Here is a 144179-nt window from a genome sequence, read left to right as displayed (position 1 = left end):
ATACGATCTTTATGACATGACTTGAATGCACCAATAGCTCTAGCTTAGGGACAATGCTCTAGCTACAGATGACTAAGGTTGGAAATACTGACTCATTTTACTGTGTCTTAATTTACCGACCTCCTGGTCCTGCTCGCTTGTTTTTAGAGGAGTTTTTATCTTCAATTATCAAACTTGAAAATGTTCTGATACTCAGGGATTTTAACTTCCATATTGATGACTCTTCATGTACTGTGGCATCTGAGTTCTTAACACTCACTGAATCATTTGATTTTAAACAGTGTGTTTCTGGTCCTACACATATAAAAGGCCATACTCTGCACCTTGTTTTTTCTTTAGGCCTGAACATTGACCAACTGAGTGTTATGGACATAAATGTGACAGACCACAGTTGCATATTTTTCAACCTGTCTTCTAATGTTGACTGTCTTCCTTGTAAACCGATGTTGCAAAGACGCATTATTAGTCAAACTACAGCTGAGACATTTTCTGAGTCATTTGACCCTAGTTCTTTTATTGATTGTAGTGATGCTGAATCTTTTCTTCAGTCTTTTAACAATCATTGTCTGTCTGTTTTAAATAATGTTGCTCCCCTGAAAAGTAAAAGCACATTCCCTAAGAATCCTTGCCCTTGGGTGAATGAAGAAATAATGTCTTTCAGGAGAAAGTGCCGTAAAGTTGAACGTTTGTGGAAATCCACAAGTCTGGAAGTACATAGACTGCATTTGAAGAAGCTTATCACATTGCTTAATGTTATGATAAAACAGGCCAGGTCGGACTGTTATTTTGCTAATCTTGTAACTCTGAACAAGAAAAATCTTAAAGTCCTGTTTGATACAATATCTAAGATTGTCTCTCCCCTTGCTCCCCAAGTGCCTGTGCACTCAAAGTCTGATTGTAACAGGTTTTTACACGCTTTTGTAAACAAGGTGCAAGATATTAGAGCTACAATAAACCCATCTCTTGAGATTATATCCTATGGTTTAGCTTCCTCATACTCTTGGGATACTTTTTCACCTGTCACTTGCGAGGATATTAAGGGTTTATTAAGTAAAGTGAAACCATCCTCAAGCCCGCTTGATGTATTGCCAACTTCATTGCTACTAAATGTGTTTGATTTAGTTGGACCATATGTTGTTAGACTGATTAACCTTTCCCTTTCAACCGGTTCTGTGCCTAGCCATTTTAAACAAGCAGTTGTCAGCCCTATACTGAAGAAACCTAATTTGGATTCTTTTGAACCAACTAACTACAGGCCTATATCTAAACTGCCTTTTTTATCTAAAATCCTAGAGAGAGTGGTGGCAGGGCAGCTGACTTCATTTCTTGATGGAAATTTTTTTTTGATAAATTTCAGTCAGGTTTTCGCAAATGCCATTCAACTGAGACTGTGCTTCTTAAAGTATCAAGTGACATTTTGATGGCTGCTGACTCTGGGCCAGGGTTCTCTGGGTCTGTTCTAAAATGGTTCACCTCTTACTTGAGAGATAGATCATTTTGTGTGTCTATTAATAACATTTTGTCAGAAATTACCCCTCTGTCATATGGAGTTCCTCAGGGTTCGGTTTTAGGTCCTATTTTGTTTTTATTGTATATTAGCCCTCTTGGTGAAATAATTCATAATTTTAATAATGTGTCTTATCACTTTTATGCTGATGACATTCAGTTGTACTGCTCATTCAAAGAGTCAGAGTTAGGTAAATTAACTGATTTATTGGAATGCCTGTCATGCATCAAGACAAATACAACAATTATTTACAACTGAATACAAAAAAGACTGAAACTTTGATCATTGCTCCAGAACAAAAACTACCCCAAATTAAACAACACCTCTGTTCCTTGGACTCATCCATCCAGTTGAGCCTAAGAAACCTTGGTGTTTTGTTCGACCAATCGATGTCTCTGGATGGTCATTCTAGACAGTTGGTCAGAAACTGTTTTTATCATTTGAGAAATATCTCTAAACTGAGAACAATACTGCCCAAAGCTACCATGGAGATGATTATTCATGCTTTTATTTCTTCACGGTTAGATTATTGTAATTCTCTTTTTACTTGTTTTAACAAAGTTTCTCTGAGCTGTCTCCAATTGGTGCAAAACGCAGCAGCCAGGCTATTAACAGGAACCAACAGAAGGGCACACATTACTCCGATTTTATTTATTCTCCACTGGCTTCCAGTAAAATTTAGAATTGATTATAAAATGTTAGTTTTAACTTTTAGAGCACTAAATGGACAGACCCCCAATTATATCGCAGACATGTTGACCCCTTACTCTTCCTTCCGCACTCTTCGTTCCTCAGGTCAAAATCTCCTGATTGTCCCCAAAACCCACCTTAAAACTCGGGGAGACCGCTCCTTTCAAGCAATTGCTCCCAAACTGTGGAATGCCCTGCCACTGTCGCTGTGTGTGGCCGATTCTGTTGATTCTTTTAAAAAACAGCTGAAGACACTTCTATTCAGACCAGCTTTCAGTTGACTGAGCTATTATGTTTTATGTTTTGTATGATGTTTCTTATTTGTTGAAATTGTTAACTTGCTACATGTAAAGCACTTTGTGATTTTATCTGTGATAGGTGCTATATAAATAAAGTTTACTTACAACCCATACAAACACTCTTTGCTAAAATACATTACAGACTGTCACAGTGAGAAGTTCTTCGTCCTGTATCAACGCTAAAGGCCTAACCACTGCAGTCAACACCTTGGAGTATCCATGCTGTTAAATAAAAGTCTGTAGACAAGGGTTACCCCCAATTTCCACCAACTGCGGAACGGCTGCGGATCCGCTCCGGGACGGCGGCGGAGTCAATAGGTTTCCATTAAAGTCAATGTGTGTATTTTCACTGACTGCGGAACGGCTGCGTTCCGACTCCGGCGATCCGCAGCCCTCCGGAGCAGATACGCAGAGCTTCTATTTTTGCCGGAGAGCTCCGCAGCAATTCAGCACTTTTATCGCGCGATCATACGTGAATTCATGAGATCTCGTGGGTCCTCATGACTTCAGCTGTGAGTCATGGCCGCAGCCGTTCCGCAACAAATCCGGACCTGGTGGGTATTGAAGGACAGCGGAGCGCGGAGCCGATCCGCAGCCGTTCCGCAGTTGGTGGAAATCCGGGGTTAGGGTTAGAGTTAGGGTTAGGGTTAACCTTAACCCTTAATTTCTAACACAGACCCGGTTTCACAGACAGGGTTTAGATTAAGCCAGGATTAGGCCTTAGTGCATTTAATTCGCTTTTAAAAATGTGCCTTAGAAAGAAGAAAAAATAAACATTACTGGTGTGCAACTTGAGACAAAACAATGGCACTGACATATTTTAAGATATGCCAGTGCAAGTGGCTTTCAGGTAAAACAGCTCAAACATGCATTTTAGTCTGGGACTACAGGCTTAAGCCTTGCCTGTGAAACCCATGGGTATATGTTGTAACTTTAGACCATGGGTGCCCAATCCTGCTCCTGCCGCTCGACTGTCCTGCACAGTTCATCTCCAACCCTAATCAAACACACCTGAAGCAACCAATTAAGGTCTTCAGGATCACTTGAAAATTAAAGGCAGGTGTGTTTGATTAGGGTTGGAGATGAACTGTGCAGGACAGTCGATCGGCAGGAGCAGGATTGGGCACCCCTGCTTTAGACCAATAATAGAATAGAATATGAATAATAGAATTATGCCAATGTTGGCAAAGTGTTGCGTTGGACAGAGGATTAACCCTAAACAGGTTGTGTAACAGTGCCACACAGGGTGAAAAGCAAGTTGACATTATTAGGCATAAGAGTGTTTCTAAAGGAAAGGTCAAGAATTTGTTAAAGTGCAAAAGTGTCATTATGGGTCAAATGGATGTAACTCTTATGTCACCATGATACCAATCAATTATTTTTTCATATAGGTCTACATACAGAATTATATATGAATACATATGCAGTGTTTGCTCTGTTTAATATATAATATGTTCGCTCTTTTAAACTGCTGTTTAGCATATGTTGTTATATATATGGTATATAAGTTATTGTAAGTTTAATTTTTTATCATGCACTGCAATGAAAACACCATTTAACCAACTGAATAAATATAACAGATACAAATACAACTAAATAAATAGCACGTGTATATTTTTTTCATATTCTTTCTTTTAAAACATCAAATATTTTCCTGTAATTGCAATGTTACCACACTATTGGCTGTCTCTCCGACCTGTTTTGAGCATGATTGGTTATTCAGAAAATTCTGCTACATCAAAATATAGTGTGTTAAATTGAGAATCTAAACGTGATTAGAGCAATATCGATATTAGTACATAGTTCAATGTATTAGGCTATTGATGTGTTGCAAGAATGTGTAAATATTGTCAGCTAACTTAGTTTTTGATTAAAAATAAAAAAAAAACTCAGCATAGGAGCTTTACAATGAGAACATTGTGTCTTTAGACAGAGACCCACACTCTTGACTCTAGAAGAATATGCAAACTAGGCTTTTGAATATTGTTGATAGCGGAATATAGGCCTAACGTTACCGATCAGTCAAAATGATGAGTCATCATAATATGTTTTTGAGCTGCTAATATTGCTGTGTGTGTGTGTGTGTGTGTGTTTCCCTCATGATCCAGGAATTTGGGGAATAAATATGATCCAGCCACTCGATCTTCAGATGCGGTGAGTATTGCCATAGTAAAATATATGTGAAATAGAGGCAGAACATGTAAACTCTGCTCAAAGGCACACTGGTTCAAACCCTCCAGACAATATTTTACCTATCTTCTCGAATTCACAGGCCTAGCTGACCCAAACATAAATGTCCTTTCAAAATGAAAGTATTTTCAAACCTGTATGACTTGAACTTGACTTGTTGTGAACACAAAAATGTTGGGAATAAAACAACATTGGAACCCATTGTATGGAGAAAAACAAAACAATGAAGGCATTTCTCAAGATATCTTCAGGTTCTACAAAAGAAATTCATACAGTTTTGGAACAACATGAGGGTGAGTAAACAATGAGAGAACATTAACCATGCTTTTTATTATAATAAAAGTGTTTTTATGGTGGACTGATTACAATAATTTATTACCATTTGGTTAGTGTAGCAAAACCATGGTTAATGTTAGTAAGGGTTCTCCAGATTTATATAACACTTAAGGAACACACAACGATCTGAAAGGCAAGTATCAAGCGTGAAAACGCAAGTAACTTTGTGGGCGGGTCTCGGGCGCTGTTGCTATTATACCGGTTGGATAAATGACTCTTGCACCCGACGCAAATCTAAAATGGGTTGGTCTGAAGTAGCTTCATTACTCATAGGTGTGGTTTGGGCGTAACGTGAAATAAACCAATCAGAGCAACATCTCACATTCCCTTTAAGAGCAGGCGCGCTTGTTCCATGGCGGATTGCTATTATAACGGCGGATTTGCCAGACTCACGCCAGGAGCGGTTCACAGCTGAGGAGACCGACGTTCTCGTCAGGGCCGTAAAACACAGAGAAGTGACATTGGGGATGGAGAAACACACCCAAATTAGCTTCGGTTAAACAGGCGTATGATAATTTGGGTAAATGTGTAAGCTAGATTTATGCCTATTATTCACATCTTCATGGACACCACAATGATTTCCCTCGTGTGTTAATATTTTTCCTTGTAATAATGTATGGTTTTCTAAAAATGAGAACTGCTGCGTCTGTGTGTAGATGAGATAAGCAAAGTGTATGCGCGTTGTGCACACGCTACGTTGATTATGGCCAAACGTCAAGTGAACCTCAAGTGAACACTTGCATTATTCGACACACGAACACAAGAGATGGATCATTTTTCTAAAAGTCTAGTTTATTTTTTCTAAAATTTGGGTTCATCTTGAAGAAAGAAAATCATAGACCTTTTGGACGGCATAAGGGAGAGTAAATGTGGGGAGAATCCCATTTGTAGGGGTGTTCCAACTAATAGCAAACAACTTATAGTTTTTAATTACTTGTCTTATAGTAATTTTATTTAATATTTATAGTAATTTGACCTAGGATGGCAAGTCCCCGTGATTCATTTTAAAACTAGATATGATGGAAGAGTTCAATTTAACATAGAATAATTTACATTTTTTAACTAAAGGGTTATTAGTTTTCAAAGAATAAGGATGGGCGATATGACCAAAATCTCAATTTTACTTCACAGTAACAATATCATGGTTTCACAATTATCAATATCAGTTTTGATTCCACAGCATAAACTGAATTTCAAACTCTTTTGAGTTTTTTTTGATTAAAATTAGAAAGTGTATCTAATCTAATTTAGATTATTTTTTATTATTTTTTTTTTAATGTACAATAAAACTAAAAGCTGAAGATGTTTGTGGTGTATCATTCATCAATGTTTGTTTTTCCACTCCAACGTTCCAGTAATTCCTGCCCACTAAAAGCTGCACGGATATTTGCTTACCTCACAAATAGGCCCATCTATGTAAACCATTTAGAAAAAGTTCCATCAATTCACACTTTATATCATCGCTATGTTAGTGTCATATCACCCAGCCCTAACATGCAGTGATGCTTTACACACATTAGACAAGCTAGATGAAAAATCAACAACCGGTCAAGACTGATTGGCTAATGCTATTTTCCCACTTGTCTGTGCTCTTTTATTCTTTCATGTTAACTGAAGTGAATAATGCACTATTTTAACTTTAATCAACAAGTAGAATTGATCATGACATTCTCACCTTATTCCAAAAGAAAAAATGGCTGATCCATTGTTGAGCAAGTGAATGTCTGAACTAGTTGATGCACAAAATCGATACCCTGATAAAGAGGTTGACTGGCAAAAAGTATTTTATGTATTTTGAAAATACAAAAATACTCATCTTAAATGTATTTAAATACAAATTACATTAGATTTTTTCCAAAGGCTTTAAAATACAAAATACGTCGTTAAGTATTCAAGTGCAAATGTGAAGTAACCTACTGAAGTACTTTTTCCCCTCACAGGACAGCAACATTACAAAATTATGTTCTTTTACAATATGATGCATTGTTTTACATTAAACTACACAAAAGTATATAGTTTAAATGTAACAACCTTGATAATATTCAGAAGTAAAATGCAACATATGCAGTAATGCAGCAGTAGCCTAATATAAATGCAAAACCCTGACAAGGAGTTTATTTTCCTGCAGAATACATACCTATAGTTTTACTCTTGATACCTTAAGTACATTAGAGTATGCAAGATAATTTTGCCTAACTAAGGTTTGAAATATATCACTAGTAGTGTTTCCCCAATGCAGTATTAGTAGTTATTAAAAGTACTTTTTTCAGAAATATACTCTTTCTGAAAACAATCTCAGTGACATGACAGCCGTCGATTGAGTCAGCCCTGCAAACCTGTTGATGGACAACTTAGTGGATAGTGGAAATATGCAGTCAAACACCCTGGAGACCATCCCAGATGATGTCCCACCAGCAGGAGGCCTTACCAGGCTCTCTATTGTGGAGCCCATCCCGGTCCAGCGGCTCCACCAGGGTCTCTATTGTGGAGCCCATCCCGGTCCAGCGGCTCCACCAGGGTCTCTATTGTGGAGCCCATTCCGGCTCCACCAGGATCTCTATTGTGGAGCCCATCCCGGTCCAGCGGCACCACCAGGGTCTCTATTGTGGAGCCCATCCCGGTCCAGCGGCTCCACCAGGGTCTCTATTGTGGAGCCCATCCCGGTCCAGCGGCACTACCAGGGTCTCTATTGTGGACCCCATCCCGGTCCAGCGGCTCCACCAGGGTCTCTATTGTGGAGCCCATCCCGGTCCAGCACCACCAGGGTCTCTATTGTGGAGCCCATCCCGGCCCAGCGGCTCCACCAGGGTCTCTATTGTGGAGCCCATACCAGTCCAGCGGCTACACCAGGGTCTCTATTGTGGAGCCCATACCAGTCCAGCGGCTCCACCAGGGTCTCTATTGTGGAGCCCATCCCGGTCCAGCACCACCAGGGTCTCTATTGTGAAGCCCATCCCGGTCCAGCGGCTCCACCAGGGTCTCTATTGTGGAGCCCATCCCGGTCCAGCACCACCAGGGTCTCTATTGTGGACCCCATCCCGGTCCAGCGGCTCCACCAGGGTCTCTATTGTGGAGCCCATCCCGGTCCAGCGGCTCCTCCAGAGTCTCTCTGCTCAGCTCAATACAAGTCTACATCATTTTTTCTTATTTTATGTACTGTAAATTTAAATGTTTATGTTGATTTTGATATGTTTAACGGATGTTGGAAAAAAGTACTTTTATGTAGCCAAAAAACAAATGATTTTCATTTACCAATTTTATTTGAAAAAAATAAAAGGTATAGAAGAATTTTTCATGTAGAAATTATGAACGTCATTACAAAAATAATGTCCAGAACAATTCATTCTCTTTTATTTACACATTTAAAGCTGTATAAGAATAAATAATGTACAGAATGTTTCTTTCCTTTAAAAAAAAAAAGTAAAAAAAAAAAGAATATGTAGAAAAAACGTCTCGGTTACGTATGTAACCCTCGTTCCCTGAGTAGGGAACGGAGACGTTACGTCGGATGACGACGAATGGGGTTTCGCTTAGAAAGCCTATCATCTTCGAGTATATAAAACGAGCCAATGGCAAAGAAATGCCATGGGTCTGCGGAATTTGCATAGCGTAACTCCGCCCTACCCTAGGGGTATATAAGGAATTACGCCGCAACATGCAGATATGTCTTCGCTGAGGAGCCGAGACTGAACTCAGGCGTTCCAGCGGTACAGCGGAAGTGGCAGGGAGACGTAACGTCTCCGTTCCCTACTCAGGGAACGAGGGTTACATACGTAACCGAGACGTTCCCTTTCGTTGTCACTCCGAGTTACGTCGGATGACGACGAATGGGGTTCCCAGTGTAATCACGCCACCTCCCGACTGTCTTCCAGTGCCCTGCGTAAGTGTGAGCTCCCTGTCGTGAGACTGGCACGGACGAAGGACTCCTACTTAACACAGGATTATACCAAGGTACACTGGGAAGCATATCTCAGTGGAAATATGAAATCATGCCCAACCCGAAGGGGGGGACTTGGAATACACATATGACCCCGGAGGGCTGCATATGGAGAAACACTGGGGTATCCAGCCGCAGGTGGAATATTTCAACCCCAGAGGTGGCAAGGTGGCTTGCCAAGGGAAAGACACATGCTCAAAGAGGCTTACAGTGGAATACACATGTGGGGGTCGCCCAGAGGGGGAACCATGCACATGGAGGCACCTAGCCAAGCGCGAAAGCTGCCGGTGGCAACTCTGGCGTTGACATCGTCAGTGCTGGAGGAGACTCAGGGCTTATGAGGCTCACCTGAGGAATAATCGCACGTATCCCGTCCGTGGAGAGGAATGGCGAGCAAGCGAAGACACCTGAGCAGAATCTAATACCGGCTAGTTGAAGTGAGTACATGAGAAGAAACTGGCTCCACTCGGAGATTGTAGAATCTCGCGAATGTGTTAGGTGTCGCCCAGCCTGCAGCTCTGCAGATGTCTGTTAGCGAGGCGCCATGCGCTAGAGCCCAAGAGGATGCCACACTCCGGGTGGAGTGGGCCGTCACACCAAGGGGGCATGGTCGACCTTGCTGCTGGTAAGCCAAAGCAATGGCGTCCACTATCCAGTGAGACAACCTCTGCTTGGAGAGAGCCTTTCCCTTCAGCTTCCCACCATGACAGACAAAGAGCTGGTCAGAGGTCCTGAAACACTGCGTTCTGTCTACGTAAGCACGGAGGGCGCGTACTGGACAGAGCAGTGCCAAGGCTGGGTCTGCCTCCTCCAAGGGCAGCGCTTGCAGGTTCACCACCTGGTCTCGAAAGGGTGTGGTGGGAACCTTGGGCACATATCCAGGCCGGGGTCTCAGGATCACGTGAGAATTAGCCGGCCCGAATTCCAGGCACGCTTCGTCAACCGAAAATGCCTGCAGGTCCCCTACCCTCTTGATGGAGGCCAATGCAACCAGGAGCGCTGTCTTCATAGACAGGAACTTAAGCTCCACTGATTGCAGAGGCTCAAAGGGAGCACTCTGCATGGCAGTTAAAACCACTGAGAGGTCCCAAGAGGGAACGAGAGGAGGGCGAGGAGGATTCAGTCTCCTCGCTCCTCTCAGGAACCTGATGATCAGGTCGTGCTTTCCAACGGACTTACCTTCGACTGCGTCGTGATGTGCGGCAATGGCGGCAACATACACTTTCAGGGTGGAGGGAGACAGCCTTCGCTCCAGCCCTTCTTGCAGGAAGGAAAGCACGACACTGATCGGGCATTTCGTGGGTTCTTGATGTTTAGAAGAACACCAGTTGACGAAGAGGTTCCACTTCAACGCATAGACATGTCTCGTGTACGATGCTCTAGCGGAAGTGATGGTAGCCACCACCGCTGGTGGTAGGGTACTCAAACCTACCTCATCCCATCCAGGAGCCACACGTGGAGGTTCCAAAGATCGGGATGAGGGTGCCACAGGGTGCCCCGTCCCTGAGAAAGCAGGTCCTTCCTCAGAGGAATAGGCCAGGGAGGTGCTGTCGCGAGGAGTACTAGTTCTGGGAACCAGGTGCGGTTGGGCCAATACGGGGCAACCAATATCACCTGCTCCTCGTCCTCCCTGATCTTGCGCAAAGTCTGCGCAAGAAGGCTCACTGGGGGAAACGCATACTTGCGTAGGCCCTGCGGCCAGCTGTGCGCCAGTGCATCCGTGCCGAGCGTGCCCTCGGTCAGGGAATAAAACAGGTCGCAATGGGACGAGTCGTGGGAGGCAAACAGATCTATCTGAGCGTCCCCGAACTGATCCCAAATCAGCTGGACCAACTGGGGATGGAGTCTCCATTCTCCAGCGAGAGGCCGAAACCGAGACAGCTCGTCGGCCGCACGGTTCAGCTCCCCCGGGATATAAATGGCTCGAAGCGACCTCAGATGCTTCTGACTCCATATGAGGAGGTGGCGGGCGAGTTGCGACATACGGCGGGAGCGTAGACCACCTTGACGGTTGATGTACGCTACTGTGGCGGTATTGTCTGAACGGACTAGTACGTGTTGACCCCTGAGCAACGCCCGGAAGCGGTGCAGGGCAAGGCGTACAGCCAGCAACTCGAGGCAATTGACATGCCAAAGGCGTTGGGGACCTGTCCAGGAGCCCGCGGCAGCATGTCCATTGCACATGGCGCCCCAGCCCGTGGTGGAGGCATCCGTTGATACAACAACATGCCTGGAAGCTCGTTCTAAGGGCACTCCGGCCCGTAGAAAACTGAGGTTCGACCACGGGGTGAAGGTCTGACGGCAGGCTGGAGTCACTGGGACTCGGAGCGTGCCGTGTTGCCATGCCCACCTCGGGACTCGATCGCGAAGCCAAAGCTGAAGCGGTCTCATATGAAGCAATCCGAGCGGCGTTACTGCGGCTGCGGATGCCATATGCCCCAGGAGCCTCTGAAAATGTTTCAGTGGGACCGCACTCTTGCCCTCGAACTGACGAAGGCAAGTCAGCAGTGACTGTGCGCGCTCGCTCGTAAGCTGTGCGCACATGGCGACCGAGTCGATATCCATACCGAGAAAAGAGATCCTCTGCACGGGGCAGAGTTTGCTCTTCTCCCAGTTGACCCGAAGGCCCAGACGAGCTAGGTGCCGGAGCACTAGGTCCCTGTGTTCGCAAACCTGGTCTCGAGAGTGAGCTAGGATCAGCCAGTCGTCGAGATAATTCAGGATGCGAACCCCGTGTTCCCGAAGGGGAACAAGGGCTGCCTCGACGACCTTCGTAAAGACGCGAGGAGACAGGGCTAGCCCGAAAGGGAGAACCGCGTACTGGTATGCCTGCCCCTCGAAAGCAAACCGTAAGAACGGTCTGTGTCGAGGAAGAATGGAGATATGGAAGTAGGCGTCCTTCAGGTCGATCGCTGCAAACCAATCCTGCGGCCGCACACATTCGAAAATGCGTTTGGCCGTGAGCATCTTGAACGGCATCCTGTGAAGGGAGCGGTTCAAGACGCGCAGGTCCAGGATTGGTCGTAACCCACCGGATTTCTTCGGTACAATGAAGTAAGGGCTGTAGAAGCCGGACCTCATTTCGGCTGGAGGGACAATCTCGATCGCACCCTTCGCCAGTAGGGTGGCGACCTCCGCTCTCATGACAGGGGCATTGCCACCGACCATTGTGAAGCGGACTCCCCTGAAACGGGGAGGAGATCGCGCGAACTGAATCGCGTAGCCGAGCCTGATGGTCCTCGCGACCCAGTGGGACAGTCTGGGAAGCTCTAACCAGGCTCCCAAAAACTGTACCAGCGGGGTCATGCGGACCACAGACGTACCCTCGGTGGTGCAGCGAGGCGGAATGACCGGCCCAGGCGTGGGTGGCATAGCGGCCCGGTGCGGGGGCACGGTCATTAGCCACGTCCTGCCAGAGGATGCCAGGGGAGGACCAGCGTCCCACGGGGGCATGCTCTGGCAGGGGTCTGGCGACAGAGGGGGATGAGAGTGGCGAGGCCCGTGAGCGTCGCGCACTGTCATCCGAGAACTCTGTGTGCTCAGAGATGGGTATGTCAGTTCTGTCTTTAACCACATTAGGGTGCTGCCCGTCGAGGGACGAGCAGCGGGGGTGGGAAAACCAAGGATTCTCCCCCGGCCCTCCACCGGGGGAAGGAGCGGCCCTGCTACCGTCTCCTGCACAGAACTGAAAGCCATCTCTGAGCAGCCCGTCTCAGGAGCGCCGCTTGGCCTGGCGTTTAGCGGGGCGCGGGGCTGGAGGGGGCTGTGACGCCTTCCTGCGGCTTCCTCAACGAGGCGGCCCGGATGGAGGCTGCTGCTGGGGCCGTCCGGGAGGGAGGGGAACCACAGGAGGGCGTCTACGGCGGCGAGCGGGCTGAGGCGCCTGTGCCGACGGCTGGGGGGCAGCAGCGGGCCGTCGGGGCAGGACATGTTTAAGAGCCTCAGTCTGCTTCTGGGCAGCCGAGAACTGCTGGGCAAAGTCCTCGACTGCCCCGCCGAAGAGGCCAGCCTGGGATATGGGGGTGTCGAGGAACCGGGTTCGCTCGGCCTCCCGCATATCAGCCAGGTTGAGCCACAGGTGTCTCTCCTGGACCACACAGGTGGACATCACCTGACCCAGGGAGCGTGCGGTCACCTTCGTCGCCCGGAGAGCGAGGTCGGTGGCGGCACGCAGCTCATCAAAGAAAGCATGGCCTCCATCTGGCTGCCCGGGAAAGCATGGCCGTCAGCTCGGGATCAGACTCGGGCAATGCTGGGACACCCGAAGGTGGCAGCACAGCCGAATCTTCCTCTCCCGAGGACTCCTGCCCACCTTGTGATGCAGCAATCGACATAGAATCTTCCTCTGGAGCGCCGAATGAGACCCGCGGCAAGTCAGAGGACTGTACCGCGGGCTCATTCGGACGACTCGCGGGTTGCACGGCGCTAGAGGACGGTGTGGAGCGTGGAATAGTCGGCGCTTTGTTCCACACCGTAACCCTCAGGTCACTCTGGCCGCCAGCCGAAGTACCAGCTCTCTCGGAGCTCGTAGATCGGGGTGCTGATGAGGGGACTCTCACACGAAGATCATTGAGTCTCGACCGCAACCGTGCGATGGGCATGTTCCCGCAGTGGGAACATGACTCATCCACAAACGCTGCCTTAGCGTGCTCGATACCCAGACACACAAGACAGCGATTGTGCCCATCAGAGTCAGAAACTAGAAGACCGCAACCAGAAGTGCACGGGCGAGGCATCTTTAAAAAGACGTGCCGCGTGCAAGCTCTTTTAGAAAGGAGTTTTTCTCCACAAGTGTTGAAGCGACCAGGGAGATGAACACACAAACTCTGGCAAATCACTGCACAGATAAGCAGGGAATGTGCACTCGCTGGAACTCGCTGTCACACCAACACCTGGAGAGAGGCTCGTCTCAAAGAGAAATAGAGATGAACTCAGAATTGGCTGTGGAGTGAAGTGAATGAACTTGGCTCCGAAGCGAAAACATATCTGCATGTTGCGACGTACTTCCTTATATACCCCTAGGGTAGGGCGGAGTTACGCTATGCAAATTCCGCAGACCCATGGCATTTCTTTGCCATTGGCTCGTTTTATATACTCGAAGATGATAGGCTTTCTAAGCGAAACCCCATTCGTCGTCATCCGACGTAACTCGGAGTGACAACGAAAGGGAACTGTAGTTAACTATGACTGTAGTAGCCGTGGTATTTTGGCCAAACCATGGTTTTTAAAAACCATGGTTTTACTACAGTTATATTGTAGTAATACTACAGTAAAACCATAGTAACCATGACTGTAGTAACTGTGGTTACTACAAAAACCATGGTTACTACAGTCATGATTACTATGGTTTTACTGTAGTATTACCACAGTGGCTTAAATTTAAGCCATTTACTTACAACAAACATCTACAAAATAACAACAGAAAGAAGTTACCATTCTATGATACAGACTTTATTACAGAAATTACATAATCTGAAAAAAATATAAACTTGCATTTGTTCTCACATGTGACATGTCTCACAAAACAATAAACTACAAAGTTAGTCAAAATTATTGGTGATAAAGTGGTGCTGTGCGATGGTTAAATTCAGTTGCTAATTTACAAAAAAAAAAAAAAAAAATTATTTTTAATAATTATTTTATATACAAAAATAACATTGTACAAATAAACATGACTTAGAGCACCTTAAAATACACAGCATCTTCCTCCTCTAAACATGTCTATAACCTGCAAACACCTGTCCAACACAAACATGTTTGCAATTTATACTGTACATATATTAACAATATTACAACAACATTACTTCATTACTTAAAAACATTACTAAAAGTTTAATGGAAAATTCTTACATATACTACTAAACAAATTCAGAAGAAATGAGCAGTTATTTGAAGAATGTTTAAAATGATATCCACTCACAAGAGATGAACACATGGAGTCTCCTCATGGGGGATGAAAACTTTTTTTTGTTCAAGAACATGTGATGCAGCATCCATGCCAGTAGCTGTCAGTATGAAGTCAGTCATAGAGGCCAGTAGCTGTCAGTATGGAGTCTGTCATAGAGGGCAGTAGCTGTCAGTATGGAGTCAGTCATAGAGGCCAGTAGCTGTCAGTATGAAGTCAGTCATAGAGGCCAGTAGGTTACAGTCCAGCTTTGGTTTGGTTCTGTCTCGACCTTCAGCCCAAATGGACACAGGAGCTAAACTGAAAAGAATACACACCACATTAACACACGGCTTGCTGGAATACTCAACTGTACTATCGGGTAGCCGAGTAATAATGTCCAAGTGCAATAATGTCCATTCAGCCAGTGTTTTCATAAATAACCCATCAATTATTAGAGCTCATAAAGCCAAACAGAAAGAATGTACATTATATGATCAGCTGAGTGTATTCTCCTTTACTTATACTCTTGTAAGGTTAAACAGAACAAAAAGTACAAGTCTCATATATACATAATTTCACGAAAGAGAAAATGAGTTGGAATAAAGGACAAAAGAGATGGAGAAAGTATTGGTTTGAGTAGAGACATCTGTAACCAACAAAGGGATAGAGCTCTAGACACTCAATTCAATCGTAAATGCATAATAACAGAGAATTGAGAAATACCCAGACAGATCATCAAGAAAGGGTTTTACTCACCCAAAGCTATTGTATTGTTTCAACCTGGAAAACAGTTCATGAGTCATGTGGACCTATTTTATGGTGATTTTTCGTTCCTTTTACAGTTTTAAAAAAGATTGGCTCTGTTAAATTTCACTACATGGAAAGAACAAATCAGAACATTCTTCCAAAGTTCACGTTTTGAGTTCCACAGAGTCATAAAGGTCTGAAAAAACCTGAGAGTAGATGACGACAGATATAAAATATTTTTTGGTAAGATACTTATCCCTTTAATGTTTATCATATTGTTATACTGTTATACTGTGTTTGTTAGACAAAAATTTATTGGTTTGTAAATGTACTTACCACTAATACACTTGAATTGCCAATAGAACTCGCTTTCTTCCAGTCCAAGAATTCTTTTCTTCATGTTGGTATAGATTGGACAGGTTTTTTTGGCAGGCTGGGGACAAAAAAAAAAAAAAAAAAAAAAAATGTAACAGACAGAAAATTGAGATATACAGTACATACCATAATAATCATTATATGTTTATTAATGGTATTCACTATGACTTCACTATTTACCTGCCAAACAGCTGATGGTTTCACACTCTCTCGTGTCTGTATTAAAGAAGATGATAATTAGAAATTACATCTTTGCCAGTCACAAGTTGTCCAAAGTCATTAAATGTAATGCTTAAGATCTGTGCATGGATAGACAATTCTGTGTGGATGTCAAAATATATTAACAATACGGAACAAGATTTTAGATTCAAATTCAATTTGTATTGGTTATAGATCTGCCAGGTTCTCACACCAGCCAATCACAGCGCACTCCCTCTCCCACTTCGGTTCACCACACTCACACAACACTCTGAGCGAAGTCTTGTTTTGCTATTGTGAACATTTCTGAGCGTTTATTCCTGTGACTGCCTGTTTGTATTTTTGACCTTGCCCATTTCTGGATTTCTCCCTGTCTGCTGCATGCCTACGTTACCACTGCTTTGATCTCTGACTCTGATTGTTTGCTGCCTGCCCTGATCTTCTGCCTGGTATTGTACTACGATTTAGCCCTGTCTTCTCTGCTGTATCTGCTGGTTCTGACCATTGCCTGTTTGACTACTCTTATCAATAAATCACGCTGCAAATGGATCCCTCTGACTCTGATGCTTCACAACAAAAGACTTCGCCACATCAAGATCCAGCAGCTATATCAACATTCACCGCAGCCTTCTCTGTCCAAGCAAGTCAACTCGCTGCCCATCATCATCAGTTGAGTCGTCTCACCTCTTTAATGGAGGAGTTAGTCAAAGCAGTACAAGGGCTACAAGGATCGTCATCAGAGCAATCGCCCACACAAGCCACAGCCGCTGTTGCCCATCCTGCCATAACCCCATCAACCACGGGTCCTCGTCTCGCGCATCCAGAAAAGTTTGACGGAGATCCTGGCAAGTGTAAGGGGTTCATTCTCCAATGCTCTTTATTCATTGCGCAACAACCCATGCTGTATTCCACCGAGGCTGGTAAGATCGCCTTTGTCTGCTCGTTACTCACCGGGAGGGCTTTGGATTGGATAACGGCCGTGTGGAGAGATGATGGAACTGCATTCCCGTCATTCAATGTGTTTCTTCAACGCTTTTGTGAGGTCTTCGAACACTCTAAAGAGGGGAAAGGTGCTGGTGATCGCCTGCTTGAACTCACACAGGGAAAATGTACTGCGGCTGAATATGCTCTTACTTTCCGCACCCTCACAGCACAGACTTCCTGGAATAGCGACACACTGAAAGCTGAAAGTGATCTTCCGAAGAGGCTTAAATTATGAACTACAATCTGAGTTAGCCTGTCCTGATGAAGGGAAAGACATTGATCAGTTCATAAACCTCACCATTCAAGTTGACAATCTCATACGATCTCGCCGAGCGAGCCATTGCACTGTTCCTGCTCACCACAACGTCCAAATTCCCAGAACTTCAATCCCCGCTCGCACTGAAGAACCCGAGCCCATGCAGATCAATACTTACCATCTGTCTGCAGAGGAGAGAGAACGAAGGGTTCGTCATCACCTGTGTTTGTACTGTGGCGAGGCCGGTCATCTTCGTAATGCCTGTCCATCCAGACCACGTTTAGCAGCATCTCGACCAGTGAGTTCCAATGTCGATGCTTTTAACCCCAACTCATGTATATCCGTGCCCGTTGTGATCACGGTCAACGATCACGGCAAAATGCTTTAGTGGACTCTGGAGCCGCCGGGAATTTCATTTCTGCAGATTTTGCTCGGCAACATAACATTAATCCGTTGCCCCTCTTCTCTCACAGTCGAAGCCATCGATGGACGGCCACTAGGCTCCGGTCGTGTTTCTCACATCACCCAGGAACTCCATCTACAGACTGGGGCACTTCACTGTGAGATTATCCAATTTTACGTCTTCCATGCTCCATACACACCTGTGATCCTAGGTCTGCCCTGGCTTCGCAAACATGATCCACAAATCTTCTGGAGAATCAATCAAATCGCTCGTTGAAGCGATACCTGCCAGTCCAAATGCCTCGTCCAGGTCGCTCCATCACCCCTCCGAGTGATAACTTTACCTGTGGGGAGAACCAGCCTGAACAACCTCCCTTCCGAATATCACGATCTATCAGAAGCCTTCAGCAAAATCAATGCCTCAAAACTCCCACCTCATCGCGCCAGTGACTGCGCCACTGACTTACTACCAGGGTCAACATCTCCCAAGGGTCGTATATTTCCTCTCTCTCAACCTGAATCCGAGTCCATGAAGAAATATATTGAGGAGGAACTTGCAAAGGGCTTCATTCGGCCTTCCACATCTCCGGTGTCTGCCGGCTTCTTCTTTGTCCAGAAGAAGGACGGAGGACTCCGACCCTGCATTGATTACCGTGCCTTGAATAACATTACTGTCAAGTTTCGCTATCCACTCCCTTTGGTACCAGCCGCCCTGGAATTGCTCCGCACCGTGAGGTACTACACCAAGCTTGATTTACGCTGTGCGTACAACCTCATCCGCATCAGAGAGGGGGACGAGTGGAAGACGGCCTTCTCCACCAGCACAGGGCACTACGAATATATGGTTATGCCTTTCGGCCTGGCGAACAATCCTTCCATTTTCCAGTCGTTCATAAATGATGTATTCAGAGACATGCTTCAAAGAACAGTTATAGTATACATCGACATCTTGATTTACTCTGACACCCTGGCTGACCATGTACAGCACGTTCGGGCTGTCCTCCAGAGACTCCTCCAGCACCAATTGTACGCAAAACTGGAGAAATGCGAATTTCATCAGACTTCCACTACATTCTTGGGGTATGTCATCAGCCCAGAAGGAGTCGCCATGGATGAGGGCAAGGTCAAAGCAGTCCTAGAATGGCCACAACCTACCACCCTGAAGAAACTGCAACGCTTCCTCGGATTTGCCAACTTCTATCGCCGTTTCATAAGAAACTTTAGTTCAGTGGCAAGCCCACTCACATCCCTGGTGAAGAAGGGTACACATCGTCTTCCATGGAATGAATCGGCCACCCAAGCCTTCAATCAGCTCAAGCAACGTTTCACCACAGCACCCATCCTGCACCATCCTGACCCTGAATTACCATTCGTGGTCGAAGTGGACGCTTCCAACACGGGTTTAGGAGCCGTCCTCTCTCAACGTCAAGGATAACCGCCCAAACTGCATCCCTGTGCGTTTTATTCCCGCAAACTCAATGCTGCCGAAAGGAATTACGATGTGGGAAATTGAGAACTTCTAGCCATGAAGGCCGCCTTCGAGGAGTGGGCGACATTGGTTAGAGGGTGCTATTCACTCCTTTACCGTTTTCACCGACCACAAGAACCTAGAATACCTGAACCCCAGACAAGCTCGTTGGTCACTGTTCTTTACACTATTCTATTTCACAGTCACCTATCGTCCAGGTTCCAAGAACATCAAGGCAGATGCGCTATCACGTCAATATGATCACGAGCTCACATCACAAGATCCCAAGACAATCCTGGCTCCAGACCTCATTGTCGCTCCCGTTCAGTGGGACATTGAGACCGAGATCGAGCAGATTAACTCCCGGTCAGAGATTCCGTCAGCCTGTCCACCAAACCGGATTTATGTCCCCGACACGCTCCAGAACCAGGTCCTGGAACACGTTCATGCCCTTCCTAGCTCTGGACATCCGGGAATTACCGCCACCATCCAACTGCTACAAAATCGCTATTGGTGGCCCTCTTTATCTCAAGTTACCACTACTTTCGCTAGACACTGTCAAATATGCAATACCCAGAAATCATCACGCCAACTACCTGCCGGACTGTTACATCCTCTTCCCATTCCACAGCGCCCTTGGTCTCATATAGCCATCGATTTCATCACCGATCTACCTGTCTCCGAGGGAAACACCACCATCCTTACAGTGGTGGACAGGTTCTCCAAGGCCTGCCGTCTAATACCCCTGGCTAAGCTTCCTACTGCCTTACAAACCGCAGAGCACCTCTGCAACCTGGTATTTCGATTTTTATGGTTTGCCCGAGGACATCGTCTCCGATAGAGGACCTCAATTCACATCTCAAGTCTGGTCAGCCTTCTTCAAGACCCTCCAGATCAACGTCAGTCTCACATCAGGGTATCATCCTCAATCAAACGGTCAGGCCGAACGCATGAATCAAGAGGTAATACGATTCTTATGCTCCTACTGTCATCAGCATCAGGAGGATTGGAGCCGCTATTTGATATGGGCCGAGTATGCCCAGAACTCCATCCAGAAACATTCCACCGGCATGACCCTCTTTCTATGGTCAGGAGAACCCACGAACGTCCCAGCCATGAATGACTGGCTACAACGCAGTGAAGAAACATGGAATCAAGCCCACATTCACCTTCAACGTGCCGTTCGTCGCCAGAGAGAACAAGCCGATCGACGACGTCGTCCAGGCCCGGTGTACCACCCAGGCCAATGGGTCTGGTTATCCATCCGAGATCTATGCCTGCGGCTTCCCTATAAAAAGCTCAGTCTCAGGTATGTGGGCCCATTCAAAATAACACAGTAAACACAGACTCTGTAACCTCCCTCTCCAGCCATCAGAGAGCACCTTCGCCTGAATATTGACTTTTCACTATATTTCCCATCATGCATCTCCCTGGACTGATTACACCATATACCTGCACTGCACTGATTACACACACCTGCACCTCATGTTCAAAAACTCATTTAAGCCACACTCACACAACACTCTGAGCGAAGTCTTGTTTTGCTATTGTGAACATTTCTGAGCGTTTATTCCTGTGACTGCCTGTTTGTATTTTTGACCTTGCCCATTTCTGGATTTCTCCCTGTCTGCTGCATGCCTACGTTACCACTGCTTTGATCTCTGTGACTCTGATTGTTTGCTGCCTGCCCTGATCTTCTGCCTGGTATTGTACTACGATTTAGCCCTGTCTTCTCTGCTGTATCTGCTGGTTCTGACCATTGCCTGTTTGACTACTCTTATCAATAAATCACGCTCAGAGCCGCCTTAACCTAATGTTAGGCCCCGGGGCTGAGAGGTTTTGTAGGCCCCCCATCCCCTCGATTTATAGAGTCTCATTTTAAAAAAGTGTAAAAGCCTATCTAGGTAATATACAACACAAAATGCATTAGTTTCTTATTAGTGTTTTTTAATATTGTTTTTAATTTTAATATTGTTATTAACATATCACTGAGCACATAAACACAAGACACTTTATTTAACAACCACACACAGCAACTAAATTTCAACTTTATGCAAATAAGAAGCGATTTTCGCGAGCGACAACCAATAGGAAAGAAGCCTTTCCGTGGAGCTCAGCTCCCGTCACCGTCTGGAGTGCAGGCAAGACAGAAGAGTTCAAGGGCGATTTCACTGTTTTATATGATTTGACTGTAACTAACCACAAACATGGATATAATAAAATAATGCATGGAAAAGAAACTGTCGACAGTCTAAGTGAGTTTAATTCATACATTTATAGTTCGAGTGTTGTAGTTTTATGATGCAAGTTTAGCACTGCTGCAGTTCATTTTACAGTTTCCCCTGCATTATGTTGACCATTAGGGACAAGACAATTTATTATTTGTCAAATTCGGATGACGTTTTAGTAATTTATGACAGTATGAGTGAGTTTAATTTGTAGATTGATCGATCGTTAATCTAGTAAATGATTTAATCCCTGAACACTGCTGTGTGGTAATATAAAAACACTCTCCCAACAGCATACTGTTTCTTTTGAGCCTAATTCCTAGTCAAATTAAAATTATATAGTTGTATAATATCACTTGTGATGGTGTTTTGTGTAGATGTGGCCAGACGAGCAGTCTAACGCCTCATTCGCGCCGCGGGACCTCTAGACGCGCGTAAATGCGTCTTTGCATTGACTTAACATTGACTTAACATTGAAATCACTCGCGCCAGACGCTCTATTCGCGTTTGGTGTGAACGCACCATAACAATAACATTAGAGCGACAGCACTACCAACGCCCACAAGCGACTAGCGACATAATCTGACAAGTTAAAACAATATGACCTTTTCAGCTCATCATGAACCTGAACATGGGAGGCCCCTGAACTTGGGAGGCCCCTGGGCTTCAGCCCAGGTAAGCCCGTGCATTAATGCGGCCTTGATCACGCTGCAAATGGATCCCTCTGACTCTGATGCTTCACAACAACTCCAGTGGTTTAACCGATTTTATGAAGTGATGCCGGTGCTTTGCTTGTTTTTGCAAAAAACATACTGACCTGCAATCCAGTAGGGGGAGCACTGCGACACATGCATATTGTGTTGACTCAAGACCGGAAGTTGTTCTGTGAATGAGCTTTAGATAATATTATTTAGTAAATATAGAGGTAAATTATGCTGTTGTTTTTTGCGCAAAAAAAAAGCACTTGCATCGCTTCATTAAATTGAGGTTAAACCCCTGGAGTCACATGGATTACCTCAATGGTGTCTTTACTACCTTTCTGGGGCTTGAATGTATTAGTTGCGTAGGCTACCAATGGAGGAAATATCTTAATTTGTGTTCTGAAGATAAACGAAGGTCTTGCGGGTTTGGAACGACATGAGGGTGAGTAATGACAGAATTTTTAAAATTTTTTAGCTGAACTATACCTTTAAGGAATCCTGGAAACACCTTAATTCAACCACAGCATGCACTTGGTCCATTTTCTGGAATTACTGAAATGCAGAGAAGAAAACAACAGTTTCACAAAAAAGCACAGCAGTTTTAAATGATTCACTTAAAGCTTCATATAAAGTACCCAGAAAAGTTAAATGTTAGCTGAGCCCTATTTTACAGCGAAAATCCTCTCCATACTGTGCACTTTTATGATAGAAGCTTGTTCCCACATTTGAGAAATTGTGTTTACACAAAAATATTGCTTTAACTTTAATTTGTCATGCACTCTTGAATGTGCAAAGTAGAGCTTGGGCTACTGTATGATGAAAGGCAAGATATTCACTAAGAAATAAGATGAAGTCACATGGACAATATTTTTGATACTTTCAGAATTTAAATTAAGTAAATAAAGGGATAGTTCACTCAAAAATTCTGGCATTAATTATTCACCCTCATGTAGTTTCAAACCTGCAAGACTTTAGTTCATCTTAGGAACACAAATGAAGATCTTAATAATGAAATCTGAGAGCTTTCTGACCCCCCATAGACAGCTACGCAACTACCACTTTAACGGTTTAAAAAGTTCATAGAGATTGTAAAACTAATCCATTTGAATTGAGCAGTTTAGTCCAAATTTTCTGAAGAGACATGATCGCTTTATATGTAGGGCTGTCGCGGTGAAGGATTTTCCCTTGCGGTAATTTTGAGTGGCTCAATAGCGCGGTATGCGGTATTATCGCTATTTATTTATTTATTTATTTTGATTTATTTGTTGCTATATAAATAAGTGTTATGATGTGGTCAGCAGGCACAAAAACAAGTACATTTTCAGTAACCAATGTAGCCGAAACTAAACAGCGTCTCTGCGCATTGAAAGGCTGTCACTCAGCGCGCAGTTACAGTACATAGTTACAGCAACGGACAGTCTTTGAGTGAGTCATTAAACCGTTCATTCAACGAACACGTTCAAAAACGCTGATTCATTAAAAGATAGATGTAATGAAACAAGGTGTTAATTATTTTTAACTTTGAGCTTCACTTAATAGAAACCAATGGCATTGATTCAATGCATGACTCGCTGATTTTTGATTGCCGCGGCTTCCTCGCGCTGTGGATGCTGACCAGCGCTGACACTGTCGCCATTCATAGTAAATACCCTTAAATAAGTTAATAATGATAACAAGACTGTTTTTATCATGGTGATTTGTATAGAGGCTTCGCTGATTTGCACTTAAGCCTAAACAGACAGTGAATGAGAGAGATCGACTGAGCGCGTGCGATGACCTGCGTCTGTTTTTGAGGTCAAGTCATATATATTCGTGAAAAGGTTGCCGTGTCCAAGGAAAGCGAAATATTTGTCTTGTCATCCCTTTAACGTTTAACAGTCAATACACATGCACGAAGTTCAAAACAAGAAGGCTATAGCCTTTTGAAAAAAGAAAACACGCGAATATCGCGTTTGCTGCGGTGACTAGCGCTTCTCTGCGGTTGGCTTGTCAGTAGCGTGGTACTGCAATATTGCGGTTACCGCCACAGCCCTATTTATATGAGGAACAGATTTAATTTTGTCTTTTCTTCACAGAAGCTCAACCGAACATGCTTGACACGTGAGAGCAAACCTCTCTCAAACGTGCTGCGCAACACACGAGAATGAACCTTGTTTGTTCTCGCATGTCAAGCGAACATGCTTGAGCTTCCGTTTACCGAAACTGATGTGTGAATTTATGAATGTTTATATGTGAATAAAAGCCTAAATTCAACCTGTTCATCATAAAGGAAGCGATCATGTCTTCACCAAATTTAGACTAAACCATTAAATTCATATGGATTAGTTTTACAATCACTTTAACTTTTTAATGCGTTAAAGTGGTAGTTGCGTAGCTGTCTATGGGGGGGTCAGAAAGCTCTCAGGTTTCATTATTAAGATCTTCATTTGTGTTCCTAAGATGAACGAAAGTCTTACAGGTTTGGAACGACATGAAGGTGAATAATTAATGGCAGAATTTTCATTTTTGGGTGAATTAACCCTTTAACATGTTCAAGCAAAAATTGTAGCAAAATGATTATTTAAATGCTATTTTTTCTTTCTTTGCATTTACACTCACAGTTAAGACACTTACGATTGCATTTTTATTAAATACCCGCATTGAACGTAGCAAAATTCAATGTGGATTTAAAAAAAGGATTCCGAGCCGATCACATCCCCGCCCCGCCCTGTCAATCACTGCATCAAGTGCCTTAACTTTGAGTGTAAATGCTAGAAAAAATAACTTAAATTATCATTTTGCTACAATATTTGCTTGAACATGTTAAACATCTAATTTCTGTAATAAATTTTAATTGTAATTTGGTTAATAACAATAATAACTGGTTATAATTGATTATGAATATTTGGATCAGTTAATTAAATTAACTTAATGTCGTAAATTAATATTACAATCAATTAACCTGTTTGTCCCGTGAACACTCAGGATTAATTGTTTATTAACTCTGAGAAATGTACATTTCCGGGGTATGGGAAATGTCTTTCTTAATTTACAGTACTAAGAGCAGTAGCCAAAATCGAAATGATTAGTGACTCCAGTTATGAGCTTCAGACACGGACAACTTTACGTGTGACATGAACAAGATTTTATTAACTAGTCTAAACACTTAAACTACTCTAAAATACACACACATACATGCATACAGTTTATCAGGGGAAAGAGAGCTGAAGCAGAATACATATTCATATGATGGTGTGAGGACGACATCATGTCACAGAATAAATCAGTGAGGACTTGAGGTCAACATATTCATATGATGGTCTGAGGATGACATGTACAGAATAAATAAGCTAATTTAAACGTTTATCCCTGGATCTCCCAGCGAATCGTGCTGTACTGTCTGACCAAGCTGAATGGTCAGTGTGACTCTGTAATGATGCGGCAATTACGAAGCAGAGAGAGAATCCACATGCAAGCACTACTTTAATGAAACAAACAGGTAGTCCAGGGCAAACAACAGAACATGGAACTCAGGACAGGAACAAGGAAAAGTGAAAAGTTAACAGCAAACAGCTACAAGTTACAACGACCAACAAACAACAACTGAAGAACAGAGGTTTAAATACACAGGCAAACAAGCTAAACAAGATAACAAGGGGGCGTGGCTAATCAGAAACACCTGGAGAGACTAATAAACAAGAAAAACTACAAAGGACTACAAAACATGGCACAGAACAGGAAATAACAAAAGTCCACACAAGACAAGGAGAACACAAGACAGGAATCATGACAGACGCAAATGCACAATGAATTTAAACATCATCAGCTGTAGTAGAAGACTGATGTTAATTAATAGGAGAATGTAAAAAGTCATTGGTCTTACCTTTAAAGGGATAGTTCGGCCAAAAATTATATTTAACCCATGATTTACTCACCCTCAAGCCGTTCGAGATGTATATGTCAATCTTTTTTCAGACGAACACATTTTCAGTTATTTTAGAAAATGTCTTAGATCTTTCAGTGGTTATAATGTGAAGTAATGGGGTCCACCTCCTTCAAGTCCCAAAATGTGCATGCATCCTTCACAAAAGTAATCCATCCCGCTCCAGGGGGATAAACGAAGGCCTTCTGAGGGTAATCCGTGCGGTTTTGTCGTAAAAATATACATATTTAAAACTTTATAAACGAAAACAACTGGCTTCCGGTAGCGGTCGACTCGCGTTCACGGAGATGGATGCTGGTGTATGACGTAGGACGTAGCGTAGGAAGCGTCGTGACGTAGAACGAACGTAGAGTTTTGTTTTGCTCTGCTCTCTGGCTGCGCTGTCACGTTCGTTCTACGTCACGCCGCTTCCAACGCTACGTCCTACGTCATACACCAGCATCCACCAACTTGAAGGAGGTGGACCCCATTACTTCACATTATAACCACTGAAAGATCTAAGACATTTTCTAAAATAACTGGAAATGTGTTCGTCTGAAAAAAGATTGACATAAACATCTCGAACGGCTTGAGGGTGAGTAAATCATGGGTTAAATATCATTTTTGGCCGAACTATCCCTTTAAGTTGTGCGCTTGTTGGTAGACGTGTTTTTTTTCACGTTTCAACTCGACAGGGGGCACACGGTGATGACATTGTAGCAGGATGCAGTTGTCTGGCTCATGCCTCCCTAAGTGACGCTTAATTTGCTGCAGCTGTGAGTGGTTCTGGGCAGTTAACTTTGAGCCAATCGCGAGGGCTACACCCCTTTATAAACCGGGACTTTTCTTTTGACAAATGATGTCACCGGTACGCGACTTGTCTTGTTTACCTGCCCAGCGACCTGATGTCTGCCTGGTTATCTGTCTACCGGCGTAAGAGATAGTCTGGAATCAAATAATCATTTCAAAAGTAATTTATTCTTGCAAGAAGGCCCAGTTGCCACACAGAAGTCACAAGTACAGTCTGTGGAACAAGTGCGACCAGGAGAGAGAGACAGGCCAGTCTTTATACTGTTATCTTCAAGGTTCTCTAAACACTCCATAGATGGATAAGACACTCCACCAGTGCTCCTATTATACACTGAACTTTAGTTTAGCTTAACTTACAGTCTGCAAGTCCTAAATTGGACACCCTTTGACCTTAGGGGTCAGGGCTTCGGCGTCTCCCCCTCTTCTCCTGCCTCACAGAAGTTCCACATCAATCATTATATCACATGGTCAGCAGCACACATAGAAGTCAATCCTGTGTATGTTAATGAAAATCAAAGTAAGTAATGAAAATCAAAAATCTCCCATTACAGTGTTTATGGATTTTCGTCGTACCCGGCTGTCTTTTCACACGGGACTAAGGATTATTAAACCTGTGGTTAACCCTCTGAGGTCGACAAACGCGCCCGCGCGTTTTGCTGGATTTTTTTCAGTTCAGTTCAAAAGAAATTAATTTTGCTCTGTTGACTTTGATATTACAAGCAAGTTTCATACATCAATCGATTCTGTTAAATGTGTATTATTTTTGTGTATACTCACAATAAAAACAAACTGTTGTGCTTTTTGCCAAATAAAGAAAAATAAACGTGATGCGAGTTCTGCCTTCTCTCTGTCAGTGAAGACCATTCTGAAACGCGTCCGAAAATGAACAATAACTCAACGAATAGAGTCAAACAGGCATACAGACACACAGGCATGAAGCTTGAATTCTCTTCTTTAAAATGAGGTAATTTATATAAAAAACAAATATTCTCATCTTGTGAAATCTGTATTAAAAGAGCGATTCCAGTCGAGCTAATTAGAGCTCATTCAAAGGTAATGTGACTCCGCCCACGGAGAGCGCGCGCTATTCAAACGCAAATTACTGAGGCAAACCTGTGAACGCCCCCATATCAGCTCGAGAAAACACAAGTTTAATCATATCATTGTAGCCTACGTGTTTACACCATCTGGCAGCGCTGTGAGGAATAATAATAACGGAAAATCTACCTCAGAGTGCGGGTATTGCAGGAGAGAGGATCCGAATATGTAGTACGTTTTTTTTCCTTCTCAAGTTAATCGCGTTTCTGTGAATGAATGAACGGCAGCCGCAGAGATGCGCGCTGTTTATCACAGCTCGCAAAAAGACAGTTTAAATTTAAATTGCGTCTCTGTGTGAATGAATGATGATGTTTTAGCAAACTGTATTGCTATACTGAGATGAGTAAACTGAAAATTAACATTTATATGCCCTAATATTTCATAAAAACAACGTTACAGTCAGGCGTTTCTGTTTGTGAATGAATGTTTCGGTTTTAGCAAACTGTATTGCTATACTGAGTAAAAATCGACTGAAATGTTGAAATAAAATGTATTTGTATAAGCAACGTATTAAACTGCAAATTAACATTTATATTTCTTATAATAAAAACGAAAGACCTATGTTACAGACATATGAAAGACAACATTTCGTTGATTAGTTTTGGATAGATTATACATTTTTACTGTAAAATATCTGCCAACTCAAATAAGCCAATATTTGTTTGCCAATATTTGCTCATGTTAAATATAGTATGTTTTGTCAAAAATAAAGTAATCAAATAATCAATCAAATCCTTAACTTTGAAATATGTATGATAAAATGTATACTTTAGTTTTTACAAAGAAAGATTACACTTGAATTGTTGTTGTAATTGTAACCTTTTTAATAAAAAAATATATTTACAAGGTAGATGTAAACAAACTATTAAAAGGTAATAAGGTAATAAGCCTTTTCTTTAAATAATTTTTATTGTGTTTTATTAGTGACAAATTTGGGGAGAGGATAAATATTCCAAAACTGAAAATACAGTATGAGAATTAACTGCACAATTACTAGACATGTTTTCCTTGGATATTATAGGCCAAATTGCAAGCACACTATGTGGAAAAATAAAAAATAATTGAGATGCTTCCAACTGTTGCTCTTGCATTCTTGTGGCTCAGTGACTCACCTGAATGAAAGGGTCATTAAGTATGCAGGCCCCATTGTCTCCTAAGGTGTGAACCACTAAATATGCATGATCGTTGACGCCCACTCCGCATATTGCCTTTCCAAACAGAAAGTGCTTTGCAAAATTCAAATCAATGTATTGTGTTATGTGAATGATAAGGGCAGGATGATTTTCACATCATTTTGAAGAAAAAACACTAGGCAATGACATCTATTAGACAAAAGTCTTATTGGCACATATTTAGTATGTGTTTTATGGCCTTATTTCAGAAACTTTAGTTTTTAGTTTTTTCAATAACCACGCATAAACATTATTCTCTCAAAAATGCAGACATGTACATTCTTGTTGCTCACATATTATGGTAGCCCTGTTTGTGCTAAATAGTGTGTAATTTTTTTTTGCCATTAATATGTTTATAAGCAACTGAAAAAAGCACAAATGTCAGGGCATGTCAGAACATCTCAAGGACCCCAAAAACCCCTCAGACCTCAGAGGGTTAACAGGCGGCTGGCTGGCAGGTTACATCGTTGCCTGTTTAACACTGTTTGATTCTTCCTGTCATTGTTGTGAATCAGTGTTTGAGTGTGGAGTGTTCGATGGACTGACACCATTTTAATTGTTTGTTCTGTTTATTTATTTATTTCAAACTCTTGTATGGAGGCCTTTTCTTGCCGCTGATATCCAAGAGGATTGGCCTAATTGTGATTGTTCTTTTGTTTTACTTTTTTATGTGATTTGTCCATGTTTAATTGTTTATTTTGATTTATTGTGTGATTGTGAGTCTCTGTTCATATTGTTAGCCCCAGTACCATCTTGGACTTTAGAACGGGTGCCTTATTAGACATTGTTTATTGTGATTTTTTTTGTGTGTAATGTTGTTTATCTTCCTCTTGTCTGTCCAGGTGCTGAGAACTGCCAGTGGGAGCAGTGCCCTTGCGGTGGCCCTTTTTTTGTTGTTTGATTTGGTGTACAGTGCATGTTGTTTGTTGTGAAATCTCAATCATTGTTGAAGTGAAAATAAAGATTCTATTTTTGTACTGGACCACTGTCTCTGGCTATCCATCAACGAACTTGAGTGCCTTGGTTGAACAAAATACTTAATTCTTTGGGTGTAAGTCCCATCGTGGCGTAGTCTGCAAACTGACTGTGTCACAGTGTCTGGTTTGTGTTCCCTGGGTAAACACTAGAGGTCCCCTTCCCTCACGGTGTCACTCACTCATGAACTGCAATTCCCACAATCCTATCTGTACTCATCACTGTTCATTGCACCCAGCTGTTCCCCATTATCATTGTTAGTTTCTGCGTGTATGAAAACCCTGTCTGTGTTAGTGTTTGTTACGGAGTCCTTGTTTAGTTCACACCACTTCCTGAGGTCAGTCTTTGTGTGTTCCTGTTTGTTTCTTGTTTTTGGATTACTTATATGGATATTGACTTATTGCCTGGACTGGATGTACGAATACGGATTACCCTTAAATAAAAGCTGCATTATTGGATCTACTTTTGTCTTCGTGTGTGCGATCGTGACAGAAGGACTCCGTCCAATTTAAGATCCAGCAGTATGGGGTTTCGTATCCTTCCCCCCACTACTGAGAAGGAGAGGAGGGGAAGATTCAGTCATTTAATGGCCCTACGGCAGCAGGGTCGGTCGGTGAATAGTTTGTCGCAGGCATTTTGGACCTTATCGAGAGGTATGGGGTACAATGATGCGGCACTTAAGGATTTTTTTAACAACTGCCTCGACGACCCTTTACTCCGATGTGAGATGATGGGGCTGGAGAACCTGGATTTTTGGGAGTTCATTGACTACCTGGAGAGGCGTAACCGGTGGGCTACGTCAGACCCACTCGTTTCTCCAGGGGGGAGGGCTGACCTTGCACCGGTGTCTCCGGACAAGATAGCTGCCGCCGAACCGGTGTTTCCATCGGTTGCGGGGCGTGACCTGCCGCAGACCGCGCCGTCTGCCAGCACGGTTGCGTCCGTGGAACTCATCCGGGGATGGAGTGGACTGGTGTCCAAGCTGGCCGATCCGCCACTGAGATCTGTCCGAGCAATCAATCTCCTGAAGGTTTCACGAGTCTCAGCACTTTCAATTCCCCAGGCCGTCATGCCAGAATCTCGGTCCGCCGAGACCGCTGATCCAGAGCCATTCACCTGCACAGCTGATCCAGAGCCATTCGCCTGCACACCTGATCCAGAGCCAGTCGCCTGCACAGCTGATCCAGAGCCAGTCGCCTGCACAGCTGATCCAGAGCCAGTCGCCTGCACAGCTGATCCAGAGCCAGTCGCCTGCACAGCTGATCCAGAGCCAGTCGCCTGCACAGCTGATCCAGAGCCAGTCGCCTGCACAGCTGATCCAGAGCCAGTCGCCTGCACAGCTGATCCAGAGCCAGTCGCCTGCACAGCTGATCCAGAGCCAGTCGCCTGCACAGCTGATCCAGAGCCAGTCGCCTGCACAGCTGATCCAGAGCCAGTCGCCTGCACTGCCGATCCAGAGCCAGTCGCCTGCACTGCCGATCCAGAGACTGTTCACGTCACGTCTGCCGATCCAGAGACTGTTCACTTCACGTCTGCCGAGCCTCTGTCTCCGGACAAGATGGCCGCCGCCGAGCCTCTGTCTCCGGACAAGATGGCCACCGCCGAGCCTGTGTCTCCGGACAAGATGGCCACCGCCGAGCCTGTGTCCCCGGACAAGATGGCCACCGACGAGCCTGTGTCTGATCCTGAGCTGGTGTCTGTTCCTGTTCCTGAGCCGGTGGTGCCAGTTCCTGAGCCGGTGGTGTCGGTTCCAGTTCCTGAGCCGGTGGTGTCGGTTCCAGTTCCTGAGCCGGTGGTGTCGGTTCCAGTTCCTGAGCCGGTGGTGTCGGTGTCTGTTCCAGTGCCTGAGCCGGTGTCTGTTCCTGTGCCTGAGCCGGTGTCTGTTCCTGTGCCTGAGCCGGTGTCTGTTCCAGTGCCGTGGCCGCCCGAGGGAGAGTCTCCGCCCTGGCCGCCCGAGGGAGAGTCTCCGCCCTGGCCGCCCGAGGGAAAGTCTCCGCCCTGGCCGCCCGAGGGAAAGTCTCCGCCCTGGCCGCCCGAGGGAAAGTCTCCGCCCTGGCCGCCCGAGGGAAAGTCTCCGCCCTGGCCGCCAGATGGACTGTTCGCTCTGCCCTGGTCGCCCGAGGGAGAGTCTCCGCCCTGGCCGCCCGATGAACTGTCGTCTCCGCCCTGGCTGCCAGATGGACTGTCACTCCCTGTCCCCGTTTCCCTCCATGGACCTGGCCCCCCATCCCTCCCCCTGATCCTCCACCGTTCCACCTCCCTCCTGGACTCTTGTTTTGTTTTGTAGTGTTGTCTTGGAGCGTCTGGTAGCCGCTCCGTAGAGGGGGGGTTATGTCACAGTGTCTGGTTTGTGTTCCCTGGGTAAACACTAGAGGTCCCCTTCCCTCACGGTGTCACTCACTCATGAACTGCAATTCCCACAATCCTATCTGTACTCATCACTGTTCATTGCACCCAGCTGTTCCCCATTATCATTGTTAGTTTCTGCGTGTATAAAAACCCTGTCTGTGTTAGTGTTTGTTACGGAGTCCTTGTTTAGTTCACACCACTTCCTGAGGTCAGTCTTTGTGTGTTCCTGTTTGTTTCTTGTTTTTGGATTACTTATATGGATATTGACTTATTGCCTGGACTGGATGTACGAATACGGATTACCCTTAAATAAAAGCTGCATTATTGGATCTACTTTTGTCTTCGTGTGTGCGATCGTGACAGACTGGGCCTAAGCCCTGAAATGTGTATTCCTTCGTGCCACAACATCATAAAGGTTGATTGGCTGAGGCAGATGTTGTCCCAGGGTCATCATAAAGATATTGGTCTCAGGACGGCTCCCACACGGCAAAATCAGGACGTGCGCTTCGCACATAGCAAGCAGTCTTGGCCCGAATGTGTCCTCAGACTGGCACTGCTGGCCTCTGGTCGGCAATGGCATGTCTCCTGTCAGCCAGAGCTGGGTCATGTGTGGCAATGATGGCACAGCATGATCACGGCAAAACATATGAGGCCTGAATGTTGGTGGGAGAAGTGTGGCCAAGATCAGTCCATTGATTATCTGGCCCAAATCAGGCTTGTGACCATGGGCCATATAAATGCACTTTCCCACATTGGAAATTTTATCTGGCAGTTTCAGTTTCACAAAACTCCCTTTTCCTCGGCCCACATAACGCATGACAGCCCTGTAGTGGCCCAGATCTGGATTTAAGAATAGGACCACACATGGGCAATAACTGGCTTGATTCTCAGCCAATTAATGACCCATAACTGGCCATGCACTGGGCCTGAATAGTTTTAGTATTGGTACAGATTCTACCAAATATTTGGATTACAGCATAGGAATTGAATACTTTGATCATTTTATTGTGTTTGTGGTGTATTTTACAAGACAATGGTAAAATGGTCACAGAAGTGACAGTTCTTTTCATTCTGTTATAACTTGTCAATTCAAAGATTAATTTTAAACAATACTACACATTACAATTTTGAACTGATTAAAATTTCTGTGATAATTTTACCATTATCGTGAGGTATTTTATTCTGTTCACCATGAAGTAAATCATTTTATTACATGTACCAATACTAAGAACTATTCAGGCCCAGTGCAGGGCCAGTTACGGGTGATTCATTGGCTGGGATTAAGACTAGTTATAGTCCATTTGTGGTCCTAATCTTTAATCCAGATCTGGGCCACTACAGGGCCGTCATTCTTTGTGGTATGTGGGCCGAGGGAAATGGGGTGTTGTGTGGACCGGAACTGGGCCAGAAAAAAATAGCTGAATATGAATATTTAAGACCTGTAGGGGGCAGTCTAAAAAGCAGCAAAGAAGGCAAGCTTCAACAATAGGAATTTTAAAGTCTCAGGTGAAAACTTATCTTTTTAACTTAGCTTTTAGTTAAGGGTATTATGTTTATTGAAGTAATAACTTATTTTTATTTTTCTCCCTATACTGATCTCACTATACAGTTGTGTGAGGGTGTATGTCTACGAGTGTGTAGTCATGCCTTCATCTGCTATTGGTAATTTTTTTTTATATATGTGTTTTAATTATAACTGTGAAGCACTTTGGGTAACCACGTTGCTATTAAATGTGCTATATAAATAAATAAAAGTTGAAGTTGAAGTTGAAAACCTGTTGTTTGTGCACGTCCACCTGTGAAGCGTTTGATTGTGCTGCTTATTGCTGAACTCAAACGATCGATCTTTAATTCTCACGCCCTGTTTCCACCTGGTATTAAGATGCGTTTTAGTTGATCTGATCACAAATAGAGACATTTCCGTTTAAACCTGGTCTCTTTTGTTCACTTTCACCCACTTCTGTCTTGATTTGTTTGATATAAAATGCTCATTGATGCTATGTTTCAGGTAAAGTGTGTTTAAATGAGAAATGTGTGCCTTCAAAGAATGGATATACCACCAGAGAGGAAAAGTAGTAGAAGTATAGATAACAATTCTGTTTTGGGACTGGGCTAGATAAGGCTCAGGTGTGGCTCTGTTTGGGTTTACTTAAGGCTGAGAATAGGTACCAAGAATAAAACCTATTCTGTGCAGGGGTGTGTTGTGGGTCATTAACTGGCGGAGACTTGGGCCAGCTATGGCCAGTGTGTGGCCCTTGTCTTTGGGCCACTACAGGGTCATCATTCTTTGCGGGATGTGGGCCGAGGAAAAAGGGGTTCTGTGGAACGGAGCTGGGCCTGATAAATGTTCATATTTGTGAGATTTTTGAATTTCCGCACATTGCTCACCCTTGTGTCACAGTGAAAACTGCCAAATGACCCATTCGTACACATAGAAACCACAAAATAGTGAAAGAGCAAAAAATATTTACAAGAGCAGTCAAATATGAGCCTTAGTGCATAAGATGTTCATATTTGTGTAAAATTTCGTACATTTCTCACCCTTATGTCACAGCACAAGCAGGGAAATTACCCACTGGTAATCAGCAACCGTCTCAATGCGATCGTGATGAGCCTAATTGTTTTGTATGGAATACGTTTTCAGAGTGCGGCTTTGGAACGCCGGACGCAAGCTCTCACGGGACAGACCGTTCAGGTGCGCAACTCTCACAACCTAGCATATGTTCACACATATTTGGAAAATGCTCACTGAGACTTCGAGGGGCTCTCTCTGGAAAACTCAAAGTTGTGACCCAGCGTCTGATCCAAGAGAATTGGGTATCGACACATCCGGCCCACTCTCCCAAGAAGATTGATGCCTTCCATTTCGACATACATGTTCGCATGACAATTGTGATTTTGGCTTGACTCTGGCCAGAGAGAGATCGATCGGTACAAGAGCGAAACCCAGAAACCAGGCGAATACAGCAATGTGCTTGGACTTGTTGCAAGCAGCAAAAAAAAATAGGCTTTACAATGACATAAAACATATGTATATTGGATTTTATTTGGCCGAATGACCAAGAAATTTACAGTAATTTAATCTGCCTGATTATATTGTCTGCTATGTTTGCTTATTTATTAAATCCAGGTGGGTGATAAGATAACATAATCTGATACAGAATATAATGTATATTGTAGGCCTATATGCAGGGGCGGACTGGGACAAAAATTCAGCCCTGGCACTGTAGCCACACAAACACAGTATACTGCCAAAAATGATTGTATACTGCCAGAAAGCATTTCAAGGTCAAAGGGGCAATGTCCACTGTGGCAACCCCCCCCCCCCCCCCCCCCCCCCCCCTCCAACCTTTCTCAACATTTCTGAGAACACTTTTTTTTTTTTTCTGACAACGCACTTTTTCATGAGACATTTCCTCAGTAGCAGAACTTTAACTATAACTACAGCCTCAGACTTCTTACCATATCAGGAACAGAGACTCCAGGTAAGATGTGATTTTAAAACAATATCAACAGGCAGTGTCAGTGTGTGTTGGAGTAAAGGTTGAGAGAAGGTTAATACAATGCTCAGCAAATCAATCTACATGTTCACTGAAAGGAAAAGTTAATGCAAGTTTTCAGAGGATAGACATTAGAAATTGTGAAACCATGAAGTTGAAACTGGAGAGACTAGAAAGTGCAAAGTTGTATTTAACTATTATATTATCTTTTACCTTTTATATTACTGTTATATATATATATGTGTGTGTGTGTGTGTGTGTGTGTGTGTGTGTCCTGTGCTAGCAGAATGAGTCAGAATGTTAATTCTTCTTAATATCATTCATTCATCTTTGTCACTAGGATACGTACTAAAAACCTTTAAGCTGGCTATGATTAAACCCCCTTGTTAAAAAAACACAACTTGATCGTACAGAATTAGTCAATTGCAGGCCGATCTCAAATCTACCTTTTCTGTCAAAGATACCAGAAAAGGCGGTATCCTCACAACTATGTTCCTTTTTAGAAAGAAATGATATCTGCGAGGATTTTCAGTCAGGATTTAGACCGTACCATAATAAATGGTAAAAAAAATAAAAAAAAATAAACCATTATAAATGATTTGCTCTTATCATCTGATCATGGTTGGATCTCTCTATTAGTGTTATTGGATCTTAGTGCTGCATTTGACACTAAACCTGAGCTAAATGCGGGAAATGTGGGTCTTACACAATTCTGCCCATAAGACAGTCGGCAGCGCATTGCGCATGCGATTTCAGTGTTCTAGTTAGACAGCTGAATCGGCTACACCGATAGTAGCTTAGCCTGCAAGGCGGGAACCTCTAGGTTGTAAAACCTAATAAATGTAGACGGCGAGGCCCAGCCCGCCGCCGTACATATATCCTGTAGGGAAATCCCGCTGGACCAAGCCCACGAGGAGGCAACACCCCTCGTGGAGTGCGCTCTAACTCCCAACGGGCACTGGAGGCCCTTGGCAGTATAAGCCAGCGCTATGGCGTCAACTATCCATCTGGATAGGCTCTGTTTCGAAACAGCCATTCCCTTGGAACGTCCACTGAACGAGACAAAGAGCTGCTCAGTCTGTCTGAAGACAGCAGAGCGGGACACGTAAGCTCTTAAAGCCCTAATGGGGCAGAGAAAACTTGAGTCCCCTTCCTCCCTTGATCCCGGCAGGGCAGACAGGGAGATGACCTGAGCCCGAAATGGTGTGTTGAGGGATTTTGGCACATATCCATGCTTAGGTTTGAGTATGACTTTAGAGTCATTAGGTCCAAACTCTAAGCACGTTGGGCTCACAGAGAGCGCGTGCAGGTCGCCTATGCGCTTCACTGAAGCGAGAGCCATCAAAAACACTGTTTTGAAAGACAAATGCTTGAGGCTAATAGATTGGATAGGCTCGAAAGGGGCACCTTTCATGGCCGCCAAAACCGTAGAAAGGTCCCACATAGGAACTGAAGGAGGTCTGGGAGGATTTAGCCTCCTAGCTCCCCTGAGGAAGCGGATGACTAAATCGTTCCTTCCTAGAGACTGCCCCAGCGTTGTTCTGGAAAACGCTGTAATAGCCGCCACATAAACTTTGAGCGTGGAAGGGGATCTGCCCTTATCCAACAGCTCCTGTAGGAAGGAGAGAACCTCCGTCACCTCACAATTGAGAGGTGATATGCTCCGAGCTGTACACCAGCCGGAGAAAACCGACCACTTCGAGGCATAAAGCCGCCGAGTCGACGGCGCTCTGGCCTGAGTGATGGTGTTTATCACTCCCTCTGCGAGGTTAACGGATAACCGTTGAGCGCCCACACGTGAAGCGACCACAGCTCCGGGTGCGGATGCCAAATCGAGCCCCCGGCCTGCGAGAGGAGATCTCTCCTCAATGGCACTGGCCATGGAGCGATGTCTGCTAGCTGCATCAGGACTGGGAACCATGCTTGGTTCTTCCAGAACGGTGCTACAAGCAGTATTGAGCATTTCGTTTCCTTGACCCGCTCTAACACCTGAGGCAGGAGGGAGACGGGGGGAAAAGCATAAAGCGGGCAGCGCGGCCACACGTGGGACAGCACGCTGTCGTTCTTGGAAAAGAACACGGGGCAATGAGCGTTTTCGCGGGACGCGAATAGGTCCACCTCCGCTCTGCCGAATCTCTCCCACAACAGCCGGGCTGTTTGTGGGTGTAGAGACCATTCGCCCAGGGGAATGTTGTTCCTGGACAGTCTGTCTGGGCCCACATTCTGGAGCCCAGGCACATGCACTGCTCTCAGCGAGCGCAAACTGTGCTGAGCCCATATTAGGAGGCGTTTCGCCAGCCTGTACAGGGATGTGGATCTCAGACCGCCCTGGCGATTTATATAGGACACCACGGCCGTGTTGTCCGAACGGACTACGACGTGTTGGTCCTTGATGTGGGGATAAAAGCGCGTTAGCGCGTTGTGCACTGCCAGCATTTCCAGGCAGTTGATGTGTTGGAGCTTTTCTCGTTTCGACCACAGGCCGAAGAACGGTCTGCCCTCGAGCAGCGCTCCCCATCCCGAGGTGGATGCGTCGGTCGACACCATCCTCACTCTCGAGGAAGTCCCCAGGCTTACACCTGATCGGTACCAGTCGTCTGCCAACCAAGGTGTCAGGGCTGTGACACAGCTCTGATCGACCTTGAGACGCAACCGGCCGGACACCCACGCTCCGCGCGGTACTCGCGCTTTCAACCAGAACTGCAGAGGGCGCATGCGGAGCAAGCCCAGCTGGAGAACCGTTGATGCTGAGGCCATGAGACCTAGCATCCTTTGAAACGTTTTGAGCGGGGTAGACGCGCCGCAGCGGAAAGATCTCGCCACGCGCTGAATGTGCAGCACGCGCTGTGGCGACAGCCGCGCTGTCATAGACTGTGAGTCCAGAATGGTACCCAGAAACGAAATCGTTTGACTGGGGTTCAGTGAACTCTTCGTCCAATTGACCGTGATACCAAGATTCTCGAGGTGGTCGAGTAAAATGGTTTTGTGCTCCACGAGCTGTGATCGTGATTGAGCTAGGATCAGCCAGTCGTCCAAATAGTTCAGCACTCGCATGCCTCTGAGTCTGAGAGGAGCGAGCGCCGCGTCCATGCATTTCGTAAATGTACGAGGTGCCAGGGACAAGCCGAACGGAAGGACTGTATACTGGTATATCTGACCCTCGAAGGCGAATCTCAAGTATCGCCTGTGACGTGACGCTATCTGTATTTGAAAATACGCGTCCTTCAGATCTATTGACATGAACCAGTCTCCTCGGCGAACCTGCGCGAGAATTTTCCTGGTCGTGAGCATTTTGAAACTGCGTTTCACTAATGCTTTGTTCAGCCGTCTTAGATCCAGTATGGGTCTGATACCACCGTCCTTTTTGGGGACTAGAAAGTATCTGCTGTATAGCCCCCCTTCGCTTTGAGCCAGGGGTACATGCTCTATCGCCCCTTTGCATATCAGTTTTGATATTTCGGCGCGAAGTAGGTGTGCTACTTCTAAATTCACCGTAGTCTCGACGCGCGCTGTGAAGCGGGGAGGGCGTCGACAAAACTGTAGCGAGAAGCCTCTCTTTATAATGCCTAGCACCCAGTCCGAAACCCCTGGAAGCGCTGCCCATGCTTCTGCATGGCTGGCTAAGGGCTGGATGCGAAGCGCGCTCTGTTCGCCGTGCGACAGAGGTGCTTCGAGGTGCGATAACATAGGCGTTATGCCTGTGGCATTCGAGGCGGGGGGCGCGCTTAATACAGCGGGCAGAGCGCTCGTCCTCGACCTTACTACAGTGCTTAACTGAGTGAGGGAGGTCTGAGCGAGCCCCGCGGGACTCATGTCTGCGAGTAAACGTGGGCGGGAAGCGGGCACATTTACTGCTTTGGCCGCGCTGCCTGTCTGAGCAGAGCGAGCGCGCACAGGTTTCGTTTTTACAGAGAGCCTGTGGTCTGTGAGACATAGTGTGTGTGGGCACTGGGGAGTGGGCACTTTCACTATATTGGAAGCGCAATCGACCCGAGTCGATTTTATGTGCGCGAGCCCTAAGTGTAGGGCTGTGCTTGTGTGTAGGGATGGGCACTGAGGAGTGGGCATCGACACTACATTTATAGCACCAACGGCCGTGGCCGGGACACCAGAAAATACACTCTTTTCGGGATATATCTGGGTAGCCGTGAAAACGGCTTTTGTGTGCAGGCGAGCGGGCAACTGTGCAGGCTTGCGTCTTGCAGAAAACGCTGGAACAGTCGCAAGTCTTGGGACTGAAACAGCGGTGCGCTTGGGTGAGAGACCGGCCGCAGCGGGGCTCACACACCTGCGCTTCCCTAGGAGTGCTAGGACTTCTTCGGGGCTTCCGGCTTCACCACAACCCTCGGCCGAGGCCCGCGCTGAGCAGGGCGTCGGCTGGTAGAGCGAGAGCGGGACCTAGAGCTGTGCTGCTGTCGCTGCTGTCGCTGCTGAGAAGGTGTGGCGGAAGGCGGGGGCTGATGCTGAGAGCTTCGCGGATTCTGTTTATCGCGATTCGCTGCAGAACCGGAGCGCTTCGGCAGGAAGTGCTTAAAGGCTTGGGACGCTTTCTGTGCCTCGGTAAATCTCTCCACGAACTCGGAGAGAGAAGAACCGAAAAGGCCAGCGGAAGACAGCGGGGCGTCGAGAAACGCGTTGCGCTCGGAATCAGCCATTTCCGTGAGCGTAAGCCATAGGTGCCTCTCAGCAACAGTGGCGGAAGCCATACATCTTCCCATGGCCTGTGCAGCAGACTTGGTAGCGCGGAGTGTTAGATCCGAAGCGCTCCTCAGATCCGCGATGCAGATAGCCTCCGGTCCCATCTCGTCCAGCTTACGGAGGAGATCACCTTGGAAAATCTGCAGTGTAGCCATGGTGTGTAGCGCTGACGCAGCCTGCCCAGCGGCGGAGAAGATTCGCGCGAGCAGCGTCGACGTCATGCGGCAGGCTTTAGAAGGCAACACCGGTTTAGTCCGCCGTCCAGCAGAGGGCGGGCAAAGGTGGGTCGCTATCGCCTGTTCCACCGGCGGAAGTGAAAGGTAGCCTCGGTCTTTCGCATTATCCAGGGAGGAAAATGCTGGCGACACAGACGAGCGCGTTCGCGCAGAGTAGGGCGCATTCCAAGCCTTCGCCACTTCTTCGTGAAGCTCAGGAAGAAAGGGGGCGGGCTTAGATTCCGGAGAAGTGCGCTCACCAGGGAGGAAGCTACCATCCAGCCGGGTACGAGAAGGGAGTTCCGGTGCAGACCACTCGAGGCCGAGGCTCGCCGCGGCCAGCGCGAGTACTCGCATGAGCTCCTTCTCTATGTTGGCTCTCGTAGTGGGCTTGCGGGCAGGAGGCGCGAGGTCCTCAGAGCTCGCCCAGTCCTCGCTGCCTGAAGCTAGCAGAGAGCAGGAATCCTTCTCTCTCGACGCGGCCTCAGAAATGACTTCCTCTGATGAAGCGGCGGCAGACTGCGGGCGCTGAGCATCAGGAAGTGAAACAGGAGAAGCCGGTGAAGCAGGCGGGCAAACCGGCGAGCTTGGTCGAGCTGGAGCGGGTTCCGGGGCCCGCTGCGAGCGGCGCTTCTTACGGCGCGGCAGCGCGGCGGGGAGTGCAGACTCTGAGAAGGATGGCAGGCGAGTCCGCAGAGTCACCATCGGCAAAAGGTCGCAGTGAGGGCAGCCGCCGTCAGCGAGCGCGAGTGCTGCATGGTTCTCACCCAAACAGGAAACGCAGATGACGTGTTGGTCTCCCTGGGCGAGTGGGGCTCGGCACGAGCCACATGAAGGCATCTTTAAAAAGACGCAGCTCTTTTAGGGGGTGAGTGTCGCGGCGGCGAACACACACACACACACACAAACAGAGTGATAAAGGATATATAGCGCCGGAAAGCGCAGCAGGTACGGCTGTAGAAGGCGGCGTTGCCAGCAGCTTCGAGTGGCTCGTCCCGCTGAAATGCTTGCCTCAAACGACGCTTGCTTCCTCGTGATCCAGCGATGCGTGAGCTTCGCTGAAGAGATGAAAATCAAGTGAATCAGCCTTCTCGAGCTCCTTATATAGAGGCTAGCCACACCCATCTCGGCGGGAAATGGCTAGGAGGGCGCGAAGCGTCCTCATTGGCCTGACGTCACCTCAGGCCTCGCTCGATAGGCTTATGCAGTTGCTGCAGAGCAGCCAATGAGCGAGCGAGCCGTCTCGCCATAGCTAAGCACTGCCGCAACGCGCTTTACATGTATGAAAATTAAGGATAATTTTTTGCTTCAGTATTTCGTGAAAAGAGACTTTTCCCGTAGCGTTTTTACAAAAACGCAGTACGAGAGGACTCTCGTAGGAGAACACACAAGTTTATTTAGATCATTACTTGTTTACACCGTCTTGCAGCGCTGTGAGGAATAATAATAATGGAAAATGTCCCTCAGAAGTGCGGGTATATCGAGGAGCGAGCTGAGGAATACTAGTAAGTTTTTTCCTTCTCACGTGAATTTCTTCACGTGGGTTTCTGTTTATGAATGAATAAACGGCAGAGATGCGCGCTGTTTACCACAGCTGGCAAAGACAGTTTAAATTTAAATCGCGTGTGTGAATGAATGATGATGTTTTAGCAAACTGTATTGCTATACTGAGATGAGTAAAAATCGACTGAATGTTGAAATAAAATGTAGGCTATTTGTATAAGCAACGTATTAAACTGCAAATTAACAATATGCCCTAATATTTCATGAAAACAACGTTACAGTCAGACGAAATATGAAAGACAACATTTTGTTTAGTAGATTTGGGTACAGTTTTTACTGTAGAATATACTGCCACATCAAATAAGCTTTTGTTTAGCAATTTCTATATATAAAATACTATTTTTGTCAAAAATAAAGTCATCAACTAAGATGTTAGCTGTTCCAATGTTGGCTATATTCAAACTAATGAATACATAGATAAAATGTAGGCCTATAATAATTTTTTTTACAAAGAAAGAGTACACTTGAAATATTGTTGAAATTGTTATTATTGTTGTAATTGTAACCGTTTTAATAAAATAGTAAAACATATTTACAAGATAGATGTAAGCAAAATCTTAAATGGTCAATATAAGTCTTCTTCTAAATATATCTTTTGTCCTTGCATTGTGGCTCAGTCAGTTTCACACCTGAATGAATGGCTCATCATTATGCAGAGTGGGTGGGACATTGTATTCTAAGGTGTAAACCACTCCTCGTTCACGCCCCCCTTGCATATTGACTTTCCAAGCAAAACCTGTTTTACATCAATTTAAATCAATGTATGGTTTTATGTGAACGATAAAGCAAGACTATTTTCACATAATTTTGAAGAAAAAACTATAGGCGACGACATCCATTAGTCAAAAGTCTTATTGCCACATATTTAGTATGTGTTTTGTGGCCTTATTTCAAAAACTTTAATTTTTTGTTTTTTCGATAACCACGCATAAACATTATTCTCTCAAAAATGAAAACATGTACATACATGTGGCTCACATATTATTGTAGTCCTGTTTGTGCTATATAGAGTGAATTTACACCTTTGCCATTAATATGTTTATAAGCAACTGAAAAAAGCACAAATGTCAGAGCATGTCAGAACACCTCCAGGGCCCAAAAAACCACTCAGACTCCAGAGGGTTAAACATTGCATCAATTTTAAAATATTGCTGATTACTTACAAAGCACTAAATGGTTTAGCTCCGCAGTACTCGAGCAAGCTCTTAACGCATTATAGTCCTTCACGTCTATTGCGATCTCAAAATTCCGGCCAGTTAACCCTCTGGGGTCTGAGGGAGTTTTGGGGTCCTTGAGATGTTCTGACATGCCCTGATATTTGTGCTTTTTTCAGTTGCTTATAAACATATTAATGGCAAAGGTATAATTACACTCTATTTAGCACAAACAGGGCTACCATAATATGTGAGCAACATGCATGTACATGTTTGTATTTTTGAGAGAATAATGTTTATGCACGGTTATTGAAAAAACTAAAAACTAAAGTTTCTGAAATAAGGCCACAAAACACATACTAAATATGTGACAATAAGACTTTTGACTAATGGATGTCGTTGCCTAGAGTTTTTTCTTCAAAATGATGTGAAAATCATCCTGCCCTTATCATTCACATAACACAATACATTGATTTAAATCTTGTAAAACACTTTTTGTTTGTAAAGGCAATATGCGCAAGGGGCGTCAACCATTCAACAGCATCATGCATGTTTAGTGATTCACACCTGAGGAGACAATGGGGCCTGCATACTTAATGAGCCATTCATTCAGGTGTGTCACCTATAGCCACAAGAAAGAATGCAAGAGCAATATATATATATATATATATATATATATATATATATATATATATATTCTACCAAATTGGTTCACAGTTGGAAGCATGTCAATTTATTTTTATATATTTTTTTTCACAAATTTTGCTTGCAAATTGTATAATATCCAAGGAAAACATGTCTAGTAATTGTGCAGTTAATTCTCATACTTTATTTTCAGTTTTGGAATATGTATCCTCTCCCCAAATTTGTCAATAATAAAACACAATAAAAATTATTTAAAGAAAAGGCTTATATTTACCTTTTAAAATTTGTTTACATCTACCTTGTAAATATATTTTTTTTTATTAAAAAGGTTACAATTACAACAACAATTGAAGTGTAATCTTTCTTTGTAAAAACTAAAGTATACATTTTATCATACATATTTCAAAGTTAAGGATTCATTACTTCGAATATAGCCTACATTGACAAAACATACTATATTTAACATATTAGCAAAAATTGGCAAACAAAAGCTTATTTGAGGTGGCAGATATTTTACAGTAAAAATGTGTAATCTATCCAAAACTAATCAACGAAATGTTGTCTTTCATTTGTCTGTAACATAGGTCTTTCGTTTTTATTATAAGGAATATAAATGTTAATTTGCAGTTTAATACGTTGCTTATACAAATACATTTTATTTCAACATATTTCAGTCGATTTTTACTCAGTATAGCAAAATAGTTTGTTAAAAGCAGATCATTCATTCATTCACACACGCGATTTAAATTTAAACTGTCTTTTTGCGAGTTGTGGTAAACAGCGCATCTCTGCCGTTCATTCATTCATAAACAGAAACCCGATTCACGTGAGAACGAAAAAAAAAACTTACTACAGTATTCCTCAGCTCGCTCCTCGATATACCTGCACTTCTGAGGTACATTTTCCATTATTATTATTCCTCACAGCGCTGCGAGACGGTGTAAACAAGTAATGATCTGAATAAACTTGTGTTTTCTCGAGCTGATATGGGGGCGTTCACAGGTTTGCGTGGATTGCCTCAATCATTTGCGTTTGAATAGCGTGCGCTCTCCGTGGGCGGAGTCACATTACATTTGAATGAGCTGTAATGAGCTCGACTGGAATCGCTCTCTTTTAATACAGATTTCACAAGATGAGAATATTTGTTTTTTATATAAATTACTTCATTTAAAAGAAGAGAATTCAAGCTTCATGCCTGTGTGTCTGTATGCCTGTTTGACTGAGTATTCGCTGAGTTATTGTTCATTTTCGGACGCGTTTCAGAATGGACTTCACTGGCAGAGAGAAGGCAGAACTCGCTTCGTGTTTATTTTTTTTTATTTGGCAAAAAGCACAACACTTTGTTTTTATTGTGAGTATACACAAAAATAATACACATTTAACAGAATCGATTGATGTATGAAACTCCTATGGAAAATCAAAGTCAACAGAGTATTTATGAGTTTCTTTTACACTGATAATAAAAAAGCGAGCTGGTATCGCAGGCGATACCGCCGACCTCAGGGGGTTAATAATACCTAGAATATCAAAATCGACTGCTGGCGGTAGATCCTTCTCCTATTTAGCACCAAAACTCTGGAACAGTCTTCCTAACATTGTCCGAGAAGCAGACACACTCTGTCAGTTCAAAGCTAGACTAAAAAAACATCTCTTTGGCCTAGCATACACATAACACATTATAGACTTATATAATTCAATGTTAGGCTGGATAAATTAGGTCAGCCGGAATCGGGAACACTTCCTATAAATCCTGATGTACTCGTTACATCATAAGAATGGCGTCTACACTAATATTAGTCTCTCTGTTTATCCCGAGGTTTACCACAGTCCGCCGGATCCAGGCCGTATCCAGATCTGGTGAAGGACCTGTGCCTGGACGCGACGACGGCGCAATCCTGAAGTGTCAACTAGTCTCTCCCCTGTGAAGGCCTCCTTCCCTCCCTTTACCTCTCTACAGATAAAGCATTGTAGGGATAATTCCGGTTCGTGTGGCTACGCGGAAGTGATAAAAGATTCTGTATTATAAATTTTAAGGCCAGACAGGTGGTTTGTTGAGGGTTGGTTTGTAGGGAAGGACTACACGCCTGCGCACATATATTCAAACGCACATAGCTATAGACTGAACTCGTAATACGCATCTGCACGCCATCCGCGTTCTCACTGGTTCGCGATTTTGTTAAAACGGTGTCGTGTTAGCGGCCCCTAAGTTAATAACTAATGATCGTTGCGACGGAAGTGAATCAATCAAAACTAACTTTAGCTGGACAATAACTTTATTCTAGAGCTGCTGTAAAGCCTATTATCACTGTAAAGCTGCTTTGGAACAATCTACATTGTTAAAAGCGCTATATAAATGAAGATGACTTGACTAATTACGAGCTGCAGGAAAAATGTCAATTTTGGTCGAATTTGAGGTTCTCTGATACCCTGGTAATCCAGAGTTCTCGCGAGAGCACAAGTTGAATTTGCTCAGCGAGTTACTCTGGTGTCGAATAATGTTGCTCATTAAATATGCCCCTCGATCTGAGCTGCACCAATCACATCGGGTTATCTGATATAGCCGGACCAGAGGCGAGCTAAACAGAAGACGACAGCGCTGTGACGTCCAAGTCATTAGTAAACATTGCAAGATGGTTATGGATGAATACCAGTTGTTTGAAACGGCTTTGGCCGCTAAAATGAACAAGTTAGACTTGGCTTTTTATCTAAAAGAGGAACAGAAGACGCCGCTCGAATTGTTCCTTTGCAAGAAGGACGTTTTTGCTGTTTTGCCGACCAGATACGGCAATAGTCTAATCTACCAGTTAGCTCCGCTGGTAGCTAAGCGTATGGGGTTTATTGTTGTGATTGGTCGTAGTGTTATCCAATTGCGTGCAGTGAGATTTTCAAATGCATGCTTGGTGCCGCCCCTCGAGCTGGCTGATTTTCATTAGTCGACGCCAGACCATTAATCTTTTAGATTTAGGTCTGGATTTCCAGGCTAGTTCTCTGAGAAGAATACCTTCAAATACTGTTTGAGCGCAGCATTCCCAGCAAACACATTTACGTTGTGGCAACGTCTCTGGCACGTTGCATTTCTGCAATGGCAACGTCGCTGTCTACGTGCTCGCAACATTGTAACAACGTAGAATTGTAAGACGCAACAGGGCTGTAGCAACGTTGCTACGCGACATTCAGCAACTGAGAGACGACGTTCTGACAATATTTTTATATGCTGCTATATCCCCCATTTAGCATTTTGTTAGATAATATTAGGGGTGTCCCCGACTATGGATTTTCATAGTCGAATCAGAATCGTCAAGTCTTGCCTATAGTCGACTAATAGTCGAATCATGTGTATGGGGGAGGGGCTTTAACATTTCAAAGCCGCGATGTACAGAAAATCATACAAAGATATAGAAGAAAATGTATAAAAACATTTTGGATCAATAAATCTAAGAAATAACATTAATAACTCCAGAAAGGCCACACTGCAGACAGGATTTGCATTTCACATGCAAAAAATAAATAAATGAAATCGGCTAAATTACCTGTGCGAGCAGGCTCTAAGTACAGCACAACATCGATGCACCGAAAAAATAAACAATTAATTAAATATGAACAGAATATACCTTTCTAATAAATAAAAATACAAAACGAAATAAATCAGAATCAAGTCACAAGATGAGGAGCAAATGTGTGCAAAATGCCTAAAGTGCAAGTTAACATATATTCAAAGCACAAGCCACAAATAGTTAGATTAGATAACCCTGACAGATCAATAAATAAAATTAAAATAAAGAAATTATTAAAATAACGATAGTAGCCAGAATTTTCAACTTTGTCTTTTTAACTGCAGAAACAACAATAAATGCTAAACTGGAGTCGCAGTCTTTTTAGCTAAAAATGAATCACAGCATCCAAAAATCAAATTAGAACCGGCTGAAAAGTTTTGAAATCACTTGTACCCTACCTGATCGAGAGAACAAATCCAGTCTTTCACGCTGTCTGTGTCCGTTGGAGTCTTTTGTGCGCGCGGATAAAATACATTGTAAAACACGTAACGTGAGAAACGACTCAATCTCCTAAAATAGTTAAATGAAGGAAAACCATGATCGCACTTCTGCCGGCCAACGTTAACATGTTGGTTTTCCACGGGACATTCTAAAATGCTTAACGTGAAAAAAGCTTTTAAAACGCTTAAAAGGCACTTTAACGTGGCTTAATGTACACAGTAGCCTACACACTTTATGTGCAGATAATCAGATGAACCCAGAATATGAACGCAATACGTTCCTCCTATATTTTATATTCAAAAATATGTATATAAAAGACTCAAAAGACTCCAGCGGACACAGACAGAGTGAAAGACTGGTTTTCCTGATGCTAAATCCAGCCTTGGAGAATATCCTTTCTGATGGTGAGGTAGGTCGATCACCTGCGTGAAGTTGGCCCCCCACCCAACGCAAAACGTCATCAAACTATGCTCAATCGTTTGTGCTCCGTTTGTGCTGGTTTGTGCTGTAAAAATTTTCGTTTGTGCTGTTTCAGTTTTTTAGATATTAAAAAAAATATTTTTAGGTCATTCTGAGGTCACTCAGCCCCCCCACATGCTCCAAATTCACCCAAAATAGTCTCGTTCGTTTATGCTTCGTTTGTGCTGGTTTGTGCCGGTGAAATTTTCGTTTGTGCTGCGTCGGGTTTTAAAATATCAGAAATTGAATTATAGACGATGACGTCACCAGCCCCCCCACATGCTCCAAATTCACCCAAAATAGTCTTGTTCGTTTGTGCTTCGTTTGTGCTGGTTTGTGCTGTAAAAAGTTTTGTTTGTGCTGCTCCGATTTTTAGATATTAAAATAATATTATGTGGTCATTCTGAGGTCACTCATCCCCCCACATGCTCCAAATTCACCCAAAATAGTCTCGTTCGTTTGTGCTTCGTTTGTGCTGGTTTGTGCCGGTAAAATTTTCGTTTGTGCTGCGTTGGGTTTTAAAATATTATACATTCAATTATTGTTGATGACGTCACCAGCCCCCCCACATGCTTCAAATTCACCCAAACTATGCTCAATCGTTTGTGCTTCGTTTGTGCTGGTTTGTGCTGTAAAAAGTTTCGTTTGTGCTGCTTTGGTTTTTTAGATATTAAAATTATATTTTTAGGTCATTCTGAGGTCACTCAGCCCCCCCACATGCTCCAAATTCACCCAAATTAGTCTAATTCGTTTGTGCTTCGTTTGTGCTGGTTTGTGCCGGTAAAATTTTCGTTTGTGCTGCGTTGGGTTTTAAAATATCAGAAATTGAATTATAGATGATGACGTCACCAGCCCCCCCACATGCTCCAAATTAACCCAAAATAGTCTCGTTCGTTTGTGCTTCGTTTGTGCTGGTTTGTGCCGGTACAATTTTCGTTTGTGCTGCATTGGCCTTTAAAATATTAGACACTGAATGAAAGCGAATTATAGACGGTGACTTCACCAGCCCCCCACCTGCTCCAAATTCGCCCCAAACATGCTCAATCGTTTGTCTTCGTGTGTGCTGCAAAACGTGTATGTATATATATATATATATATATATATAATTTTTTTATTTTATTATTATTATTTTTTACAGTAGCTAGTTAACCCCCTGAGGTCTACGGTATCGCCGGCGATACCAGCTCGTTTTTTTTTTATTAGTGTAAAAGAAACTCATAAATACTCTGTTGACTTTGATTTTCCATAGGAGTTTCATACATCAATCGATTCTGTTAAATGTGTATTATTTTTGTGTATACTCACAATAAAAACAAAGTGTTGTGCTTTTTGCCAAATAAAGAAAAATAAACACGAAGCGAGTTCTGCCTTCTCTCTGCCAGTGAAGTCCATTCTGAAACGCGTCCGAAAATTAACAATAACTCAGCGAATACTCAGTCAAACAGACATACAGACACACAGGCATGAAGCTTGAATTCTCTTCTTTTAAATGAAGTCATTTATATAAAAAAACAATTATTCTCATCTTGTGAAATCTGTATTAAAAGAGAGCGATTCCAGTCGAGCTCATCTCATCTCATTACGTTATAATCGGCCCCGCCCACGGAGAGCGCGCGCTATTCAAACGCAAATGGCTGAGGCAATCCTGTGAACGCCCACATCAGCTCGAGAAAACACACAAGTTTATTTAGATCATTACTTGTTTACACCGTCTTGCAGCGCTGTGAGGAATAATACTAATGGAAAATGTCCCTCAGAAGTGCGGGTATATCGAGGAGCGAGCTGAGGAATACAAGTAAGTTTTTTCCTTCTCACGTGAATTTCTTCACGTGGGTTTCTGTTTATGAATGAATAAACGGCAGAGATGCGCGCTGTTTACCACAGCTGGCAAAGACAGTTTCAATTTAAATCGCGTGTGTGAATGAATGATGATGTTTTAGCAAACTGTATTGCTATACTGAGATAAGTAAACATCTACTGAATGTTGAAATAAAATGTAGGCTATTTGTATAAGCAACGTATTAAACTGCAAATTAACAATATGCCCTAATATTTCATGAAAACAACGTTACAGTCAGACGAAATATGAAAGACAACATTTTGTTGACCAGATTTGGGTACAGTTTTTACTGTAGAATATACTGCCACATCAAATAAGCTTTTGTTTAGCCATTTCTATATATAAAATACTATTTTTGTCAAAAATAAAGTCATCAACTAAGATGTTAGCTGTTCCAATGTTGGTTATATTCAAACTAATGAATACATAGATAAAATGTAGGGCCTATAATCATTTTTTTTTACAAAGAAAGAGTACACTTGAAATATTGTTGAAATTGTAATTATTGTTGTAATTGTAACCATTTTAATAAAATAGCAAAACATATTTACAAGATAGATGTAAGCAAAATCTTAAATGGTCAATATAAGTCTTCTTCTAAATATATCTTTTGCATTGTGGCTCAGTCAGTGTCACACCTGAGTGAATGGCTAATTATGCAGAGTCGGTGTATTCTAAGGTGTAAACCACTCCTCGTTCACGCCCCCCTCGCATATTGGCTTTCCAAGCAAAACCTGTTTTACATCAATTTAAATCAATGTATGGTTTTATGTGAACGATAAAGCAAGACTATTTTCACATAATTTTGAAGAAAAAACTATAGGCGACGACATCCATAAGTCAAAAGTCTTATTGCCACATATTTAGTATGTGTTTTGTGGTCTTATTTCAAAAATGTAAATTTTTAGTTTTTTCGATAACCACGCATAAACATTATTCTCTCAAAAATGAAAACATGTACATACATGTGGCTCACATATTATTGTAGTCCTGTTTGTGCTATATAGAGTGAATTTACACCTTTGCCATTAATATGTTTATAAGCAACTGAAAAAAGCACAAATGTCAGAGCATGTCAGAACACCCCCAGGGCCCAAAAAAACGCTCAGACTCCAGAGGGTTAAAGTAACAAGGTAAGACCGAAACGGATTAAATTAATCAAAAGTGAAAAAATTATCAAAAATTTAATTTTCCACAAAAAATATTAAACATAAAAAAACACACAAATAAAACACGCAATATTTATTAAAATAATACAAAATACAATACAAAATAAGAGCCTTTCTTAACTGAGCAGTGAGCACCAATAATAATTGAGCACAAAATCAACATCTTATGATTTCTAAAGAATAATGTGACATTGAAAACTGGAGTAATGATGCAGAAAATTCAGCTTTGACATTACAGGAATAAATTACATTTGAATTATATTAAAACATTAAAATATTAATTATATGAAAATATCTATTTATAGGCTAATCATTTTTCACAATATCAGCAGCCCTCCCAAACTGTAATACATTAGGCCTACAGATTACTTTATTACTTTTATTTAAAGGTAATTATTTACCTTACAATAAAGGCTGTCTCAGAATTGTAATGCATTAGCTACTCCAGTTACTTTCACCAAAATAACTACAGAAGTAGAACTTAACATTTCTAAAACGACTAGGGCTGTGTAACAATATGCAATATGAAACCGAAATCCCGACGCTCCATCCACGAACCTGTGTTGCGGTGTGAGAAGGCAGAATCGCGACACACCCCTTCCAACTCCAGAGTCCAGATCCAATGCTACTACATCTTCATATCACTATTATTTGAAGTTAACATTATAAAATACATAGACTTACACCACAAAAATAGCTGAGAATAAATTCTTTAAAATTGGTCAATTCCAGCGTTATGGACGTGACATTTGCAAGTCAAAACTTGAAGTATAAATTATCAGAAAATGCACTTAATACCAATATATTGAAACGTCTGTTATATATCCATAGGCTTCTCCCTTAATAAAGGAGTCCAGACATTAGAAAAATATCAGTCTACTCATGCGTTTTATATTTATGAGGGAAATAGCATGTGCGTAATTTTTTTTTTGTAATTCTATGAATTACACTGCGCAAACCAAAAGTAATACTAGCCTACCTACCGGATGAAGAAGCGTTGTCTCTCTGCAGAACATAAATTATTCATTTTATTAAATTTTTTGTGTTTGCATTTATGAGGAAAAAACAATGTAACGGACGGAGAACTGCGTTACGGACTGACCGCTCTAAAAACGGCACTAAAAGACTGCTTTAAAACTTTCACAGAGACCTCAAACAGAAAGCACAAAGCCTTTCTTTAAGGTGAAATTCGTTTTGTATTAATTGTATCTTAATTTTAATCATTGTTTCATCTACCAAATGACAGGATTTAATAGGCAAAATAAGAAGTAAATAGGCCTATATCAGACAATAGATAATCAGGACATAGAGGCGCCGGCGCCTAAACTGCAGTTGGTCTCATAAATGAACCGAAACTCAGCGCCTAGGCCTACTTGCATCACAGACATGTCTACTTTTAAACAGAACAATTCAAAACGAAAGAAAACAGACTGCTCTCTGCTTATGTATGAAATGTGCATTTCTCTGTGGTGCGTTCACGAAGATGCAGGCTGGTTGAAGTCACCGTCATTTAATGGGCTGGTGAAGTCACCGTCTATAATTCGCTTTTCATTCAGTGTCTAATATTTTAAAGGCCGATGCAGCACAAACGAAAATTGTACCGGCACAAACCAGCACAAACGAAGCACAAACGAACGAGACTATTTTGGGTGAATTTGGAGCATGTGGGGGGGCTGGTGACGTCATCGTCTATAATTAAATTTCTGATATTTTAAAACCCAACGCAGCACAAACGAAAATGTTACCGGCACAAACCAGCACAAACGAAACACAAACGAATGAGACTATTTTGGGTGAATTTGGAGCATGTGGGGGGGCTGAGTGACCTCAGAATGACGTAAAAATATCATTTTTATATCTAAAAAACCGAAGCAGCACAAACGAAACTTTTTACAGCACAAACCAGCACAAACGAAGCACAAACGATTGAGCATAGTTTGGGTGAATTTGAAGCATGTGGGGGGGCTGGTGACGTCATCAACAATAATTGAATGTATAATATTTTAAAACCCAACGCAGCACAAACGAAAATTTTACCAGCACAAACCAGCACAAACGAAGCACAAACGAACGAGACTATTTTGGGTGAATTTGGAGCATGTGGGGGGATGAGTGACCTCAGAATGACCACATAATATTATTTTAATATCTAAAAAACCGGAGCAGCACAAACAAAACTTTTTACAGCACAAACCAGCACAAACGAACGAGACTATTTTGGGTGAATTTGGAGCATGTGGGGGGGCTGAGTGACCTCAGAATGACCTAAAAATATTTTTTTAATATCTACAAAAAATTTTTACAGCACAAACCAGCACAAACGGAGCACAAACGATTGAGCATAGTTTGACGCCGTTTTGCGTTGGGTGGGGGGCCAACTTCACGCAGGTTACATGATCCACACTTTAGATTTTCTTATCCCAGACATTGTTAAAGATTTAAATCCTTGCCGCCAAGACGCTCCTCTGTCGGTCACGGATTGAAAGTGAAACTTAAATCTGTCACGGGGTTTTGGGATTTATTCACGCACGTTAAAAAATATTTATTAAAAGCTTCTTTCTTTGCACATTTTTATATACAGCATTATCATAATAGGCTGAATATTAACGTATTGACAGAAAACCGGTAGTTCTATGTGAAATCAGACATTGAGCGCCCTCATATAGCCAAAGTGGCATGATCCTCGTTTCATAACACCTCTGCGAAGATTCGACCGTGAGATCGGTAATCGAATCAGGCTCCTCCAATCGAAGCATCGAATCTTCGACTATTCGGGGTCACCCCTAGATAATATACTTTTAATCGTTTGTTTATCTATATTATTATTTAATGGGGCTATATCAACACCTGCAAGTGTACACTTTGAAGAGTAAAAATGACATGGTTTCGTTAATTCAACTTTATTAAAACTGCATATGGTAATCAAATTGCACTTCCAAAAGTAATACATTTGTGAAAAAAGAAAAAAAAAAGAAATAAACGAATATACAAATTTATTTTAAGTATAATAAATAAAACCTAAAAAGCAAAGGCAGATCAGAACATTTAATGAACAAAACCGGGTCTGTATGGCAGACAGTAGCCGAAAGCCGGCCGATAAAGGTCGGTAACCGGGGAAACATCCACAAATCCAGAGAAGCAAAGAAACGAATGAGAGCGGAAAAATAAAATGAAAAACTAAACAGTGCAAGCGAGGCTACATTAATCATATTAGAAATTAAAGTTGTAGGTTGTGTTTGATAGCTGAGGTAGGCTAAATTAAATGCAATACTCACGGATCCTTGCTCGATGATGAACGAGAACACAATGAGCCCAACAGGTGGTTGGGATTTAAAAGCTGATTTTCGCGCTTCAGGGCAGTGACGAGTGCATATGTAGTCCAGTGGTTGTCAAGACACCATAAGCACAACCTTAAACAATGGCCCTGAACGGTGGTTTAATGTCAACATTGTGACAACGCTGTAACAACCTTCACCACACAACATATTTATAGCAACCTTTTGGCCATGTTGATAAAACGTTGTTAGAAGGTTGGCTACGTTGTGCCAACGTTCTGTGTTTGCTGGGTTTACACAGAATTACAGTATTTCAAAATATCTGTCTTGGCAAGTATTCACACAAACATTATCTGTTATGTCTTAAATTAACATTTTGTTGGGGAAAAACATTTGATGTGTAACATTATATTACATCCGTACGGTTCTATAAGTCATATATATGCTGTCTGTCTCATTAAAGTTAATCAAACAATTGTGGTATCATGGAAAAATACTGAATATTTTTCCTCTAGAAATGGGTTTTGACTTGGTGGTGTTATTATCAGGGATTTTACAGTATGGTTGCTTAGTGATTTTGTTTTGGAACCGATCAGAAAACTTTAACATGATTTTTCTCAAAACTCTGTTGACTGAGCAACACATGTTTGAAGTCGATAGAGACAAAGAGAGTATAATGGGGATAAAAGAGAAGACTGTCTATGAAGTAAATTTATGTCATTAGTGGAATATTAAACGAAATATAGTAACGGCTATATAGCTGTGTGTGCAAGCTGATAAGAGAAAAACACGCAGTGGATTGAGCCCTCAGCGGCAGAAGCGTTTGAGCGCATCCCTTTTTCACAGACATCCGTGGAAAGTTTGTAGTTCAGTCGGATGTCAATGGCAAATGAAGGAAAAACGAGGCATGTATTATTAACGTTAACTGACGAGAGAGAAAGAGAGCGAGACAGAGAGAGAGAGTACTTCTGTTGAAGGCTCATGATTGCTGATCGTTCACTCAGCACATGTGTCATTTGGATTAAGGCCAGGCAAGTTTATTTATATAGCACATTTCATACACAATGGCAATTCAAAGTGCTTTACATAGAATAAATTAAAAGAATAAAAAGAAATAAGAATAATTAAAACAGTTTAGAAAAATAAAATGAAATACAGTACAGTACAGTCGGACGAACAGTGGCACAGTGCTCATTCAGTAAATGCATAGCTAAACAAAAGTGTTTTGAGTCTGGATTTGAATGTGACCACTGTAGGAGCACATCTGATCTCTTCTGGAAGCTGGTTCCAGCATAATAGCTAAAAGCAGACTCGCCATGCTTAGAGTGAACCCTTGGTATTTCTAGCTGATATGATCCTAATGATCTGAGTGATCTGTTGGGTTTATATTCAGTGAGCATATCTGCAATGTATTGAGGTCCTAGGCCATTGAATGATTTATATACCAGTAATAATACTTTAAAATCAATCCTAAATCTAACTGGGAGCCAGTGTAAAGACCTGAGGACTGGTGTGATATGTTCATATTTTCTGGTTCTGCTCAGAATCCTGGCGGCAGCGTTCTGTATGAGCTGCAACTGTCTTATGGTCTTTTTGGGAAGGCCAGTGAGGAGTCCATTACAATAATCCACCCTGCTGGTGATGAAAGCATGAACAAGTTTCTCTAAGTCTTGTCTGGAAACAAAGCATCTAATTCTTGCAATATTTTTTAGATGATAGTATGCTGATTTAGTTATTGCTTTGACATGACTACTGAAACTAAGGTCTGACTCTAGTGTCACACCAAGATTCCTGACTTGATTTTTTAGTTGTTTGACCCCTGGAGTGAAGGTATGCGTTCACCTTGAGAACTTCATCTTTGTTTCCAAATGCAATGACTTCAGTTTTATCTTTGTTTAACTGAAGAAAGTTTTGACACATCCAACTGTTGACTTCATCAATGCATTGGCACAGGGAGTCAATTGGGCTGTAATCGTTAGGCGATAGGGCTAAGTAGAGCTGTGTGTCGTCTGCATAGCTGTGGTAAGCGATTTGGTTCTTTCTCATTATTTGGCTCATTGGGAGCATATACAGGTTGAAACTAAATCGTATATGGAGGTAGAACATAAACATAAACTGTTACCCGATTTATGTATAACGAGTGGTTCCCTACATTATTACAGGATGTTTGTAGGTCAAGAAGTTTAATGAACGCAAACATCTGAAGTGCGCGCCCCGAAAATCTGTGTCTCAGACAGCGCGTGAATACTGAATTGAATTCTCTTTCACGTCTTGTGCTTGTACGGACAAACTCACACTAAATTATTTATAAACACCCGTCTTGGCGAGTATCCTAAACATAGTCAGTTATATCTCAAGGAAACGTAGACAGTATATTCATATTGGACCGGTGCATTCGGTCTTAAAGGGACAGCAGTCTAATAAACCTGCAAAGAAATCACTCACTGCTCTTGACTAAATACCTTTCGTAACTTTATAAAATTCCATCTATATTTAATTTATACAGTGATGTATATGCAGTGATATTTCACATATGATTACTTTGTTTTCTTGTATTTATATGTGCTATTTGTAATTTGATTATTTGTTCATGTTTTATTAATTACTATTTACTTGTCTTTAATAATGTTGTAAATTTACATTAATCAGGCTTGTAGTTTTGCTGTAGTATAAAAATTGTAATAGAGAATTGTGATATTTCACTGGTGTCTAAACATCTGAACCGCTGGCCCAGTCCTCAGCACTGAGCCCTGCTGGAGCTTACTCTCATGATATATAGCAACACAGATAAAAGTTTCTTGATATATTTGACCATTTATTGAAAGTAGCTATTTGCAAAATATGCTGCATTTTTATAATTCCGCTAGGTGGCACTAATGTCGCAGAAACTACATGCTTCACCTTTAAAACAGTATGGCGCATCGGCCGAGGACGCACTAATATAAATCAGAGATGACAAATCAGAAACACCATGGCAGGTGTCAATTTAAATTTATGACATAAGTGTTAAGAGATAAAAAATTGTATATTATAAAAAATATTAGTAGCCTATTATAAATAACATATATGTAAAATATCATTAGTATAAATGTAAGGAAAAATTTTAATATAAGTATTCTTTTTAAATATATGTTGAAATAATGCAAATTGATGACTTTAACAAAGACATAGACTAACGATTAACATAGTGTAACGGTCACCAGCTGGAGTGCCCTTGAGAGCCACCAGAGGGCACTCCACACCGGACTATCATATTTACTCACAGACTACAATTCCCATCCTGCATCTACCTGGACTGATTACTTCATACACCTGCACTACACTGATTACACACACCTGCACCTCATTCACACACACCAGAGCCATAGAGAGAGAGAGTTGCGACACTCCCATAGACCTCCGTTGTAAATAATGGCGGCGCTTTTAACCGCCTACTTCCGGGATATGAAGATCGGAATAGTTCCAAACACTGTCATTTGGGCGTTGGACACCATTCACTTACATTGCTGTGCGTCGAGTTGTTCCAGAGTTAAGTTGCTGAAATATCGACCTCTTTTGAATTGTCAACTGTCTATATTGTATCAGAGGCCCTTTGCGATGCTTATACTGGTCTTCATTTGTACATGCACAGCGTAATTATTTATATTTTATGTTGGTTGTTTCAACCAATTTTCAAGCACTGCCGTTAGCTAGCGCGACTTCGTCAGCTAATAGTTCGGTAATGAATCGCTACCACCTTTATAGCAACTTTTATTTAATTTAATTTTTTGGGATATACTAACTTTTCATTATGTTATTATTGTCTTGAGTGAAGCGGCTTGTGAGAACAATGCTGGACCTTTACGCTCTTATTAGAAATATGCCCTCAAACACTCTGGAGACCATCCCAGATGATGTCCCACCAGCAGAGAGGCCTTACCAGGGTCTTACCAGCCCGTCCCGGTCCAGCACCACCAGGGTCTCCCTGCTCAGCTCAATAAAAGTCTACATCATTTCTTATTTTATATACTGTAAATTTAAATGTTTATGTTGATTTTGATATGTTTAACGGATGTTGTAAATAGTTGAAAAAAAAGTACTTTTACGTAGCCAATAGAACAAATTATTTTTATTTAACAATTTTATTTAAAAAAATAAATAAATAAAAAAGTATAGAAGAATTTGTTTCATGTAGAAATTATGTCCGTCATTACATGCAATGCCTCTGTCCCAACACCTCATCCATGAGGACAAACCAGGGCCAGGTTTCAGCAGTGGGTTTCCCACTCACACCCTCACATGTCCCAGGACACTTGCAATCCTAAAGGCAGAGCAAATTAACCATGGCTTGTTAACAATAACAGCACAATACATTTCAGCAAAGACGTGTGTATAAACGTTATTACTTTGTAATTTTTTTTTTTTTTTGCCTGTATGGGAGTTACCCTCCTCAGCGGACCAATTTTCTCCAGAATTGCTCTAAAAAAGTAGAAAAGGGTACTTATGAAAAATATGAACACAGGGGTGCAATCTTAACATTAATGCATTGTTAACACTGCAAAATGTGACACATCAGGACATGCATACAAAATACTTAAGAAATCATATTTCTGGATACTCAAATTTGGTTAAAACCTTTGTAGACATAGCTTGCATGACAGCACTACAAAAACACAAAAGTGAAACCCCATTGCCTTATCTACTGCTTTTCTTATTGTTGTGGGCTTTATAGGGTGAGTGATATTTTTTTATAATACACAAGTGAGATAGACTAATGCAAATATTAAAAATAGGTTGTTGTCTTGCCTCCAGTTTTTCGCCCCCGTAAAGAAATGGTCATTTTCAGACCACAGTTTAATAAATTGAGCGGTCTGCTCCTTGCTCCCTGAAAACTATTAAACTAATATTAGCACAAGTTCTGCCTCAAACCACCTGAGAAATGAAGCCACGCAATGGTGACAAAGGAGTTAAGATGAAGTTTATAAGAAAGAAAAACTTGTGGCTTTTAACTGTGGTTTCGCTAGCTATTTGAGTCAATGAAAACATAACACTTACATTTAAATGTGAATTTGCCGTCCACCACCGAACTCTTGGCTGCAATTTTTTTTTTATAAAAATGCTGTCGTCACCAGCTCGCAATAACTTATGGGGTAGGATAGGCCGCTAAGGATACATTTATGTATCCTTCCTTTCACGGGGAAACGAAGGGTGCATTTGGCGACGCTTTTGAATCAGGGTAGCCTTCGTCGCGTCGCGATGACACAACCGGCCTTCGAATACGGCCTTCGAAGGATGCAGAATTGAATTGGAACAGCCTTCAGCGCGCCGCGGTGACGCAATTGGCCTTCAAATGCGACTTTCCAAGGGTGCAGCCTTTGAATTGGGACGTCCTTCGCTGTGACGCAATCAGCCTTCAAATACGGCCAATCGGCCTTCAAATACGGCCTTCGGAGGATGCAGCCTTCGCATTGGGACACAACTACTGGCTCTGCGGCGGCCATCTTGTCCGGAGACTCTGGATCGGCGGCGGTCATCTTGTCCGGAGACTCTGGATCGGCGGCGGCCATCTTGTCCGGAGACGCTGGATCGGCGGCTGCCATCTTGTCCGGAGACTCTGGATCGGCGGCGGCCATCTTGTCCGGAGACTCTGGATCGGCGGCGGTCATCTTGTCCGGAGACTCTGGCTCGGCGGTGGCCATCTTGTCCGGAGACTCTGGATCGGCAGGCGTGACGTGAACAGTCTCTGGATCGGCAGGACTGACGTGAAGAAACTCTGGCTTGGCGGGTACTGTGGGGTTGCTCCTCGTCCGCCAAACCCACAGTAAAGGTTGAGCCACTCAGTAACAGGGCCAAATCAATATAAAATTCTAAAGTCCATTGAGGATTGTGCAGTGGCATGGCTGACCTGAGTGGCTCAGATAATCCCCCTCTAAAAAAAAAATCATGAGGCACAAAGAGTCCATTGAAGTTACATTTGCCAGTTCAATAAAGTCTCTCACATATTCCTCTATGGGCCGGTCTCCCTGACGGAGACACATGATCTGTGCTGCTGGATTCATCTTTGGACGGTCGTTCTGTAATGATGAGGCAAGGACGAAGCAGAGAGAGAATCCACATGCAAGTAGTGATGTTACGTCTGACACCGACGCTCCGAAGCTTCCTTCGAACGGTCCTTGCAATGAACCACTGCTTCGGAGCTTGTATCATTACGTCACTAGTCACGTGAAAATGACTTCTGAAGCAAACACACTGGTTCACTCCTGTAGTGAACCACCTGACTGCTTTGACAGCCCAATCCAGTGTTGACAGGTTTGAAACCTGGCGGCTGTATTTCTTATAAAAGTGAAGCCAAACCATGGCAACACTGTGGGTTGCAGTAGTCGGTGTCTCTAAAGCTGGTGAAATTGTTTAAAAAAAAAAGATATCACCTTTCACCAAAGACAAAGAAAATAATATTTCTGAATAAAAACCATACCATTTAATGAACACTTTGTCTAAGCCTTCTGCATGTACCCAAAGCACACCCTCTGCCACATTTTTTTTATTATTAATTAGAGAACATATGATCATTGTTGCATAAAAATATGCATCAAAGACAGAAACTTCAAAAACCCTCTGCTACATTATACAAGTACAACCAGTTACACAAGCACATCCTTTTCAACATACAAAAATATCAGTCCCACCAGTTAACAAGTTAAGAGTTCTGCTTCCCACAGCTAAACAAGATAAAGCTTTCACACATGATACTGCCCTGCTAAAAAAAAAAACTATAGAAACCATTAGAAATTCTATTGGATTTAATGGTTTTCATGAGAATTTTATTGGTTGTAATGGGAATTATAGTGGTCTCTGTGGGTCTCTACTGATATGTGTTGGGTTCTATTGGTGGGGGCATTAAATCCAAAAAAGAATTCTGTAGTGGTTTAAATGGTAAAAGCCAATGGTTCCTATTGGTATTTTAATAGAAACCATTAGTATTTCTGTGATGGTTTCCAACTTTTTTTTAAGCTGGTCTGATCTTCTGTCCTTGTCTAAAGAAATAATTACACACACACATCATGCTTAATGTTTTATTATCAAGGTGAACACATGAAATTCATCAGTATCTGTAAAATTCACCTACATAAATGAGTTTCACAGCACTAACACTGTTTCAGCTTTGATCGCCTCGGTAAACACGTAATAAACGGGGCGTTAACATATAAGCCTACTTGCATTTTATGGTTGTTGCATTACATTTACTTCACCAGGAGATGGTGCTGCAATTTTTATATGAATGAAGCTTCGAGTAATGAACCATTTTCGACACAATTGTATCAGAAAGCAATAATGCTTCGAAACGCTTCATTTGGCCATCACTACATGCAAGCACTACTTAATGAAACAAACAGGTAGTCCAGGGCAAACAACAGAACATGGAACTCAGGACAGGAACAAGGAAAAGTTAACAGCTAACAGCAAACAGCTACAAGCTACAACAACCAACAAACAGCAACTGAAGCACAGAGGTTTAAATACACAGGCAAACAAGCTAAACAAGATAACAAGGGGGCGTGGCTAATCAGAAACACCTGGGGAGACTAATAAACAAGAAAAACTACAAAGGAAGTCCTACAAAACATGGCACAGAACAGGAAATAACAAAAGTCCACACAAGACAAGGAGAACACAAGACAGGAATCATGACAGACGCAAATGCACAATGAATTTAAACATCATCAGCCGTAGTAGAAGACTGATGTTAATTAATAGGAGAATGTAAAAAGTCGTTGGTCTTACCTTTAAGTTGTGCGCTTGTTGGTAGACGTGTTTTTTTGGCGGACTCGACGGGGAGCACACGGTGATGACATCATAAAGGTTGATTGGCTGAGGCAGATGTTGTCCCAGGGTCATCATAAAGATATTGGTCTCAGGACAGCTCCCACGCGACAAAATCAGGACGTGCGCTTCGCACATAACAAGCAGTCTTGGCCCGAATGTGTCCTCAGACTGGCACTGCTGGCCTCCGGTCGGCAATGGCATGTCTCCTGTCAGCCAGAGCTGGGTCATGTGTGGCAATGATGGCACAGCATGATCACGGCAAAACATCTGAGGCCTGAATGTTGGTGGGAGAAGTGTGGCCAAGATCAGTCCATTGATTATGTGGCCCAAATCAGGCTTGTGACCATGGGCCATATAAATGCACTTTCCCACATTGGAAATTTTATCTGGCAGTTTCAGTTTCACAGAACCCCTTTTTCCTCGGCCCACATAACGCATGACAGCCCTGTAGTGTTCCAGATCTGGATTTAAGAATAGGACCACACATGGACTATAACTGGCTCGATTCTCAGCCAATTAATGACCCATAACTGGCCCTGCACTGGGCCTGGGGTGCGTTTCCCGAAAGCATCATTAGCCAACTATGGTCGCAAGTTCCGTCGTTATCAGCATAGTTCAACGATTTGGAGTTTCCCCAAACCATCGTTCCAACGAACGTTCGCAAACAGCATCGCAAACTTGTGTGGTTGGAACGACAGCTCTTGAGCTGTGGTTAGAAGCATAGTTTCTAGTTTACATGAGATGTAGACTGAATAAATCCTTATCCTTAGCAAAATGAGCAAGCTGACATTCAGTACAACCTGTGTTATTTATTTAGAATACATACAAATGTAATTTACGTCTTTTAGTTTGTCAAGAGATTTAAAGCACCGTTTTTGAAGACTGCGCATGTGCGAACGTGCTCTACTATGTAAGAACGAGCCAAATATTGAGTCTGGTAATAAAGCAAAATAACTGAGAAAAATTAGAAATGGTCTTCAGATGCCATGTCTGTAAACTTATATGACAAAATCTAGCGTTAATTCGATCTCAAACAGATTAATTAAAATAAGTTATTAGTCCACCACGTGCGAGACGTCATAAACCAACGTGGTTGAACGATACTTTGCGACATACGGTTTCGGGAAACAGTAGTCGGGAGACTAGCTAGTTGATTTCTCCAAAGATGCATCGTACTATGGTAGTTAAGCAGCGAGCTATATAGTTGTACGGGAAACGCACCCCTGAATAGTTTTAGTATTGGTACAGATCGGAACTGGGCCAGAAGAAAATAGCTGAATAGGAATATTTAAGACCTGTAGGGGGCAGTCTAAAAAGCAGCAAAGAAGGCAAGCTTCAACAATAGAGATTTTAAAGTCTCAGTTGAAAACTTAGCTTTTTAACTTAGCTTTTAGTTAAGGGTATTATGTTTATTGAAGTAATAACTTATTTTTCTCCCTATACTGATCTCACTATACAGTTGTGTGAGGGTGTATGTCTACGAGTGTGTAGTCATGCCTTCATCTGCTATTGGTAATTTCTTTTTTATATATGTGTGTTTTAACCCTCTGGGCGCCACGGTCGAGTTTACTCGACAAGATGCGGCACTGAATAAAACGGCCGATTTAGTCAAATAGGGTGTCAAATTTCGTTCGACCTCCCCTCCACTAGTTGGCAGACATGTCATACTTCATCCCCGACTCAAAAAAAAGTCATGCTTCTATACAAAATATTCAAGCTAGAGCGCATTGAATCAGTGCGAACAAAAGCGGAGCTAGTGTGCGAGTGAGCCATTTTATCAGAGCAATATTGTCAACGTCAGCGAGTATTTGCATTAGATTATTATTATTATTATTATCTAATGGCATCAATAAAGCTTACCCGCAATGAAGTGTTGGGTCTTCTATTCGCGGACCCTGATTCTGAAGGGGAATAACGTTATCTGCCTTCAGAAAATGACGGTGATTCTGAAAGTGAAAGTATAGCCCTACACCAAGCACAAACGGTGAATCCTTTGCCCAATATAACGTTAGATGGTCCTTTGCCCAATGTCAGTGGTGGGAACAATGTTTCCCGGGGTCGGAGTGTTCATCGCGACGTTAGCAGGCGCGTTAGTGTTGTGGGGAACGAGGCGGCCGCGGGAGATTTTTACCACGCTAGCCATGGTGACCGTGTGCCTCTCCGCAATCGCGGCGACAGTATTGTGGTGGAGACTTTGTCTAATGCCACTGGGTATGTTAGACGAGGTCGAAGTATTCATAGGACAGTTAGGGGGCAACGTGGAGGCAGGGTGGGGAGTCGCAATGACAATGACAGTAGTCCGAGCTGTGCACACTCGGCGCGCGCGCGAGGCAGATCTGGCCGCGCCCGCGCTGCTGCTCGTAGCAGGAGAAGAGGCGATGTGACACGGGGCAGAGGGGCTATTATGCATAGTCTATCGCAAGACCACACCATGAAACACTACAAGAAATGTCACCTGGATGAATAGGGAGTCATTATCTCTACAGCAAAAGCCCTGCAACAATTGTTTTTGTCTGCCATTTATTACACTGTTGATTTACTATCTATTTCCCTGACCATTTAGTAGTGTACAATATGTGTTCTTTTTTGTGTGTTCATGTCCTTGTGATGTGTGCGTCTTTGTCAGCTAAAAAACAAAAAAACAACCAAATAAACATCAACAAAAACCATAAAAATTCTATAATCCAAGATGACCGCCACCATATGACGTCATAATATGCAAATTAGATGGGAAAATGTAATCCCTACATAAACTTTGGGTCATCCTTAATATTTCTCTAATTTACAGAAAGTCTCTATCTTTTATCACTTTTAAGATATAGCCTTTTGAAATTAAGATGTCAAAATCGAACGTTTTAGGAAAAAACCTCACTTTCACTTTTCACTTTCACCCACTTCTGTCTTGATTTGTTTGATATAAAATGCTCATTGATGCTATGTTTCAGGTAAAGTGTGTTTAAATGAGAAATGTGTGCCTTCAAAGAATGGATATACCACCAGAGAGGAAAAGTAGTAGAAGTATAGATAACAATTCTGTTTTGGGACTGGGCTAGATAAGGCTCAGGTGTGGCTCTGTTTGGGTTTACTTAAGGCTGAGAATAGGTACCAAGAATAAAACCTATTCTGTGCAGGGGTGTGTTGTGGGTCATTAACTGGCTGAGACTTGGGCCAGCTATGGCCAGTGTGTGGCCCTTGTCTTTAGGCCACTACAGGGTCGTCATTCTTTGCGGGATGTGGGCCGAGGAAAAAGGGGTTCTGTGGAACGGAGCTGGGCCTGATAAATGTTCATATTTGTGAGATTTTTGAAATTCCGCACATTGCTCACCCTTGTGTCACAGTGAAAACTGCCAAATGACCCATTCGTACACATAGAAACCACAAAATAGTGAAAGAGCAAAAAAAAATTACAAGAGCAGTCAAATATGAGCCTTAGTGCATAAGATGTTCATATTTGTGTAAAATTTCGTACATTTCTCACCCTTATGTCACAGCACAAGCAGGGAAATTACCCATTGGTAATCAGCAACCGTCTCAATGCGATCGTGATGAGCCTAATTGTTTTGTATGGAATACGTTTTCAGAGTGCGGCTTTGGAACGCCGGACGCAATCTCTCGCGGGACAGACCGTTCAGGTGCGCAACTCTCACAACCTAGCATATGTTCACACATATTTGAAAAATGCTCACTGAGACTTCGAGGGGCTCTCTGGAAAACTCAAAGTTGTGACCCAGCGTCTGATCCAAGAGAATCAGGTATCGACACATCCGGCCCACTCTCCCAAGAAGATTGGTGCCTTCCATTTCGACATACATGTTCGCATGACAATTGTGATTTTGGCTTGACTCTGGCCAGAGAGAGATCGATCGGTACAAGAGTGAAACCCAGAAACCAGGCGAATACAGCAATGTGCTTGGACTTGTTGCAAGCAGCAAAAAAAAAAAATAGGCTTTACAATGACATAAAACATATGTATATTGGATTTTATTTGGCCGAATGACCAAGAAATTTACAGTAATTTAATCTGCCTGATTATATTGTCTGCTATGTTTGCTTATTTATTAAATCCAGGTGGGTGATAAGATAATATAATCTGATACAGAATATAATGTATATTGTAGGCCTATATGCAGGGGCGGACTGGGACAAAAATTCAGCCCTGGCACTGTAGCCACACAAACACAGTATACTGCCAAAAATGATTGTATACTGCCAGAAAGCATTTCAAGGTCAAAGGGGCAATGTCCACTGTGCCCCCCCCCCCCTCCCCCTCCCTTCCCTCCCTCCCCCTCCCCCTCCAACCTTTCTCAACATTTCTGAGAACACTTTTTTTTTTCTTTTCTGACAACGCACTTTTTCATGAGACATTTCCTCAGTAGCAGAACTTTAACTATAACTACAGCCTCAGACTTCTTACCATATCAGGAACAGAGACTCCAGGTAAGATGTGATTTTAAAACAATATCAACGGGCAGTGTCAGTGTGTGTTGGAGTAAAGGTTGAGAGAAGGTTAATACAATGCTCAGCAAATCAATCTACATGTTCACTGAAAGGAAAAGTTAATGCAAGTTTTCAGAGGATAGACATTAGAAACTGTGAAACCATGAAGTTGAAACTGGAGAGACTAGAAAGTGCAAAGTTGTATTTAACTATTATATTATCTTTTACCTTTTATATTACTGTTAAAAAAACTGTTAAAAAAATAAAAAAAATAAACCATTATAAATGATTTGCTCTTATCATCTGATCATGGTTGGATCTCTCTATTAGTGTTATTGGATCTTAGTGCTGCATTTGACACTATTGACCACAACATTCTTTTAAATAGACTCGAACATTATGTTGGCATTAGTGGAATTGCACTAGCATGTTTTAAATCATACTTATCTGACCGTTATCAGTTTGTAGCAGTAAATGAAGAGATGTCTCATCGATCACAAGTTCAGTATGGCGTACCACAAGGCTCAGTACTAGGACCGTTGCTGTTCACTCTGTACATGCTACCCTTGGGAGATATCATTAGGAATCATGGCATTAGTTTTCACTGTTATGCTGATGATACTCAGCTCTATATTTCTTCACGCCCTGACGAAACTTACCAATTCACTAAATTAACGGAATGCATAGCTGATATAAAAATTTAAATAGTCGACCCTATAGTCGACCGAGCTGGGGACTATTTTCAGGCGCTGCGTCATATCATTACGCCTGCTTTTCCGTCGATCTTAGTACACGATGTAACTACAGAAGAGTCAAGTTTTAAATAGGAAAAATATCGAAACTCTTTGGTCATTTTTTTGAGAGAGATGCTAATGGTCCTGTCCGATTCAATGATCTATGCTAAGCTATGCTAAAAGTGGCCAGACCCGGAGATCGGCTGAATGTATTCGAAAACTGTAAAACTCAAAACTGTTTAACTCTGGGGGAGTTGTAAAATGAGCCTATTTCCAAAAAAAGTGGAGTATCCCTTTAATAAATTGTGATTGAATCTCCGTTACGGTGTTTTTTTGTATTTTGTTTTTGTAGATATTCAAATATATTTGAATACATTGCTTGATATTTGATATCCGTTCGAATTTGATTTTTCTCAAAAGTGACAGCCGTAATGATAACACGGGACAGTGATGATGATACATAACAACAGAGCCTAAACCAATGAGAACGCGGGACAGTGATGACAATACATAATGACAGAGCGTAAACCAATGAGAACGCGGGACAGTGATGACGATCCATAACAACAGAGCGTAAACCAATGAGAACGCGGAACAGTGATGACGATCCATAACAACAGAGCGTAAACCAATGAGAACGCGGAACAGTGATGACGATCCATAACAACAGAGCGTAAACCAATGAGAACGCGGAACAGTGATGACGATACAGTACATTACAACAGAGCGTAAACCAATGAGAACGCGGAACAGTGATGACGATCCATAGCAACAGAGCGTAAACCAATAAGAACACGGGACAGTGATGATGATCCATAACAACAGAGCGTAAACCAATGAGAACGCGGGACAGTGATGACGATACAGTACATAACAACAGAGGGTAAACCAATGAGAACGCGGGACAGTGCTGATGACACATAACAACAAAGTGTAAACCAATGAGAATGCGGGACAGTGATGACGATACATAACAACAGAGCGTAAACCAATGAGAACGCGGGATAGTGATGACGATCACAAATTACTCCATTATCCAGCTCTCTTGACTGATTTTGAACTAGTTACATCGGAACAATCAGCAGATGTAGTCTCCAAGTTGAAGTGTATTAGCTAAAAGCTGGATTCTCTTTCCACACATCTTTTTAAAGAAGTTTTTATGACTTTCGGTGTCAGTGTGACAGCTATAATTAACAGCTCATTAGCGAGTGGAGCTGTTCCTAGCAGTTTTAAACATGTGATATTACATCCCTTGTTAAACAAACCTTTTCTGGATCCGGCAATACATGACAACTACAGAACAATCTCCAAACTGCCTTTCATGTCAAAGATTTTGGAGAGAGTTGTTTATTCCCAGCTCTACTCCTATCTAAATACATTTAACATTTTGGATACATTTCTGTCTGGTTTCAGATGTGTTGCACAGCACTGAATCTGCATTATTGAAGCTCACAAATGATATTCTACTCTCCATGGACTCAGGTTCGCCTGTTGTCCTAGTTTTGTTAGATCTCAGTGCTGCGTTCGATACAATCGACCATGATAGTCTTTTAAATCGTTTAGAATGTATGGGGGGCATCCAGGATTAAGAAAATGGGATCATATTTCCCCAGTTTTGGTATCTCTACACTGGCTCCCGGTGAAGTTCAGGGTGGATTTAAAAATTTTGACTTTTGTTTACAAGGCACTCTTTGGTCTTGCACCCAAATATATTAGTGACCTTTTACACCCTTAAGGCAGGCATACACTGTGCGAATTCTGCGCGATTTGAACTGAACAAGTAGATGTAAAGCCAAAGCCAAAGCTCACGTTTTATGTGCTCACACTATACGGTCCGATCATCGAGCTGTGACTTGACTGCTCACACTATACGTGTGGAATATGTGCGATAAACCCCCATGCCGGGTTGCACCAATAGACCATGATATCGTGTATCCAGAGATATTGTCAAAACAAGCATCAGCTGTCAATATCAAGAGGATTTAGCATTTCCAATTTATGTATTCAATTATTATTAGTATTATTGTATTATTATTATTAGGGAAGGCGCACTTTTATTATAAAATTGATAGGCTATTATAATTAATTTGCCACGCAATAATTTCATAGCGCATCACCGCATAACCGACAGCTGCGAGGATAATACAAGATTACATAGAAGCTTACTCCTCACTGAAAATTGTCTAAAAACATTTAAGTCGATTACTTTGAATAACAGGCCTATAATAAAAATTATTAACAGTCTATAATATTTCCGAACACTGCAATAATCAGTCACCAACGAAAATTAAAAACAGCTTTATTTCAAAAACAGCTTGTGTAACATGAACATTGTTTAACAAGTTAATAAAAGAGGCAGGGTGTAGCTACATCACAGGTGGCTTAAAAGATGTGGCTAATATGGTTTATCCATTTTGCAACACGAACTGGAGGTAAGCAACAGTAATTTGTAGCTAGTTTGATATCTACAGAACTTAAAGATCTCCCTCTTTTCGTTTTCTTTCTTGCTACATTAAAGATGAAATGGTGACACGTCTGTTTTGGCGCAGGCGCAGTGAGGGAAAAAACACTGAGTTTAGGGCAATCGGTTCGTAGCTCTGCTTCAACTGTGCGATATAGTCACGAGGAGTGACCAAAATTTCTGACATGCCAGAAATTCATCCGACCATCCGATTGCCGGTCGGGAGAGGTTTATAGCCTCTCGTTTCCCCCTGTACACGGCACGAACACTGCGCGATAAACTACGCACGACAAAGCTGAAAATCGTCCCGACCCGAAAAAGAGTCGCACGAGTCAGATTTCGGCTCAAAATCGGACGAAAATAGTACAGTGTATGCCCAGCCTTACTCTCCAACTAGAGCACTTAGGTCTTCTGACCAATTGCTATTGACGGTTCCTCGTTGCTGTTATAAATCTAAGGGTGACCGTGCCTTTTCGGTGAAGGGTCCGAAATTATGGAATAGTCTTCCTTTCCATGTGAGGTCATCTTCATCACTAGCCATTTTTAAGTCTTCTTTAAAAACATATCTGTTTTCTTTGGCTTTGAATAGATCATGAAATGGGTTTTTGAAGCTGATATAATGTATGATGTTGTATTTAAAAAATAAAAATAAAAAAATATTCTTGCTTGATTTGTAAAGCACTTTGGGTCAACTTCTGTTGTTTTTAAATATGCTATAAAAATAAAGGTTGACTTGACTTGATCAGAGAAGGTTATGAGGAGTCAGCAGGACTCATCAGTGGCATCTGGTCCCTGTAAAAAAACAATAACAACTGTGAACATGCTGAAATCAGGAGCAACTAGGGCTGCACAGTTTAGGGGGGAAATCTGGTTAAATTCTGGGTAAAATTGCGATTTAACATTGACATCGTGCCTACTTGTAGGGTTGCACTATTTCATTATTATAAAATTACAGTATTTAAGAATAAATATAATATAGTCATTAAAATAATAATAATAATTTTACCTTTATTTTATAAGAAAAATGCAGGCAGCCTATAACTATAAATAATTAGAAAGGAACACTTAAGAAACAACAAACAAAGAACGAGAACAAATGGTGACAGGGAAAACTAAGCAGAATATGATAATGAAACTAAACAAGACAAGGTCGTGATAGGCATCTCCTTCACATTGACATTCAAACAGGTCTCCTTGTTGACGATTCCAAGATGGCGGCACGTTTGACATACCTGAATCAGCCGAGCTGCATCTACTGTGCATATCTATGGTTGGCGACCCTAGCTGTGGTGAATGCACAGGTAAGATGTATTTCATGAGATTAAGGATAAAAAACCTTTGTGGAAGTTTTATTTTTATAAAAAAAATATATAAAAAATGTATGAACCATTCCTTCAAAAATAGGAAGTGTTACAACCCAAACCTGATGAACTTCAGATTTTAAATAAAGACACCAGAGGACTTCATTTCTTAGCATACGAAGGAAACACAAAACATTCAGGTAAGATTGAAATGTTGTTACAAAATGTGAATGTGCTATCAAAAATATCACTGGACAGATTCAATATCATTTGAAGGAAAAATTGTCTCAGGTTACGTATATAACCTGGTTCCTTAAGAGGGGTTGGTAATGACATTTCCATAGTGTCAACACCATGACAGCATCTAGTTCCCCTTTCAGGGAACCAAGTTACATGCGCAACCAGAAACGTTCCCTTTCGGAACTCAACGCTGTCATGGCATTGACACTATGGGAATGTCATTACCAACGCTGCCACACTGAGGAAGATTGTCTGCTCAACAAGGCTGTGTAATACTGGCACAGACAACTGTTGAATGCAAACATGACTTGGTAAACCCTGAAGGACCTGTGACCCTGGGGTTGAGCCCATATCCAGACTGTAAATCCTGAGTAATGTGTGTGGAGAGGGCCAGCCGGCTGCAGCACAAACCTTATGTAAGGGCTCACCCCTAGATAGAGCTATAGAAGATGCTACACTCCTTGTGGATTTCCAGAGGCAAAGCCATAATGAGAGCCTCATAGGACAGAGCGATAGCATCTATAATCTAATGGGAAAGGCACTGCTTGGTGACTGTGTTACTAAAGCAGACCAGAAAACAAGACAGGGGTAGCTGCAGGTTGGAGCAATGGGCGTGCAGAAAGGAGGTGTGTTTTGGAGGTGTGAATTGCTACAACAGAAACTAACCCTGCCGCACACCTTGGTCGACAGCTTTCGCGACCAATAATAAAGACCCTTCTTTGTGCACCTACCATTCGGCATGCCCCAACCTTTCGTCATGCTCATTACTCCAACCTGCAGATATCCACACTTGCAAAAAACTGGGAGAATGTATGCCACTGGCCCGACATAAATCCTAAGAGCCTGGATTGGTTATAGTAGATGCAGCCTCTCTATTGCTATGGCAATTAATGCGGCGAAGGGAAGTACGACCGGGTGGCTGGTTACAGGAGGTGTGCAAAATAGCTCTGATCATACCTGGGGCAAAGTCTACTGACAGGGCCTGCAGATCTCCTACTCTTTTGAGCAATGTCAATGCAAATAGTAGAGCCACCTTAAAAGTGAGAAGCCTCTCTGAGGCTGACTCTAAGGGCTCAAATGCTCAAACAAAACTTTCCAGGACCACAGAAAGATCCTACAAAGGAACTCTGCAATTTTAGGTCATACAATTTTCTTGTGGTGGGAGCTCTGGAAGTCAAAAGTGTCTCAACATCCTCAGTTGAGAGATCAGAATCTATGAGCTGTTACCTTTCAGGGACAAGTCCCAAAGTTTCCAAATCTTCAGCCAGAAAGTAAATTGCCCTCTGGAAGAGCAGTTTGGTTTCTGCCAAAAGCAGGAACTGCTGTGCCTGCCTGAATAGGAGGTGCAAGCACAGCTCGCTCTGGTGATTGATGTAAGAGACTCTATTGTAAGTTGCTTTGGATAAAAGTGTCTTTTAAATGTGTACATGCAAATGAAACATTTTATATGATATAATTATACTGACCTGAAGGTCGAAAGTTTAATTCTGTATTTCCTATGACCATTTTCTTTGCCATGCCATGTGCTTGCTATGGCTTCAGTGCTTGCTTGACCCCATATTGCTGCTTGCATCTTTATTTTAAAATGGATTTCTTCAGTATGAACTCTTTCCCTGCCATTGATGGAAATTTGCATAATTTGTGACAAAACACTTTCCCGCCATTGATGGAAATTTCCGGCATTTCGTGTTTTCACTGTTTTACGGTAGGGGACACTATTACGCATCTTCTGAAAGAGTACCAAATCACCTGATCAAAACACAGGTGAAAAAGAAGCAGAAACATTCATTCATCAACATTAAACATCACATTAATCAAACTGCCTAATGTTACAGAATGAAAAGTCGACCCAGGACAAACTATAGGACTGTGCAAGCTTTGAGGGTGTTGACTCAATCTACTCCATCCATCTATGTTTTGATCATCGTTCTGAATTAGATCTAGATGTAGTCTTTGACAAAAATGTGATTTTTTTTCAGCTTTTTGCTCAAATGGTTGCTTTTTTTTTTTACTTAAAAGGGAAATGCATAAAGCTAGAATAAAACCTTTTTGTTTTTTAAAGCAGAGGGTGTGCTCTTTATTTAAAAAATTGCATGTTTGAGATATTCACACAACAACATATTCTGGGGGGTCATGGAAATTTTGTGAAAATGATCAAAAATGCTGGCAGTAGCTAGCAACTTTTTTCAGAAATGCTGGCGGGTAAAGAGTTTTCATTGAACAGTATTCATTATAATAATTCGTTACATTTATATAGCGCTTTTTCTGAGACCTCAAAGCACTTTACATAGAAGGGGGGAATGCGACGGCAGCCATATTGCGCCAGAACACTCACCACACACCAGCTTACTGGTGGAGAGGAGACAGTGATGAAGCCAATCAGTATATGGGGATGATTAGGAGGCCATGATCGACAGAGGCCAAGGGGCAAATTTGGCCAGGATGCCGGGGTTACACCCCTACTCTTTTTCGAAGGACATCCTGGGATTTTTTAATGACCACAGAGAGTCAGGACCTCGGTTTAACGTCTCATCCAAAGGACGGTGCTCTTTTGGCAGTATAGTGTCCCCGTCACTATACTGGGGTGTTAGGACCCACACAGACCACAGGGTGAGCACCCCCTGCTGGCCTCACTAACACCTCTTCCAGCAGCAACCTGGTTTTTCCCAGGAGGTCTCCCATCCAGGTACTAACCAGGCTCAGCCCTGCTTAGCTTCAGTGGGCAACCAGTCTTGGGCTACAGGGTGATATGGCTGCTGGTATTACCATCAGATATAATTTTGTTAATATATGATAAATATTCTAAGTATAAATTATACCTTTTATTTATCTACTGCAGCCCTGGCATCACAGCCCATTGAAGTGGCAGCTCTAGGAAGACCTCTGTTTCCTGGTATGCTGTATGACTGCCGCAAGGATACCTTCATTCCAGGTGCTTTACAAACCTAAAATATATAAATAAATAAATAAATAAAACATTTCCCCTCTTCATCAAATATTGCATCACTAATTACCAATCCTTGTTTAAAAACACTATAAAACCTGCATGTTTCTTCAACAGTACATCACTTCCTCGTACATCTATCTATAAATTACAGCAACGTCTGTTTGTCTGTCTGTCAGTAAGTCTGTGTGTGTGTGTGTGTGTGTGTGTGTGTGTGTATGTGTCTGTGTGTGTCTGTGTGTGTTATTCGCATATCTCTCGAACCGTTAGTCCGATGGATTTCAAACTTGACAGGTGTCTTGCTACGGGCACGAGAAAGTGCAGTGCCAAGTTTGACGTTGTTTGGATTAGAAATGCAAAAGATATGGTCAAATATATCGGTAATAGAAGCACTTAGAAGGTTGTGGTTTAAAAATAAACATTCTGACATAAACACTCTGTCAGCTACACTGTTTACTTCTAAATAGTATATTTTATTCACGGCCATCATTTGTAGTAACTTATTCACAAACTGTTTGCTCAAGCGTAGCATTTTTTTGGAGTTCACTGTGTAGCCTGCTCCCTGAATCATCGCGCTTATTCATTTGTGGATGTTAACTGAATCTGTAAGTCACCTATGCTGTTTACTTCTGTATATTATATCCATCTATAAATTACGGGAACGTCTTTCTGTCTGTGTGTGTGTGTTATTTGCATATCTCTCGAACCATTAGTCCGATGGGTTTCAAACTTGACAGGTGTCTTGCTACGGGCACGAGTAAGTGCAGTGCCAAGTTTGACGTTGTTTGGATTAGAAATGCAAAAGATATCGTTAATATATCTATATATATATATCTATATATATATATACAGTATATATATTGGTAAAAGAAGCACACACTGCACACTGAGTGAGCACAGCTGGCCACTCCCACTCTCACACTGACACTGAAGGCTTGTTCGACTTCATGCAGCTCTGCGCAGACCGATCGGCGGCTGACTTGAAGCAGTGCATGCCGGTTAGAAATTTTGTCTAACTTGATACAGCGCCGACGCCACGTGACTGTGACGTATGCCATCAAAGTACCGCGAGAGCGATTCGAGAGTAGCCGGACTCGGAGAACTCAGCCAGCGCAGCTTCTCAAGAGCGGCTGCATGAGCTCTGATGAGGACACAGCTGTTCCACGATTGGCCGGATTCACCGCATGACAACGATCACGTGTGTTTCGTATTTATTCAAACACCTTTAGTTCCTCTAAAGCTCACAAATCAGTTTTTTATAACAGTAATCACTGTTTTAATGTAGTTGCGATGTTATATTGTGTCATGTTTATCAAATTAAAACTGATTAAAAAACGTAGACACTTCATTGATAGTAGCTTATGTTGAACCCTATTCTTGTTCAAACAGACGCTGTATGAAGCAGTACATAAAGTATTGAATGAAAATGTCTCTGAAACATCTGTGTATTATTTGGCAAATATTGCATTTATTTCACTTCAGCTGTGGTAAAGTATGCAAACACCACGTGAGCGGTCACTACAGGAACCAGAAAGTGTCCGACTTCACGTCTCCGTTTGCAGCTCCTCCCCGCCTGCACGCGGCTACTCTCACCGATCGGATACATCCAGCCACAGCCGATGTCGAACACACCTTGAGTGAACACAGCTGGCCCCTCCCCCTCTCACACTGACACCTAGTGAGCACAGCTGGCCACTCCCCCTCTCACACTGCACACTGAAGGCTTGTTGGACTTCATGCAGCTCTGCGCAGACCGATCGGCGGCTTACTTAAAGCAGTGCATGCCGGTTAGAAATTTTGTCCGACTTGATACAGCGCCGACGCCACGTGACTGTGACGTATGCCATCAAAGTACCGCGAGAGCAATTCGAGAGTAGCTGGAGAACTCAGCCAGCGCAGCTTCTCAAGAGCGGCTGCACTGGGCTGCACGTGGGCTGATGACGACACAGCTGTTCCACGATTGGCCGGATTCACCGCATGACAACGATCACGTGTGTTTCGTGTTTATTCGAACACCTTTAGTTCCTCTCCAGAATCCAGAATCGGTCTGTCTTCGCAGGCCAAAAGTGGTCAGCGCAGACCACAACGATCTGCCCAGGTCTGTCGGTCCTGGGCGAGCCTCATCCAATTGTGTCCCAGATCTTGTCGTAGCGAGTCGCGCCATCGTGTTGCAGGGTGTCCACGTGGCCGCTTGATATCGATCGGCAACCAGACGGTGACTTCGCGCGTCCATCTTTCGTCCGTCCGCCGCATCAGGTGCCCGGCCCAGCGCTTCTTGGCCTTGTTGGCCAGGTCCACCGCGTCGTCCACCCTGGTCATGGCCCGCAACTGCTCGTTGCGGACGTGGTCGGTCTGTTGGACCCCGATCATGCGGCGCTCGATTGCGCGTTCAGTCACGGCCAGCTTTAACCGGTCGGCCGCCGTCATTGTCCAGGTCTCGGCCCCATAGAGCATGGCCGGCAGGACGGTGCTGTTGAATAGGGCAGCCCTGATGTCCGGGTCAATGGCTCTGTTGTTGGCCGTCTCGGCAATTGAGCCGAAGCTGACCCAGGCTGCTCGGCGTCGTCGTGCCAGTTCTCGGCCAATCTTATGGTCGGTGGTCAGCTCCTGGCCCAAGTAGATATAGCTATCTACTTGCTGGAGCTGATGCTGGTCGACATGGAGGGTGGTGTCGGCCACCTGATCGTTGCGCATCCACTTAGTTTTGGCCAGATTGATTTTGAGGCCGAACCGGGCACCAGCCTGGTTGAGCTGGTCAAGCCGCTGCTGTACATCGACCGCCGAACAGCCTATCAGCACGATGTCATCGGCAAAGCGCAGGTGATTGAGCCAGCGCCCGTTGATCTTGATGCCGACCTCGTCCCAGTTGAGCTGCCGGAAAATTTGCTCGAGACAGGCGGTGAAAAGCTTGGGCGAGATAGTGTCTCCCTGCTTGACCCCGCGGCCGACCTTGATATTAAGCGGCCGGTCGAACAGGGTGATGGTGGTAGCGCAGTTGCTATTCAGCTCCTGCAGCAGGGCCACGTACTCGTCACCGATGCCTTGTTGTTGGAGGGCGAGCAACACGGCGTTAATCTCGACCGAGTCGAAGGCCTTCTCATAGTCGACGAAAGCCAGGACCAGCGGCATCTTGTACTCCCTGGTCCGCTCGAGCAGCTGGTTCAGCACCTGCAAATGGTCCATGGTGCTAAAGCCAGATCTAAATCCGGCCTGCTCGACGGGTTGTTGTTCGTCTAGCTGCTTGGCCAACCGGTTGAGCAGCACCTTAGTGAAGATCTTGTACACGGCCGACAACAATGTGATCGGCCGGTAGTTGCTGAGCAGCTCGCGGTCGCCCTTCTTGAACAGCAGTACTGTCTTGGCCGTCTTCCACTTTTTGGGGATTTGACATTGTGCCATGTAGCGGCTGAATCGGGCCGCCATGGCCATCCAAAGTGAGTGGCCGCCGGCTTTGAGTAGCTCGATCTCAACGCCGTCCAGGCCAGGCGCCCGGTCTGCCTGTGCCTGTTCGACTGCATGTCGGACCTCACTTTCCAGTACTGGCAAAGAGGACGGCAGCTGGTCGAGCTGAAGGTTAGGTGGGGGGATGGGGACCTTGCTGGCGAATAAGTCACTGTAGAAGCGCCTGCACTCGGCCTCAATACCGGACCGAGTCCTGATCGTCCGCCCGTCTACAGTCTTCAGTGCTGGTATTTGGCCGCGCTGCTGTTGCATTGCCCGCCTACACTTTTTCAGGCTCTTGCGGTCCTCGGCTGTTACCAGCAGACGCCTCTGTCTATATTGATCGAGGTCGGTCTTGAGCTGCGGCCGGATCTGCTTGCACAGCAGGCCGTACTCGACGTGTGTGGGTCCGTCAGCGCGCATCTGCCGCCGCCTCTGCATCAGGGCCTTGGTGGCGTCCGAAATTCGGCTGGCCCGGCTGTTGGTCGGCACTGCGGCTGCATCGCGGCTTGACTTGAGCAGGCCAATGAAATGGTCGTAGTCCTGGTCGATGTCCGTTTCAAGCTGGGCCCAGTTAGTGTGGTCAATCAGAGTGTGGAAAACGGCCGGATCAGTGGTGACCGGCTGCTTTGCCCGGTTGCTGGCTGCTAGTGCACGCTTTTCGGTCCTGCCGTTGATGACCAGCTTGGCCCTTACCGGCCAATGGTCACTGCCCGTGTCAAAGAACTTGCGGCTGATGACAGCGACGTCCTGCAGGATGCGGCGGTGGCTGCAGAGGACATAGTCGATCTCGTTGGTTGTCTCTCCATTGGGGGACATCCATGTCCATCGGCGACCAGGGCGCTTTTTGAATAGACTGTTGCCGATGAACAGCCGGTTGGTCTCGGCCATTGCAACCAGTCGCTCACCCGGTCCGTTCCTGTTGCCGCAGCCGAACGGGCCGACAAAGCGTTCGCCATCCAACCCCTTGCCCACCTTGGCGTTGAAATCGCCCATCAGGACGAGGTAGGTGGCACGGGGGGTAGTGGCTGCCTCGACGGCCTTGTAGAACTGCTCAAGCACATCCTCCTCTTGCTCGGCCGCAGCTGCTGCTGTTGGTGCATATATCTGTACGATCCGGATGGTGGTTTTATTGTGCAGGCGCAGGGTGAGCACGCCTACTCGGGGGTTGGTCACGTCGACCAGGTCAATCATCGGCGACCATCGTTTGGATACAATGAAGCCGACGCCACCGACAGGCCGCGTCTCTTCCCTGGCGCCCAAGATGACCGTCCTGCCGTCATCATAGCGCATGTGCAGCGGCTCCCGGCGCTTGGTCTCGCACAGCCCTAGCACGTCGCAGCGGATGCTGTTCAAACCTTCCAGGATGGCAGCCAGGTTTGCCTCACTCGATACAGTCCTGGCGTTGAAGGTAGCAATGTCGAGCGCCATGGTGTTAATAGTCCGGTCCTTTAGTCGGTTCCCAGATGGCGGCCTGGTACCTGAGATTCTTAGCAGCCTCTCGTCCCTGGCCGGATCGTTCCGCCGCCGTAGAACGGGCACAGGGGCGTGCAGGGTACTGAGGCCCTTGTTTGTCGTTGTCGTTGCAGTTGGGTTCAGACCTCGGCTTGCAAGGCCACTAGGTCTGTGCCCTCGTCCTTAGCCAGGAGTCTGTCATCTTCTCAGCATGGTTTAACCTACCACGAATTTACTTCCCGCTGTGTATCGATGACAGACTCCTGTTTCACCCCCCCGCCACGGTGAGGCGGACGAATAGGACTTGGGGGGGTTAGTTCCTCTAAAGCTCTCAAATCAGTTTATTATAACAGTGAACACTCTTTTCATGTCGTTGTCATGTTATATTGTGTCATGTTTATCAAATTAAAACTGCTTAAAAAACGTAGACTCCACTTCGTTGATAGTAGCTTATGTTGAACTTTATTCTTGTTCAAACAGACTGCTGTATGAAGCAGTACATAAAGTATTGAATGAAAATGTCTCTGAAACATCTGTGTATTATTTGGCAAATATTGCATTTATTTCACTTCAGCTGTGGTAAAGTATGCAAACACCACGTGAGCGGTCACTACGGGAACCAGAAAGTGTCCGGCTTCACGTCTCCGTTTGCAGCTCCTCCCCGCCTGCACGCGGCTACTCTCACCGATCGGTTACATCCAGCCGCAGCCGATGTCCAACACACCTTGAGTGAGCACAGCTGGCCACTCCCCCTCTCACACTGCACACTGAGTGAGCACAGCTGGCCACTCCCCCTCTCACACTGACACTGAGTGAGCACAGCTGGCCCCTCCCCCTCTCACACTGACACTGAGTGAGCACAGCTGGCCACTCCCCCTCTCACACTGACACTGAGTGAGCACAGCTGGCCACTCCCCCTCTAACACTGACACTGAGTGAGCACAGCTGGCCCCTCCCCCTCTCACAATGACACTGAGGGAGCACAGCTGGCCACTCCCCCTCTCACACTGACACTGAGTGAGCACAGCTGGCCCCTCCCCCTCTCACACTGACACTGAGGGAGCACAGCTGGCCACTCCCCCTCTCACACTGACACTGAGTGAGCACAGGTGGCCACTCCCCCTCTCACACACACACTGAGTGAGCACAGGTGGCCACTCCCCCTCTCAAACTGACACTGAGTCAGCACAGCCCAGGACCAGAGACAGAGAGGGTCGAAGAAAGCAGCGGAGCTTAAGTAGCGTTTTCTTGGAGTGCACTGTGTATCCTGCTCCCTCAATCGTGTAGTTACATTTTCCACATTTATTGTATGTCATTATGTCAGTATCAGTATTTGCTTTCTACCATGTACAAATAAAAATGTTACTGAATTTTTGCTGTGTAATTGTAACAATGAGCACTCAAACACACCAAACCAACAATTACTAAAAACACACAAAAACTGATTTTGCACGGACATTTTGCACTAGTAACTCTAAAAGTAATTTCTCATTTCAGGTGTCACTCTGTGGGATAAGAAATCAATGAGAGAAGATTTGGACAGTCGTCCACAGTCCAGGACAGATTTGAAGTTCAGTAGCTCCGACTCTCTCTCTAGTAAGTCCAGTCTCCTGGATGTGAGTGCTTCCCTGAAGGCCAGCTTCTTGGCAGGGCTGGTAGAGGTGGGAGGATCTGCCAAGTTCCTGCGAGACACCAAATCCTCAAACCAACAGTCCAGAGTTACAATGTATTACAGTGAAACCACAAGATTCGAACAGCTCACTATGACTCAGTTGGGTCAGATCACCTACCCTCAGGTATTTGACCAGAAAACTGCAACTCATGTGGTCACAGGTGTACTATACGGAGCTCAGGCCGTCATGGTGTTTGATAGGAAATTTTCAGAAGAGGAAGAAAAGCAGGAGATTGAGGTAGAACTGAATTTCATGGTTGAGAAGATTCCTCAATTTTCCATTAAGGGACAAGGAGCTGTAGATATGACAGATGCTCAAAAGAAAGTGGCTGAGAATATTGCCTGCACATTTTATGGTGACGTCCGCCTTAGACAGAACCCCACCACTTACGTGGAGGCCCTAGAGGTGTACAAGAAGCTCCCCACTACACTGAAGGAGAATCCACAGAATGCAGTTCCAATAAAAGTCTGGCTCTATCCTCTTTCTCTACTGGATTCAAGAGCAGCTCAGTTGGAGAGAGAAATTAGCACAAGTCTGGTTTCCAACACTGAAGATATAATAGAGGGGCTGGGAGAAGTAGAGAGGACATGCAACGACCTCTCCAGAAAAACACTGGTAAATGTTTTCAAAGACATCAAAGAGAGGCTCAGTTTATTTCAGGGCTCTCTTAGCACTTACGAAACGGTGCTCCTGAAAGAAGTGGCCAAGGTCTTGCCTGCTATACGAGGAGGAGAGATGGAGCAACATTCATTGGAAGACATCCTGAAGATCCACAACAGCTCCCCCTTTAATGCTAGCATGCTTAACCAGTGGTTAGATCATGCAAAGACTGAACTTAACCTCTTAAGTTCTCACACCAAGATACTGGAGGGAATCAAAACTGAAGACTCAAATAGTCTCAACACCATCCTCTTTAATCCTGATATTGATGTTGTGGTGTGCTTGACCTTCACATCTCTGAAGTATGAAGACCCGTATCTTTCAGCCATGAAGAAGTTTCTGGAATCTGATGAGTTTAAAGAGCTAGATCTGGGAATGAAACAAAATTCTATCATGTTAGCATCTGTCAGAAAGTGGTTCACCAATCCTGATGTCATCTCAAAGATGAGAAAGAACGTATCTCTTTTCAGAAGTTTTTCAGAGGCTAATAAAGATAAAAAGAGAAATCGATTCATTATTTCTGCCATCTCCGATCCCTCCAATCCTGGCTCCTCTATCTATCTGTATGAATCAGGGAAGCTGACAGACACACAGTTCCAGCCCGTGTCGAAGCCTCCTCCACCAGAAGTGATGAAGGTCCTGGAGCGCGGTGTGACCCTGAAACTGCAGAAGTCCCCAACTGGAGAAACTATGCAATTCAGATTGGAGTACCAGCAGGTGAGAGCAGATTCTGGCGCTGAGGAACAGTGGATTATCATAAACACAGCTGAGGAAGTCTTTACTCTGACTGGATTGGAGTCTGGAAAGCAGTACTCGATCCGCTACAGGATAGTGGGTAAAGTGGGAGTGAGTGAAGCCAGTGACACTATCAGCCCCATACCGTCTTCAGGTAAGTGTTATATGCACTTTTTTTTTTTTTTTTTTTCATTAAGCTTTATATTTTAAATATATATATATTTCGCTTCATTCACAGTCAATATTTGCATTGACAACCATATTTCCTAACTACTACTATTACTAAATGTATAACATGTTGTAAAGTGTTTCCCACTTGACTGTATATATGAACGTATTATTTCCTTTGTTCATGTTGTTACAAATAGTCCTTAAAGACGCAGAGAATATTATGTATTTGATGTCTAATGTAGGCTACTATACTTAATCATATGACATTCACAATAAACAATACAAAGCCTTGAACAAGTGACATGTACATTTCTATAGGACATTTAAAACCCTCTGGTGCTCCTCATTTGGGAGTCACACTTATTCTCTTCGTGGTCAAAAGTGACCGGACACCTGAAATTGTTTTATTTTGTCAAATTTGTAAAATGTAAAATTGTATTTTGAGAGGATTTGATGGTAATTATTCATGTTTATGCAATAATTATGGTCCATTTTTGCCATTGAAAATTATTTTAAAACAAATTCAAATTTTTAAAAATATTTTTTCAATTAATGCAGTATTTCAGATTAACCCTCTGGAGTCTGAGCGTTTTTTTGGGCCCTGGGGGTGTTCTGACATGCTCTGACATTTGTGCTTTTTTCAGTTGCTTATAAACATATTAATGGCAAAGGTGTAAATTCACTCTATATAGCACAAACAGGACTACAATAATATGTGAGCCACATGTATGTACATGTTTTCATTTTTGAGAGAATAATGTTTATGCGTGGTTATCGAAAAAACAAAAAATTAAAGTTTTTGAAATAAGGCCACAAAACACATACTAAATATGTGGCAATAAGACTTTTGACTAATGGATGTCGTCGCCTATAGTTTTTTCTTCAAAATTATGTGAAAATAGTCTTGCTTTATCGTTCACATAAAACCATACATTGATTTAAATTGATGTAAAACAGGTTTTGCTTGGAAAGCCAATATGCGAGGGGGGCGTGAACGAGGAGTGGTTTACACCTTAGAATACAATGTCCCACCCACTCTGCATAATTAGCCATTCATTCAGGTGTGACACTGAGTGAGCCACAATGCAAGGACAAAAGATATATTTAGAAGAAGACTTATATTGACCATTTAAGATTTTGCTTACATCTATCTTGTAAATATGTTTTGCTATTTTATTAAAACGGTTAAAATTACAACAATAATTACAATTTCAACAATATTTCAAGTGTACTCTTTCTTTGTAAAAAAAAATTATTATAGGCCTACATTTTATCTATGTATTCATTAGTTTGAATATAGCCAACATTGGAACAGCTAACATCTTAGTTGATGACTTTATTTTTGACAAAAATAGTATTTTATATATAGAAATTGCTAAACAAAAGCTTATTTGATGTGGCAGTATATTCTACAGTAAAAACTGTACCCAAATCTACTAAACAAAATGTTGTCTTTCATATTTCGTCTGACTGTAACGTTGTTTTCATGAAATATTAGGGCATATTGTTAATTTGCAGTTTAATACGTTGCTTATACAAATAGCCTACATTTTATTTCAACATTCAGTCGATTTTCATCTCAGTATAGCAATACAGTTTGCTAAAACATCATCATTCATTCACACACGCGATTTAAATTTAAACTGTCTTTGCCAGCTGTGGTAAACAGCGCGCATCTCTGCCGTTTATTCATTCATAAACAGAAACCCATGTGAAGAAATTCACGTGAGAAGGAAAAAACTTACTAGTATTCCTCAGCTCGCTCCTCGATATACCCGCACTTCTGAGGGACATTTTCCATTAGTATTATTCCTCACAGCGCTGCAAGATGGTGTAAAGTAATGATCTAAATAAACTTGTGTGTTTTCTCGAGCTGATGGGGGCGTTCACAGGATTGCCTCAGCCATTTGCGTTTGAATAGCGCGCGCTCTCCGTGGGCGTGTCACATTACATCTGAATTAGCTGTAATGAGGTCGACTGGAATCGCTCTCTTTTAATACAGATTTCACAAGATGAGAATATTTGTTTTTTATATAAATTACTTCATTTAAAAGAAGAGAATTCAAGCTTCATGCCTGTGTGTCTGTATGCCTGTTTGACTGAGTATTCGGTGAGTTATTGTTCATTTTCGGACGCGTTTCAGAATGGACTTCACTGGCAGAGAGAAGGCAGAACTCGCTTCGTGTTTATTTTTCTTTATTTGGCAAAAAGCACAACACTTTGTTTTTATTGTGAGTATACACAAAAATAATACACATTTAACAGAATCGATTGATGTATGAAACTCCTATGGAAAATCAAAGTCAACAGAGTATTTATGAGTTTCTTTTACACTAATAAAAAAAAAAAACGAGCTGGTATCGCCGGCGATACCGTCGACCTCAGGGGGTTAATGTAGAGACTAAGGGCCCTATCTCGCACCCAGCGCAATTGACTTTGTACACCGACGCATGTATCATTCCTATTTTGCACCTGACGCACAGCAGACTTTTCCCTCCACAGACACACGTCGGTAAACTAGCAAATGCATTTGCGCTCCCGGGGGCGGTTCAGCGAAAAGAGGAGGCGTGTTCCGGCGCAAACGTATTTTGCAGGTTTAGAAAACAATTCCGCCACTGACCAGGAGAAACCTAGTCTAAAGTCAGTGGCACATTGCGCATGTTATTCATGTGCTATTTTAAGGGCGCATATGCTTGGCCATAACCAATGTAGCGTGTGCACAACGCGCAGACACTTTGCTTATCTCATCTACACACAGACGCAGCAGTTCTCATTTTTAGAAAACCATTCATTATTACAAGGAAAAATATTAACACACGAGGGAAATCATTGTGGTGTCCATGAAGATGTGAAAAAATAGGCATAAATCTAGCTTAGGCCTACACATTTACCCAAATTATTATGCGCCTGTTTAAGCGAAGCTAATTTGGGTGTGTTTCTCCATCCCCAATGTCACTTCTCTGTGTTTTACGGCCCTGACGAGAACGTCGGTCTCCTCGGCTGTGAACCGTTCCTGGCGTGCGTCTGGCAAATCCGCCGTTATAATAGCAATGTGAGAATGTGAGATGTCGCTCTGATTGGTTTATTTCACGTTACGCCCTAACCACACCTATGAATAATGAAGCTACTTCAGACCAACCCATTTTAGATTTGCGTCGGGCGCAAGAGTAATTTATCCCGCCGGTATAATCGCAACAGCGCCCAAGCCACAAAGTTACTTGCGTTTCGCGCTTGATACTTGCGTTTCAGATCGTTAAAATAGGGCCCTAGGCCTTTTAAATAAATTTTTGAAGGCAGATTGGCGCCAGCTGTTGTAATTTCATGGTGTTACCACAAGATGCCTGTATAGCTCTCTATGGAGAGGCTTGTGAATTCTCTAGTAGTTTTTGGACAAAATTACTTACTTTTTTTGTTTTTGTTTTAGAAATTCTTCAAATAATACTTTTTTTATGTTGATTTGAAGTGTACACGTTTTTGCATTATTATAACTACAGCCAAACCTGAATACAGAGACATTTTGTTACACATAACATTAAAATTCAATAAAAATGTAACAAAAATAAACAGGAATGCTTTATCACAGCTTAACCCCCTGAGGTCGACGGTATCGCCGGCGATACCAGCTCGCTTTTTTTTAATCAGTGTAAAAGAAACTCATAAATACTCTGTTGACTTTGATTTTTCATAGGAGTTTCATACATCAATCGATTCTGTTAAATGTGTATTATTTTTGTGTATACTCATAATAAAAACAAAGTGTTGAGCTTTTCGCCAAATAAAGAAAAATAAACACGAAGCGAGTTCTGCCTTCTCTCTGTCAGTGTAGTCCATTCTGAAACGCGTCCGAAAATGAACTGTAACTCACCGAATACTTCTCACACAGACACGTGAGATATGTCTTTATGAAGCTTGAAATCTCTTCTTTTAAATGAAGTAATTTATATAAAAAACAAATGTTTTCAACTCATGTAATCCGTTTGAAAGCAAGGAGAGGTACCGTTTTTCCTTCTGCCTCATTATCTCTATAATGAGTTGAGGCCGCCCCGCCCCCGGCGCTATTCAAATGGTAAATAGTTTAGGTGATCTAGTATGCATCGCATACGCCCCCCGATCAATGCCATAAAAACAGTTTCTTCATCAGACTTACTGATAGTTCATCGCGTTTTGAGTATGGCACGCTTCTCCAGTAAAGACGCCCTTCAGATGATTCTGGACAGCGAGGAAGAATGCATGATACCGGGTTGTTTCCTCAGAGGAAGATTGTAACTCAGACTACGAACGGCAGCATTTTGAAGAGCGAATTCCGCCGAGGACACAATTTCGGAGTAAGTTTTACTTAAAAGTCTTTTGTCTTTTATTTTTCGTGTTCGCATTTATGAGGAAAAAACAATATTACGTGACAGTTCTCCATTATGGACGCGAGCGCTCTGAAAGCGCACTAAAAGACTTTCAAACTTTCACAGAGACCTCAAAACAGAAACTACAAATCCTTTCTTTAAAACGAATTTCGTTTTGTATCAATTGTATCTTAATTTTAATAATTTTTTCATTAACAAATTTCCTGGATTTAAAGTAAATATAGGCTAGCAATCACAACATAAGGTGCTTGAACTGGAGATCATCATTAACCAGACCGTAGCCTACTCGCCTCACATGTCTAAAAAATGTGAAATATATTTACAGAAAGCTGGTTCTAAACAAAACCATCCAAAACAAAAAACGTACTTGGTTACTTACGTAACCTCGGTTCCCTTAGAGATAAGGGAACGAGTACTGCGTTGCAAACGCTGTGGGAAAACTCCTTTTCTCGAGAATATAGAAGCCTTTATTTTAAAACGCATTGCTGCAGCACAGGCGAGAGCATCAGGCTCGCGCGAGCATGCTGATAGGCTGTGCTGTGGGCAACTGCACGAACCAATGGCGGATAGGCAGAGGCGCGCGAACCAATCAGGGCGCTTGGCACACTGCCAAAGTCAAGCGCGCGAAACTACACGTGACCATAGAATATAAATACAGATAAAATCCGCCATTTGACAGGTATAATCGACTGAAGTGAAAACACCTGACACAAGATAAATAGCACGGCAAGGCAACGCAGTACTCGTTCCCTTATCTCTAAGGGAACCGAGGTTACGTAAGTAACCAAGTACGTTCCCTTACGAGAACGTTCTCTCGTACTGCGTTGCAAACGCTGTGGGAACGCTATTTAAAACGCCGTACTATAATCTTGTGGCCGCTCTGACTCACCAAGTACCGGGAAGTTACAGAATTGGCCAAGATAAACGAGACCGAAACATCGGGCCCAGAAATTTAAACCATAAGAAATGGCCAAGGGCCAGTCTTACGTAACCCACAACTCAAGGTGACAACCGTGTGTCTGAGTCAAAAACTAGTCTGGATCCACAGAGCCAGGGTCTAGATAGAAAGCACTCGTGCCTGCAGAGCAGGGACATCCAAGTTGTAAAATCTCACAAATGTGGACGGAGCGGACCAGCCGGCCGCCGCACAAATGTCCTCGATAGGAACACCACTCGACCAAGCCCACGAAGAGGCGACACCTCTCGTAGAGTGAGCTCTAACACCTATGGGACAGGATAGACTCAGTGAGGTGTAAGCCAGAGCAATGGCATCAACTATCCATCTGGACAGCGTGAGCTTAGGTTGAGCCTTTGGTTCGGCCCCCGAAACAAACAAAGAGCTGTTCAGACTGTCTGAAAGAGGCCGAACGCTCTAGATAAATTCTCAAAGCTCTGACAGGGCAGAGCGTGAGAGAATCACTGTCCTCCTCAGTGGGAAGAGCTGACAGAGAAATAACCTGGGCTCTAAACGGAGTTGAGAGCACCTTAGGAACATATCCATGTCTTGGCCTAAGAATGACCTTGGAGTCATTAGGGCCAAACTCCAGACAGGAGGCGCTAGTAGAAAGCGCCTGCAGGTCCCCTACTCTCTTCACTGACGCCAGTGCCAGGAGCAGGGCGGTTTTCAGAGAGAGGGGCTTAAGATCAGCTGACTGAAGTGGTTCAAAGGGAGGCCCCTTAAGAGCCCGCAGGACCAGTGAAAGGTCCCAGGCCGGTACAGACGGCGGCCGAGGCGGGTTAAGCCTTCTGGCGCCCTTAAGGAAACGAACTATAAGGTCGCTTTTACCTAAGGAGGCTCCGGCTTCCAATACGTGATAAGCAGCAATGGCTGCCACATACACGGGGAACAGGGGGAACGACCCGCGTCCAACATCTCCAGCAGAAAAGAAAGCACTTTTGGTACTTCACACGTGTGTGGGTCGAGGCCTCGAGCTAAACACCAGCTGGAGAACACTGACCATTTAAGGTGATAGAGGCGTCTGGTAGACGGAGCTCTAGCCTCCTTAATAGTGTTCAGGACACCTTCTGGGAGATCCTGGGGTACCCGTTGAGTGGCCATACATGTAGGGCCCACAAGTCGGGACGGGGATGCCAGATTGGCCTGTTGGCCTGAGCCAGAAGGTCGCACCTCACTGGGATTGGCCATGGGTCTGTTACAGACAGTTGCATCAGCTCTGGAAACCAAATCTGGGTTCGCCAGAGAGGAGCTACTAAGAGAACTGCGCTTTTCGTATTCCTGATCCGTTCGATGACCTGAGGGAGCATCGAGACCGGAGGAAACGCATAGAGAGGAAGGTTGGGCCAATCGTGGGCCAACGCATCCCTGCTCTTTGAAAAGAAGATTGGGCAGTGACAGTTGTCTTCTGAGGCGAAAAGATCTACTTCTGCCTTCCCGAAGACCTCCCAAAGCAGGAGAACTGTCTGAGGGTGGAGAGACCATTCCTCTGGGGGAACTCTGCCCCGAGAGAGCATGTCTGCTCCTATGTTCATCGTGCCTGGCACGTGAGCTGCCCTGAGCGAGCGCAGGTTGGTGTGAGCCCATAGCAGGAGCTGAGAGGCTATGGCAAACAGGTTGCGGGACCTGAGGCCGCCCTGGCGATTTATGTAAGAGACCACCGATATATTGTCCGTCCGGACCAACACGTGGTGACCAGCCAGGTATGGGAGGAAGGCTTTCAGGGCTAGAAAAACTTCTCTCATTTCGAGGCAGTTGATGTGTAGGCGTTTCTCCGAGCTCGACCAGAGGCCGGAGGTAGGCCTGCCCTCGTACAGAGCTCCCCAACCCAGGTTGGAAGCGTCTGTTGAAATCATCCTCCTCTCTGAAACCACCCCCATGCTTACGCCCTGCTGGTACCAGCTGGCGTCTTTCCAAGGGGCCAGGGCTTGAACACAGCGCTGGTCCACCTTGATAACCAAGTGGCCTGAGTGCCAGGCGTGGGGTGGCACCAGAGGTGCTAGCCACAGCTGAAGAGGACGCATACGCAGTAGGCCTAGTTGGAGTACTGATGATGCAGAGGCCATCAGGCCAAGGATCCTCTGAAACGTTCTGAGGGGTACATGAGAGCCCTCTAAGAACGATGCTGCGAGCTGCTGAATCGTTAAAGCACGGGCCGGTGTGGGCCATGCTTTCATAACTACGGAGTCGAGAACTGTTCCCAGGAACGTGATGCGTTGGCTGGGCAACAGAATACTCTTGGAAAAATTGACCCTGAGCCCCAGACATTCCAAATGGCTGAGGAGCCAGGCTCTGTGAGTATGTGACTCCGCCTCTGACTGAGTCAGTATGAGCCAGCCGTCGAGGTAGTTCAGGATGCGCATGCCCCGCTGTCTCAGGGGGGAGAGAGCTGCATCCATGCACTTCGTGAAAGTGTGAGGTGCCAGTGCCAGTCCAAATGGTAGAACTGTGTACTGGTATGTCTGCCCCTCGAAGGCGAATCTCAAGAATGGCCTGTGGTGGGGGTTCACTTGAATGTGAAAGTAAGTGTCTTTCAGATCTACTGAGAAAAACCAGTCGCCTGGGCGAATTTGCGCCAGGATATGTCTGGTCGTGAGCATTCTGAACGGCCGTGACATGAGAGCCTTGTTCAGATGTCTGAGATCTAAAATGGGTCTCAGGCCACCGTCTTTCTTTGGAACAAGAAAGTAACGGCTGTAAAAACCTGACTCGCTCTGAGAAGGGGGGATCTTCTCGATGGCCCCTTTTGCCAGCAGACCTAACACTTCGGTGCGGAGGACATGACTCAATGTGCTCCTTACCGTGGTTTGTATAACCGCGCGAAAACGCGGTGGTCTGCGGGCGAACTGAAGCGAGTAACCGCGCTTTATGATGTTCATCACCCAATCTGAGATTCCGGGGATAGCTTGCCAAGCTAGAGCCCGCAGAGCCAGAGGCATTATCATATCTGGAACGCCCAATATCGGGGGCTCGAACTGACATGTATGTAGGTGAGAAATTTTGCTCGATTTGTGCTTTTTGTGGGTCGCTGTTAAAACAGCGTTTGTGTGCAGGGGTGCGTGACAGGTGACGGGCCCATGTACTGCATTTAACCCTCTGGGGACCAAAAACGCGCCCGCGCGTTTTGCTCGTTTTTTTTTTTAGCAATGAAAAATAAACACAAAATGCTCTGTTAATTTTGATCTTTCATTTTCGTGTAATACATCAATCGATCCTGTTCAGTTTCAATTTTTTTTCTGTATACTCACAATACAAATAAAGTGTTTTGCTTTTTGACAAATAAAGAAAAACTAACATGATGCTATTTCTGCCTTCTCTCTGTCAGTAAACTCCCATTTGAAACGCGTTCGAAAATTATCTATAACTCCGCGAAAATTCAGTCAAACAGGCAAACAGACCCACGGGCATAAAGCTTGAGATCGCAGCTTTTAAATGAAGTAATTTATATAAAAAACAAATATTATCAGCTTCTGTAATCTGTATAAAAAGAGAGCGACTCCAGTCGAGCTCATTAGGAGCCATTCAAAAGTAATTTGACCACGCCCCGGAGAGCGCGTGCTATTCAAACGCAAATTCTGAGAACCATTTCAGTCTGTGAAACGCCCCCACATCAGCTGTAAACAAAGAGGCATAATATAGCCTACCTTATGGAGAAAATTTTCCGTGCTGATATGAGGAGCAGATCCCGCTGAGGAGTGAGGTAGGCTAAGTTATCCTTTCTCAAGTGTTAATGTGGAATAACGTTATGGAATAACGTTGTAGGCTTATGTAAACAAAAAGATGAATCGCGTTTCTATGAATCGCGCGTCTATTTGTAAAGAGTGTTTAGCCTAAATATGAATCGCGCGTCTGTGTGTGAAAGAATAAACTGCTTTTACAGTTACAGTTACTGCGTTACAGTCAGGCGAAATATGAAAGACAACATTTTGTTGACTAGATTTGGGTACAGTTTTTACTGTAGAATATACTGTCACATCAAATAAGCTAACTCTCTATGTAGATTTGTTCTGAGGTGTCCTTTTAAAACACATCATTGCGTAATGTATGCATCATTGAATTGGCTTCAGCTGAATTCAAGAAGAGACTTTCATTGGTTTATTTTTATTTTTAAATGTGCCTACTTCGAATGTCCTTCATATCTGAGAGAACTCTTGGTCCCACGTAGTTCTTTGTATCCCCTTAGAGATATGCAATCTCTCGCCTTTACTGTACCAGGAATCTTTTCAGCCATTGGTCGTAAAACTTTTCACTACAAAGCTACTAGTGATTGGAATAATCTTCCTCTTTCTTTGAGGTCCATCTTATCTTTTCATAGATTCAAGTTAACTTTATTCCAATATTTGAACAATGTGTGTGCATGCTACTGATGTTGGACTGAATAGTAATGCTTGGTATTGTCTTTTGTTTCATGTAATTGTTGAATTGATCTACCTCCTGTGGATTCAACCTTGGTCCTTCTTATGTGACATCCTTTTGTTTATTGAATTTTTTGCATTATTGTTCCAATTGTATAATGAGGTAAATGTGATGTGTTTTTTGAGACAGTTATAACATGTCAGAGCTATGATGTGTCTTAGGTTTAGGGTAATGGTGTAGGCTGCCTAGTAACTCAATGGTTTTGAGCATTTGTTTTTTGCTTGTTTGTGTGTTTTTTTGTTTTGTTTTTTGTTTGTTTTTTGTTTTTGTTGTTGTTTTATGTCTGTGTGTACTTGGACCCTCTTGAAAATGAGATGTTGCATCTCAAGGGGCTATCCATTAATAAATTGAAATTGAAATAAGCTTTTCTGCTCATATATATAAAATACTATTTTGTCAAAAATAAAGTCATAGACTAAGATGTTCCAATGTTGGCTATATTCAAACTAATGAATACATAGGCTATGATAAAATGTAGGCCTATAATCTTTTTTTTTTTTTTTTACAAAGAAAGAGTACTTTTTTGCAGAAATATTGCTGAAATTGTAATTATTGTTGTAATTGTAACCTTTTTAATAAAATAGCAAAACATATTTACAAGATAGATGTAAGCAAAATCTTAAATGGTCAATATAAGTCTTCTTCAAAATTTTGTCCTTGCATTGTGGCTCAGTCAGTGTCACACCTGAATGAATGGCTAATTATGCAGAGTCATTATGCAGAGTGGGTGGGACTAAGGTGTAAACTACTCCTCCCCCTCGCATATTGGCTTTCCAAGCAAAACCTGTTTTACACCATTTAAATCAATGTATTTTTTTTTTGTGAACGATAAAGCAAGACTATTTTCACATAATTTTGAAGCTAGAACTCCAAGAGAAAACATCCATTAGTCAAAAGTCTTGTGGGCACATATTTTGTATGAGTTTTGTGGTCTTATTTCAGCAACTTTCATTTTTATTTTTTTAAATAACCACGCATAAACATTATTCTCTTAAAAATACAAACATCTACATACATGTTGCTCGCATATTATGGTAGGCCTGTTTGTGCTATATAGAGTGAATTTACACCTTTGCCATTAACATGTTTATAAATAACTGAAAAAAGCACAAATGTCAGAGCATGTCAGAACATCTCAAGGGCCCCAAAAACAGCTTGGTCCCCAGAGGGTTAAAACTGCTCCAACCGCCTGAACTGAAGAGGGGGCTGAGAGTAGCACTCGAGCGACTTTTGGGGCTGGTCCGGCCGCGGCGGGACAATGACCCCTCTTTATGCCGGTTAGGACGGCTTCTTGGGCTCGTGATCGAGCGTGAGCTTAGGCCGCGGGCCCTGGCGCTTCGGGAACGGGAACCGTTTAGCAGGCTTCGGGTGCTGGCTGGTCTCAGCCGCTGGGCGGGGCTGGAGGACCTGTGAAACCACCCTCTCAGGTCGCGGCGTGCTCTTGGGGCGCCGTTGGACCGAGCTAGAGCGTTTGGGCAGAAAGTGCTTCATAGCGCTGGAAGCTCTCTGAGCCTCGGTGAAGCGTTCTGCGAAGCCGCTGACAGACGGGCCGAAGAGACCGGATGGTGTAACTGGAGAGTCGAGGAAGGCGGTCTTGTCTGCGTCCCTGATCTCAGTTAAATTTAGCCACAGGTGGCGCTCTAAAACCACCAGGCTGGCCATGTTGCGGCCCAGGGCTTGAGTGGCCAGCAGCGCCAAATCCGTTGCACTTCTGAGGTCCTTAAAGGTGTCTGGGTCAGGGCCTGACTCATCCATGGAGCGGAGGAGCTTAGCCTGGAAGACTTGAAGGGTCGCCATGGCGTGAAGTGCAGAGGCGGCTTGACCAGCGGCAGTATAAGCGCGGCTGACGATGGCCGATGTGGTCCTGCACGGCTTAGATGGGTGCACAGTCTTAGACCTCCAACTACCTGCAGTGGGAGGGCATAAGTGTGCGGCGACCGCTTCCTCTAGTGGAGGGAGAGACACATAACCTTTTTCTTCAGCGCCGTCAACAGTGGAGAGCGTTGAAGAAGCAGATGAGCGCGTTCGCGCTGAAAAGGGTGCGCGCCAGCTCTTAGTGAGCTCCTCGTGGACCTCAGGCAGAAAGGGGGCGGCGCGCTGACGAGGGGCCTGATGGCGCCCTGGCAGGAACCATTCGTCGAGGCGGCTTCTGGGAGGCTCAGCTGGAGAAACCCAGTCGAGTCCCAGCTCGTTGACAGCGCGAGACATGACGCGGAAGAGTTCGGCGTCGATGTTCGCTCGAGTGTCAGAAGGATCCAACTGAGAGGGGGGGACGGGGTCCGCGGAGCCCGACCAATCCTCGCTCTCAGATGCCGCCACGGAAACTGCGTCATCCATTCCCTCAGCAGATCCGCCAAAAGAGACGAGTCCCGCCGCATCAGACGAGGGCCGTTGGTCGCTCCGAGAAAACAGAACTGGAGAGGAGGGCGTGGGCGAAGCACGTGGAGAAAGGCCCGGCGTGCATTCGCTAAACTCACTGCATTCAGGACGCCTCTGCTCGCGTCGCTTCTTCCTACGGGGCTCGCGGGGCGCCGAAGACGGAAGATGGGCGGGATCACTCACCGACGAAGCGAGGGCGAGTCTCGAGCGGAGAGTAGAAACAGGCATCCCGTCGCAGAAAAGGCAGCCGCCTTTAGTGAGCGCTGACTCGGCGTGCTCAGGGCCGAGACAGGCAGCACACTGTGTGTGTCTGTCAGACACATGCAGGGGAACCCCGCAGGATTGACAGAGAGAGAGAGGCATTTGAAACAACGCCTGTGCGCTGTGAAAACAGCGATTTTGCTCTTTTAGAGATAGAAGAGAGAAAAAAAGGATACTCGTCGGATGCCACAGGGAAACGCTCAGCTGGCAGATGCCGAGATGCGAAGCTGTTCCGCTGGAAGGCCTTTCAGACGACGAGCGGCTTCTATCCGGAGAAGATCAGCGACGAGGTGAGTCGAGCTGAAGGAGATTAAATCTGTCAAATGGCGGATTTTATCTGTATTTATATTCTATGGTCACGTGTAGTTTCGCGCGCTTGACTTTGGCAGTGTGCCAAGCGCCCTGATTGGTTCGCGCCTCTGCCTATCCGCCATTGGTTCGTGCAGTTGCCCACAGCACAGCCTATCAGCATGCTCGCGCGAGCCTGATGCTCTCGCCTGTGCTGCAGCAATGCGTTTTAAAATAAAGGCTACAATATTCTCGAGAAAAGGAGTTTTCCCACAGCGTTTGCAACGCAGTACGAGAGAACGTTCTCGTAAGGGAACTATGTAGCCTAATAAATGTGCATTTCTCCGGTGCGTTCACTAGCCTACTGCGAAGATCGCGAGTCAATAGCCTTTGCCAGAAGTTAAATTTAAATTGCGTGTGTGAATGAATGATGATGTTTTAGCAAACTGTATTGCTATACTGAGATGAGTAAAAATCGACTGAAATATGTTGAAATAAAATGTAGGCTATTTGTATAAGCAACGTATTAAACTGCAAATTAACAATATGCCCTAATATTTCATGAAAACAACGTTACAGTCAGGCGAAATATGAAAGACAACATCTTGTTGACTAGATTTGGGTACAGTTTTTACTGTAGAATATACTGCCACGTCAAATAAGCTTTTGTTTAGCAATTTCTATATCTATTTTTGTCAAAAATAAAGTCATCAACTAAGATGTTAGCTGTTCCAATGTTGACTATATTCAAACTAATGAATACATAGATAAAATGTAGGCCTATAATCTTTTTTTTTTACAAAGAAAGAGTACACTTGAAATATTGTTGAAATTGTAATTATTGTTGTAATTGTAACCTTTTTAATAAAATAGCAAAACATATTTACAAGATAGATGTAAGCAAAATCTTAAATGGTCAATATAAGTCTTCTTCTAAATATATCTTTTGTCCTTGCATTGTGGCTCAGTCAGTGTCACACCTGAATGAATGGCTAATTATGCAGAGTGGGTGGGACATTGTATTTTCAGGTGTAAACCACTCCTCGTTCACGCCCCCCTCGCATATTGGCTTTCCAAGCAAAACCTGTTTTACATCAATTTAAATCAATGTATGGTTTTATGTGAACGATAAAGCAAGACTATTTTCACATAATTTTGAAGAAAAAACTCTAGGCGAGGACATCCATTAGTCAAAAGTCTTATTGACACATATTTACTATGTGTTTTGTGGCCTTATTTCAGAAATTTTAGTTTTTAGTTTTTTCAATAACCATGCATAAACATTATTCTCTCACAAATGAAAACATGTACATACACGTGGCTCACATATTATGGTAGCCCTGTTTGTGCTATATAGAGTGAATTTACACCTTTGCCATTAATATGTTTATATGCAACTGAAAAAAGCACAAATGTCAGGGCATGTCAGAACATCTCAAGGGCCCCAAAAACAGCCCAGACCCCAGAGGGTTAATCCATCTGGATCTGATCTCATTTCAACCTCAAAAAATATTTTTTTTATGACCACTTAGCCTGCTTGAACCATGCCCTCAATTTTTGTGTGTGTTCACATTCCAAATGCCATAAAAGTCACCAAGTTTCGTACCATTCCGATGAAGCTGTGATTAAAAAAAAAAAATATGTAAACAGAAAATTTAACTAAAACAGACCAAAGACCACCAGATGATATAGCTGACATAAAAATTAAATAAATAAATAAACAACAACAATCATAGACAAAACACATACACAAAAACAAATAATCAATTTAAAACACAAAAACTGTTGACTCTTAAAGGATTAGTTCACTTTCAAAAAAATGTTTTGCTGATAATTTAATTATGAAAAAGAAATTAAGGTTTTTGAGGAAAACATTCCAGGATTTTTCTCCATATAATGGACTTGTCACCGGGTGACATAGGAGGAACTATGAGAGCGGAACGAATTGCCCGGGGGAGAGACTTCTGGTGTGGCACCAGGTCGGTTCCGGTGACATGTCATGGCCGACCGTGTTGACAAGCGGCAGCTGCAGCGGCTAATCAAGCAGCTATTGGAGTGCGTGTCTCCAACGGGGGATTTAAAAAGTGCCGGCTTGAAGATGCACGGCGGGCGGAGGAGGGGGAGAGAGGCAAAAGCGGTGGGGCAGCAACAGAAGCAGAGACGGGAAGGATAAAGTGCGGTTGAGGCGCGGGGCACGATTGAGATCGAGAACGGAACGAGTGAAAGCATTGTTGGATATACAGGTTGTTATCGTGAGAGAAACGAGTGGGCCCCGATCTTCGGATCGTTCGTCAAACCTGATGTCCCCCTTTTGAAGATCACGACGGGGGATTGGCCGGCCCGACGAGGTGGCGATGAGGTGGAGTGAAGGTATACTTTTCACTGTGAAGTGGTGTGTCATTGCAGTGTCTGAAGATTGAAGTGAGCACGTGTGAAGATTTACAGTGGTTTGATGCATGCACGAGTATGGGAAAATTAAACGCTACCAGCACTCTGAAACCTTTGTCGGGGATCATCTGGCCCGGTGGGGCGTCAGGAAATAAGTTGAACTGCTGTGGGTAAAGCTTTGTACAGGTGTCCCAGTTCATGTCGCTGTGGTAAAGAAAGGAGAAGTTCAGCTCTGTGTGCCGTTGTGAAGATCTGCATGCTGCCATTACTGTCCTGTGGTAAGAGAAGACTCAGTTATTAACTGCTGGATTCTGTACTCACCATTGCTGTTCTGTGAACGTAGAGAACCTGTTATCCGCCACTGCATTCTGCCATTGCTGCCCTGTGGTAAGAGAAGACTCAGTTATTAACTGCTGGATTCTGTACTCACCATTGCTGTTCTGTGAACGTAGAGAACCTGTTATCCGCCACTGCATTCTGCCATTGCTGCCCTGTGGTAAGAAGACTCAGTTATTAACTGCTGGATTCTGTACTCACCATTGCTGTTCTGTGAACGTAGAGAACCTGTTATCCGCCACTGCATTCTGCCATTGCTGCCCTGTGGTAAGAGAAGACTCAGTTATTAACTGCTGGATTCTGTACTCACCATTGCTGTTCTATGAACAGAGAGATCCCGCTATCTGCCGCTGCATTTTGCCATTGTTGTCCTGTGGTAAGAGAAGACTCAGTTATTAACTGTTGGATTCTGTACTCACCATTGCTGTTCTGTGAACAGAGAGATCTTGTCATCCGCCGCTGCATTCCGCCTGCTGCTGCTCTGCGAAAGAAAGGTGACACTCAGTTATCTGATGTTGTCCTGTGAAAAGAGAAAGTCCACTGTCTGCCGCTATGTCCTGCCCACCACCTACTGTTGTTTACTGCGCCTTATCTGATGGTCATTGCTCTCTGCCCACCCCATACTGTTGTCTGCTGCTCTTCATTGGAAGGTCCTGGTTCTCCCCCCCCTACTGTGGTCCTACAAGCGGAGATACCCAGTCATCCGCTGCTACTTACCTGAAAGCTAACGCCCTCTGTTCCCCCACACTGCTGTTCTGTAAAAGGAGATGGCCAACTGCCGGCTGGCCTGAGTCTTCCTCCATTCCTCCATTCCTTCCTCTATGAGGAGACCTGTGTCAGTGACATTTCCTTAAAGTTTTTTTTACATTCAATAAAAAGAATCAAGGTTTTATATCACGTCATTAAATCCCCATACTCTGTGACTTTAAGTAGACACTATTGATGACAACAATGCATTTGTGAACATGAAGGAAACTTTTTATATTTACTGTTAAAATCACACATTTAAATACTGCTGATTCTATTGATACCAAAAGTTGAATGAATATCTGAGATAACAATGTTTTTAAGAATTTAAGAGATTTAAAACCAAACATCAATGATGCATTTTTATGATTTTAATAATTAGAACTAAAATGTGGCTTTCATCTATTCACAGAAATTCTCATAATAAGCAGTAGAATGATTAAAATGATTGAGCATTAGACATGTATTGATCAATTGATGTCACTTTGAAAAAGAATAAAAAGGAGGTTGAGCTTTAATCCAAGTCTTATAAAGCAATATGATTACTTTGTATATGATTAATATGATTAACCATATTCCCTCTGATCAAATCTGTGCTCAGTTCATGTCTACAGAAGCAAAATCAAATATGGTGACGTCACTAATATCAAACCCTCAACAGTGGTTGTGTCAGGATTTGGGCTCTGTAAACAGCAGAGACATCTCTAAATATCTTCTGTGTTGGAGGATTTCTGCATGTGTTAGCTGTGGATGCAGGATCACTTTCTCTTGACATGATAATCACACTCTTCATGTCTGTTGATTTCCACAGATGTTCCCAAGACTAGGAGCGACTTCCTTCAATGTAAGTCAGAAAACAAGCAGAGACATTTCTAAATATCTTCTGTGTTGGAGGATTTCTGCATGTGTTAGCAATGGATGCAGGATCACTTTCTCTTGACATGATAATCACACTCTTCATGTCTGTTGATTTCCACAGATGTTCCCAAGACCAGGAGCGAGTTCCTTCAATGTAAGTCAGAAAACAAGCAGAGAAACTCACTGAGTGTGTTCATGTTCTTCCGGTAGAAGCTGAAAGAAAACATGACAGAAGAGTTTTAGAGTTGATCATGTGAATGATGATTAAACTGCACTGAGACACTGCTGATATATTGAACATGAAGAGTTCAGCTACATTAAAAGATCAGATTCATAATTCCTGATTGTGATGTGTTTTATCTCCATCAGATTCCCGTCAGCTCACTCTGGATCCAAACACAGTGCATAAACGCCTCCGTCTGTCTGAGAGGAACAGAGTGATTACTGACAATCTCAGAGAACTTCAGTCATATCCTGATCTTCCAGACAGATTTGATTATCATCGTCAGGTGTTGTGTAGAGAGAGTGTGTGTGGACGCTCTTACTGGGAGATTGAGTGGAGTGGTGAAGGTGTGTCTATATCAGTGTCATATAAGAGCATCTGCAGGAAGGGAGATGGTTATGAGTGTTTGTTTGGATATAATGATCAGTCCTGGAGTTTGTACTGCTTTCCCTCCAGATACTCATTCATACACAATGACATAGTGACTGATCTCCCTGTAGTGTCCAGTCGTAGAGTAGGAGTGTATGTGGATCACAATGCAGGAACTCTGTCCTTCTACAGCGTCGACGGAGACACAATGAGCCTCATCCACACAGTCCAGACCGTATTCTCTCACACACTCTATCCTGGGTTTGGGATTTATGATAGATCATCAGTGAAACTGTTGATGAATGAGAATAGACTATAGAGAGATTCTACCCATAATGCTTTGAGCTTCATGATAAATCAGTAACAGTGAGATGTTATAGAGTCTCTTACTTTCTCTTCATTACATTAATAACACAGCTGAACTTCTGTCACTGAAATATCATGTCAGAATAACTGTGTAATAAATCCTCATATAGACATCAGTGTGTGTGACTGTGCTTTTCTCAAGCTCTGTTTGTGTTGATGAAGATCAGCTTCATTTAGTTTTATACCAGATTCACATCAATCATTTATAAATCATGTAGAAGTGGGATTTGTTAAACGTATTTTAATCCAGGTGTATTTTATGGGTTCAAGCACTGAAGCCGCTGCAACATTATTATATTTGCACTGTTTTATCAGTTATTATTACATGGCTTGGTTGAATTCTAATGTAGAATGCGGTGTGTTATTTCTTGATATCAGACCGCTGCTAAGTTTAACACACCGTTGCCATGAAAAACAGATATTATACAGACACCTGATATTTAATCTTATTAGATGTTTAGTTCACTGCATCTGATGGATTATACTTTCAATAAAACATTTGCAATGTGTTTGTAAAAGCTGTTTTAGTGCAAGTTTGGCCTGAGTTACTGCATTCCCACTGTTCTGACCAGCAGGAGTCGCCAGCGTGTGGAGATTCCAACGATTCGAAACACTGAATCATTTTGTTCAGTTGATTCAGAGCTTTGAAAAGCTTGGTTTCTCCCATCACTAGTCGACTCTGAACTTCACAAAAGTACACAACAGGACAGTCTGAGGACTGATGTTTGCTGAGCTTCAGTTTTAAAACACCAGCCGTTATATCAATGGGAATGATAGATGACGGCTGTAATATTAATGTTCTCAGCTCTAGGATAAGAAATCAATCGATCCCCTTTCATTTGTATGTTTACTGCACTTTGAGATGAAATGTTTCCTCACATAAACCTCTGTTTACACCTGTACGTTCTGTTCTAAGTCTTAATAACACCTGTTGGGAATCTAACTTCTCTCATACTGGAAAGCACTGCTTTAAGTTCATGAGGATCGATTTTCCCAGTAAAAACCACAGAAGATCCTGATGATGCTCCTTTGGACGAGATGAGAGGCGTCATGATGTCACACACACACACACACACACACACACACACACACACACACACACACACACACACACATATATCTATATCTATCTATCTATATATATATATATATATATATATATATATATATATATATATATATATATGTAAGGGATAATGTAGAGCGAGGCGGTTGTTATAGCGAATACCCCGACGCGAAGCAGAGCTTGAATCCTGAAGGGGTTGTATTCGCTATAACAACCGCCTCGTTCTACATTATCCCGCTTATTACATGGCTACCTACCAAATAAATCAATAATTTGACACAACATATTGATTTAAAAAGGAGTTTATTGATTTAAAAACGATTGTATTGCTTCCGCTAAAGAAAATAGTCTGTTCTGTCTCTACGGTTAGAATCCTGCATCCATAGCAACGCTCTGTTTTTCATGGCAATGGTGTGTTATACTTCGCAGCGGTCTGTTATCAAGAAATAGGCCTTTATCGCATCACAATAGAACGCCGGAAGTAGCCGCGAAAATTGCGTTCACCATGGCTGCCTGTTAATTATCACTGGACTACTTCGCTCTCGCATCTCCCAAAAGTTTCTTTTTTTTTGTTTTCTTGATTCCATTTTAAAGTTTACTGACCTACTTTTCATCTAAAGGTAACAAAAGCCCCTTTCACACAGCGCGATGATCCCGGCAAATTGCCGGGAAATTGCCAGAACGCCTTCTGGCAATTTACATAGTAACATTGCCGTGTTCAGTCCCGGAACGTGCGCTGTGTGAACAAAAGCCGTAATAATGCCGTGTCGTAGTGATGACGCTGAAGCCGGGATCGTTCGCTAGCTAGTGAAACGGTACGTAATGCGCAAGTTTATGATCAGATCAGAGAAAAAAAATGCACAAGCGTGCTCATAAGCAAACTTGAGACGCTGCTGAAACATTACTTATTATTAGATGAATGATGTGTGAGTCTGAAGGGTCAGAACAGATGAATGATGTGTGAGCCCAGACCGTGTGAGCCCACCCATGAGCCCAGACCGTGAGCTCATGGGTGAGCTCCGTCTGCAACCGACCTCACCCTCTGCGGCACGAAGGCTGCAGCTCGTGCAGTGGTTCTGGCGATGTCCACCTTATTGGTCCAGGAGCGCCATCTCTGGCTCAACCTGGCAGACATAAGGGATGCGGACAAGGTTCGGGTCCTAGACTCCCCCATTTCACAGGTTTTGAGATTAAGATATACTTTATTGTCCCCAAAGGGAAATTTGTTTTGGACTCTGTCCATTCCATAGCTTTACAGAGACAACACAAAAGACAATTCACAAAAAGAATAAACATTTCCTTAGGACATCCTCTCCTGAACATTCTCTCATATACATTTAAATAGGTACGTATGTATAGTAGTAGACACATTAACGCCTTCCATTGGCACTTATAAAACTTTAAAACTGTTACTTAATTAAAAACGGGCATATTGCACACAAAAAACACTCAACTGATATATTGCACACTCTCCATATGGCCTACAAAAATACACAACTGACATATTGCATTACTCCATAGCACCCATTAAAATACACAACTGACATATTGCATATTGGACATATTGCAGGTTGGGCTATTCAGTGACGCGGTGGAGAACTTCGCCCAACAGTTCTCTGCTGCCCAGAAGCAGACGTAGGCTATCCGGCACATCCTGCCCGGCGGCCTGCTGCTGCCTCCGACCGTCCGCCAGGGGCAGATCCTCCGCCTGCTCGTCGCTGGGGGTGTCCGTTTGCCGCCGCCTCCGCTCCCGCTGGGCCACCGCAGCAGCCCCACCCAGGCCTCAGGGTGGACCGCAGACGGTTCCTGAGCTGGCCACTCAGGGATGGAGGAAGGAGCTCTTTGAGATGGTCACCTATCCACTCCCTCGCCTTAAGGAACATGTGAGGAACCGGGGGACGCGTGCAACCTAATTGACAGCTCGTGGCAGGCGGTTCGTGGACGCTGCACAGCGCCCCCTAGATGATTTTGGGGGGGCCTGGGGCCGCCCTGGATCCCTCTGCCTTGCCCCACAGAGGCCGTGGGAGGCGATCCCGCACTCCTAGCCCCCCCCGGGGGCCCCTCCACGGGGCCCCAAAGGGTCCGCCGGGGGAGTTGCAAAGCGCCACAGTTCGGGGGCTCGCCACAAGGCGGCAGCACGCCGTCCCATGGCCAACCTATCCGACGGGCGTCGAATAGGTTGGGGGAGGGACGTCCACGTAGCGCCTATTTGTCCCCTAGCAGCCTAAACGACGCAAACCTTCCCCACCCCCCGGAAAGATACGGGTGAGTTGTTGGAAAGATACAGGTGAGTTTTTGGAAAGATATGGGTGAGTCGCCCCCCCTGAGTTGAGCCTAACTTATCTGACAGGGCCCCTGTAAGCAGTCTGTGGACAGTTCAATTGTATGCTAATTTTGCATAATTAATGGAAGTAATGTACATCAGTGTGTTGTGTTGTGACAAAAAGGGGGTGCGATGGATGAATAGGCACCCTGTGGCGCCAACATTACACTTAAATGAATGGATTTCCCCTAATCGTTGTTTAGGGCACCATAGGGGCTTTGTGGTCGCCTCTAGGGGGCCAGGTTCCCTAACCCTTGTCCACGAAGTGCATAAGGTGCCACTTAACTGCCTACTCTTCATTACTATGTCCACAGAGTGCCTAAAGTGCCACCTAACTGCCTATTCTTCATCACCATGTCCACGAAGCGCCTAAAGTGCCACCTAACTGCCTATTCTTCATCACCATGTCCACGAAGCGCCTAAAGTGCCACCTAACTGCCTACTCTTCATCCCTATGTCCACGAAGCACCTAAAGTGCCCCCTAACTGCCTACTCTTCATCACTATGTCCACGGAGTGCCTAAAGTGCCCCCTAACTGCCTACTCTTCATCACTATATCCACGAAGTGCCTAAAGTGCCCCCTAACTGCCTATTTTTCATCACCTTGTCCAGGAAGCGTCCGATCGGCCCGAAATCGACACTCAGGGGCGGTGTCCAGAGTCTCGTGTCCCTTCCAACCGTTTTCGTGCTTAATTGGCCCAATCGGACACGAACAGCCTATGTCAAATAGGTAGCAGGACGGAAGTTTGGAAAGCAGGGGTCGCAGGGGCTCCAAATTTGACACGGTGGTAGTCCAGGGGCCCCCGGTTCAGGTTTCCGGATATCAGGGTCCTAGGTGGGCCCCGAGTATGTTTTTTCGCGGTTCACCCTTTTCCTCACTTTGGTTCAATGTGCCCATTGGAGAGGGCCTGTCTGCCTATGAGTGCAAGAGGCCTTTGTGAGAGATTTTGACAAAGCAGGCCAAAAATATTTCCCTGTGCTCTAGAGACTCATCCTTCTGATATGTTGCAGTGGGGACCCTAGGCTACCAGCACACAAAGTTTGGGGCCCCCTGGGCCCCTGGGGGCCGAATGGGAGCCGTGGACACGTGCAACTTATTCCATACGTTTTCATAGGCGCTTCGTGGACAGTGGACCGAAAGGTCCAATTGGCCCGAAATCGACACAAATGTCTCGTCACGGGCCCCCGGGGCGGTGTCCAGAGTCTCGTGTCCCTTCGACCCGTTTTCGTGCTTAATTGGCCCAATTGGACACGAACAGCCCATGTCAAATAGGTGGCAAGACGGACGTTTGGAAAGCAGGGGTCAAAAGGTCGCAGGGGCTCCAAATTTGACACGTGGTAGTCCAGGGGCCCCCTGTTCAAGTTCCCGGATATCAGGGTCCCAGGTGGGTCCCGAGTATGTTTTTTCGCAAAGAATAAAGAAGAATAGGCAGTTAGGGGTCAAATAGGTGTTTCGTGGACGTCTCCACCCCCTCCGCCGCCATTGGGCGACTTCCCCGGGGGGCGGGAAAGGTTTGTGTCATTTAGGCTTCTAGGGTACAAATAGGCGCTTCGTGGACAAGAGGAAGACTACGGTGAAGAGTAGGCAGTTAGGTGGACAAATAGGCCACTCTTGGGACGAGAGGAAGACTACGGTGAAGAGTAGGCATTTAGGGGACGTTTAGGCGCTCTGTGGACGAATTGATGAAGAATAGGCAGTTAGGGGGACAAATAGGCCACTCGTGGGACGAGAGGAAGACTACGGCGAAGATTAGGCAGTTAGGGGACGTTTAGGCGCTCTGTGGACGTGAGGAAGAGTAGGCGGTTAGGGGGACCTCGTAGGGGTTTCGTGGACCCCCCCTCAGCACAGCTCAAGATCGCCCCCGGAGGCGTCCCTACAGCACCTATGGGCCAATTTGGGGTCCTTAGGGGAAAACATCCCACTTGCCATCCAAATAAGCACGAAAGTGCCGTCAAATTGAGGCGTACGGTCCATCGCACCACCTATGTGTCACATGCCAACTTATTTGAATTGGGAAATGTCACCGAACAGCCTACGAGCCCTAGCTCCCCCCGGTGGAGGGCAAGGTGGAGTTCTTTGTTTGTTATACAATATAGGCCCCTGTTGTATGAATAATTGAATAATATGAATGAATATTCATGAATAATATGAAAAAAATAAGAGCCAACTATTTGGCATTAAAGTAAGTTTGGTTATGGTTAGAAAAAGGAACACACACACCAAACCACAACAACAAGTGCAGTGTACGTTGTAGCCAAGTGTTGGTGGATGAAGGTCACCAGAGCTGATTCATATTAAGCTGAAAGAACCTAGTGACTATTACATCAGCTATGATTTAGAGACTTGTATGAGAATGGCAGACATGTGTCTACAGTTGGAGAGGCTGGGAAGACCAGAATCTTGCTCCTCCTAAAAAAAAAGAAAGAGACATGATTTGACAACTGATTTTTGTTCATTTTTAAACAAAAAATATTCCATGCTGCAGCTTTAAATTCTACTATGAAAGTCTGCACGACTTCCTTTTTAACAGAGATTTAATTTAGTTTAATTTATTTTCGTTTAGAAATTAAAACATGACTAACAAAAAGATTAACATGTCAAGATGTACAACTCTACAGAGGAACAGACATACAGTTGTGTGTAAATATAAGGTTACATACACCTTGAAGAATCTGAAAATGTAAATATTATGAAAATTGCATGTTTTTTTATTTTATTTAATGCTGCATGCTTCAACTAAGCTACTTCACTTAACAGATGTTTACATGTAGTCCACAAGACAAAATAACTGAATTTACACAAATGTCCCTACTTTGTCCTGAGCAGTTATACTGACCAACATTCTTCAGAAAAATCCTGCAGGTCCTGCAACTCTTTGGTTTTCCAGCATCTTCTGCATATTCCTAAAAAACATCACACATCAAACAGACGTGTGTGTGCTATCTGGGACTGGAGATTTGTCAAACACACACAACAATGTTTTTTGCGGTCTTCGTTTGGGGTGTACACTCAGGGTCTTGGAGTGTCAGAGACCTCAGGCAACAAAATGTTTTTTTAGTTTTTTTTTTAAACAAATGTAATTTCTCTGTTTATTAATGTTTTTGGAGGATTTATGATTTTTTTGTATGTAAATAAATTAAAATAAACATTTTTAAATAGGTTTTTAAACTAAATTCACTTTATAAAAGACCCACATTTTTAACTTTCATTCATGGTGATAACATGGATATTTTGATATGGTTTACTGTAAGATTTTTGCCCATCTTTTGGAAAATGCAGTTTTAAAAGTAAAAAATCATCACTTTAACCAGTAGATGGCGCTCCCGGGGGCGGTTCAGCGAAAAGAGGAGGCGTGATCCGGCGCAAACGTTCCCTGATGCTATTTTGCAGGTTTAGAAAACAATTCCGCCACTGACCAGGAGAAACCTAATCTAAAGTCAGTGCCCTATTCAGATGCTATTTTAAGGGCGCATGCTTGGCCATAATGTAGCGTGTTCACAACGCACATACACTTTGCTTATCTCATCTACACAGACACAGCAGTTCCAATTTAGCAAACCATACATAATTACAAGGAAAAATATTCCACACGAGGGAAATCATTGTGGTGTCCATGAAGATGTGAAAAAGGCATAAATCTAGCTTACACATTTACCCAAATTATTATATACGCCTGTTTAACCGAAGCTAATTTGGGTGTGTTTCTCCATCCCCAGTGTCACTTCTCTGTGTTTTACGGCCCTGACGAGAATGTCGGTCTCCTCGGCTGTGAACCGCTCCTGGCGTGCGCCTGGCAAATCCGCCGTTATATTAGCAATCCGCCATGGAACAAGCGCGCCTGCTCTTAAAGGGAATGTGAGATGATGTTTTGATTGGTTTATTTCACGTTACACCCAAACCACACCTATGAGTAATGAAGCTACTTCAGACCAACACATTTTAGATTTGCGTCGGGCGCAAGAGTCATTTATCCAGCCGGTATAATAGCAACAGCGCCCAAGACCCACCCACAAAGTTACTTGCGTTTCGTGTTTGATACTTGCGTTTCAGATCTTTAAAATAGGGCCCTCTCTCTCTCTTTCCCTCCCTCTCTCTCTCTCTCTCTCTCTCTCTCTGTGTGTGTGTGTGCACATTGTTGATGTGTCAGTGTCACCAATTTATTTTTGTGGTGGTTCTGCATTTTGGATTATTTTATTTGACAAATTATAAGAGAGCAGTTTGTATAGACTCACAAATGTATTGTCCAAATGTGTGTGTGTGTGTGTGTGTGTGTGTGTGTGTGTTTGAGAGAGAGAGCATGATCATTTTGCATTGTGGATGTATTTTGTATAGAAACAGAATGGTAATGAAAACACCAAGGCTTTAAAAGCAGTTCCAGCTTTATTAAAAGCAAAATCCAAATGGTATATGCCATAAAGTAAAACATGTGGAAAATATGTAAAAAACAAACAGCTTTTAATTAGCCTACATGTATACGCCAAATGCATGAGTACAGAATGCAGCGCTTTTTATACTTGTGAATCAAACACATTAGTAGACATCGATTACACTATGACAACATCTATGACTACATCTACAATAATATAGACTAAGCATGCATTTTTTTCTAGCCTAACTTTCCCAAAGCCTGACTTAGCCACAATATTGAAAGATCTGCAGTTGGGTTGCATGTGTGAGATTTTAAGAAGAAATTTCATTAAAGTTTTAAAGTTGGATTCTGTCTGTTTCTTTTAATCATAAAGACTAAGTTTCAATAATACCATATTTAATAGTGTTGTAATTTGTAGTTACATTGACTGTAACTGAAAAATCTCTTTGCTATATTAAACAATTCAAGCCTCATTTTAAGCAATGCATGCAGATCTTTAAATAATTGCTTGAGAAGTCATAATTAAGGTATTTAACTGTGGCACTTGATTATTCTTGGAGTTAAATCCTCCTGATATGTTTTCATGATTGAGCGGGTGGCAGCGGGACTTCAGTCGGAGGGTTTGGATCATTGTCAATATTTAAATAACAACAGAACAACACTGGTTCTTGACCAAGACCTATTTTTTTTTACTGCCACAGATATAAAGACTTGTTTGGCTTCAGCTCAAATGTGAGTTGTTCTTCCACTTCAATCATTTCCTTACAGCTTTCGTTTTTAGTATTGGCATGTGAATCTCCAAAAAAGAAGAGGTGCAACTTCAAAATTAACTTTGCATGTTCTCCAGATTCAATCAAGGATGACGTGGCTATTTTCCAGTTGTGTGTGATCTGGGACATCTTCTCCTTATCATATCCAGCATTTTTATTGATTTTCTTTTGCCATGTCACTGGTGTATTGCTGTCATTAGTTATAGTTTTCATATTCTCCCAATTGCCAAAGGATGGGCCTATAGTTACTGTCAGTCCACCAGGAAGGAAGTTAACAACATCAGGATGAACAGAATAGACACCAACACACTCATCATTGCTGAGGTCAGTACCTTTGTAGTACTCAACTCCCCAATCTGAGACTGGCTTTAGGAAGAAGCAGTCGTTTGACAGGCCCCAGTAATAGAGGCCGTTTCTGCAGCTGGGATGGAGCTTGTATTCTTCAGCATCTGAGTCTGTATTTATGTTTGTTGTTTCTCGGTAAGTGCCCCTTTCTTGGAAGATGATGAAAAACTTGCCAGAAGTTGAGAAGTAGTGATCTCCTCCCTGGCAGTTGGGATGAAGGCTGTGAACTTCAGCACCGCTGTCTGTCGTCAGGTTCTTGACTCTGCGGTAGGAATTGCCCTTGATGATGTAAAAGGAGCCATCTTCATCTCCAAGGTAATGGTCTCCATTTTTGCAGGCAAGGTACAGACTGAAAATAGAGATGTCTGAACCTCTATTGATACTACCTATCTTCATATAGCAGCCAAGATCAGAACGGATTATATAATAGTATTTGCCCGCTCCACAGATGTCAATGCCTTTTGTTTTGCTCTTGGGAATAATGCCGTTCATTGTGCCTGAACCTGCAACACAGAAAAAAAAACATTCAATCTCCAAACCAAATGAAAGCTGTTACTTTAGTCCTTCTATAGATTGAGCTCATCAAAACATATCTCCCTTACAAAAAATAAGTTTATTCAAGTGTGCTTTAAATATACTTCTTTTAAAATAAAAATAAAAATTTATATTTTGAGTCTACTTTTTATATACTTCTCAGAAATATACTTTATGTACTTCTCAGAATATACTTAAAATATACTTGACTTATACTGACAGGATGAAATACCCGAGGAGCCAATAGTGCAATGCACAGGGACTGACCCTGGTGAGACGCAGGAGGAGCCCGGCCTGGAATCACCCCACAGTGCCCAGAACCTCCAGGCACCAGAAGCTCCATCCTCAGGCAGAGTAAACCAAGTACAAATGAAATGGACAGCAACCAGCAAGAATAGGGAGTGGCAGCAGTTTGGAGAAGATGTTACCCACATAACATCAAATATGTGGAAGGGTGATGCTGACAGTTGCCTTCAAGCCCTGACTATAATCATTGTACGGAGCTGAACGGTTTGGTAAAGAGGATGAGAAAAATTAAAACTCCGTATACCAAGAACCGGAGAGCAGAGAGAATTCATCAACTGTGACAGGAGCTCCACATTCTCAAAAAGCATTAAAAGACTGCAGAGGAGGAGGAGAAGTCACTGCTTATCGAGCTTCGCAACATTATTAGGAAGAAGCTACATACCTTGCGAAGAGCAGAGTGGCACAGGAGACGGGGAAGGGAGAGAACGCTCGAGGTTACTTAACTGTAACCCTTGTTCCCTGAAAAAGCGGAACGAGATGCAGAACTGTTCAGCGCATTGGGAACGTCTTTAAATGTGACCAGCTGTGAATATAGTGTGTAAACACGTCAATAGAATTGACCCGGAGGTAATATAGCCTCGGTCGATATTTTGTTCGAAGAGCAGTCCTGGGACATCTTCTGCACGGCAAGGCAGTGCAGCATCTCATTTCGCTTTTTCAGGGAGCAAGGGTTACAGTTAAGTAACCCAGAGCGTTCCCTTTCAAAAGCTATAATCAATGCTGCGCTGCTCAGCGCATTGGGAACGAAAATGCCCACGCCGCCGTGCTTGAAGGTGTCTGGACCCCTTACGGTTGTGTAGGTGTGCTCACAAGAATGCAAGAAGGCCTCAGACATTAGCTTATGATGTCGACTCAAGGACGTGAGAGCCCGGAGTGGCATGAGCATCCAAACTCTAACATCTTATGAACGTGTGCGGAGAGGACCATCCTGCCGCATCACAAACAAGTCGTAAGGGGGCACCTCTTGCCAAAGCAGTAGAGGAGGCGACGCCTCTGGTGGAGTGAGCCCTTAAACCCGTTGGCAAAACTTGACCGCGCGCCTCATTGGCAAGAGCAATAGCATCCCTGACCCAATGTGCATAGTCTACTTAGTGGCAGCAGCCCCTCGGTTGCGCCCCCCATAACAGACGAACAGTTGCTCTGACTTATGCCACTGGCTCATGGTTCTTACGGGAGGCCTCAGTCGTCTGGCCCCACGAATGAAATGAGAGAGCAGAGGATGTCTCCCAAGTGGCACCCCGTCAACCAAGGCGTAGCAAGCCGAAAGAGCGGCCAAATAAACACTGAGAGTGGCGTGGCATGTGCCTGTTGATATTTTTCCTGGAGGAAATCCAGTACTGAAGCAATCTGGCAATTGACCGGATCTGCATTATGTACAACACACCACCTTTCAAAGACACCCAATTTGTTGGCATAACTCTTTCTAGTGGAGGAAGCCCTAGCACTTAGAATGGTCTCAACAACGTTAGGCGAAAGCCCAGTGTCCCTTAGTTGGTACCTATCAGGAGCCAAACATGTGTTTCACTACTTCTAAATCTGTTTCACTACTTCTGGGTGGAGTTTCCATTTCCCCATCGATAGTTTCTGTCTGGACAGTAAATCTGCTCCCACATTCAGATGCCCTGGAATGTATATTGCTCTGAGTGACAGGAATTTGTCCTTGGCCCAGAGAATGATTTGTCTCAGTTGTGCCACATCGTGATCGAATCCCAAACGATCCCGAGATAAGTCGTTCTCTGGGCAGGAGAAAGAACACTTTTCTTGGTGTTGAGTCTCAGCCCCAGGGAAGCTAGATGAGCTAACACAATGTCTCTGTGTTGAAGCGCCATCTCTTGCGATTGTGCTAGTATTAGCCAGTCATCTATGTAATTTAAAATGCGAATGCCCTGGAGTCTTAATGAAGCCAGTGCTGCATCAATGCATTTTGTGTATGTGCGGTGTGACAAGGCTAGGCCGAATGGAAGAACCTGAAATTGATAAGCTTCGCCCCCAAAAGCGAAGAAACTCAGGAACCTCCTGTGTTGTGGCAATATTTCTTTATGAAAGTACGTGTCCTTCGGATTGATCGTGACGAACCAATCATGATGTTGAATCTGCAACATGATCATCTTGACAGTTAACATCTTCAACTTCAGCGCTTTTACCATTTTGTTTAAGCCTCGAAGATCTAAGATTGGACGCAACCCCCCATCCTTCTTGGAAACCAGGAAGTATCTGCTGTAATAGCCTGACTCTCTCTCTGGAAGAGGAACATGTTCTATGGCCTCAGTAGAGATTGTAGCTCTTGTGACAATATGTGTGCCAGCTCCGGCTTCATGGAAGTGGAGACAAATAAATTGGATTCTGTATCCTATTTGAACTGTGCTTAATACCCATGCAGAAATGCCTGGCAGAAGATTCCACACTGCCAGACTCTCTGATAGTGGTACTTGTTTAAACACTTCCTGTTGAGGGGATATTAGATGTCCCTTGTCCTGTTTTACGACAGCAGGAAGCAACGGGACATCTAACATTTTGCTGGAAACCGCTGCCCCCCGAAACACCAGAGGTGGCGGAGATGGAGATGTTTCGTGAGGGTAGCGGAACGGGGTGAGCAGACATTTGATGCGCCCTGTCCCGCAGAGGGTCTACCCCCACCAGACTGGGCACACTCTGCTTCTTAACCTCCCTAGATCTTGAAGGACCGGGGAGAGGTTGGGTGGCCGATGGCCACTCCCCTTGAGTGCGACGAGGAAGAAACTGGACAAATGCTTCCTCGTGTTTCTTAACTTCTCTAAATCTGGTGACTACGGAGTTAACTGCATCACCAAATAAACCTGAGGGGGAGATCGGGGCATCAAGTAAAAAGACTATCTCTTTGTCTTTGATGCCAGACAGATTAAGCCACAGATGCCTCTCCATGCTCACCAAAGCAGACATTGAACGGCCGATGGCACGGGCCGTTTGCTTGGTAGCACGAAGAGACAGGTATGTGGCTCTACAGAGCTCAGAGAAAGCTTCCTCATTAATTGTCCCCCCCACACTCAAATCCTTCAAGAGGTCAGCCTGGTATGCCTGTAACACCGCCATGGTGTGCAGCGCAGCACCAGCCTGACCTGTAGCTTGGTAAGCTTTACCCACGAGAGCCGACGTTGTTCTACACGGCTTTGAGGGGAGGGGAGGTTTCTTCAGCCACCTCAAGTAATTCCTCGGCGGATTTATCGTCGTGCGAGGAACGCTCAGAGAATGGCTGCTCGAAGTCCACAGACCCAAGAGATTCATCATCGTCCCTCGCGTGAGCCGAAGAAGTACCGGAGCGCGCTTCGGGATCACGCGAGGAAACGTGTGGATCTGGTGAACGAGCAAGCGAAAGAGTCGGACCCGTCTCTTGCTCGTCAGCCAAATCCATTTGGGAGCCCCACAATGGTAATGCGGGTGCGGACTGAAAGTAGCCAAGACGAGCACGAAGCATTTTGACAGTGAATAATTCTAAATGCTCGCACTCGCTTGACTCCAATGCAGCGACCGCATGCTCCTCCCCCAAACATACAAAGCAGTAAGCGTGTGTATCCAGTTCTGACATAGGATTAGAACATGGAGGGACACAGCACTTACTCTGCTGTTGACTCATTTTTAACCGGCTGATTTTTTTTAACTTGAACTCTTTTCACTTGTTGTTGAGATGGGAAGTAGCCCATCATTGAGATGAATAGTAGCCATGAGCATTGGTGTGACGTCAACTCCCCTCTTCAATTGATTGGCTAGAGGAGGAGCTGTCAATCTAGAACTAGTGGACCAATGGTGACGCTTAAGCCCGCCCTAATTTACATGAAATTCGAACTGCAACATTTGCGAAAGCAAGCGCAGAACATAGAAAGAAGAGCGTAGAGAAAAACAGCTCAAGCGTACAAAAGAGTAAAATATGAGCAGAAAATGCGAGAGAGCACAAAGTACAGAGTAATAAAACCAAGGAAAACACTTTTTAAGAAAGCATGACCATAAGTCTAAGTTTTGTGCAAAATAACTTTTAATGCGTTTAAAGTTTTTATTCATGTTTGTTATTTCTTGATTCACACTTATTATATTTTTATCCATGACCACGTTGTTTGCTATTCTGACCAATTTTGCATAATTTTTTTCAGTTTGTGCAATATATTTTTACATGTGTTTTTAAATTTTTGATTCACGCTTATTATTTTTTGATCCGTGGCTGCAATACTTTAGACGGGATATCGATCCCATAATTACCCTTTCAAAATAAACTGCATTTGGATCCTCAACCTTCATGTCTCATAGCAGTACATGACAGCACCAGCACAATAACACAGTCAGCAAAATATCATCTTATTATTGTTATTGATAAAATATTGAGATATATCGCACTGCTACTTTCCACATACTCTTTTAGCGGTAAAATTAACGCGGTGCACTGGAATTCACACTCGTCTTTGGAAACAGTAAGACACCATTTCTTTGATCTGATTGGCCATCTCACTCATTTTGACATTGACGTTAGACTGTTGAGGCAGAGCAATCTAGAAACGTATAATCTTTTTGTCATCCAACTAACGAACAGAGCTGCGTGTAACGCCCGTTTCACACATACTCCGTTTGCAGTGCGTATAAGGTGCGTATTTTTTTCCGTACCCATTTTAACAGGTTCGAGCTTTCACACTGCACGCGGATGCGGTCCGGCAATGCGTTCCAGGTGCGGTGCGTATACAGCAGTGCAGCGATCGTTTCCGCACCGAGTCTATTTTTGCTGTACTGCACGCGCTGAATTAAAGTGACAGCGCATGGTTTGTGGTCAAAATGAATACAGATTGACCAGATTGACATGAAAATGTAGTAATTTCATCATAAATGCATTTAATTAAATAGGCCTACTACTATTTTTCACAGTCATCTTTTTACTTCAAGACCGGGGTAAATCAAGGAAAACTGTTTTTTTAAATAAAATTTGCTGATAACTTCTGGATTTGAAATACAAATAGTGAGTATATGTTTGTGGTACAGCCGCGGATCAGTTACGCACTGCAAACGCAGCTTATGTGAAAGCACTATAGCACCGCACACGCACTGCAACACAGAGTATGTGTGAAACCGGCGTAAGAATATAAAATAGTGAGGGGAGATTAGGTCACTTATAATTTTTGGAGAGACTTCTAAATGTGGTGGTTATAGCATATACTCTACATTTCATACATTTATGTATCATATCTTCTACATTTTAAATTTATAATGAAAGACTGCTATACAAAGAGTAAAAAACATCTTAGACCTACCTAATTCAGAGGAAGTCGCCTCTTTTCCGAGTTGCATAGATGTTGATAGTGGAAGCGTCAGAGTTAGAGCCGGCTCTCCTTTAGCTGGGGGTTAAAAAAACCATAGATAAATATCTGCTATTTAGCATAAAGCTAAATTAAATTTAGCGTTAGCCTTAATTTACTCATTCAACTCATTAAAATGATAAGATAAGACAAATAAAATGAGAATTCTTTTTTTTTTTTTTTATATTATTAATTCATAGCTTCCACAAAATCATTAAAGGCTCTGGTCTGGGGCAGGTCTACAGCATTTATTAATCTTAGTTAATATTAATTTCAACATTTACTAAAACATTATTAAAATCAAAGGTTGTATTTGTTAACATTAGTTAATGCACTGTTAACTAACATGAACAAACAATGAACAGCTTTATATTTATTAACTAACATTAACAAATAACAAATGTAACAAATGCATTGCTCATTGTTAGTTCATGTTAGTAATACATTACATTAAGGTTCATTAATAAACATTAAAGTGTTGTAACTATAATAATATAGTTGTGGCTGCAGTTAAATGAATACTAATCAAATGAAACTCACTAAAAAATAAACTAGAAAATATGACCAAAAAAAAGATAAAAGTAAGATGTATCCAAAATGCAAAGAATAAAACCCCAAATAAACCTCAAACACAATATAATATCCAGAAAAGACAAGCTCTGCCACATGGAATTTACAAAACACTAAATATTATTACCAAATACCATCCATCAAAAATAATCACAGATAAATAAACAATATATTTCTTTAACCAGCATGGATGGCCAATATAGTTAAAGAAATGAAAGAGATATCACAGAGAACAGCGATAACCCTTCTTACCTTGGCACAGGCCAACAGAACAGTGACTAAACAAAAGCTCCAACTCAGTTAGAGAAGAGAAGCCGCAGTCTCACGTAGACCTGCGAAACGGACGTGATATCACTATTGGCAAGTATCCACTGCCCTGTCCCAAACGACACCTCAGCACTTTTTCTTTCTTTTTCCCCTCAAGGTTATAATTGTAACAGATACACGTTTCACATATACTGCCCTAAATAATTCTATAGCATAATAAGACATTAATAACTTTTTATAGACCTATATGATAAATGTTGAAGACAACATTCATCTCAAAGATTCTGAAGAAAAGTATATTCACATATTAAAGAGGAAAAAGAAAGAAAAAAAGAACAGAAAAGGGTATACATGTATAATCAAAACATTTTATTTTAATAACATATTCAATAAATATTCCACATCAATCCAAAAGCATTAGCCTTAATTTACTCATTCTACTCATTGATAGGATAAGACAAATAAAATGAGAATATGTGAATTCTATTTTATTTTATTTTATTCATGGCTCCCAACAAAATCTGGGGTAGTATTAAAAAAATTGTATTGTAATATTGCCCACCCCACCCCACCCCACCACACCACACTACACCAGTGCAGCATACAGCATCTCATCAGCAGCATGACACAGCTTTCCACAGCTTAAAGGGATACTCCACTTTTTTGGGAAATAGGCTCATTTTATAACTCCCCCAGAGTTAAACAGTTGAGTTTTACCGTTTTCGAATCCATTCAGCCGAGTTTCTGATATTTAGAAGAATGTCAGTAACCAGACAGTTTCTGGTCTCATTGACTTCCATAGTATATATTTTTTCCTACTATGGAAGTCAATGAGACCAGAAACTGTCTGGTTACTGATATTCTTCCAAATATCAGAAACTCGGCTGAATGGATTCGAAAACGGTAAAACTCAACTGTTTAACTCTGGGGGAGTTGTAAAATGAGCCTATTTCCAAAAAAAGTGGAGTATCCCTTTAAGTTACCAGTCAAAATCACAATGCACTGCAAATTATAAAAGGGAAAAATATAGTTGTGGCTGCAGTTAAATTAATACTAATTATATGAAACTCACAAAATAAAAAAATAGAATATATGACAAATAAAGATAAATGTAAGATACATCCAAAATGCAAAAAATAAACCCCCAAAATACCCAAATAAGTGCCTTAAGTGCCCCTCTTTCTTCAGGCTCTACCTCTGAATCAGCTAGTTGTCCCAGAAGTGGTAGTTGCCTGCACAAAGCTGCATAATATCTGCCTTGGAGTTGGAGATGTTGTGAATGAGCTGATGCAGCATGATGCAGCAGAAAGCAGAGGATCATCTAAAAGAGTGTAGCGACAATGCCTCTAGTTTAGGGAATTTATTAGCTCAAATGAGAGGTAATATTCATAAAATATGAATATGCATATGCCGTTTACACAAATTAAATTATTCCAAAGAGGGAATAGGTCAGACCTCACGTATATCAATAACTACCACGATTACTCGTAGTATTTACTGGTATAGGTAGGTAGAATTATCTTTTAATTTGGGGGGAAATTTAGGGAGAAGTTAATGCTCATTCATCATGCGAACCATCCGTCCGGCAGATATGATACACAATGTATGAACCGAAACCTATTGTCTCCAACACCGACAAATAATTTTCCTGTGGCCACTAGGAATGATTATTTTCGTGTTTTAGACAACTTAGATTGTTTAATAGTCAAATAAAGGTAGAGCTTGTAGTCAATCACACTTTCAGGGATTTCAGTAATGGAACAATATGAGAGAGATTCAATTCACAAAGATTATAGGATTTTAATCAAACAACTAAGATTACATGTACTATTTCAATCACGCAGGAGTAAATATGCATAGCAAACAAACAATATAAACGATCGCAAATAAGAAATAAAATAAAGTAAAATATTATGCGAGGGGAAGAGAAAATGAGAGAGGGAAAAGGAGAGAGAAAAGGAGAGAGTTTTGGTGTGTGTGTAAGATGGTAGCGTGTAAAGGGGATGTGTGTGGGTTTGAGAGCACGTGCGTGTGTTTTTCTAGGAACGCGTGCGTGTATGTGTGTGTGTGTGGGTGAGAGCGTGCGTGTGTGGGTGTAAGTGTGTGTGTGAGGATAAGTGTGTGCGTAAAGAATGAGTGAGAGAATTTAGAGACAGGCAAAGACAGTTTACAACATTCCTTCACACCGAGACCCCAACAGTTTCTAGCAATTATTAGACAACTTAAACAGCATGTCTTTCGGATTGCGAATTTAAGAATGTAATTGTGTACTTTACTTGTTCTTGCTTATTGGGCCCTCGTTTTGTGCGTCTGTTGTGTACAAAAGGAGCCTGGAACACGTGGTCTGATGCGTCGTCAAGGCGGAGTTGGTTGCGATGGTAACGTTAACTTAGCCAAAGATGATTTAGCCTTAAGTTGGTTTCGTTGGTTGGTAAGAAATTATTAAACTGAGATAAACTATCAAGAAAAGAAAGACTTAGAATAAAAACAGAAATAAAAAGCAAACGAAGGTTCCTTGGAAGAAGGAAGGAGGCGGGTCTCTCTCTCTCTCTGGCGAACTGCTACCAGGATCGAGAGATATGGCGCCGTGTTTTGAAGTCGCCAAAGTCACGCCTTCTCACGTGCGTGACCCAATCGTCTGGAAGGACGATTGTGGCCACCTCCTTACGTTTTGCAAAGGTACACGCCTCTTCTGACTCTGTACTGACGGAATAAACTCGTTCCTGAACATTCATAAACTGGTATTAATGAAAGAATGCATCCTCTGATATTTTGTGTTAAAGATTCAACACCGTTGGGTTCTTTGGAACAAAACAATACCGTGAATGATAATTCTGTGAGCCAATAACACAAAGATACATGATTTCTCGTGATTACACGCACATCAAATTAGTTACATACAAATACAGCTTATATAGATAGTATTTTGGGTATGGAGACCATGGAACACCTCAAGAAATACATTTTTAACATTTAGAAAGATAATTTTGAGCACACGTGGTCGGGAAATAGATGCAGTCCTCGAGTATGTGTGCATATGTGTGTGTGTAGAGTCATGAAGTCACGGAAAGTTCAAACTGCGCTGTGAACTTTTGTCACTCTGAGTCAGGGGAAGTTCGTATGTGTGTGCGTATGCTCTCGAGCTGATGAGGTTAACAGTGGGCACATGTTTTTACATCTGGTCGGACACTGTTTTATTGTTTTGAAGTGTTAATCAGTGTCAAGAAATCCGGGGGGTTTTTTTTGCGGGATCTTGTGAAACGTCCCCAGGGGTTATAGCATCTCCAGTCCGACTGGCGTTTTGCTGATCACATATCTTAGCTGAAACAGTCGAACAGAAGGTTGTGTGTTTACTCAGAAAATAGATTAGGGTCCTTTAAACCAGTGGTCAATGATTTATGCAGATAGGAGGCTCCATTCGGTCGGCACGTCCTGGCGTCGGAGTTTTTAAGACAATAGAGGTGTCTGTAAATGAGGATTCCAGTAAGTTGATTAGGTCCCAGACTAGAGAGGGGGTTTGATCACAGGGTAATCTCAGTAATTTAATCAACACGCAAGCCGAGTGACCTGCCTTCCGTTACAAGAGATAAACAAATAGAAATTGTATACAATTTGAATAAACTAAAAAAATGATGAATATAAAAATAAATTCTGACATCTAATTCTAATTAACCATATTTACATAATATTCAATTTTATTTTATTTTAATATATATTGGACGAATGAATCTGAGAAAAAATAAAATTGTATTAAATGTTAACTATTATACATACTGTGATGGATCTTTTCATTTCAACATTTATTTTTCTTGCAGGAACAACAATCATATGTGTGGGGTGGTGTGGCGCAATGGATAAGACACATGCCTTTGGTGTGAGAGACCCGGGTTCGAATCCACTGTGAGACACCAATGTGTCCCTGAGCAAGACACTTAACCCCTAGTTGCTCCAGAGGCGTGCGACCTCTGACATATATAGCAATTGTAAGTCGCTTTGTATAAAAGCGTCAGCTAAATGAATAAATGTAAATGTAAATGTATGTTTCCAAACTCTTTGGCGAAAACTTATGACTTTGGTTGTGTGAGTGTAAAAATAACAAATATGGGAAATGAAACTAGACAGATGTCTAAACTTCAAAACTTGTGATTATGAAGTAATCATTAAAACAGAGTTTTCTTTTACCTAGTAACAAAAGGGTCTATGAAGAACCAATCAAATTGTAGGGAAATTATGTAATGTATTTCATTTCCGCCCATTCTCCTTTTCTATAAAAACTGTTGTATTCGTGTTTGCTGGTGGGATTCTCTCTGAAATTTGTCTGAGATCCTCCGGCCGTGATTCTTCTTGGGGGAGATTCTCTGAGAACTGCTCGGGAAACTCTCCAGGCCGTGATTAAAGCATTTAACCCCCTAAGGTCGGCTATCGCGCCGGCGCGATAGGCTCGTTTTTTTCCTTATCAGTGCAAAAAAAAATCGATCCTGTTAACCCTCTGGGGTCTGAGGGGTTTTTGGGGTCCTTGAGATGTTCTGACATTTGTGTTTTTTTCAGTTGCTTATAAACATATTAATGGCAAAGGTATAATTACACTCTATTTAGCACAAACAGGGCTACCATAATATGTGAGCAACATGCATGTACATGTTTGTATTTTTGAGAGAATAATGTTTATGCATGGTTATTGAAAAAACTAAAAACTAAAGTTTCTGAAATAAGGCCAGAAAACACATACTAAATATGTGTCAATAAGACTTTTGACTAATGGATGTCGTTGCCTAGAGTTTTTTGTTCAAAATGATGTGAAAATCATCCTACCTAATCATTCACATAACACAATACATTGATTTAAATCTTGTAAAACACTTTTTGTTTGTAAAGGCAATATGCGCAAGGGGCGTCAACAATTCAACACCATCATGCATATTTAGTGATTCACACCTGAGGAGACAGTGGGGCCCGCATACTTATATATATATTCTACCAAATTGGTTCACAGTTGGAAGCATGTCAATTATTTTTATTTTTTAATTTTTTTCACAAATTGTGCTTGCAAATTGTATTATATCCAAGGAAAACATGTCTAGTAATTGTGCAGTTAATTCTCATACTGTATTTTCAGTTTTGGAATATGTATCCTCTCCCCAAATTTGTCAATAATAAAACACAATAAAAATTATTTAAAAAAAAGGCTTATATTTACCTTTTAAAATTTGTTTACATCTACCTTGTAAATATATATTTTTTATTAAAAAGGTTACAATTACAACAACAATTGAAGTGTAATCTTTCTTAGAATCAATAGATATTTGCAAGCACTCTTCGTTGATGATAATGAGGCAGCATAAACACTAGTCAAAATATAATCTAAACATACATAATATTTTCTAAATTAATTTCAAAATTCTAACTTTCATACAGGCCTATGATCTAAACATATCGTTGTACATATTATACAGCATGTCTAGGCTATGCTGGATAAAGTCTTCTGAAGGCACGCGTTGAAACGCGCTTGTGCAAATAAGTTTATTTATGCATGAAGCCTCTCTCCTACTTTATACAGCATAGCCTAGACCATTTAAATATAAATTACTTTGAATGGCAATTATGGAAATGGTCCAACCAGTAAAATCTGTAGCCTACGTTTATATAAAATAGCTTGTCAACTAATTTCTCTTTACTGTAGGCTAATTGCCTAGTCATTAAATAAAACAATTTAGTTCATATTTAGGTTTAAATAAAATCATTATTTTTTTTTATTTCATTTATGTTGATTATGTGAAAAGTGAAAAGCATGAGTAAGATCATGCGCAATCGCGAGACAAATGGAGTGGGCAGAGAAGATTTTGACCATTTCATTAAGTTTATTTTTTGTATAAAGCCTTTCTTTAAAGTGAATTTCGTTTTGTATTAATTGTATCTTAATTTTAATCGTTGTTTCATCAACCAATTGCCTGTATTTAATACATAAGAATAAAAAATAGCAGGAACTGGAGCTCGCCTCATAAATGAACCCAAACTCATAAGCTTTGCCTAAAATACCAGAGAAATATATAGAAAGCTCGAAATGTGTTATTTTAAACAAAACTATTAAAAACGAAAGAAAACAGACTGCATGAAGCCTCTCTCCTACTTTATACAGCATAGCCTAGACCAGGGGTTCCCAAACTTTTCCATGACAAGGCCCCCCAAATACCACTAGGTTCTGGCCAAGGCCCCCCTTTTGCAGGATGTGTTATTGAACCCATCAACAATACTATGGCAAATGTAGAAATAAATAAATAAAACATCTAGGTGAACATCAGATTTTGTGATGGTGTTTGATACCAGCCAATCAGAAAGATTATAGAGATGAACCTATTACAATTTTCAAGGCCAATTCCGATTTGTCATTGAGTTTGACCTGCCAATACAGATTTGAGCCGATTCTGATTGAATTTTTTCTAACCACTTTACAGCACACACAAATATTATTTTCTCTATATATATTTTTTATAAAACACCACTTTTATCCAAACTGATTAATAAAAACAAGTTTAAATGGGTACATTTTCTATAAATATTTTTGAGTCTTTGAGTCATTTTCTTGAAGCCTACTGAAGTTCTTGTTAAAACACACTATACATGCAAATTATGTGCATTTTTGGTACTTTTTGTGTGAAATTATATTTATTTTGTCCATCAAAAGTGTGCTTTCACTTTAATTGAGCGTGAGCAGTGCAGCAAAAATACACTCGGCGCCGAAACCCTCCGCTTCACTACTGCTCACAGCACGCGACGCTGCTGCTTGACGCTCACGCGCTGCTCCTGCTCGCGGTGTGAATGCACTCACTGAACATGCACGCCGGAAAAAATCCGCGCTGCTCACGCGCCGCTCGCGGTCTGAAACGGCCGTAATTCACAAGGTTTCCTACATGTGCGTTCTGTGTGCACGTGTGATGCTGATGTTGCGCGATGTTAATCATGCGGCGCCCAAGTGCGGCGCCCAAATTGATCCAATCAATTCCCGAAGGACGCAATCAAGCCCCGCCCTACATTTTTTTCTAATTTCAGAAGCCGTTTCACTCGGATATACGTCACAACAAGGGAAAAATGACAATCTCAACCTCCGTTTCATGCCGACTTTAACACATTTTTTTTTCCAACTTGCTGCGGCCCCCCTGGCGGCCCCCCAGGGGGCCGCGGCCCCCAGTTTGAAAACCCCTGGCCTAGACCATTTAAATATAAATTACTCTGAATGACAAGTATGGAAATGGTCCAACCAGTAAAATATGTAGCCTACGTTTATAAAATAGCTTGTCAACTAATGCAAGTAAAGATAAAAAGACTTACTCATCCGAAATATTATCCACGGCTGTCGCTCTTCAAAATACAAACGTTTGTGTCAGAGTCCCGCTCTTCTTCTGAGGAAAATGTGTACGCTTCATCACTATCCAGGACTCACCGGTGTATTGTGTCATCTTCCAACGGCGCAGGAAAGTGAATGAATGAAACTGGCTGGTTTTAAGGCATTTCAGGGGGCTTTTTACCTTATTTTGCATAGATCACCTCAGCACATTATCTTATGAATAGCGCGCTCTGCGAGTGGGCGTGAACTCATTACAGATAATTAGATGAGACGGGAGAATCTGTACTTCTCTTTAGTTTCATACAGATTACATTGCAGGAGAATATTTGTTTTGAATGTGAATTGTTTTATTTAAAAGTAAAAATTTTAAGCTTTCTTTAGACGCATGTTTCATGGTTGTGTGAAAAGTATTAGCTGAGTTTCAGTTCATTTTCCAGACTTGTTTCAGAAAGATTTTTGCGGAGACAGAGTGAGCTGAAAGCGCACCCTGTTTATTTTATTTATTTAAAAATAAAAACAAGGTTTTGATGTTAATGTGAGTGTACACAAAAAAAAGAAGACCCTCTATAGTTTATAATCATGTATTTATTTTATTTATATGACCATAAATGACGGATTTTTTTAAGTTTATGTTGCTGCTATGTGAAAAAAATCCAGCAAAACGCCCGACCTCAGAGGGTTAACCCACAAAACCCTGCAATGTTTGGACCTCGCTAAATAACACGATCAGTAAAACTGGTAGGCATGCAGTGGAGGGTGGTGTCCGGCAGTGGTCCATATATTAAGGCACATAGTCAATGATAGACTCAATAATTTTTTTTTTTTGTCAATAAAATTGCAATGCTTTCTGTGCTGCTCGGTATTTGTTTAATATTCAAGTAAATGTGCTTGTTTGTCAGGTTTTCTCAAGGCTTGCAAATGAGGCAGGTTGATATGAAGGCAGATGGTATTGCTAAAAGTTCAGCAACACTCTCGAAGATGTCATCCCGTGTAAGAAGAGTGTGCAGACATGCAATGAGGCGTTTTGAAAATAAAACGGGACAACGACTTGGAGATGAAATGGAGTCTGTTGTCATCGATGAGAGCAACTGCCGCCATAAACGAAAGTATTCTATAAGTATTAAGATGAAACTATCTTGTTTTGTTTGTGTTGCATTCTGCTACTAGAATGTGTATCAGCTCTAGCTTCCTATTTGCCAACTCAAATGCAAATAGTATGCTCTATATTTGTGTTCCATTATCTAAAATGTCACTGTGCTTGTGACTGGCCGTACATGACGCACTGCGCCAATATGAAAATAGGCCCCATAGGGTCAGGCTATATGACTATTATTATATTGATGGTGAATTGAAGTGTCAGATGTTAAGAACTTATGCTGTTTTTAAAGGTATGCTCGTGGGAGAATATCCAACACCTGGAGACGCAAAAAGTGGGTTTTTGGGATGCTTGGAGTAAAAGAAAGGCATCGAAGACCTATCCTGAGGCTGGTCAAGAAGAGGTCCCGCCACCATCTGATTCCCTTATTGGTGAAGCATGTGCAGCCTGGGACATTAATCCTTAGTGACGAGTGGAGAGCATATAGGGGTGCTCTCACCAATTTGGGCTACAGGCATTTCACCGTGAATCATTCAAGGTGGTTTGTTGATCCTGTAAGTGGAGCTCACACTCAGCACTTGGAGAGGGCATAGTTAACATACAAATCGACAATTTGGCGATTGAGGGGAAACCAAACTGCCAAGCTTTTGAAAGAGCATCTTGCAGTAATAGAATGGACCTACTGGCTTGGAAACAAGCATACGAAAGGATTACTTGGTCGTTTTTTGAAGGACATTCGGCACCAGTTTCCCTGTTAGCCAATATGTCATGATCCTGAGTTTTTTCCTCTTTCTCTGTCTCCCTCTTGTGGTCACACACTCACTCGCACACTCACTCACACAATCACGCACACACATCCTCTCCTCCGCTCATTATCTCTTACAGCTGTTTCCCCTTTCGTTCCAATCTCCTCACCTGTTCCCTTTTTCTCTTGATTGTCTCAGCTTCTTATTCCCTCTTCCTAGCCCTGTCTTGTTGTCGGATTATTCAATGACTTCATGTGAGAAACGTCTTAGCTCGTGTCCTGTCCTGTCCTGTCCTGTCCTGTCCTGTCCTGTCCTGTCCTGTCCTGTCCTGTCCTGTCGGCGAGAAGAGATACCATTTATTCTACTGTGAGTTATACTGCCATCAGACTGTGTATTATCCAGCTGGGCCTGTTTGCAGAGTACCTGTTCAGCGGCTGCTCACGGCTGTTCACCCTCTCTGCTGTCTTCAATATTCCTGACTGGCTAAAGGCATCTCGGGGTCCCTGGTCACTGTCCTCGTGGAAGTTTATGTTGTTTTCCTAAAGATCCAGTCATCTGGCAGTTTCTGTTCTGGCTCTGATTAATGCCTGTGATTTGTGTTCTAATTATTCATTGAGGACTATTTCCTTTATCTATTAAAGACTGTAAACTGAATCCCGCCCTGGTCTTCCACCATTCTTACCATAACACAATAATTGTAATTCATTTATAAAACTTTATACATTAAAAGGTGACTTCTTACCCTAAATGAGATCAAGCTGTTTGTGAAATTTTTTTTTGTAGAACAGCTTTATGTTTTTGAAAAGAGTTTTCAGATATACAGGCACTTAAAATAAAGTGCATGGTGTATGTACTGCATTCCTTCTCAGCTCTTTCCAGCTGTTGATTTAACTGGTTTATTCCTTTAAGAAGAAAGCAGTGAAGTTAAATTCAAAGTCCATTTGTGTCCACAGTACATTGTTTGCAAAGGCTTGAACTTTCATGTTCACATTCATGTCATTTCACAGTTATGCCACATTGTTCATCAGTGTTTCAAAGCACCAAGTCACCACTTTAGTTGAGGGGCCACACACATGATGAAGTCATTGATAGATAATGCTTAGTTAATGATGGCTACTGTATTTGAATGCCAAAAGAATTCGTATGTTATGTGCTGTGATTGGCCAATTTTGGGGTCTGTCCATTTACCTGCAGGCTATGAAGAAGACATGAATATGCTTGGTAACTTCAGAAAAACAGTTCTCACATTAATTGATATACTGTTCTAGCTTGTATATGCATGCATTAGGTAATGTGGATTTTTGTACATTCCTTTAAAGGGATACTCCACTTTAAAATGAAAATTCTGACATCATATACTCACCCTCATGTTGTTTCAAACCTGTATGAATTTCTCTCTTCTGCTGAACAGAAAGGAAGATATTTAGAAGAATGTCAGTAACCAGACAGTTTCTGGTACTATTGACTTCCATAGTAGGAAAATAAATATACTATGGAAGTCAATGAGACTGTCTGGTTACTGACATTCTTCTAAATATCTTCCTTTCTGTTCAGCAGAAGAGAGAAATTCATACAGGTTTGAAACAACATGAGGGTGAGTATATGATGTCAGAATTTTCATTTAAAATTGGAGTATCCCTTTAATAATTCAAAGAGTAGTCTTGCATGCACGAATTAATGCTTTTTTATGCATGAATTCATGATGATTCATGTACCATAACTGTAGCTTTATCCACAATGGGTGGTAAAGACCAATTTTTTTGTGAACAAAGAAAACATGATCATGCGAAATAAATCATAATGTACTCATCTTAGTTAATGTTTTAATTAAGGTGTTGTTCATCCATGAAGACATGAATGAAAAACGTTGAACTCGTGTTAGTTCCTGATGATTCATGAGATAGTAATGCATGAATGAATGCATATTTCATGCATGAATTTATACATGAATTCATGATAATTCATGTACCCTTACCGTAAAGTGTTACCTGTTTTGTTTATGTTTTATTATATGTGGCAGCAGTCATCTGTGAGGGCCTGCCGCTTTACTTTCATTTTGTGTTAATTTATTTATAATTGTTAAGCGATCCCCTTGCAAACAAACCTTGCTACACCTGTTATTTAAAATCATCGGAAATGTATACTCATTTTCTCTGGGAGACCGTTTGAAATTTGAGGCATTGGAGAGATTTAGAGATTTTGGTATGTGCTAATTAAAATAACTTATGCATTGTGTTGAATGAGAACAAGATGAGTATGAGTATGAGTAACTTATGAAATTGACAATATGTTTGCCTCCAAAATTAGATGTAGAAGCTTTGGACTGACTTTCAAATAACTATGATCTTGTAATAAAAAGAGCGGACAAGGGAGGCACAGTTGTGGTATGGGGGAGAGATCAGTATATTAAAGAAGCCTTGCGACAACTACAGAACTGTGAGTACTACCAGCTCCTGAAATTCAATCCAATAGAAGTTAAAAACAAACTGACTGCTATTTTATTACATGCTAAAAATGAGGGATGGCTCTCACAAAAATGAGAGTGATTTTCTTTGTTGTAAAGACCGATTTACTGTGTCTTTAGAGAGCTGCATTTACTCTGCCCTGTTAGGGCTTTGAGCATGGTTCGAATTACGTGGGAGCCAGTGGGAGCTGAGCTCCCATAGAGAGAGGATGAGCTCCCATGAAAGCAGTAAAATCGTATACCAGGCTGTGGGGGTCTCTAAAAATCATCAGCACCATTATTTTAAATTACAAATAAAGCAGTTTTTCCTTCAGACTACTGTAGCGTGACTTAAAAGATAGGACAAGATGCCAAACACATGGATCTCGCGGGATCTCGGATCGTCATCACACGACATCCTTATGCTTCTCTTTCTGCCAGGACCTTTACTGACTTTTCTCAACTCACAGAAGTGACGTCAACGTCCGATCTAGCAGTAGCATAACCCATCAGGCAAGTGTTATTTTAGCATAGGCGTAATTTGCGGGTGGGACATGTCCTCACCACATTTTGCTAAGGTCGATATTGTCCCCAACACTTTTGAAACATCTCGCGGCACTATACCAATACTGTGTCATCTAAACAGATAATGAGCAAGTGAGTAGTTGAGGCTATCTCACTTGCTTATGAAGCGGCCAGACAGCCTTCACCTTTGGCTGTCCCGGCCCATTCTACCAGGAGTATGGCTGCCTCTAAGGCTTTATTATCAGGAGTTTCACTCTATGACATCTGTAATGCGGCAGGCTGGTCCTCACCGCTTACATTTGTTAGATTTATGACTTGGACCTAGGCTCCACTCCAGGGCCTAGGGTGCTTGTTTCCTAGTGTGCGCATGGTCTTCATACAGAACAGGTATTTATCATATGGCGTAGTGGGTATAGGGTTCCCACCGCGTCTCGACGCAGCTCGAGTTCCCTTGAAAGGGAACGTCTCAGGTTACGTATGTAACCCTGGTTCCCTGAGAGGGAACGAGACGCTGCGTCGCCTTGCCATACTCCCTGCATGCCTGTGATCGACTTGCTTCGGCTTTCAGAAGCTGCCGCGGTCTGTCGCAGGGGTGCTTTATAGCTTCCTGGTCGATGACGTCACCCGCCTATGACGTCTCGTCTTTCCATTGGACTGATTATACACGTGCTTCACGACGCAATCACGCAGGGCGTTCCCACCGCGTCTCGACGCAGCGTCTCGTTCCCTCTCAGGGAACCAGGGTTACATACGTAACCTGAGACGTTTTATGTGAATCATTCATTTTGAAGCAAAAACTCGAGGCAACAACATCCATTAGTCAAAAGTCTTATGGACACATATTTAGTATGTGTTTTGTGGACTTATTTCAGAAACTTTCATTTTTAGTTTTTTCAATAACCATGTGTAGCAGTATGAGTTAACTCGTAATGAGCTGGGCCCGTATTCATAAAGATTCTAAGAATCCTCTAAGAAAACTCTTAATTTAGCTTAAAAACTTTTACGTAGGAGTCTTAGCTTAAAAGCGATTCGGGACCGATCTGAGAGCAACTCTGAGTAAGGAAAAGACAAAAACTTTCATTTTAGTAAGGAGGCGGGGTTGACCCCGTTGCTATGTATGACACAATCTTTTGAAGACTGTGATTGGTTGGTTGTCCAAGAAGGAAAAAAAAAAGTGATTTTAAGTATAGGGTCTATTCTAAGCCTTCACTTTGAAATTACATGCATAATTTTTTCCTATTTGACCGTTCTCAGAATCAGAATCAGAATCAGAAAGAGCTTTATTGCCAAGTATGCTTGCGCATACGAGGAATTTGTCTTGGTGACAGTAGCTTCCAGTACACATACAATATAAAGTGACAAGACAAGTGACAAGTAACATAGGTATAAATAAAAAATAGAAAAAAAATAAAAAGATTATAAATTATAAATATATATAAAGTTATAAGGTGCTATAATGAAATGTCTGAGGGAAGTATTGCACATGTTTGTTCCACAGTAGGGGAACATTTAAGTGTTCATGAGGTAGATGGCCTGGGGAAAGAAACTTTTCCTGTGTCTGGTTGTTTTTGTGCTCGGTGCTCTGTAGCGTCGACCAGACGGTAACAGTTCAAACAGAAAGTGTGCTGGGTGTGACGGGTCCAGAGTGATTTTGCGAGCCCTTTTACTCACTCTGGATGAGTACAGTACTTTGAGTGTGGGAAGGGTAGTGCCAGTGATTCGCTCAGCAGTCCGAACTATCCGCTGTAGTCTACGGAGGTCGGTTTTGGTAGCAGAGCCGAACCAGACGGTGATGGAAGTGCAGAGGATGGACTGGATGACAGCTGAGTAGAACTGTACGAGCAGCTCCTGTGGCAGGTTGAATTTCCTCAGCTGACGCAGGAAGTACAGTCTCTGTTGGGCTTTCTTCACAATAGAGTCTATGTGAGTGTCCCACTTCAGATCCTGAGAGATGGTGGTGCCCAGGAACCTGAATGACCCTACTGCAGTCACAGTGCTGTCCATGATGGTGAGTGAAGGGAGTGCAGGGGGGTTTCTCCTGAAGTCCACGATCATCTCCACTGTTTTGAGCGTGTTCAGCTCCAGGTTGTTATAACTGCACCAAAGAGCCAGCTGCTCCACCTCCTGTCTGTACGCAGACTCGTCACCATTCCGGATGAGTCCGATAACAGTAGTGTCGTCCGCAAACTTCAGGAGCTTGACAGAGGTGTGTTTAGAGGTGCAGTCATTTGTGTACAGGGAGAAGAGCAGTGGTGAGATAACACATCCCTGTGGAGCACCGGTGCTGATGGTGCGGCTGTCGGACGTGATTTTGCCCATTCTGACTAGCTGTTGTCTGTCTGTCAGAAAGCTGGTCATCCATTGACAGACGGAGCTAGGGACAGAGAGCTGGGTCAGTTTGGTCTGGAGCAGTGATGGGACGATGGTGTTGAAGGCAGAACTAAAGTCCACGAACAGAATCCTTGCATAGGTCCCTGGTTTGTCCAGATGTTGTAGGGTGTAATGCAGTCCCATATTGACCACATCATCCACAGACCGGTTTGCTCTGTAGGCAAACTGCAGGGGGTCCAGCAAGGGTCCAGTGATGTCCTTCAGATATGCTAACACCAGTCTTTCGAATGACTTCATGGCCACAGATGTTAAGGCAACAGGTCTGTAGTCATTGAGTCCTGTGATCTTTGGTTTCTTCGGGATTGGGATGATGGTGGAGCGTTTAAAGCAGAAAGGGACTTTGCACTGCTCCAGTGATCTGTTGAAGATCAGTGAGAAGATAGAGGCCAGCTGGTCAGCGCAGGTTTTCAGACAGGCTGGTGAAACACCGTCTGGGCCTGGTGCTTTCTTTCTCTTCTGTTTCCTGAAGATCTGACGCACATTATCCTCACTGATCTGAAGTGCAGGGGGGAGGGGAGGGGGATGGCTGGAGGTGTTGATGGCTGTGTAGAGAGATGGTCAGGGCGGGTGTGGGGTGTCTGATCGGGGGTCTCAAATCTACAGTAAAAGACATTCAGCTCGTTCGCAAGATGCTTGTTGCTGTCGATGCTGGGGGATGGTGTCTTGTAGTTGGTAATGTCTTTCAGGCCTTTCCACACTGATGCAGGGTCGTTGGAGGAAAACTGGTTTTCCAGCTTTTTGGCATAGCTCTTCTTAGCCACTTCAATCTCCTTTGTCAATGTGTTCCTGGCCTGATTATACAAGATCCTATCCCCACTCCTGTAGGCATCTTCTTTGACCTGACGAAGCTGTCTGAGTTTTGGTGTGAACCATGGTTTATCATTGTTGAATGATAAGTAAGTCCTGGTAGGGATGCATAAATCCTCACAGAAACTGATGTATGATGTTACAGTCTTTGTGAGCTCGTCCAGATCGCTGGCAGCAGCTTCAAAAACACTCCAGTCAGTGCATTCAAAACAGGCTTGTAAGACCTGCTCTGTGTCGTTGGTCCATCTCTTTACAGTCCTTATTACTGGCTTAGCAGTTTTAAGTTTTTGCCTGTAAGTTGGTAGAAGATGAACCAGGCAGTGATCGGAAAGTCCTAGAGCTGCTCTGGCGACGGAGCGATATGCATCCTTTGTTGTGGTGTAGCAATGGTCCAAAATATTATTGTCTCTGGTGGGGCATGTAATGTGCTGTTTGAATTTAGGCAGTTCACGTGTGAGTTTTGCCTGATTAAAGTCTCCGAGAATGATAAGAACAGAGTCCGGGTGTTGTTGTTCTGTTTCTGTGATCAGATCAGCCAGCTGTTGCAGCGCCGTACTCACGTGTGCTTGCGGTGGAATGTAAACACTGATGAGAACGAGCGAGGAAAACTCTCGCGGCGAGTAGAACGGCTTACAGTTAATGAAAAGCACTTCCACATCAGGACAGCACATATTCCTTAACACAGTTACATCAGTACACCACCTTCTGTTGATGTAAAAGCATGTCCCACCACCGCGCGTTTTCCCCGTTGACTCCATATCGCGATCCGCTCTGAACAGCTGAAAGTCCGGTAGATGTAACGCGCTGTCCGGAATGGCTTCGTTCAGCCAGGTTTCCGTGAAACACAGAGCAGCAGAGTTGGTAAAGTCCTTGTTTTTGCGTGAGAGCAGAAGTAGTTCGTCCATTTTGTTAGGGAGGGAGCGGACATTCGCCAGATGGATGCTAGGCAGCGCCATTCTGAATCCGCACTGCCTGAGCTTAACGAGTGTGCCGGCTCGCTTCCCACGCCTGCGCGTCTTATACTGTTTCCACAGTGCAGCGGCGCAACCGACGACAATGTTCCACAAAACGCCAGAAGAATCAAAAACTGGTTGGTGATCAGTTGGTGTGCACTGCTGAATGTTCAGCAGTTCGTCCCTGGTATAACTGATAGCGTATGACAAACATAAAACAGGACAAACTAACAAAAACAGTGTAACAACTGGAGAGCTCAACACTGAGGCAGCCATCCGCGGCACCATCTTCTCACACACACACACACACACACACACACACACACACACACACACACACACACACACACACACACACACATTATATATGTGTATATAAATCATTTTTTTTAAATTTACCATGCAGTTAATTTCCTATAAGGTATTTGATTGGAAAGAGTGGAACAATTTTTATCATTCTAAGCCAATTACACTGATTGCTGGCATGTCTATTTAAGTGGTGGTTTTAATGTTGGTTTGAATGTTGGTTTTAATGTATCAAACATGGAATTTTCCCAGTTGCCAAATATCGTAATGTAGTGATTACTTTCATTTCTGGCGCTATGGCATTTCTGTGCTGTTTCGGAGATGTTAGCGTGTCTCTAATAAGATCAGTCACAAACATGATCCCTTCACGATCTAATCTATAGCGTCTTATTAACTCACTGTTATACATTGTCTGCAACACATTTCTTCTCCCTCTTCGTCTTTCTGCCATTTTCTCCTCTGCTAAAGAAACTCTTAAGCCTCTTAAAAGTCTTCGTCCGTGCTCCTAACAATTTTGACCTTAAGACCTCTTTTAAGGGTTAAGATGCTTTCTAAATTACTTTTTTCTTTACTAGGATTTTTTCTTTAATTTTAAGAGTAAACGGCCACATTTCTAAGAATTTTCTTAGAATTTTGTCACTAGGAGCTACTCTTTGCATTAACATAACTTTTTCAACCTTAGGACAAAATCTCACATCTCTATTCTGTCGAGAAGAGAGACACCACTGTCATTGCTAAAATCTCTCACTACACCTCATTGGAACTACGTGACCTGAAAAGCCTTTGCCTCTTGAAAGACACCAGTATTTGGATGCCATCCATGGCTGACTGATAATGTGAGTACCAATTATTATGACTAATATTAGTTTAGTTTAATTTAATCCAATTGATAAACTCATTAGTGAACTGTTACTTATCTAAAATGTGATGTTAAACTTTTAAGACATGCACAGTAGATATTGAAACTCACATCACAATTTCTACAATGTATTTTCATATTGTGCTTTAAAGGCAGTGAATTGTCGGGTTGCACAAATTGCAGCAGAGACCCAGGATGTAAGTAATTACTTCAGAACATATACTTTTTTCACACTACTTTTCATAAAATATTTTTTTGTCAATTTTATTCCTATTGTGCGATTTATTCAACATACATGCTATATGAGACAGGTGTAGTGCATTTCCTTATTACATGTAATTTTGTTCTATCCCCAGTGTACAGCCTTGACGACTGACACATTCATTTTGTGGCATAGAGACTGGCTTGCTTCAAAAACAGTTTCAGATTCTCATTTGAATATTCTTGAGGCACTGTACAATTTGTAAAATAAATATATATTAAGCTTTCCTGTATGTTTCTACATGTAATGACACAGTATAATGTGTTTCCTATTTCTTTCATTACAGAATGATGCACAGAAAATTCTGTTTCCAAGAATTATTGGTGGCCAGACACCAGAGAGAGGATGCCACTTCATTCTTTGGGTAAGTTCAACTCAAGAAGTGTTAGTCACACAATGAGGACATTAGATAATAAAGAGACTGTACAGAGAAGTAACATTTTGTAAATAAGTCAGTTTAGCATTTGAAACCAAGATGGCGGCGCGAGTACATCGCGAGGCTCGCGGTCTCTCCAGATTCTGCAATTTAGCAGTATTTTTCTTGCTCATTTCGGGTCTGTTCGTGCAGAACAGTTGTGCCTTAACATCGTACACCCAAGGTGAGCTTTTGGATATTGGTTTGCGAATTTCCGACAGTTTTATGGACAACCTTCGACTCCTTCCTGAGATCGCCAGAACACCCGAGGCTATGCACTCTGCCCGGCCGGGCGGAAGTGCTCACAGGCGGCGTCGAGATCGTAAACAAAGGCGGGGGAAGCGCGGAGGACTAAGAGCTAAGCTAAAGCTAACACCACACCGGCTCTCTTTACCCAGCATTTTCCTTGCCAATGTACGGTCGCTGTTGAACAAAATGGAGGAGATTCGACTCAACATCACATACAGCAAGAGACTTTTGAACTGTAATGTTCTAATTTTCACGGAAACATGGTTAAACAGCGGAATACCGGACAACGCTATTGAGCTAGCGGGACGCCATACATTCCGGGCGGATAGAACATTAGATGGCTCCGGTAAGACCAGAGGTGGTGGATTGTGCATTTACATTAACAAACCTTGGTGCACAAACTCTGCTATTGTTGGGAGACATTGTTCAGCTAACCTTGAGTTTCTCATGGTTAAATGTAGACCGTTTTATCTACCGCGGGAGTTCACTTCCACTATTATAACTGCAGCCTATATTCCCCCGGATGCTGATGCCAAGTTTGCTATGAAAGAACTTCACGCAGCCATCAGTAAACAACAGACCGTTCACCCAGAAGCTGCGTTTATTGTTGCGGGTGATTTTAATCATTCAAACTTAAAGTCAGTGCTACCGAAATTTCACCAACATGTTTCCTGTCACACCAGAGGAAACAAAACCTTAGACCATGTTTACACAAACATGGCTGGAGCTTACGTCGCGACACCCCTCCCCCACCTGGGACAGTCAGATCACCTTTCTTTGTTCCTCACCCCCAAATATGCACCTCTCATCAATCGCGTGAAGCCATCAGTGAAGACCATCAAGGTATGGCCTGCGGGGGCAGATTTCTCACTCCAGGAAAGGTTTCTACACACAGACTGGAGTATGTTTGCTTCTCAAGCCACCAGTGGCTCTCACACGGACATTGACTGCTACACCTCCTCTGTACTGGATTATATTAATACCACCATTGACAGTGTTACAACCCAGAAGCAGATCACCACATACCCAAATCAGAAGCCATGGATGAACAGGGAAGTGCGACTCCTATTGAAGACACGCAACACTGCCTTCAGATCAGGAGATGCACAAGCCTATAGCACATCCAGAGCAAATCTGAAAAGGGGCATCAAAGAGGCCAAGCACTGCTACAAGCTTAAGATAGAGGGACACTTTTCCAACGCTGACCCTCGGCGCATGTGGCAGGGCATTCAGGCCATCAGTGACTACAAACCCTCTCACTCCACCCCCGCAGCCACTGATGTCAACTTCCTGAACGAGCTAAATGACTTTTATGCTCACTTTGAAAGAGACAACAGAGTAACTGCCACCAAGCTCAAATCCGCAGCTGACCACCCGCCGATCACACTCTCCTCCACAGATGTCTGCAATGCACTGAGCAGGATCAGCGCTCACAAGGCTGCTGGACCAGACAACATCCCTGGACGCGTACTCAGGGCATGTGCGGAGCAGCTCGCTGGGGTTTTTACAGACATTTTCAACCTGTCTCTTGCCCAAGCAGCTGTACCAACATGCTTTAAATGCACTTCCATTGTGCCAGTGCCAAAACACTCCAGCCCGAAGTGCCTTAATGACTACCGCCCTGTAGCACTCACACCCATCGTAATGAAGTGCTTTGAGCGGCTGGTCCTGGCACACCTAAAAGACTCTCTACCATCCACATTGGACTCACACCAGTTTGCCTACCGTAGCAATAGGAGCACAGAGGATGCAGTTTCCATGGCACTGCACTCTGTGCTCACACATCTGGACAATAAGAACACTTATGCACACATGCTGTTTGTTGACTTCAGCTCAGCATTCAACACTGTCATCCCAACTAAGTTAATAGCCAAACTTATAGACCTGGGCATCAACACCTCCATGTGCAACTGGATTTTGGACTTTTTGACCAACAGACCCCAGAATGTTCGATCAGGCTCCAACTGCTCCACGTCCATCACACTCAACACTGGTGTACCACAGGGCTGTGTGCTAAGCCCGTTTCTCTACTCCCTCTTCACCTCCGACTGCAAGCCTGTGTACGGATCTAATTCCATCGTCAAGTTTGCGGACGACACAACGGTGATTGGTCTCATCAGCAACAACGATGAGACTGCCTATAGGGAGGAGATCAAGCACCTGGCCACATGGTGCACTGAAAATAACCAGCTCCTCAACACCACCAAAACGAAGGAGCTCATCGTGGACTTCAGGAAAGTGTCAAGAGACACACACGACACCATCCACATCAATGGAATGGCTGTTGAGCGTGTCTCCAGTTTCAAGTTCCTGGGGACCCACATCTCGGCGGACATGACCTGGACAACCAACACCTCCAGCCTGGTCAAGAAGGCTCACCAGCGCCTTTTCTTCCTGAGGACACTGAGGAAGAATCAGCTTTCCTCCACTATCCTGGTGAACTTCTATCGCTGTGCAATAGAAAGCATCCTGACCAACTGTGCTACAGTGTGGTATGGGAGCTGTTCTGCTGCAGAGCGCAAGGCACTGCAGCGGGTGGTGAAAACCGCCCAGCGCATCACTGGGACTCCACTACCTGCCATCGAGCACATCCAGAGGAAACGCTGTCTGCATCGAACTCGCAGCATCCTTAAGGACTCCTCTCACCCAGCCCACAGACTGTTTTCTCTCCTGCCCTCCGGCAGGCGTTTCAGGTGCCTCCGGACCAGGACCAGCAGACTAAAGAACAGTTTTTTCCCCAGAGCTGTCTCTTTATTAAACTCTAACCCTCATTGATCCCACTCCCCTCATATACTGATTGACTCTCCTCTCCCTCCTCACACCTGCCTCCATTTTGTTATTTGTTATTTGCAATACTATAATGTTCATTTGCACTGCTGACTGTTATTATAGTAACAACTGTTTACATATGCATCTTGCACTACTACCTTGACTGGAATATGCTCAATTTGCACTGCCGACTGTTTATTTACAGTACCGACTGTTTACATAAACATTTGCAATACCGTACTTTAACTGTAATATGCAATTACTTTCCACTGCACTTTCACTCGGATAGCTTCTGTCCAAACTTTATTTGCACTACTTTAAATCCATTGTTATACTGCTCATTTTAGCCTAACTTATACATATATCTATTTGTAAAATTCTGTTTATAGTAATAGCCATCTGTATATTATGCTCACATTCTGTTTATAGTAACAGCCATCTGTATAATATATTCATAGTACATATCTATCTGTAAAATTCTGTTTATAGTAACAGCCATCTGTATATATATTCATAGTACATATCTATCTGTAAAATTCTGTTTATAGTAACAGCCATCTGTATATTATATTCAGTACATATCTACATGTAAAATTCTGTTTATAGTAACAGCCATCTGTATATTATATTCAGTACATATCTACCTGTAAAATTCTGTTTATAGTAATAGCCATCTGTATATTATATTCAGTACATATCTAGCTGTAAAATTCTGTTTATAGTAATAGCCATCTGTATATTATATTCAGTACATATCTAGCTGTAAATTCTGTTCACAGTAATAGTTATCTGTATATTATATTCATAGGACAAATCTATCTGTACATTTTTGTTTATAATAGTATTCAACTCTATATTTATTCAGTACATATCCATGTTCTGCACTTATGGAACCACTGTATATCCTGCACTTGCTGCTATTGCACTTCTGGTTAGACCTAAACTGCATTTCGTTGCCTTGTACCTGTACTTGTGTAATGACAATAAAGTTGAATCTAATCTAATCTAAAAAATTTGTAAGCGTTGTAAATTAGCCCTTTATTGAATTTCTTCTACAGGTTTTTGACAAGACAGCAAAACAAATAAGAATTTATGACAACACACAGCACAACATTGACATTTCAGCATCAGACATTGACATTCTGAAGTACGATCCATCATTTATTTAATATTTGTATACGTTTTAAAATATTGAATGACTTGGTTGCCTACTTTACATAAATTCTATTTCCCAGAGATGTGTTTAGAAATCTAGACTCCCTGGAAGGGTGGACTGTGTGCAATCCGCAGCAATGGCAGAGAAATGATGGAAGCAACTGTGGTGTTTTTGTTTGCACAGTAAGTGGATGGAGTGGAGTACACTACATTATACAAAGCGCTTTACATTTGCATAGGCTGCAGAGATGGAAGCAAAGGGTCTCAACCAGAGTTTCCGCTAGAAAAAAATGGTGCCGGTCAAAGTGACCGGCAGAGATTTCGTTTTCCGGACATTTTGATGATATGCCGGTCAAATATTGCCTCTTAATTAGTCAAGTTGAGGAAAACTGGAGGCAGGCTATGTAACTTAAAAAAATGACATAATCAGGCCGTATAGAATGCAACATGTTTATTAGCCTAACTTTCAAATAGACGGAAAAAAAAAACATGAACGTCCGATTGGCGTCAATCAACGCCAATTGTTTTTACTATGGTTTCACATTCATAGTTTAACAAACCAATCCCCCTTCCCCACATAAAATATCTGAATATCTCGCGGTGTAAATAGCCGCATTTCCATTACAGATTTGCGCTATTATCTAAATATCGATAAAAAACTATTGCGAAATGACGGCATTTCCATTAACCGATGTTATGTGCGACTAAACGTCCTTTTTTCTCTCACGATAAGATTTCAAAAATCACGGCAACAGACGTTGGTTTATATAATATCACAGCCACCGCATTAGACATTATTATTATGATTAATGGAAGGAGACGTGGCGTGTTATCCAAGCATTAATGGCAGGGAAAGACCCTTGTACTGCGAACGACACATAAGGAGTTTCTGGGTGTTTCGCCCTCATTTCTGCTCCGAGGTTTTGATTGTGGCATTTATTTGAGATTTAGAATCCAGTATTCCTATAGGCTAATTATTGTTTCTTTTATGAATTTAATAAAGAACTCTGTCTCGTATTCTGTCCAAACGATCCATGTAGGCTACTTTTGTCCATTCGTTTTTCCTTTTTTAACCCGTAATTGAAAAACGAAAAATGAACGGTTGTTGTCTTTTTAAAACGCAAAGTTTAACACCAAAATTTTAATTTGAACTGGCTACACAAACTGCTGCGCAAAAAAGTAAATACCGACGCATTTTCTGATTTTAGTTTATGACTTTTTGCCCCAACATTTAAAATATTCACAAATTAATATGGAAAACATGTCGATTTTACTGGTTTTCAAAGGCCAAATTAGAACCTGGAATTGATGTTTTTCCCGCAGTGCTGAATGAGAAGAGCCATTAATATTATGAATAAACTATTGTTTTCTAAGTGTCGGCTAAAATCACATCTCCATCTCCGCTGTTAAGCAGATGCGCTTTTAGAGAGAAATGCACCTTTCATACGGATTAGGTACATAATCAGAAGGTATTAGCTTTCGATTCGAATTTGTTCGTTTTAAAGTGGACATTTCAAGCTTTAGCCTACATAGGCTATATTTTGTTTAAGTTCTCGCGCTCCAGTTTATGGAGATCATGAAAGTGCGTCTGATTGTTTTATTTTATTTTACAAAAGCACAATGTTTTCTTGTTATTGTGAGTTTACACAAATAAAAGTAGTTGAGAATAATGTATTATTATTTTCTGTATGACCAGAAATGATAGCGTATTTTAAGTTGTTTCCACTGTTAATAGGAAAATGCAAGTGGTCACGCCCGCGCCTCCGTGCCATGCAGTGCGCGCTCCACACTCAGCTTTGTTCCTACATGGACCTCAAACACACCGCGTCTTCTAAGTCAGGTGACTGTAAATGCGCAAAAACTGTTTCCATTGCAGTTTTGCGAAATATTCCTTTTTCGAATTGCCTGAAAAACCACCTCATGCGAGCATAAAAACGTTCTTGCGATAAACGGGAGTTTTTGCAAAATTAACGTGTTTCCATTGTGCGTATTTTTAATTCGCAATTTCAATTTGCGCAATTTGAAGGGTATCCTAATGGAAACGCGGCTAGTGTCTCTCCACAACTTGCAATGCGCATAAGCCGCGTAACCTTGTTCTCCGCAAGGCGACTTCGCTGCTTCGTCTTGATCCGATTCTGCTTTTTCTCCGGTGGTGGTGGAGCTGTCTGGACATCTGAGGCTTCAGGCGTTCCTGATTCACCATCGTCCGTTGCGTCTGGCCTCTGAAAAAAGCTTTTACGGCTAGTCTGCCTGGGCCTGGCCATATTTGAAACGTCTCACTCATTCGTTCGTTGTTTAGGTCTACAGCCGTTTTAGGCGTGCGCTTTATTTGAAATGCAGCATGCGATGTTGTTTAATAACTTTCAAACGGTAGAGCCTGTTCCTTTATAACATAGCCAAAGGTTGGTGTATTTTTGTTTTATACATTTTAGGCTTATTCTCAAATTCAGATTGTGTTTGGGGGGCGGGATTATTAGGTAATTTTAATCAGACAATTTGACCGGAGAGATTTAATTTTGTCGGACATTTCTTTTTTTTTTCGGCCAATGTCCGGCAATTACCGGACAACGGAAACCCTGGTCTCAACATGTAATCTGAGTTGCTCCACACTGAACAGTTGATTCACCTTAGAGTTTACCATGCTTCGTGTTTGGTTGAAAATATACAAACTGAGGTAAAGGAGAGTCTCAATTTCTAAATTAAATCATGCTTCTTTTTCTATAAAATGGATGCATGTATGGTCTGTCTAGGGTCTAAATTTTTTGTAAATTATAAAATAAATATTATAATTACTATTTTGCTTAAAATCATAAACTAGTTTGCAACTCTTCTGTTCTTAGGACCAAAGATGACAACTTCCAAAATGAAACTTCACACCAAAGATGAGGCTGAGATTGGTGTTTGCATTTTTCAAAAAACCTGGAACAAGTAAGTGACCATACTGCATTTTACCATGTTATACTATATAGATTGAATATTTATTTAAATGTGCATCTTGTTTCTTCTGCAGAACCATGCATCCAGATGTGAAGACACTGCAATGGATTCAGTGTGACATTTGTAATGAGTGGCTGCACTATGACTATGCTGGCATAAATCATACAATGGTCACAAAGGACATGGCATTCAGCTGTGGATGTGACATTGAAACGTCATATCCTTATGAGAAGTATGCAGTTTACATTTCCAAACAAACTTCACTAACTACATTAAAATCCATTTAATATTTTTCTAACCATCCCATTTCTTTTTACAGAACTCTATCAATGTTGAAGCAGGGATTGGTGGTAGACGTAGTGACAGATCAGGAGATAATGGTAAACAACATGAATACTTCATCACACCAATAACTGAATAAATGTGACTTGCCTTTTTTGTAAGGTGAATCTTACAAGTGAAACAAATAATTATTTTTTGGAATTGTCACACAATTAGAAAAATAATATATATTTGTTTCACTTGTTTCAAAGAGATACTGAATGAACCCCCATACAGTCATTTCATTACTGTATGAAATGAATTAACCATTTCCTCACATTGTGGGAACTACACAGTGGCTTGACAAGTGGCACAATAAGATCAAACAGGATGTTTTTGCATAAAAATCCAACATTTTCCCCTAAGCTGAAGATGAAACTTAATGAAAGGATTTCTTTTTTTGATGAACAACAGGTAAAACTATTTTATAATTAACAAACAATCAAGTAACTTTCGTAGGAAAACCCACAAATATAAACAATTATTTACTAACATTTGGAAATAAGCTACACTTCAGATAAAACAAATATACTTTAACAACGTTGAATGCAATGCCTTTTGCCAACAGACAGAGGGGATCATTGATAGACTTCACCAAGTCACAAAGATTGACATGAAAGAGTTAATCAATACATCCTACATTTTGGAAGTATTAACTCCTGAGGTAAATTTGATAATTTTGTTCGCCTATGACTCACTTCATGGGTCATCATGTAAATAGCCGTCCTCTCTTTCCTTTCTTGGTCTTTCAAAGGTAACCCTATTAATCATAAAAAAAAACAGAGGGCTTCCACAGGTTCCAGGCAGAAACGGTTTTGCAAACAAAGGGACATTTGGCATGAGTATGTTAAAATGGCATTTTAGTACCCTTTTTTCTGATTTTAGTATTTGCTCTATAGCTTTGTCTATTCTATGTGTTTTATAAATCCTTAAATGATTAAACTCTTATCATTTTTACAGAATATCCAGAGATCCAGATTGGTTTTAAAGGTGCATTGTGCAACATTTCATGTTAAAAATACCCGTTTTTCTAACCCATACATGCTTAAACAATTGCCTGATGGGCTGAATGAGCCCTTCTCTGATCACTGCAATTGCCTCTATAATCCTGTACAGTAAAATAAATAAGAGGGATTCGGGACGGAATTTGAGACTGGGCGTGACGTCATGCGCGTTCACGCTCACCTGGCTATGTCTGGCAGGTTTGTGTATTCGCCGCCATTCTCCGTATCAGCGAAGACAACTCGAGCGACAAAACTTTAGTCAACTTTCGACAAAAGTAGAAGATGGATTCAAAGAGACCTGCTTGTAGTTCATTCCAAACCCCAACGCAAACTCCACGTAAGACAAAGAAAAGAAAACTTTTGTCTAGTGCCACCAAAAGGGCCAAATTGGAGTCAGACAGGCGTCGGAATAAGACGAAAGTCAACATCGGGAAGGCTTTCAACAAATGGAGAGATCTCCGGTCTGCTCTAGGGCTCAAACAGGATCCTCAGTTGGCTTTTAGTTGGCTAAATGTATTTTTGCTAGGTATTGTGTTGTATTATTGGGTGAAGTGCGATACGGGGCGAATCCAATGTAAAATGCTAGAGTTATCAGCTGGGGAGCACGCGGTTCGCGCGCAGATCATTCATGTGTGTATGTAACGGTAGGGTGATTAAATGTATACGGTTGAATTTATATAAATTGCCCTGTTTAGTTAAAGGTCGATGTATGATCTG

General features: G+C 42.8%; 2 protein-coding genes and 4 long non-coding RNA genes across 9 annotated transcripts; 4 read left to right on the top strand and 2 right to left on the bottom strand.

Annotated features, from left to right (window-relative positions):
- The first annotated feature begins 35873 nt into the window (after window positions 1–35873).
- LOC309502182 (stonustoxin subunit beta-like) lies at window positions 35874–101177 on the top strand. Of its 4 annotated transcripts, none has more exons than XM_082174455.1 (9): window positions 35874–35995; window positions 46102–46267; window positions 71647–71759; window positions 71863–71959; window positions 74839–74931; window positions 81337–83061; window positions 100018–100050; window positions 100186–100218; window positions 100434–101177. In XM_082174455.1, the coding sequence occupies exons 3-9, from the start codon at window positions 71670–71672 to the stop codon at window positions 100973–100975; spliced, it is 2613 nt and encodes an 870-aa protein (XP_082030581.1). In that variant the 5' UTR covers window positions 35874–35995; window positions 46102–46267; window positions 71647–71669; the 3' UTR covers window positions 100976–101177. The 4 variants fall into 4 exon arrangements, with proteins under 4 accessions (XP_082030581.1, XP_082030582.1, XP_082030580.1 ...); XM_082174456.1 differs by having other exon boundaries at window positions 35906–35995; window positions 46083–46252; XM_082174454.1 differs by having other exon boundaries at window positions 35906–35995; window positions 46083–46267.
- Window positions 101178–103278: 2101 nt separating this feature from the next.
- On the bottom strand, window positions 103279–103642 carry LOC309503799. Its single transcript, XR_014207867.1, has 2 exons — window positions 103574–103642; window positions 103279–103500 (listed from the first exon to the last, which is right to left on the bottom strand). It is a non-coding gene; the product is annotated as an uncharacterized lncRNA (long non-coding RNA).
- A 5144-nt stretch (window positions 103643–108786) lies between these two features.
- On the bottom strand, window positions 108787–116910 carry LOC309503907 (uncharacterized protein). Its single transcript, XM_082176772.1, has 3 exons — window positions 116868–116910; window positions 116001–116084; window positions 108787–110399 (listed from the first exon to the last, which is right to left on the bottom strand). The coding sequence occupies exons 2-3, from the start codon at window positions 116035–116037 to the stop codon at window positions 109471–109473; spliced, it is 966 nt and encodes a 321-aa protein (XP_082032898.1). The 5' UTR covers window positions 116038–116084; window positions 116868–116910; the 3' UTR covers window positions 108787–109470.
- Window positions 116911–134177: 17267 nt separating this feature from the next.
- On the top strand, window positions 134178–139469 carry LOC309503678. The gene is made up of 7 exons (XR_014207812.1): window positions 134178–134327; window positions 134503–134547; window positions 134707–134799; window positions 134899–134976; window positions 139104–139192; window positions 139281–139383; window positions 139440–139469. It is a non-coding gene; the product is annotated as an uncharacterized lncRNA (long non-coding RNA).
- A 2588-nt stretch (window positions 139470–142057) lies between these two features.
- Window positions 142058–142518, top strand: LOC309502206. The gene is made up of 3 exons (XR_014207192.1): window positions 142058–142128; window positions 142211–142369; window positions 142457–142518. It is a non-coding gene; the product is annotated as an uncharacterized lncRNA (long non-coding RNA).
- A 224-nt stretch (window positions 142519–142742) lies between these two features.
- LOC309502207 lies at window positions 142743–143314 on the top strand. The gene is made up of 3 exons (XR_014207193.1): window positions 142743–142872; window positions 143027–143122; window positions 143213–143314. It is a non-coding gene; the product is annotated as an uncharacterized lncRNA (long non-coding RNA).
- The last annotated feature ends 865 nt before the right edge of the window (window positions 143315–144179 follow it).

This window comes from Leuciscus leuciscus (genome assembly GCF_965113295.1).
Source record: "Leuciscus leuciscus genome assembly, chromosome: 7".
Lineage (NCBI taxonomy): Eukaryota > Metazoa > Chordata > Actinopteri > Cypriniformes > Leuciscidae > Leuciscus > Leuciscus leuciscus.
Note: the sequence above shows the minus strand (reverse complement) of the source record. Positions and strands in the feature narration are given on the sequence as shown.

Excerpts from the sequence above, each read along its gene's own strand:
- LOC309502182 (XM_082174455.1), top strand. The coding sequence starts at position 71,670 with ATGGCGGCACGTTTGACATACCTGAATCAGCCGAGCTGCATCTACTGT. Across the intron at positions 71,960-74,838 it reads AGGAAACACAAAACATTCAG|CCCTGGCATCACAGCCCATT; the intron begins GTAAGATTGAAA and ends TATCTACTGCAG. Across the intron at positions 100,219-100,433 it reads CAGGAGCGAGTTCCTTCAAT|ATTCCCGTCAGCTCACTCTG; the intron begins GTAAGTCAGAAA and ends TATCTCCATCAG.
- LOC309503907 (XM_082176772.1), bottom strand. The coding sequence starts at position 116,037 with ATGCAACTCGGAAAAGAGGCGACTTCCTCTGAATTAG. Across the intron at positions 110,400-116,000 it reads GGCGACTTCCTCTGAATTAG|GTTCAGGCACAATGAACGGC; the intron begins GTAGGTCTAAGA and ends TCTGTGTTGCAG.